General features: G+C 42.5%; 1 protein-coding gene and 1 pseudogene across 1 annotated transcript; both read left to right on the forward strand.

Moving 5' to 3' along the window:
• Positions 1-42406: 42406 nt before the first annotated feature.
• LOC147449298 (uncharacterized) lies at positions 42407-80623 on the forward strand. Its single transcript, XM_086521782.1, has 3 exons — positions 42407-43750; positions 43829-43941; positions 80404-80623. The coding sequence occupies exons 1-3, from the start codon at positions 42832-42834 to the stop codon at positions 80425-80427; spliced, it is 1056 nt and encodes a 351-aa protein (XP_086377908.1). The 5' UTR covers positions 42407-42831; the 3' UTR covers positions 80428-80623.
• Positions 80624-104218: 23595 nt separating this feature from the next.
• LOC147449299 (adoMet-dependent rRNA methyltransferase spb1-like) lies at positions 104219-105563 on the forward strand (annotated as a pseudogene).
• The last annotated feature ends 38616 nt before the right edge of the window (positions 105564-144179 follow it).

The following is a 144179-nucleotide window of genomic DNA, read 5'->3' on the forward strand; positions in this document are numbered from 1 at the left end:
ATGTTCACTATGCTAGTAGGGTGAAGACTCCTCATGAAAGAGATTTTTCTAAAATTGAATTGGTGATGACCAATATGGTTTATGCTTGTAGACGATTTAGACACTACTTATTGCAAATGTCATTCACCTTTCTCACCGGTTATTCATTGCTTCCCCACCTATTCAATAATTCAAATATATCAAAAACAGTGATCAGATGCGTTATTGAACTTCAAGAGTTTCAGTTCACTTTTTTGGTGGAAGAGAGTACTCGGGCTACTTTGGTAGATTTACTCAATTATAAAGACAATCCTGTTTCGGTTAAAGAAGAGGTGGTGCAATGTCGTGCAGCTCCGCTACCATGCAAAGAAAGATGCCAAACAAATGCACATTAAGTTTGTTTGAAGCTTATATGTTTAATGAGCAGTCACTAAGGGCTGGTTGCAGGACGAGTTCAATGTTGAATGTATGTCAAATGCGGCTGAAAGGGCCAAAACATGCCTTAATGATGCTAAAACGGTGTTATGCTTGAAGTGAACACCGATGGGGTATTGTGTCCTAGAACTACAGTGCTCGATGTGCTCTACGAGCCTGTCTTTACGGCTCGTCAATCGGAGCTACGGATAAGAAGTTATGACAATTTTAAGTTGAGTCAGTAGAAGACCTTTACCATATTGGGCAACTGCAGGTGAGGGGACAAGAATGAAATGAATGCGTCGGGCTGAAGTGCTCACTTTGTGGAGCGCATCGGTCCTTTTAGATCAGTGATCGAAGTCCCCCTTGCCAAGTTATGGGCTGTTAAAGATTCTCCGGGGGCCGGTTCCGTGTCAGTCTAGTCGGCTCGGCCAGAGTGCCATCTGAAATTTTTTTAGCTTTATTTGGGTTTTGATATGCGGGAACAGCAAGTGCTTGAGGTGTCTCATGTTCGGAATGTCGTCTTTTGGAATGCAATGATTGCGGGATAAACATAACAGAAGCAGGGCCAGGAAGCTGGCTATTTTCAACAAATGCAAAGACGACGGCTGCAGAAAGATGTTGTTAACGGCAATGCTTTAATCGGTATGTATGCCAAATGGGGAGGTGCCAAGGTTGCCGAGTATTTGGAATTGCCTTGGCCGAAATGTATTCCAAATGTGGTGCCCTCAAAAGGCCTCTCATAAGCCATTACGGCCGGCCGCCCAAAGGCCTTAGCAACGGCCGCCCAAGTAGCTAAGCTATGGCAACCCTAAATTTAATAAGCGTGTGAAGCCAAGGAAAAGGATGAATGCCATGGCATGGGCAGCGAGCAGCGGGCTCAAGCAGCCGGAGATGAGCTCGCCGAGCTGTGCAGGGCTCGAATGAGCACGGGCGTGAAGAAGAAGATAACCGGCATGCCATCGGGCATCTTTTTGGCACCGGTCCCGCCGCAAATGGCGCTGGTCGACTTGATCTTGCCACGTCACAAAGGGGAGGACCCATTAGCGACATCGCTAATGGGTGTCTCGCTTTTTTTAGCAAAAGGGGAGGCCCATGCAACTATAAAAAGACAATGAACGTCTTATTCCTATGATCTTCGTGAATTCTTCTCTGCATCATAAGCAAAAGCATGGAAACTACTCGGAATCATTGAGCTCTTAATCCTGGTAATCCTTAAGTCTTAAGCTCTTAATACGGATTCTTAAGCTCCTCATGCCTTCAAGCTCGGGAATTCTTAAACTCCTCCTAATCTCCTCCTCTTAAGCGGGGATATTCTTAAGCTTATCCTCCTAATCTTCATGCTCATAATCTCTTACACATAATCTCATAAGCTTGCTTCTCTTAATCTTTAAGTGTGAAAACCATTCAGAAGCCTTAAACTCTTAGCTCTTAATCCGAATTCTTAACCTCTACAAGCTCGAAAGCTCGCATAAAAGCTCTTAAGCTCGCATTAATTGCAGGGAAGTTCTCTCGGATTCCCTAAGAACAATTAAAGCTTCAAATCCATCATTAGACATTCGAATCGGGAAGCAGAAGGCAGAGTAAGTAGAATTTTATTAATTTTCCTGTTCAGCACCTGGATTTAGCCAGGATTTCTTCTTGTAAGGAGCATTAAGTCTCCATTAGGGATTGATTAATCATGGATTCTGTCGATTAACTAGAGTTAGGCAAACTGCTTGTTTTGAATCTGTTGTCGGTGATTGCATCTGCCACATCTTTTTTCCCACACCTCTCACAGCCAAGGGCCCGGTGCCTTCCCGGCTCACCTTTCGCACAATTATCCTCCAACATTCTTGGTGAACCCGACGTGAAACGAGCCGGGGTGAGCAGTGTGGTGAAGAAGGATGTCGACACCGCAAGAGGCTGCCATGCAGCAAATGATGCAGCAGTTTGCTGCTTATATGCAACAACAGCAGGCTGCCCAACAACAGTACAATTTGCAGGAGAGGATTTGTGAAGCTCAACACACGGTTACCGAGAAATTGCATCGATTTGAAGGCTGGGATACTAGCAAATTCTGCAATATCTATGAGCAGGCAATGGAAGAGAATGGAGTTGATGATCAGAACGCAGTAGAAGGGTTCCATTTGATTGTTGAGCCAGAACTTAGGAGTCGAATTAAAGAAATTGAGGTTCTTCAAGGCTCGAATTGGCAGGATTTCAAGAAGGCGCTTCAGGAGGAATACTTCCTGGAGGATTCTCAAAGAGTAACCAGGCAAAGTTTCATGAAGTGGGTGCAAAAGAAGAACAAAAATCTGTCTACACGAGAGTTATTGCGGGAATTTGAGAAGAAATTCGAGCAACTCTCCTCGAGAGAGCAACGTTCAATGAGGGATCAGAAGGTTGAGTTGTTCATCCAGGCTGCTGATCCTCGACTTCAAAAGAGTTTAGTGCAGTTGCTAGAGGATCCAAGTGGAGAATTGGGCTTAACATCCGACTAGAAGGTAGTCACCGAAGCAGTCAACATGATCGTGAAATGACAGATGAGAGTTGACAAGATGATCGTGGCTGACATCATGGATGTTGCGGAGGAGGAACCTAAAGAGAAAACAACCTCGGCAATACCCAGAGTGGAGGAGCCAGTTCTTGATGAATTGGTAAGAGGTATTTAAGAATTGAATTTGAATTTTAAAGCTGTTAAATTTGATGGTCTAACTGCAAAAGGGTCTACATCGAAGCCTAGGCAGCAGCCACCATGCAAAGGCTGGGACCGATGCATGTGGTTTGACAGTGAAGACCAAAAGTATCTTAAAGAATGTGATGATTTTGACGAAGCATATAAAAAGAATGTGGTGTTTTGGAAGGACAAGAAGATACACCTTAGGGCAACACGTGAGATGCTCCACCTGAACTTTGGTAGGGGCGGCATGAAGAAGATAGTTTATGAGATTCAACATAATGTTGCTCTTTTGGAGGCAGCTACATATGGGCTGCAAGAGTGTGGGAAGGGTGATGAAGATGGTGCAGGTACCAAGGGTCAATTATGTCCTTATGCTTTGAAGACAACAAAAATTGGACAGGTAACTTATGGGAAGCTGCGGCAAGTAGGGAATTCAATTCGAGAAACGACAGTGTGGACTGATCCAGTGGATTCCCTCTCGGTGTATGCGTTCATTGCGAAGTCTGAAGCTATTGAGGCTATGGTGGAGGAAAAGCGGAAAAGAGATGAAGAAGCTCCTGGGACATCGAAGAGGACAACGAGGTTCAACAGCAAGAAAGAAGAAAGTCCTGCTCCAAAGCCCTCTCCTGAAGTGGTGATGGAGGAGGCACCTAAGGACAAAAAGCAAGGTAAACCCAGGGGACCCTCTTATAAGCTCAAGTCGGACATTGAATTAGCTACAGATTTAAAGAAAGTCTTTGAAGAGCGAATTCTGAATAGCAAGGTGGAGCTCACATTGGGTGATATATTGGGGATTGCCAAACGTGAGTTTCATGAGGAGATAATAGATATCATCAAAAGGAAGCGGTAGATACCAAGAGAAAAAGAGCCGGAGTGAGTGAAGAGCCAGGCGATACGCCACATTGAAGCAATCCTAGACGACTATGAAGAGTATTTGGAGAATCTTGAAGAAGAAGAAGAAGAAGAGTCGAGGTTTGTGGTGGTGTCAAATCCAACCGTACCTGAGGTAAGGCATGTTCATTTCAATGAAGATGAAGATAGTGAAAGCACACCAAGGAGTCACTTTTCAAGGACTCATTGGGCAAGAGCAACAACCGAAACTGTTGTAAAGCTTGGTGACATCGAAGAACCGGTCTTAGCACTCATAGATCATGGATTGGAGATCAATTTGATGGCTAAAAGCTTGCACAAAAAGGGGAAATGGCCTATTGATGTGGACCATGGTTGGCGGATTCGAGCTGCCAATATGCTTCCAGGCGACCTCTATGGTGCATGTGCCAATGTCAAGGTAACTGTAGGGGATGTCTGTGATGAGCAAAACTTCTTTATACAGGAGCATTCCTCTTATCCTTTAATTCTAGGGCAACCATACATTACGGTTGCGCGAATGGAAACCAAAGTGTTGGATGATGGCTCAGCCTATGCCAGGGTTCGGAGCCGTGATGGTAAGAAAGCAATGCAATTCTTGACTGTATGTGTTGACCATGCTAGAAATAAGGACAGTCTACGTGATCATCCAATGCCGAATATACGCAAGGAGTTTAGAGAACACAGGTTTGCACAGGATTTTCTCACAGTGCCATTATAAAGCGGGACTATGGTGATACAAGTGAGGAGAATTTCTCGCAAAGAGAAGCTTTCTCTTCAGGGTTTTTGGGGTTAACATCTAAAAGTTCAGTCTCTTTCAGAAAATCTAATGATTTGCTGAAGTGGGAAAAACAGTATGTTTTAGGTATTCAAAGTGAATTGCAGGGTTGTGATGTGCTTGAATCTGATGATGTGATTTCAGGAGTCTTTGAAGAGGTATCTTATGAAGATACTATGTCAGTGCTTGAAGAGATCAAGCAAAACAGGTTACAAAGCGGAACTAAAGTAGTCAAGGTCCATTCAATGGACATATATGATGAGTTAAGTTTATATGAAGCACTTATGCATATTGAAGATGATTCGGGTGAAACTGTTGAAGCACAGGTAGAGACAAAATACAAGACTGTTGCAAAGAAAGTGAGGCCAGTGGCTACACTGCTGCCAGAAGGAAGTGATGGGATGATCAAAGAGGCTTCTCGACAGCCTATACTCAAAGATCCGAAGAACATAGGGCATAAGTTTACTAAGGAGACACTACAGCAGCTGAAGGTTGGAGAAGACGGTTTCCTCAATGAAGAGGAGATCCAATGTTTTCAAGGTATGCTCGAAAAACATGGTAAAGCTTTCGCTTTTGAGCCAAGTGAGATTGGGTGTGTGGATCCGAGTGTTGTTTCACCAATGGTTATTTTCACTGTTCCACACACGCCATGGAGCTTGCGTCCTATTCCAGTTCCTAAAGCTCACTTGCCAAAGCTCATCAATTTGCTTAATGAAAAGATTCAAATGGGAATTTTGGAGCCATCATGTGCTCCATATTCTAATCGATGGTTTACTGTTCCGAAGAAAAATGGTACATTAAGGTTCATTCAAGATATGCAACCAGTTAACAAGGTAACAATCCACAATGTGGGTACTGGCCCAATTGTGGATGAATTTGTTGAGGCCTTTGCAGGTAGATCTATTTACTCCATGGGCGATCTTTATTCAAGATATGATCACTTCCAGTTAGCTTTGGAGAGCAGGGATCTTACTACAATGCGTACTCCTCTTTGTTTGGTAAGGATGTGCACTCTGCCACAGGGTGCTACTAATTCAGTAGCTCATATGATGAATGGCATGAATAAGGTATTAAGGGACTTTATCCCACATGTTACCATGCCTTTCATTGATGATCTACCAATTAAGGGCTGTGAAGAAGGCTCAAAAGATGAAACAAAAGACCAAAGGGGGTGAAGACATTTTGTTGCTCAACATATTGCTGACTATGATGCTATATTATCAAGGCTTGAAGAAGTTAACTTAACACTTTCACGTCAAAAATCGACTTTTGGAGCTAAGGAGGTCTTCATTGTGGGACATATGTGCAGTTTTGATGGAAGAAGGCCAAGTCCAACAAAAGTTGAAGCAATCCAAAAGATGAAGGATACATGTTCTTCAGTTATTGAGGTTCGTCAATTCTTAGGCGCATGTGTGTTCTATCGTATTTGGCTGCCACACTTTGCTCATGTTGCAGAGGTGCTATATCAATTGCTACGAAAAGGTAAGAGGTTTTTTTGGGAAGAAGTTCACACACAAGCTATTAAGAAATTAAAGAAGATGCTTCTTGAGGCTCCGACCTTGAGGAAAGTTGATTATAAATGCAAAAAGCCAATTATTTTAACAGTTGACACTAGCCCGACAACTATTGGATGGGCTATAGGTCAAGATGATTCTGAAGGACACAGGTATGCAGTGAGATTTGAAGCCAAGGTGCTCAATGCTCATCAACGAGGATATCCACAGGTTAAGAGGGAACTTTGGGGCATTGCTACTGCTCTAAGGACCGATAAAGAATACTTTATTGGAGCTTCCGTTGTGGTAGAGACAAATTGCTTGCCACTGATAGGGATGATTGCAAATTGCTCTACTCTGGACATTGCTATGCTACGATGGATAGCGTATATCAAGTCTCTTAACATTGAATTTTGTCATATTGCAGGTAGAGATAACCCTGTTTTGCAGATATGTTATCAAGAGCCAGGTTTGAAGATGAAGAAGAGATGCTGACCATGAGTGATGATGTTGGCTTGAAGTTCTACACGTCTTCTTATCTACATGCCAACTGTGGTAGTATTGCTCATGTTTTTGAAGTCTTTTCTGAAGAGTTTTATGATGGAGAGTGGCTTATGATTGGCCGCTACCTAAGTACTCTCACTAGACAAGAAGGATGGAGTGATCAAGAATTCAGGAAGATCAGGAAAAAGGCCTATGCTATTTCCTGAAAGACGGACATTTATGGAAGCAACCGAAGCGCCTAGGAGGGGTACCACAACAAATTATTTGCGACAAAGCGACCCAACAGCAGGTGATTAAAGAGTTTCATGAAAGTCTATGGGCTGGACACAGAGGAGCCTGGGCAACCTTTGTCAAAATTAAAGACCGATATTGATGGAGAGGTATGTATAAAGATGTGGTTCAATTTGTGGAATCATGCTTAATATGTCAACAGTACTCTAATGTGCGACATAGAGATGGGTTGCATCCCACCTATCCCCACTGGCTATGCACTACAAGTGGGTAGTGGACCTTATTACAATGCCAGTAGGAGTGTGGCAGATGAGATATATTGTTCTTGCCAGGGAAGATCTTACAAACCAGGTTGAAGGCAGAGCTTTGCGTACCAAAGCTACTAGTTCAATATGCAAGTTCTTGCTTGAAGATGTTATCTCTAGGTATGGATGTGTTGGCAGAATTACTACAGATAGAGGGGAGTTGGATGCAGATGAAGCTCGAGAGTTTTTTGCTCGTATGGGCATTAAACTCGCCCTCACCATAGCATATAATCCAGAAGGTAACGGGAAGAGTGAAAGAGGACATCCGCCTATTGTTAAAGCTTTAGTCAAGGCATGTGAAGGACATATTGGTGATTGGCCTAAACTCTTGCCATTTGCTTTGTGGGCTGATCGCACTACTCATAGTTGAGTTACAGGATTTATGCCATTCGAATTGATGCATGGGCAGAAACCCATTATGCCTATGGAGGAAGCAGTTACAACTTGGACCATAATGCCACGGGAGGAAGGTATGTCTACTGAAGACTTGCTTGCTCTACGTATTCGGGAGCTTGAGAGGTGTCAAGAGGATATTGAGCAGGCTAAAGAGAAGCTTAAGGAGGCAAGATTGAAGAACAAGGAAGCATTTGATGGAAAGCATAGACTACGACCACATGCTATCAAAGATGGTGACTGGGTACTTGTCTATGGCAATAGCTTGGAGAACCAATACTCTACTATGCGGAGAATGGTGAAACGGTGGTTTGGACCATATGTGGTGCAACATGTTTTTGATAATGCGACATATCAATTGTGTGAACTAGATGGTACTATGCTTAAAGTGCCTATTGCAGAAAAAAGGATCAAGCTGTTCAAGAAGCGAGAAGGCGAGATTGTTCTTGAAGATTCTCATTCAGATCTGCCTCCAGAGGATCATGTTATGTATGCGTCAGATGATATGTCTGATGATGATTTTAATGCAGCTGATTAAGTGCAATTGGCACAGACCGGAGGCTGTGCAGGTTCAGAGGGGGTGAATGTCGTGCAGCTCCGCTCCCATGCAAAGAAAGATGCTAGAAAAATGCACATTAAGTAATATGTTTAATGAACAGTGATTAAGGGCTGGTTGCAGGCCGAATTCAATGCTGAATGTATGTCAAATGCGACTGAAAGGGCCAAAACATGCCTTAATAATGCTAAAAAGGTGTTATGCTTGAAGTGAACACTGATGGGGTATTGTGCCCTAGAACTGCAGTGCTCGATGTGCTCTACTGGCCTGTCTTTATGACTCATCAATCGGAGCTACGGATAAGAAGTTATGACAATTTTAAGTTGAGTCAGTAGCAGATCCGTACCGGATTGGGCAACTGCAGCTGAGGGGACAAGAATGAAATGAATGCGTCGGGCTGAAGTGCTCACTTTGTGGAGCACATCGACCTTTTCAGATCAGTGATCAGAGTCCCGCTTGCCAAGTTATGGGCTGTTAAAGATTCTCCGGGGGTCGGTTCCGTGTCAGTCTAGTCGGCTCGGTCGGAGTGCCATCTGAGAATTTTTAAGCTTTATTTGGGTTTTGATATGCAGGAACAGCAAGTGCTTGAGGTGTCTCGTGTTCGGAATGTCATCTTTTGGAATGCAATGATTGCGGGATAAACCTAACAGAAGCAAGGCCAGGAAGCTGGCTATTTTCAACAAATGCAAAGACGGCGGCTGCAGAAAGATGTTGTTAACGGCAATGCTTTAATCAGTATGTATGCCAAATGGGGAGGTGCCAAGGTTTCCGAGTGTTTGGAATTGCCTTGGCCGAAATGTATTCCAAATGTGGTGCCCTCAAAAGGCCTCTCATAAGCCATTACGGCCGGCCGCCCAAAGGCCTTAGCAACGGCCGCCCAAGGAGCTAAGCTATGGCCACCTAAATTTAATTAGGGTGTGAAGCCAAGGAAAAGGATGAATGCCATGGCGTGGGCGGCGAGCAGCGGGCTCAAGCAGCCGGAGATGAGCTCGCGACGGGCTGTGCAGGGCTCGAATGAGCACGGGCGTGAAGAAGAAGATAATCGGCATGCCATCGCGCATCTTTTCGGCACTAGTCCCGCCGCAAATGGAGCTGGTCGACTTGATCTTGCCACGTCACAAAGGTGAGGACCCATTAGTGACATCGCTAATGGGTGCCTCGCTTTTTTTAGCAAAAGGGGAGGCCCATGCAACTATAAAAAGACAGGGAATGTCTTATTCTATGATCTTCATGAATTCTTCTCGGCATCATAAGCAAAAGCGTGGAAACTACTCGGAATCCTTGAGCTCTTAATCCCGGTAATCCTTAAGTCTTAAGCTCTTAATACGGATTCTTAAGCTCCTCATGCCTTCAAGCTCGGGAATTCTTAAACTCCTCCTAATCTCCTCCTCTTAAGCGGGGATATTCTTAAGCTTCTCCTCCTAATCTTGATGCTCATAATCTCTTACACATAATCTCATAAGCTTGCTTCTCAATCTTTAAGTGTGAAAACCATTCAGAAGCCTTAAACTCTTAGCTCTTAATCCGAATTCTTAACCTCTACAAGCTCGAAAGCTCGCATAAAAGCTCTTAAGCTCGCATTAATTTCGAGGAAGCTCTCTCGGATTCCCTAAGCACAATTAAAGCCTCAAAGCCATCATTAGACATTCAAATCGGGAAGCAGAAGGCAGAGTAAGCAGAATTTTATTAATTTTCCTGTTCAACACCTGGATTAAGCCAGGATTTCTTCTTGTAAGCAGCATTAAGCCTCCATTAGGGATTGATTAATCATGGTTTTTGTCGATTAATTGGAGTTAGGCAAACTGCTTGTTCTGAATACTGTTGTCGATAATTGCATCTGCCACATCTTTTTTCCCACACCTCTCACAGCCAAGGGCCCGGTGCCTTCCCAACTCACCTTTTGCACAATTATCCTCCGACAGTGAAAGAAGAAAATTGAGACTCTTGCCATCACTGATGCTTCACTGTTATACTTTGATGGTTCTTATCGAAGAAGTCATGATGCTGCTTCAGGAGGCATTGTCATATATGATGCACAAGGGAAGATTGTAAGGAAACAAGCGTTGAAGCTTGATGCAAAGAGTAACAATGAAGCAAAGTACATGGATCTTGAAGGTGGTTTGCACATTTGCTTACAGTTGGGAATTAGACGCTTGCAGATCCAAGGAGATGCCTTGTTGGTCGTGAAGCAAGTATTGGGAGTATGGAAGAATAAGAATCCTAAACTGAAAAAGTTATGCTTCAAGGTGAAATCGTTGCTCAAAAATTTTGAAGCATGGAGTTTGCAGCATATTGAGAGGTCTCAAAATGAAGAATCTCACAATAGAAATGATCACTTCTATGTTTGTGCTAAAGGCAAATGCCCCTCCATATTATGGGAGGGAAGTGTTATCAATAGAGATGGATTTTCTATTGACAGGTGTCCTACGTGAAGGTTTACCATCTTCCAAAAAGTATGCGTTTATAATAAAATCCAGGATATACAAAATGCTTGATGATGTGTTGTACATGAAAGGAAGTGTTTTGGTTTTGCATAGTGTGCCCTGGAAAGAGGAAATCTACAATATCTTGGAAGAAAATCAAGAGGAGTCTTGTGGAGGCCATTTTTCCATGAAGATCATGTTGCATAAAATTTTGCAAGAGGGCTATGTATGGCCAAGCATTTAGTGGGATGTTAACCATTGGTGCAAGTCATGTTTGTGTTGCCAGAAGATGGGAAAGAGAATTTTGAAAACCGAATTGCAACAAACAATTTTAGCTTTTGATGTGTTTAAAAAATGGGGTCTTGATGCTATTGGACCCTTACCTATGACTAGCAAAAGAAATGCTTACATTTTGATAGCAGTAGATTATTTGTCATGATGGGCAGAAGCCAAGGTTGTCAAATAGATTACCAGTAAGGAGATGGGAAAATTTATTTATGAACATATATGCTGCAAATTTGGTGAGCCCCTAGAGCTACTTTTTTATAAAGGACCAAGATTAGAGGAGAGTTGTTTGATTTCTTATGTGAGAAGCTCAATATACAACATAAGTACAGTTCTCCTTATTATCCACAATGTAATGGTCTCAATGAGAGGTTCAATGGAGAGTTAGTGAAGATCTTGACAAAGATGACCCAAACACATGGGAAGACTTGGGATTCAGAGTTGCCTTGTGCATTATGAGCCTACATAACTGCTATCAAAATGAGCACATGAGTTTCTCCTTATCACTTGGTTTATGGCAAGGAAGCTTTATTGCCAATTGAAGTGAAGATTCTTACACTCAAACTATTGTCATTGGGAGATGAAGAGCAAACAAATGCTTGGCAAAAAAGATTATTGGATTTACAATGTTTGCAATTGGACAGAGCTTTAGCTTTGAGCTACTATGAAGAAGTGACAAAGAAGGCTTAGCTAAAGGCTAATGAATGCGTACAGGAGAAGGAAATTGAAAATGGTGATCTAGTGTTACGATACAACAGTAAGCTGGACAATACCTTTCAGAAAAAGTTTCAAATCAAGTGGGAAGGTCCTTTTACTCTTGTGAACAAATTTGATAATGAGACATATCAGTTGGATGATTTGGGTGGTGCACAGCATAAATATCATGTTAATGGTTATAGATTGAAGAAATCCTTTGCACGTCTCATGATAATTGTGACAGATGAGATGTTATCAATAGAGGAAGACAATGTGGAAACATCTGAGGATTTAGATGAGGTTTCTAGGGATGAGATGTAACAGTTGTTCACCCTAGGAACCTCTGCTTGTTATGAATGATCAAGCAGGCAAGGGGGGCTTGGAAAGCTATGTTAGAGATTTTTTGAGTGATCATAAAGTCACTAAGTCATGCCAAAAAGCTTGCCCACCAGCCTCATGTATATATGTGTACATAGCCCTACAAGTCGTGGAAGTGACCATGTAAAAATTCATGTACAAAGGTGTGATTTTGCCAAGATTGAATGCTGATTTTTTGGGTTGTTCAAGACTCCAAAATATGATTTTTAATAAGTATTTTTAGTCGTGCTTTATAGCTCGTGAATCGAACTTGTACATAATGAGTTATGAGCATCCAAAGCGGGCGGGTGCATGCAACGAGGGCAACTGGGACAACTTGGGGGTCCAAGATTAGAAATGCTGAAGTTTTACAGTTCTAGATATAGCCGAGGTGATGGGCTCCAAGCCGTGCTTTATGGCGTCGCATTTGGTGGCCTGAGCAATGCACTATGCTCTAAAGAAGTTGGTCCTGAGAAGGGGTCAAGCTGGGAATTTCCTGTGGGGAGAGAAGGAGCTTGGGAGAAAATCGGAGAGTGTGCCATGTGGCACTTGGATTATCCCACATGGGGAGAGGAAAGGGGAAAGTGGAGGGTACATAGGGCACATTGGTGGAGCCCACTATAGGTGTATCAAAGGTGAGAGGAGCTCTCTCAAGGCTCGACTATGGGGGCTCATGGGCTCATGGGGAGGGAGATGGCGCATTTTTCAGTTCCCACCAGACTGGACAGGCACCTGGCCACCTTTTTTGTTCCCTTGTCACTTGCCCCCACCCCATCCCTTGGTCAAAGGGTCACCGACATCTCATTTTTTGCCCAAAAAAGGCCTAAAAGAAGCCAATTAAAAGATGCCAGAGGAGGGAACCTTGTCGGCTAAGAAGAGACAGAAATTTTTTGGGGATAAAAGATAAGAAAACGCCCATTTTAATAGCTGCAACACATGCACAGCTTCTAGAGAGCTCATTTTTTAGCAAGAAAGAGTGCACCCCCGACTTCGAGCAGCCATAACTCTTTCATCCTTCATTTGTTTTTTGTTTATGGATACTATACGGACATCTCCATGAGACGAGCTTCGTCATGATGTCCCTTGTTTCTCCTAATTTTGAGTGTGTTCTATGCTTGAAGGGTTTTTCATAAATCTCTACAGGTGTTTTCGACCATGCAATAGTTCTTCCTTCCGACGGTGTGGCTTGTGCAAGGCTATAGAGGCATTCATTTTCCTTCTTGTTTGCACGCTAACACCGTATGGTTCAAGCAGGCTATCAATACAATGATGGAAATGTATGGCCTTTACCGAATCTCGCGAAGCTCAAAATGCACTCATTGCAAAGCTTGAATTAAAAGGGTAAATTTTTTATCACTTGTTGGAAGAGAATTTGGATCATCACAGAGGAGGATGAAGAGAAATTGAAGGAGCAACTAGGGTGTGTGGTGAATAATCTCTTACCCACAGAGGAGAGTAGCACTATAAAACCAAGGCCTTCCAACAATTGATTGTGGATGCAACATGTAAAGTGATGTCATATGTATTACAATTGATATGAAATGTAAGGGTTTCTATGAATAATGAATGCTCATCTTTAATTGTACAATGGGTACGGAATGGAGCATTATAACTTATGTTGAAAGAATGCATATGTCTCATAAATCTATTCAAGATCTATCCACATGTCATATGTACTACAATTGATATGAAATATGATGGTTTCTATGAATAATGAATGTTCATCTTTTTAACTTTTTGATCTAGTTGTACAATGGGTATGGATTGGAGCATTACAAGTTTTGTGTAAAATAATGTGCATGTCTCACAGGATCTATTTTTCTTTTATCCAAGATTTGTCCACATCTGTCTTTGTCCATAGATTAGAATAGCCCTTGTGGAATGCATTGCCTCTCCTCCCATCCTCCTTGGTCACATATCCTCTCTCTCTCTCTCTCTCTCTCTCTCTCTCTCTCTCTCTCTCTCTCTCTCTCTCTCTCTCTCTCACACACACACACACACACACACACAAACACACACACACACACACACACACACACACACACACACATCTTTTTGGAATCTGACAAGCAGATTCCAAAAAAGCGCTCACCGTAAAATGCTCGCCCAAAAAAATCCCCAATGATGGCCAAGGGCCCAAAACTTATCATGAATCCATCAAATTTTTCCCAAGATTTTATCAAAGGAGTATTGGATCATCTGCATGCAAGAAAGGCATGGGTGTAAGAAGACAACAAGGGCATGTGTTGAGAGCCTTAAAGGAACACTCCTTTAAGCCAACAGATATGCATGCAATGATTGCATGCTTCATCAATGGGTTGATTCAAGTTCATCCTCTCATTCTATGTTTCAAATGGGCTGTTTTCCAACTCACAATCTGGTATTTTTCCACTTTTCTCTTGTGCATGTCATTATCTCATGGATTCCCAAGATTTGTCTATGGATCATCCATTTGATTTTGAGCATGCATGTTGAGCACCAAAACAAGGACTAGCATATGCATGCCACTTAGCAATATGGTCCATTGGTTGACGTTGGTCTTCAAGATCATAGATTGGTGGATTGTATATATTGCTTGCACACCATTTCATGCATACGTATGCAAATTTGGGACCATTCTCTACTAATTTATATACTCAGTTGCTTATAAATCTCATTCTGAGTGGTTCAATTGATAAATCATATTTAGGGGATTCAACAAATTACTCGACTTACAAGGCTCTTTGTCTCACAGGATTGTATTAATTAAGAATATCAAGTCACTTGTGTTCTCTTGTGTTCCAAGGTGCAGATAGGTACGGCAATAAAGTTAATGTAGATGCTTTTTTCCACAAGTGGAGCGATCTACACTAGTTGCCTAGCATGCCTATTCTCTTGATGGCAAGGATGAAGACTAACCTCTCACTTGTAGGGGCTCAAAGTGGTGGATGCATCTACAAACAAGCCTACCTCTTGGACACATTTTGTGACATTATTCAGGCACGAGTTTCTACCAGCCAATGCAAAGTTGTGTAACTAGACAAATTGGAACACATATTTAATGATAGGTCTAACATTACTCCAATACGTGTAAGTTATTCAGCACTCCATTTGTCGCTAGAGAACTCATATAATTTCCAAAACATGCACGGATTCATAGTCTTCTGACTCCCAATTTCTTAAGAGTTGGGTGGGAAGTTTCCACTCCTTATTTGGCAATGGAGACCACTATGAAGCCTAACAATAGGTTGTGGATCTCTCCCCCCAACCCTTGGACTCTTCAATGAGATCAAGAAGAAAGACTTCCTAAGTAGAAAAAGAGAGCCTCAAGTACGAAAAAAGTGCTCTATATCATAGTAAGAACAAAAACCACCAAAGAATACCTAGTATGACTCCTTTCTTTAAGGTTTTAAAAATATTTCTCTTATTTCAATGGGGAGATATGATTGTGTTATTGATCCATTTGTGAATAGATTCCAGCTTGAGAGGATCTCTTGCTATAGAACCAATTGTGTCTATAGGAGCACCATTTTTTTATTTTTATTTTTTTGGTATGACCCAACTTGTGATAAATCACTCAAAAAGTGTTGACGGTCACTTATGGGCTACTTCACATTTTGGCTTTCAAGGAAAGAAGTTATAAATTGTCAAGTAATAGAAGTTAGTTCATTTTACCAATCTGTTTACAATTAATAATGGTAGGGAGGCAACCTATGATGGTTCTCCTCTAACTAGTGGTCTAAGTAGTATCATTTTCCATGTGGGTGACCTTTCAGTTGCCTACAACTTGGGCAAGGCTAACCAAGGGTTCCCGGTTACCAAGGGCTCTTTAGCATACAATAAAATCAAGGGTTTATTTTAAAGGTTACACAATAGTATTGCATAAATTTTCTTGCTATGAGTGCCATGGCTACATGGTAGCAATCACGGGAAGGGATAGAGGTTAGTGTATCTGGTAAATCCTTTGATACTTTTTCCTTATCCTTGTGAGTTTTCCTATGATGGAATCTAGGCTCCACTATTTACATAAGTTTTTTTCACCATGAATGTGGTGGATATCTACTTCCCAAGTGTAGCCTACAACGATTGAGGTCATGTTCTTCCATTTAGGGCAAGTTTCTTGAGGTTCGTAAGATAGCAAGGGGGCATATTCCAAGGGAGAAAAGTAGGGTTTATCGGCATCGTACCATTGATCGGGTAAATTGAGGGTGGTGGATGGTATGTGATCGCGCTCATGTATTTTTTGCTTTGATTTTTGTTGTCCGGTGTCAGCCGGCTCGCCCACATGTGTACATGCCCTTATTCATTATACATATATGAATAACGAGCACCTCACTCTCCTTAGTTCCAGAGGTTGCTCCACCCACACCGGTCTTGTGTTCTTCCCCTTCCCCTCGCACCGTGCATACACGCATCCGCTCACACACGAACTCAAAAGTGTTATCAGAGCTACAGCTCGGTGGCGTCGACGATCTCTTGATGGTAGCGGTGATTCTTTTAGAGCTCGGTGTTTTGTGGCACCGGATCAAGTTGACTCGGGGCGGATTCAACACGGATCATGCGAGATCGGTGGGATCTCAACATACTGGCGCGTGCAGCCCCTCTGGGGCAGATCCGACACGGATCGGGTATAAGGTCCCCGTCCTAAAAGACCGAGGCGACTTGATAGGTGGCCTTCCTTAATTCTTCTTTTCCGTTGACGACACCCTACTCCGTTTCCACAAAGTAGAGATACGAGCAACAGAAGAGAGGAAGTCCTCTATCCATCGTTTACGTGGTTATAAGGATCATACACCACAAGCCAGGTCAATAAATCTAAGATTCCAATGAAAGCTATTTCTTAACCTAAAGTTGAAATCCCATTGACATAATTACAATCCATAAACAACGCCTTTTTCCTCACGTTTAAGAGGCACGACCGCCATCCATAAACCATAAATATAATAAGAGACTTAGTCTAAACTAGATAGTCATTTGGTGTCACGTAGATTTGGGTCATCTCGACTCTTGGCACAATGAGTCTTTAATTTGAGGGAGTGGAGAGTTTCTCGACTAATCAAGACCACCCATCCTTGACTGGCAACCTGAGCAAGTCCCCACTTTCCACCCCACGCGCACACTTTTTCCCACACTGTTTTACATATACAAACAGTGTTCCTTAATTAATTCCAAACTCAGGTTCTTTTATACAGTCCTTTAACAATACCAAAGCAATTCAAACAATGCTAATGAAGGCAGCCCTATTATTCAACAAAAATAACTTTTTCAATTTCTCATGATTTTGCCGCTACCCACGGACTTTCTCCGTCTAACCAACAGAGCCTTTGCAAAGGATTTATTCGCTAACCGCGAATTGCGCAACCTTCCCATCTCGCTAATCGCGAGACATCTTGCTAATCGCCAAGCATCCCGCTACCCGCGAGGCATCTCGCTAACCGCGAGGAACAAAAGAGAGCCGATAACCTCAGCTTAATCTCTGCTATCCGCGGAATCATCTCGCTACCCACGAGAACAAAATATATTCTTTCAACAATTCATCTCATTAATGATTCATCAAACATGATCAACCAATTCTTCATATCAATCAGAAACCGCTTATCAAACAATAACAATCCAACAACAGTGACAATTTATCAACAGTTCTTTCACTAATCTATCAAAACATATTTTTGTTTCATGTGATTGAACAATCACGTTTTCGGTCGGTTTAAAGTAAGATTAAATCTAAGTTCATCTTATCGGTCAACATGAATACTATGCATACTTATAAATTTGTTTTACCGGATTTGGAGCGCGTGCGGCTAACTCCTGCGCTGGCGGTTGAACGGCTTCGACTTCTTCATCGATTGATACTTCTGCATGAGGTACATTCGGAGTTGACACCCTTCTTCCCACCTTCCTTGGTGGTGCAACGGCATGGGCGTCCTTGGAACTTCGCGTTACACGCTTTGGAGCCATAGCTTCGGAATAGAGAAAAGAAAAGCGCGTTGTTGGAGAGAGAGAGATAGTGTGTTCACAAATTGGGTGACGGTACATCGACGATTGGAGATAGAGATGGCTTGAAGATGAGAGGTTTAGGGAGAGAGTCTTCCTCCGACGTGTCGTTGCGAGAGAGCTTCCGCTTTCGTAGATGTGTGTGTTCAAAGTGAGAGGAGAAGGGTCCTTTATATAGGCCCTAGGGGGATGCTAAGAATACTGAGAGGTTTCAAGAATAGGAGAGGAAAAAAGCTCGCGCGTCGTTGCGGCTCAAAAAAAATAAAAAAAATTGCGTACGCGGATCCTATGCGCGATTTTAAAAAGTTCTATACTTACAAGTTCCCATTCTATTTTGTAAGAGAGAAAGAAAGAAGTATCCTAATTTTGACCCACCTCTTTTTGTTTCCTAAAAATACTATCTGTATGCTTTTTCTTCACACATAGATTAGGTTCCCACATAAACCTATTGTTCCACATAAAGAAAGATCATATATAAATAGATTCTAAACCCGATTTTTAATCCAATTGCTTTGATAAACTCATGATGACTCACAAAATCGAGAATCTCAATTACTTTGCAAAATATCTGAAATGATTTATATGAATAATTGTTGGATACATTACATCGGGTGAGATCGGTGAGATCTCGGCATACCGGTGCACGCAACCCCTCTCGGGCATATTGGGGATTTTGAAGACTCTCAAGAATCAGAGTAAGAAACTGGGTATCTGTTGGACAGAGCTTTATAGGGAATTGAAGCATTGGGGAGCAGCATAATCGAGCTTGGAAACTCATTGTGCAAATCTCTGTAGAGATTGAGAACCCAAATGGAAGCAATTGAGGGGGAATTGAGTGCAGACATTGAGGGCAAAAGCAAGCATTGAAGCTTTGGTATCTCTGCATAGAGCAAGGGAAGCTATAGAGGGCCGCGAGACAAACACGCACACACACACACACACACACTCCTTAGGAGCTTGGGACGGGATTGCAATAGCAACCGGGCAGCAAAAGCGGGTAGAATCGAGAACAAAATTGGGGGATTTTGTCCACACTTGAGCAGCTTTTGGGAGCTTCGTAGCCAATCGAGCGAGCACAATCAGTTGCAACAGTTTGGAGTAGATTTGGGTAGCGCTCGGAGATGTGGGCAGAGCCCGCAACAATGCTAACAGTTTTTTTTATATATAAATTGAACTTCCTACACATTTTTGTGCGCAAGCAACCATTCCCAGGGTGCCCCCCCCCCCCCCCCCCCCCCCCCCCCCCCAACTGTCCAACCCTGCTCTCACACACGCCGGCAAAGCTTAAGAAAAAGTTGACAGAGAGAGTGAGAGCAAGTGACACTTATAGGCGAGCGAGTGAGAGAGAGAGAGATAGCGAGTGAGCGAGAGGTAGAGAGAGAGCTCTTCTGGTGTGCGCTCATGCACACATGCACGGGTGTGTGCAGGTACGAGCGAGTAAGGCATCTGTCCGATTTCGTCGATCTTTTTGACGATTTTCTTCTACTCTTTGGCATCGGTTTGGACACCGATTTTAGTTGCTTTCTCGGTGTTTTGGCGTTCTCCTCGGCATCGACGACTCACGGCAACTTGGCCTTGGCTGTTGACACTAGCCCGACGATGAAAGACGGCATCGACGATGATTTCTTGACCTCGACATAGCAAGAGACCATAGAGAGAGAGTGGAATCAACTCTCCTCTAGCGCCCATTCCGGAGCGAATTTGGCTTCGACTTAGTCTCCTCAGCCATTACGGCTTCGACACTTTCCCAGTTTTTCGGCTTCGATGGCACATACCGACACATACGGCTCCGACGGACCATTCTAGAGCGTATTTTCCTCGAACGCACTTGGCTCTTGGACGATGTTTTCAATCGACGAGTTTATCGATCGATGAGGTAGTGTGCCCCAATTTCCCAAAGGTCCAAAGAGCTTTTGGCATAGTCTTGTGCAGTTTCATACTATGTATGAAACTATAGCTTGCAAGTAGCAGGTTCACACGTTTACAGGCATTTTTGGATAGATATACGTCCTAGATCCACTCGGTCAAGAGTGAGCTATTTTGCCAAGGTTTTGGCAGTGCTATGTATGCCATTTGTGGATTTTGCTACTGAGACACTGCATGTCTATTTTCAAGCGTATTTGGTGAGATTTTGTGAGTTCTTGCTCAGTTTTCAGCGAAACTCTGCTGAATTTTTCCTAGATTCTCGCCATGGTTGATGCGTATTTGCCGTTTACTCTTTGATGGTTTAGTGGTCGAGTTGACTCCCACTCTAACAGTTATTTGCAGTTTTTTGGGTTGCAATTTGCGTTGGGTTTTGACTCATTTGGCAAAGGAATTTGTTCATTTTTCCCCGTCTTCTTGCCATAAAAGTGTGCAGTGTTATGCCATCTTGTACAGTGATCGATATATTCCCATTTTGACAGTAATCAACTGTTTACTCTCACTTTGATAGGTTTTGCCAGTTTGGACACGGTTTGGTGTTCTTGTACCCACTCTCGCAGGAGTGACGATAGTGTCTGCTTGTGTGGCTACAAACTTTGCCAGTCACACATTTCATTGGTTTTTGCAGATTTTTGTAGACAGTTTCTCTTCTGGGATGCGTTGTGAGCTAGTTTGCTCTCTACTTGCGTATATGGTTATGCCCTTTACGCTCGGTGGAGCAATTTGTCCTAGTTTATGCTTGCAGATAGCAGATTGTGGAGTTGGTTTTATGCAGTATGTGAGCATCGGTTTCATGATTGTGTGGTGGTCGAGTTACCTCCCACTTTTGTTGCCATTTCGGCGTTCACTTATGGCAGCAGTATGTATGACATTGAGAGACGACGGTCTCGTTCTTGTCGATACTTGCATTGTTGGCATTGTGGTCACACAGGGTACATTAGGCGTTGTTGTTTCATGCGTATGAGATAGTAGCAAAGATCTATGCATGGTGCACATGAGGTTTTGACATATGCTAGAGCAGTGGCTTCATATGACAGTGACGACGATGTCACATTTGCCTTTAGAGTTCCTCCCGATTACATGTCTTTGAGCACAGTGACACTTCTCCATGTTGGTTGCTAGATGAGAATGCAATTTTCCATGTCACACCGCATCGTGATTGGTTTAGCACCTTCTCTTATGGGAGTTTTGGTTGTGTACACTTGGCCGGTCGCTCGATGTTTGACATAGGAGGGTGCATGAGATGTTTGTTTGTCTTTGCCAATGGTGCATCATACACGCTACAACATGTGTGCTACGTTCCACAGCTAAGACAGAGCTTGTCTCAGTGAGACAATTAGCAGACTTTGGTTGTCAGATACTGCTTAGAGAGCAGTCTTTCTAGAGTGTATTACGGTTCACTAGTGATTGCCAGAGGAACCCGTAGCGGCGGCCTGGTATATCCTATGCATGTGTCTGAGGTTCGAGACGGCGTAGTCTTAGTTTTGTTGCTGGCATGCTTTGAGCGAGAGACAAGACATGTCTCATTCGCGGGTGAGCTCCACCATGCTCACGAGACATAGCATTTAGCTATGCATGATGTGCCAATAGACTCTATAGAGATAGAGATAGAGCGGCAGTGCTCCAGTGAGACACAATAGGTGTTGTCAGAGTTTGTGCACACAGAGGTAGAGCGGGTCTACTCCCTAGAGACACAGACAAAGATGACAGACATGGAGTTCTTTGATATGCTCATGTTAGAGGCTAATGAGTTGGTGCCAAGACACACAATTTCGCCTATGGGTGACAAGGACGTAGGTTTCCCAGTGTCGGTGTTGAAACATCCATACGCGATGTGTAGTCCTGATGATGCAATGATTGCACATAGCACATGGGAGGTGAGTACAACTAGGTTTGCACAGATTTTGCCAGCGTTCGGGCGTCTCATGTTCGCCTTACTAGTGTTGAGGCTCAATCTACCAGTTGTAGTGGGAGCATTTGCAGTAGGGGTTGTCAGTCATGCGATGGCTGACATTAGCATGATGCATAATGGAGTTTTTCAAACCATACAGAGTAGTATGCGGAATTTACATGCGGGCTCTAGCATGGGTACGCATATCGCCTACCACCAGAGCCAATATGATTGCATGTAGATCGACATAGTGAGCCAGTGGGCATAGGTTGAGAGAGACTCTCACCTAGTTTCTTGTACATACTAGTAGTTTAACTAGTAGGCCTCACTTATCGGTGCATTGCCTTTAAGTGGGAGATTGTTGCGGTAAAGGCGCTACGCCTTTGCTCAGGGCCCCGGACGTCCGGTGTCCCAGTCGTCCGTCCACATGTGTACATGCCCTTATTCATATATGTCTTATTTATTATACATATATGAATAAGGATCACCTCACTCTCACTAGTTCCAGAGGTTGCTCCACCCACACTGTCTTGTGCTCTTCCCCTTCCCCGAACGCACCGCACCGCGCCGCGCAGGCACGCATCCGCGCACATGTGCACTCACATTTGTGAGGTGGCCAGAGAAGTGTGGAGATTGATGTTTCTATTGATCCCTAATGCGCATGTCTAGAGAGGCAAACGACATATGCTGTTTATCCCAATATGAATCTTCATCTCCATGGTGGCCATGTTTCCAAGAGCATAACCTTGCTCTGATTCCACTATTGCGAGACCGGGAGAACAGATGCTTAATCTATTCAATTTTCACACACACACACCCATCAACCTCTCACCATCTCTCCAAAACTCAAGCACACACAAATAGACAAGGGCACCATACACACACACACACACACACACATAAAAGAATTGATAGTGAGAGGAGTGTAGCCCTCCAAACTCCATGGTCCCTCTAGCGGAGTTATTTAATTTTATTATCAACCTATTTTAGGTGCCAAGTATTTGAGGCCCTCTTTACACTTTAGTCCATCAGTGGTGGCTTTCACTTATTGCATGACCTTTTATAGGGTGGGTTCTCACTAAATATATACAATGAAACCATATTGGCTCATTGGAAAAAATAAATACAATATTGTGCAAATATAAATGATCGAGAGATATTATTTGGTGCCTTCTCCTCAGTTCCCAGAGTTCTAATCTACACAACATCAACTCACTATTAGTAAAAAATAAAAGACATGGTAATTAACAGTTACACACCAACTATCCCAATTGTAATGCTAACCACATACATCATGAGTGTGCCCAATCTATTAAGAACAACATTTCTTAAATTTGTATTTGAAGAATAATTTGCAATGGATACTTTTGCCTCCTTCTTATGAGCTGTTGAGCCTCTTGAGGGGGTCACTTACAAGAAACCAACTATATCATGTGTTGAAAGGGTATTAAAAAAAACCCAATACTTACATTTTTGAACTCACGTGCTATACTTACATATTTGTGGGTGACCCCCCCTTGGTTGCGAGTTTAGCCTTAAGCTTAGAACATTTGTGCACGTGTGCCAATGCAAGGAACTTGCCGATACACCGCGTGCGAGCCACAAATGGCTCCAAGCACACAACAAGCCTAAACTAGTAAGCTCAAAGATGACGATGGTGTGTCACTCACCGCTCTACGCTTGCTTCGTGGAGGATTCCTCGCCATGAAGAAGAGGGAGACGCCGCTACGCCGCGCTCAACTGCCTCGCCGCCGTTGTGCCGCCGCAATGTTCGATCACACTCTCTCACTCTCTCTCTCTCTCTCTCTCACATACACACACACACAAGGAGATGAAGAAGAAGAAGATGGAGATGAAGCAAGAGCACTCTTCAATTGCACAAATGAGAGAATGAGTGAATGAGTGAATTTTAGGTTTAGTTGACTTTTATATGAGCTCGCTCCATTCACACTTGGACGCCCATGCTTAGCCAACTAATCCCTTGAATGTTCCAATTAGAGTGCGCCTCTCATCAGCGATCACTCTTACCCTTTCCCTATTGGACCAACAAGCCCGGTACCTAACTCTACCAAGTAAATAATACAACGTCCGTCGTAGGTGATATGGTGTCCGTGAGCCGTGAGGGTTAACATGCCCCCCTTCCTGATGTAGATTCCGTCCTCGGAAGCTATTGAGTTGAAGCTGTTTGTTGAGGTGGAAGAGCATTTGAGATGAATGTCCTGAGCCTTCTTCAGTCACTGCAAAATCAAACAACATTGACACAGTAATTGCATTCTCATATAGAATTAAAAAGCATATGAAGAAGTAGGCAAACAATGTGATTGGTAACAGAATTTTAAACCATTTGTCAGCAATAAAGATTAAATTGCAATATAATCAAATGCATAAACAGATGTAAAGGTAAAAAATTAAACAAGTCTGGGGTCGCTAATTTAACGGTCGAAAGGCACTAGAGATCGACTATTAATACCATGGGTAAGCTTCTTAATTTTCTTTGGTCGATTAAGTTGTTTAATCACGAGAGCCAAGTATTTCATGTTCGAGGGTTGACTAGAGGTTATACCTAGAAGACCTTGTAGTTAAGCTACGATAAAAGGAATTTCTCATGAAATCATCGCATGACTGATTACCTTTTCTTTGACCCCCCAAAGTCTTTTTATAGTGATTCAATTTTGATGTGTGTGCTTATTTTGTATGCCTTGGGTTTTTTGCTTTTCAAGGAAAAGCGCCCACACTGGGAACCTCTAGGGCTCTAGTACCATAGGCGATACATGTGAGTGAAGTACCAAATCAAGCTGAGATTTTTCTTCCAGCTTAAGATTTTACATTGTGGCACTTTGATTTTTTGTTTGTTCATTTTCAGCATTTTAATTTTGTAACTTTCGGGGGTCATATATCACTGTTACACCTCCCCAGGCTCATCACACTAGGAAACTCCCTTTATAATACTTAAGCTAAAGGTCAATAGAGAATAAGCCCACTAGAAAGCCCGAGTACATTTCACACAATGCTGCATAAATCGGATTAAGAACCTAAGTAACCATTAATTATTAGGAAGGCATTCCCCATGGTATTAAGAGAAGATCTCTAACGCTTAGCTTGGTCAAACTAGCTTAGTCGGACTGCTTGATTTTTAAACCTAGACAAGTGATTATGACAAAAATTACATTGAATTTAATGTTTGACACTAAACAAAGGCACTGAATATTATGCTACCAATCACAATCAAAGCAGACAAACATGGATGCAAAAAAGATAAGGGGCAATGCTAATGGACAAGAAACACCTGTTTGTGTTGATGGTCACGCTTGATTTGAAGTGTGAACGAGAGAAAGATTCCATGAAGGTCCAAATCCTAACAACAGCAACACGCTCCTGTACACGCTAGGAAACACAAAGAATACCTCTAGGAGGCACATCAGTGGGAAAAGGTACCAACACTTATTGAACACAACAAAGAAAACATAAGGAACCCTAACCTAATTATTTGCACTCCCCCTAGAAAGTCAAGGGAATAGGATATTGTAGAGATTGGGGGGAAACCCGAAGGCTAAACCCCTATCCCCGTCGTTGAGATAAACAAAGTCATCATCCATGAGACCATATGTACCATCCGTGTAGTCATGTAAATCTTCTTCTTCATCATAGGTACCCATGTTTACTAAGAAGGTCACTAGACACCTATAGTCATCTTGGTCAAAAGGGTAGGCTTGTGCGATGGGAGAAACGCTCTCTACTAAGTATGGGTCAGATGTGGTCAAGAGATGTATCAACCATTCTAACTCCTCGAAATTCCTCTCACATACTAACGTACCTACCAAATCCCATTCACATGCAAGTACCGGAAAGACCATGTGAAACATTTGTGAAAAGTAACGAGGGCACCCAAGGCAGGAGTGGACGACTCTAGTGTACTAGCCATATCTGTACACGCAAATAGATGATGGTTAGAGTGCAAATATTACAAGGGTCGTGTTCTTGTGCATAATGTGTTTTTATGATTTTGTATTATGGCGCTTGCTCTTTTACTTTTTTATCTTGTTTTTGTGAGTATAAGGCTTTATATATACATTCCCTAAGATTAGAGATTAAGAGGTTAGGGAGGAAGGTTGAGGGGGAAGCAAGTGAATGATGGATGTCAGCAAACACTCCCCCCTTCCTTGGGTAGATCATACCTTTTGGAATGATGTCGTCACCTTTTGAAACCAGTTGTTCCAAGTTGTTATGGGTGAAGGCTTTAACCAATAGTTTTCGACCGCCCTATGCGTTTCATCTAGTTACAAGGGTGATAAGGTACTCTCCCATGATTTTATTTGCAATATTGTTGTAGGTGGTGAACTTACAACGGGAGGTGCAAACTCTTTCTTGCTTGTATGGATATGTACAATGGTAGGTGGAGGTTGTGTCGAAGCTTCTATTTCTGTGCAAACTAGCTTTGGAGCAGGTGTGTAGCATTCCGTGATTTTTTCCTTTCCGCGATCTTCAATTTGTTTTGGAGCCACAGAATTGAGCTCACATGGGCCCGGTGACAAGTAAGAGCACAATTTACGTTTTGGCGCCCATATTTGATCATTTCCTTCATAGTAGCCTTGGGCTTCCAATAGTTTTTTAGGAATCCAATGCAACATTTCTTGGGACGAATGGGACGTCTCTTACCAGGCTCCTGTCTTTTAGCACTGGCTATGGTCGCTAAAGAAGCTTTAGGGACCCACTTGTATGTTTTCTTTGTTATATCGGGGTGGGTCTTGTGTGTCTCAAGCTTTATTTCAGCTACATCAGTTGAAGCTCTAGAGACTTGGGCTATGGGGACATATGGTTCAACCTCTTGGACATGCAATGTTTTGGGTTTTATTTCCTTAAGAGGCAATATCTCAGTGACTATGGCTTCCGTGGCAGGGCTAAGAGTTGGTTTCTGCGTTGTGACACCCCTTGTCCCCCAATCAATAGTGCATTTGGTGGCTATCATCCACGTGCGTCCTAGATTTATATTACCCTCCATAGTTCCAACAAGCATGACCAAAAAGTCTTGAGCTACAACCCCATTTTCATAACTGACAGAAGTGTGTCAGATTCCAAGAACCGATTTTTTTTTTCTTGTTGACACCCTTGACTTGGATAATACTCTCAGATAGAGGTGGCTTCCCTAACTGACACCACACCCCATATGATAGCAGATTATATTTAGCACCCGTGTCCAATAAGGCATTATATAGCACTTTTCCATAGGTGCTGTTTAGCTCAATAGGGTATTGTAGAGGTGTGTCAGAGTCCAACCAATCCTCGTCGGTTTCAACGTGGAATGCATGTGTGACTCCAAGGTTAGCCTCTCGTTTTCGTCTTATGCGTTGTTGTCGCTCCTTAGCCTCAGCTTGAGCTTGTATCTTCTTCAATTCTATTTGTGCCTTGGCTGCCTTTTTTGTATGGATGGCACGTAGCTCCTCTTGGCTTAAAAAATCATAGTATCTTTTAAATTTTCTCCCATTGAGGAATCCAATGGTTTCAACTCTATCAAGAGTCTCCACACGAATGGTTCCTTGTAGGGTGATCTCACATACTCTATATGGTCCTTTTTCCGCATATTTCAACTTTTTCTTTTCGTTACGCACTCCATACATAAGGACTTTATCACCAACATTGATATCTTTGTCCTTTAGATGACGGTCAAACCATTTCTTCCTCCTATCTTTCTCCACAAGTGCATTTTGCACAGCTAATTGCCTCTCTTCATCTAGCCTTTCAAGGATATATAATCGCTCAACTAAGGGGTTACCATCCCAACCTTCTGGAGAAGCTACTTGAAGACTAGAAACGACAAACTCCCATGGCATAACCGCTTCTTGGCCATACACCATCTTGAATGGTGTGCAGTTAATGGCATCTTTGTACGCAGTACGATAAGCCCATAGAGCTAATGTAAGCTTTAAATCCCAATCTGTGCGATGAGCTTCTACCGTTTTGGTTAAGATAGAGATTAAGGTCTTATTGGTCCTCTCAGCTTGGCCATTTGCTTGTGGATAATAAGGTGTGGACTTATGGTGAGCTATCATAAAGTTGGTAGTGAGTTCTTTTATTACTCCATTTATAAAATGAGTACCATTGTCACTCACAATCTCAAAGGGACAACCAAATCTTGTAATAATGTTCTCAAAGAGAAACTTGGCAGTTGACCTTGCATCAGCCTTACGTGTCGCCCTGGCTTCCGCCCACTTTGTCACATAGTCAGTGGCAACGATAATATATCGAGATTAAGTGCTACGAGCTGCCGGACTAATTGGGCCTACAAAGTCCAAACTCCATTTTTCAAATGGTTGAGTCACTTTAACAGAATGTAAGGGCATCCTATCCTTTCGTTGTGTGATCTTGTAACGTTGGCATTCATCACATCCTTTTGCAAAAAGTGATGCATCCTTGAATAAGGTAGGCCACCAATAGCCTGATTGCAACACCTTTCTAGCTGTTAGTTTCCCTGAGAAATGTCCGCCGGCTATACCCATGTGGGCTTCTTGCAGTATGTATAAATACTCATCCTCACGGGCACAACGTCTAAGAATATCATCCTTCCCTAGCCTGTAGAGAGTTCTTGCAATGAGAGAGTGAGGTTCACATTCTTTTAACAGTTTTCGAGCTATGTCTTTACGAAGCTCTTTGGGGGGAAAACCATTAACTAGAAAGTTCACAATCTTCTCACTCCATTCATGTATGGTTTTGACTAAGAATAGAGAAGTATCGGGCAACTCATCATCGACTCCAATAGGGGCTTCACCATTGGGTATGCGAGACAAATGATCCGCCATGACATGTCTTTTACCAGGTCTCACCACAACGGTAAAATCAAACTCAAGGAGAATTAACAACCATCGTGTAATTCTTCCCGTGGAACAAGGTTTATTTACTAGATACAACAAGGCTTGATGATCAACATAGAACACAAACTTGTTGGCCAGAAGGTAGTAGCAAAATTTCTTCACTACATAAATCATACATAAACCTTCCCGCTCTGTAGTGGTGTAGTTTCTCTCGGCATCATTCAATTGATGACTTGCAAAGCTAATGGGGTAGTTTAGTTTATGTTCTCCTGCTTGAGCTAGAACACACCCAATAGCAAATTCGATGCATCAATATGCACATAAAAAATTACATTCCAATCGGGCACTCGTAGAATAGGAGCACTAGTCAAGGTCTTTTTCAATGACTCATAAGCATGGTCACACTCCGCAGTCCATTGGAACTCAATAAGAAGCTTGTACAAAGGACGAGCTATCTCGACAAAGTTTAAAATAAACCGTCTGTAATAACCAACATGGCCCATGAACCTTTGAACTCCTTTATAGTTTGTAGGTGGTGGCAATTCAGCAATGGATTTAATTTTTCCCTCATCTATGGAAATCCCATTTTTTGACACTATATGCCCTAAAATGACTACATGTTTAACCCAGAATTGGCATTTGAAAGGGTTTAAGGAGATGCGATACAATCTACACTTCTCAAACACTTTTCGTAAGCATGATAGATGTTCTTTCCAAGAGGAATAAACACAAAGGTCATCTAAGAAAGCTTCACAAAACTCCCTCATCTCTAAAAGTAGTGTTTATTAATCTTTGAAAGCTAGAACGGGCATCGGTTAAACCAAAAGCCATAACACAAAATGCGAACACTCCAAATTCGGTTATAGAGGCTGTTTTAGCTTGGTCCTCCAGCACAATTGTGATTTGATTGTAGCCAGAGTACCCATCTAAAAAGCTATAAGCTTCCTTCCCTGGAACTCTTTCAAGCACATGTTCTGAATATGGCAAGGGGTAATGGTCCCTCCTAGAGGCAGCATTGACCTTCTTGAGATCCACGCACATTGTGAGTTTCCCATTCTTTTTTGGCACAATCACTATTGGAGACACCCATTCTGAGTGCTCAATAGGGTATATGAATCCGCATTCCACAAGCTTTTCAATCTCTTCTTGAACGATTTTTGCATATTTAGGATTCATCGGGTAGGGTCGTTGCTGAACTGGTTTAGCCATGCTATTCATGGGGATTGTGTGTTGCACCATGGAAGGTGGAACACCTTTCATACCATGATATGTCCAGGCAAATATATCCCTGAATTCCTTGAGAAGTTCTTTAAGTACACACTCCTCAGTCTTGGTCAGATCTTGGGCAATGAAAACAGGTTTAGACTCTTCTCCTGGGTCTGCTAACTCTATTTCCTTAACTATCGCTGGACCGTCATAGACTCCATTGCTCCCATCGATAGGTTTCTTTGAGCCTTTGTATACACAACCTTACGTTTCTCTGTGGTATAGGATTTGAAATGTTGAGGTGCAGGGTGTAAGTCTGTGGAATCCTGTTGTTCTGTGGACTGTGATTTCACGTCCGATTTCTTTTGTTGTTGAGCTAACTCTCGATTTTGTCGTCTCCTTACAGTACGGCTCAACTTTGGCTTCTCTGTAGCTTCTAGTTGTGCAATGTCAATGGGCTGTGGACTACACCACATAACTCTTTGAAGGTATTCACCCTAGTTATCTACTAACTTCCGATGAGCATCACATGCCCCTATATAATTAAGCCATTCTGTGGTAGACTTCTTTTCATTTATTCTAGCACGCACATTTGCTCGATATCGTCGCCTCTTATATCTCTTACTCTTCTTATTTAATTCGATTATGACCGATCTCTAGTGAAGAGTCACTAAATGAATCACTACTTGTGTCTGTTGCTCCCTTGGATAGATTGTCATCTAGGTTACCACCACTGGGCCCTGAATGGTTTGTCCCCACATTTGCACTAAGATTTAACTCAGATTCTTCGTCTTCGGAGTCGATTTCAATTGATGATTCTGACCCCAAATCGTGCGGGCTATAGTCTTGTGAGGCGCTACTGGTTCCAATGCCAGTCAAACTTTCATCTTGTAGGTCATCAGAAGCTACATACATTGCTTCTAGCATATTTAAGGGTACGAGTGGTGGCATTTCATCCCCCTTAGGTGTTACCCAGGTCGTCCCCCTATTTCCCCAAGTGTCTATGGTTGCTGCTAGATGGACCCAATCCACATTGTCCGACTCAGTCATCCCAGGTAGTACATCCATATAAGGAGAATCTTCCCCAACATCAGTGTCCTCTTTACACGTGTAACAATACTGCAATGGGGCCGAGTGAACTCACAAGATCCACTCGAATGATATAATCTTGGAACTGCAAGTAGACATGGTTTTTAGACCAGTCATGCACCATTTTTGCTTCCCTCATGAAAGGGCGTCCTAAGATCATCTCCGATGCCATAGTGTGTTTGGAGAAATCCATAACAATGAAGGTAATCCTTATTTTATGTCCAAAGACCTTGATCTTGAGATCTTTTAGCATCCCAATAGGTTTAACAATAGACCCATTGGCCATCTTCACTACTATGGTTGTGGTCGCAAGGTGAGGTCTTCCCATAGTTTCCCAACAATTTTTAGTCACAATGCTAACCCCAGCGCCAGCATCAAGGATTCCCTTCAAAGTTAATCCCTTAGTAGTGATTGGTATGGTCGCATTGGATTCATCACCCTCAAAGTATTGTCCCTACTTGTTAACAGGTATTTCTATAACAAGGTTCTCATCTAGGTTGGGTTGTGGATCTAAGTGTTCCTCCTCTATTGGCATCTCCCCAGCTCCATCCATCTGTGCAAATTGTGGTAGCCCAAACTTTAGTTCTCCATTGAGGAAGGCTCGAAGAGCTGAGACTAGCTCAGGGTCTTTATATAGTTTGGACATGATGGTGGTTCTAAATTCTGAAGACATGAAATCCATCAATTTGGCAATGTTTAACGGCACCTTTTGGACTTCAGTCCCTTGACGTGGGGAAGATGGGATCTCCATTTCTTTGATAGGATCAAGTAGTCCCTCTATAAACATTCTTTCCATCAAGAAGTGAGTACGCCCACTTTTCCATGACTTTAAGTCACTTTCTTCTTAGATGACACTAGGTATGGCTAAGGGTCTATGGACTTGGTGAGGTTGTTGTTGCGTAGGGAACACGGTGTCTGTAATTTGGATCTGCCTAGGTGCTGGTTCTAGATCCCTTTGGGTATCTTCTACCAAACTCCTTAATTGCTTGACTCGCTCAATTTCCTCTGTAGGGTTTGGATAAGTTTCTATCTTCTTCTTGGATCCTGGCCATTGTGGCTCATGAAGATCTTCCTTGTTGGTTTCTATCTTAGTGGTCGTTTTGGTCTCCATGGTTTCTCCTGAATCAAAATCCTCTTCAGCGTCGTTCATATATACGGGGTCATCACCAGTCCCTATGTTGGTCTTTGAACTGGGGTCTGACTTCCCTGCTTTTTGCGATCTCTTCCTTCGTGTTTTCTTCTTTTTCTGAGATTGGGCAATTGATGCCGTGTCTCTTTCCTCAAGAATATAATTTTGTTTTTGGAGCATCGATCGTGTGAGTACGTTTACTGGTACCACAGGTGTACTTTGTGATGGCTCCTCGGTAACTTCAATCAAGTTTAACGGCGTGATCTTCGGTGCATTTGGATTATTTGGACATTGGGCAATCAAATGATCTATGCCACATCGATTACACATGAGTATCGGCATTGTAGACGTGCTTGCTTGATTGGTTTGCATTAGTGTGGCATTTTTTTGTAGCCTAATAGGACACTCGGCTACACGATGTGGACCTCCACACTCATAGCATTGAAGAGGTGGTCTCTTAGCAGTGTAATTGATATTTTGACCTCTTGCCGCAAGAGCAGCTACTTGATAGACAGGTTTGACGTGTCCCCAATAGTCCTCCATGTAGTATTGTGGACTTTCTTCAAGCACATCCATCCCATAGGCAATATTAGGATCTATATCTTCCTCACAGCCTTCCAAACAAGAAATAGATGACTCACAACCCACTTGATTCACAGAAGTGATTCTCGGATGTGGTGGTTGCGGTCCTAGCACTGGAGGTGGTAAAGGTGTTGTTTGAACAACATTTTGGGCCCTAGGGACCATGTGTTGTGATGTTTGTTCAAGAGGTGGGGTCGGCATCAATGCAGGCACTCGAGGTGTGTCTGTCCATGCTAATGTTGGACTATTGGCCATCGCGCGCTTAAATACTATGCAATCCTTAGCTTGATGACCATGCCTTCCACATGCATTGCAATTCCCATTGAATTTTACTCTAAAAGTAGGGCATTACTGGTACTATGCGGTCCATAGCATACTGAGCACCATTGTTGCTCCCTTCTTGGATACATATGATTGTTTTGCGGAGCACGATTGTCTCTAAGACTCTCTTGAATAGCCTTGGTGAGATCTGCTAAAGTCATCTCAGATATCTTTGGCTCCTTAGCAATAGGCTTTAGGGTCATTGGCTGATGCCCTGATGCTTGCGAGCTAATAGATTTAGGCTCAACAAACACTCTTTCTCCTTGAATCATTAAATTATCCTCCAATTGGATCGCATTGGTGGTGACTGCTTCCCAAGTGGTGATACCTCTAATGACTAGGCCATTGTAGATATCCTCATGTCGTAACCCCTAATGAATCTATGAAGCAATTGGTTATTGTTGAAGCGCTCATTTGGATTACAACGAGAAATCAAATGCTTCAAGCGACTTATAAAGTCTCTCACCGACTCTCCTTCCTCTCGTTGGGCTTTCTGGAGCTGAGAGGCTACACCCCAAAGTACTCCCTCTCGTATGTATTCTTTCAAGAACAGTCTCCTAAGAGTAGGGTAAATCGTTTTTTCTTCCACCCTTAGGGTTCTATACCAATCCCCTACCTTCCCACTTAAGGTTAGACTTAAAGCATTGCTCTTATGTAGGTCATTGTGTTCTCCTAGAGAATCGCATATTTGTTCAAACACTTCGATATGCTTTCTCACATCCCCATCTCCACTAATTTTTTGTGTGAGCTTGGCTATTTGTATTGCCTTACTTCTAGGTTCTTTATCAGGCGTGTTACGCATATTCTCAGCGACAGATCGACCAATAGCTTGAGCAAATGTTGCCAAGTCACCTAAGTGAGCAGGCACCGTGGGTGGAGGTGCTCCAGAGACTACATGTGGAGTAGGTATTGGCATTGGGCTTGGCGCATAGGAAGCCCTTGGGTTCCACGTTGGGTACGATGTTGTGCCATGTGGTGGCCCAAAGTTCATATGTGTGGCCCTAGGCATTGCAGACGTCGGATGTGACATGCTAATGCTAGCCGGTATAGTCCCATGGAAATAAGAACTTGGGTATTGTGGTTGTGGAGCATAGGTTGTTGAAATAATGGGAGGAGTAGAGACTACATGAGTACGAGGACCCATGGGTGCATACGATTGGTACACACTTGTAGGAACTGTTGGTGCAGGCATTGAGCTACCATGTATCGGTGCTTTACTAACAAATGAGGTCCATGGCATGTTTCTCGGCATGCCCATCATTGGGGTAGGCATGGTAGCCGTGGTGTCATTAAGGGAAAGATGAGCTAGACTTGGAAAGGTGAAGCTATCACTTGTGGGCTCAGATTGCACTGAGACCCCTGGCGAAACAACATATGGAGGATCCATCGGACTTACCGAGGGAGTCTCCATTTGCGATAAGGTCGGTTGTTTAGCCTTTCTTGTATCCAAGAATCTCATGAGACCCGTTGAGGGCATGTTGATCCTCTTGTTCTGTCTCTCTAACTCAATGACCCTATGGATGACCTCACAAACTCTTTGTTGTTGATTCTCCACACTAGTAGCGCCCATTGTGGATTGTAGGACATCTAACCAACCCACGTGATAGGTGTGACCTGTGTATAGGTCGGTCAGAGTTTTCGTTTGTAGTTCGTACTCCCAGTTCTCATTTAAGAACACTCCATCTAGGATTGAGGTGCTAGGGGTGTCCTTTGAGCTAGATGCAATGTTGGTTTCTAGTGGTTGGCCCTTAGCGGTTGCTAAGTCAGGAGCACTCGATTGCTCTCTTAGCAAGGATATTGACATAAGGGCTTTCGCTTTTAACTCTCTTCGTTGCTCCGCCTTACGTAAGCTCTCGACTTCCTTTTCCCTCGCTGCAAGGATATATCGCTCAACCTCTTGCACTTCGGCAAGGCTTCTACCATCGGGTAATATGACCTCGGAGGGAAATAACTCTGAAGAGTCAGGAGGTGCAGTGAATGAAGTATTCACGTGCACATTCTCTAACGGTATAGGGTCTACGTTGGTCACGAATGGAGAATTTACTTCCCCACCCCCTCATTTACATCATTAGCTCCATGTTTGGAGCGAGTGGCTCTACTAAAGGTTTCCTTCAGGCGGCTAAGCATGCTCGGCCCGGACTGCGGGCCCATGGCATGCATGTCTTGGCTTGAGCTATCGGGATTAGGCATTGGGAAACCCTCCATGACATCGTAGTCAGAGGAAGAGTCACTAGCCGCTATGTTCGGGTCTTGGTTTGTACTACCTTGGATCCCCGTCGAGGGCCCGGAACCTAAAGTAGGTGGATATTGAGAACTCGCGTAAGTCGAAATTCTCTCTAGTTGCTCTGTCTCTAGCACACGATCAAAGCGTAGATGCATGTGCCTTTGGCACCCTACAAGCGTCGGCGAATAACCTCGAAGGTTAACCGCTTACCTTTTTTAAGCGTCCGTTTTCACTCGTGTTTTTTATGTTTTTAATGTTTTTTTAATGTTGATTTTTTTGATTAAAGTGTGTGATAGCTCAAAATGAGCGTATCACTTAGAGGGTCACTGTATGCTTTTCAACACAATTTTCGGGCATCTGAAGTTCCGTTGGTCCTAAAAAAATCGATTTTTAGCTACGTGTGAAGCTAAAATTCGTAACTTTTAGAAGGCGACTGAGGCCTAGGCCTGAGCGTGAGCTTGGGCTTGGGTCTCGGAGATATTTTCGATCTCGGTCCTACCTTTAATTTTTTTAATTATTATTATTATTATTTTTAAGGATACGATCGCCGCGGCCTGCGCGAGAGCACACACACACACTCTATCTACCTACTTCTAACTAATACACCTACTGTTACACACTAACACACTCTATTAGCTCTCACAGATCTACTTCCTACTTATTGTACATTACATTACATAGAAAACTAACAACCTTAATACATAGAGAATAAACACGGTACCTTTGAAAACTCCATTAACAAAGAAAACTAACAACCTTAATACACAGAGAATAAACACAGTACCTTTGAAAACTCCATTAACAAAAAAACTACACAGTATAACACAAAATCTTTCTTCTCAACACACACACCCTCCTTCCTTACCTTTCCTACAATTGAAATTGCACCACAAAAGAAGCACAGAGTGCCATTCAAGCTTAGTGTATGGCATTCCCCGACAACGGCGCTAAAAATGTGCGCGTATGTCGCGCGTGTCAATGCAAGAAACTTGCCGATACACCGTGTGCGAGCCACAAATGGCTCCAAGCACACAACAAGCCTAAACTAGTAAGCTCAAAGATGACGATGGTGTGTCACTCACCGCTCTACGCTTGCTTCGTGGAGGATTCCTCGCTACGAAGAAGAGGGAGACGCCGCTACGCCGCGCTCAACCGCCTCGCCGCCGTTGTGCTGCCACAATGCTCGATCGCACTCACTCTCTCTCTCTCTCTCACGCATACACACACACACACACACACACACAAGGAGATAATGAAGAAGAAGAAGATGGAGATGGAGCAAGAGCACTCTTCAATTGCACAAATGAGAGAATGAGTGAATTTTAGGTTTAGTTGACTTTTATATGAGCTCGCCCCATTCACACTTGGGTGTCCAAGCTTAGCCAACTAATCCTTTGAATGTTCCAGTTAGAGTGCGCCTCTCATCGGCGATCACTCTTACCCTTTCCCTATTGGACCGACAAGCAAGGTACCTGACTTTACCAAGTAAATAATACAACGTCCGTCGTAGGTGATATGGTGTCCGTGAGCCGTGAGGGTTATCAACATTGCTTGATGAGATGATCATTTGACTTACATTGATAGCATTTCATCTTTCCTTTATCTTTGGACTTCTCAAAAATATTGCTGCTTGAAGAAGGAGCAATTGTGGAGGTAGGCCTCCTTCTTGAAGTAGATGGAGGTGGCAACATAGGTAGTCTTCTTTTGTTGTGCAATCACAAAACTCATGTTCAACAACACATTGTTTAGCCGTGTTTTCTAAATTGGGCCTCTTGCAAAAATACAGAGACAAGACCATTAAACTTCACATCATCACTTTTTTTCTCTTTAACAAGTCCAAAGCTGAAGGCAAAAGTATGCTAAAAACTTAGCAAAGCATTTAGAGCTGTCCACACAAGAGAATTATCAAGAATGACCTCATCAATATCAGTTAATTTCTCATTGAGATATTTAATCTACTTAAGAAAATCATACATATCATACTCCTCATGCATAATTTTTTATTCTAGCTTCTGCATAGGTCGACAATTTTTACCAAATCATGGCTTGCATACAAAGAAGCTAGTCTATCCCATGCCTGCATACAAAGAAGCTAGTCTATCCCATGCTTGTCTTATTGAGATATTTAATCTACTTAAGAAATCCATACATATCATACTGCTATGCATAACTTTTGATTCTAGCTCCTTGCATAGGTAAGCATTTTTTACCAAATCAGGGCTTGCATACAAAGAAGCCAGTCTTATTGATCTTTTTTGTTGTTCATGAATTCATGCTAAGAGAATGTGTGGAGTAATGGAGCGCTTAACAAAAAACATGGGCTTGGGCATCTTTAGCACTCCACTGTGTTTGCTCACCAACAAACAACTCTAGTAGTGGAATTGCTAGAACCTACACCAGTAGAACAAGACCTGGTCGTACATCATAACCTTACACAATGTTCCAAATACTGTGTAAAAAGGAGATGTTGTATCATGTGCACCCAATGTGAGTAGTTGTCCCCACTGAGTGTGTCCTATGGAGACACCATGCGAAAAAGATCACTGTTGTCAATCATGGCCGATGATTGTACTTGATGCAAAAGTTGCATGTGTAGATGAAAAGCTAACAAACCTCACCTATGCTATATAGCAGAGCCCATATAACTAAAATGTACCTATTTTGAAAGAAAATTCATTGTTGAAAAACCTACCCAAAAGGATGAAATTGCAGGCATAGTACTACCACTACTAGAAACGGAGATCAAAATGAGCTCAAATCAAAATCATAACAATACCAAGCTCTATGAACTTTTTGGAAGGCTATGCCACCCTACAAATGTTCACAAAAAATCACATGAAGCCAAGAGGGTGCTACTGGTGTTGCCTTGGATTTTGAAGCCCATTCTGATACTAGCTGTTAAAAGTACGACTTGATGAATGCACACGAAGATGGAGAAGATGAAGAGAAGATCAAGAGCATACAAACATAGGAAGTAGTATTACTATAAATGTGACAATACATGGACAAGGCTTCCCTTGTGGTCACACACATCATTACCATGATACAATACCACAAAGTGACAATCAATCAATCTATCAGAGGGTTTGTCTTGAAATGCGGTAGGTTTGCATTTCTAAAACAATATACATATTGGATACATACATCTTTGCTACCCAACAAAAAACACAAGACACATATACTCCACTACAAATTTACACTTGTTGCCAATGCTTCATGCCACACATATATGACCACTCATTGCAACTTTCAAGGTGGTAGAGCTGTCAAACTTGCAATAGAGTGCATTGGAAATGCTCACTTGAGTCACACCCTTACTATCCAAATAGAACACACAAGCTTGCATGGCCTCCTACCACAACACAACATGCATGTCCTCACATCACCTACAACCCAAACACAACCTACTAGACAAGAAAACTCCATGGACAGAAATAGATGCTACACGAGCAAGGAATGCTATCAAGAGAGAAGAAGCGTTGGATAGTGATCTCACATATCACACTTGCTATGACCCCAACCTAGACTCACTTCTTCATAGTGCATATCTGCTGATGCCATTAACCCTAACCCTAGAACATCATAAAAGAAAAGACTTTCCTCCATTTCTTGATAAAAATTAGCCTCCCCTTGAGTGCAAGCAAGTGCTCTTAGAGATGCATCACATTATCTTCGATGCGGTAGTGAAAAATGAGTGGAAAAAAGGGGTTGCAAACTAGGGAGATGAGAGCTCTACCTCCTAGCCTTAAAATGCATTGAAAGTAGACACATAGTCCTTCCTTGGGAGGCAAAAATGAAAATATCCTCCGTATCCAAGGAGGATGTCTTCGACAAATTTTATTTTTTTGGGATTGGGCTTCATAAAGTAAAACCGACTCAAAATAAAATATGTTTTCCGTTTGTTAAACATATCTATTTTTTAATTTGATGTCAGGATGGGTCTTAAAATGCTGTCTTTATGTATAAGAAAAAAGTGTAGAAAATAGAATACTTCTTCATATAAATTTGCTAATCTCTCAATTGAGAATAACTATTGTCTTCACATTGACTTAACCTCTTTTTGTAGAATATGTGAAAAGAAAGAGGGCTTATACGCAGCTATGGCAATGAAGAGCAAGGACATTAATTGAATAGGATATTCTATCGTTTTAATTAAAAAATATGCAATTTTTGATTTTGAAAAGAAAGTGCAAAATTGTTAGCATGAAGGAGCATCCTTACATAATTTAGTATGATCAGTTACCAAGGCGAATCTACTAACATAATATGGCGGAAGGGCTCCCCTTTACACGTGTCACAATCTACGACCTGAAGACTAAAGTCCAAAATGAAAACAAGCCCAGTTGCATGCGATAAAGAGGGAGAGAGGGGGAGAGAGCTTCGGCGGCCGGCCGTACTATTAGACACAATGGCCTTTGCAAGATGACAAAAGTGTGTGTTTGGTCCCCCAATTAATGCCCCCCCCCCTTCAACACTAAATAAAGGGTGGTTTAGACTACATAGAAAGCAATAACGGGCAAGGATGTGCCTCCAACATGGCATGAATCAATTTGCACAAAGGAGAAAGCTTGCTTTTCTAGACCCACAATTCAAAAAAACAAGTCACCTCAACACCTCGATAAAAAAATCTCGAGTCTTTTTTTGCAACCCTTGATGTGGGCACATGTTGATTTTATATCTCACCTTTGACACTGGTCCATATGAAAGAGTGCCACTGGTTCCGAGAGTATGCGACACCGTAGTTAATGCCTCTCGAACACTCCATTGAAGTGGGAAAACAAATTGACCTTGCCATGTGGCTTTTATTAAACAAGCATAATCCAATGGTCCACACTTGCTCTCTAAGGGTTCCACGAGTCTACTAGGACGTTATCTAGGCAAAAAAGAAAAAAACTAACTTAATAGTGGTAAACCTAGCCCTGGTACAAGATACACACTAGCAGGGATGTGTGTGTCGGAGACAATGGGCTTTCAAGACAATACTATGGAATCTACATACTTGAGTGCACAAGTACCCTTAGCCTTTGTCATTCATGCAGACAAACTGAGGTGAGGTGTATATATGGATATACTTCCTGAAATTGCAGTGTCTATATGTACAATTCTTGAGAAATGTATATATGCACTCATCTCCTGAAAATTGTAGTGTCTATCTATACATCTTTTAAAACATATATTTTAACAATAGGGTTCTACATGTTCATATGTGCAATGTTGACACAATAGGTCTCTGTATTATATATTATATATGCACTCATCTCCTGAAAATTGTAGTGTCTATCTATACATCTTTTAAAACATATATTTTAACAATAGGGTTCTACATGTTCATATGTGCAATGTTGACACAATAGGTCTCTGTATTATATATTACCTAACTTGTCCTTACAAAGAGCTTTTGGCCACACATGGAAAGAAAGTGTTTTCTCTTGACAACTGAAGGTAGCATTAGAGAGTACTATATGTAATAGCAAAAGCTACATGGTACTTGGAACGTCCACTTCTTGTCTTTTTATAGAGCTTATTGTTTTAGTACTTGGCTTGGGCACCAATTTCTAGAGAATGCCCATGGCCCAGGCCCCATAGTGCCTTATAAAATTTCAAAAACCTAAATATGCAAAATCTAAAGGGGAATTGACAAAATTTTTTTTTAATGTTTTGTAAAATTTTAACCTCTTAATTTTAGTTTTAAGGGCACAATTTGAGAATTTGTAGGTGGGATTACACCATAGCATAGAAACCCATAGTATAGGAAGAAGGTGTCTACTTGCTACCAGCTCCATATTTTGATTTCCATGTTCGTAGGCCTAAGGCATCGCATTTATAGTCATACCATCTTTTGCCATGAGCTTACTCGTAAGCGGTCATAACGATGATTCATTACCCCTAAATCTTGAGTAACATAACACATACAACTAATCCCCTATTATTACCTCTACTTGCACTTGTGGTGTTGGTAGAGATTGAATGATCAAAGGCTCGTCGCAAAGCTATTAAGAACAATTAGAATAAGGAGATGGGTTAGGACTCCTCAGAGTATTTGTACAAAGGCGGTGGGAAAGTGCAACACTTGTGCTAGGGGTGATATCTAGTCTTGTAAGAGCGACATGGAAGGCATTTTCTTACATATGGGAGTGGGAGATTCCCTCTCTAAATCACTTTTAAGATATGCCTTAATACCAAGGGTTAACATCAACCATATCTACTAAACTACTTGCAACGGAGGGATTTTGCACATTCCTTGCATCCACAAGTCTTATTTAATAAACTTCCTTCTAGGGAGGGATTCATTCCTTGCATCAACAAGTTCAGGGAGGCGATCTCTCATTTTACCTTTGTCGTAGATTAAAGGTAGAGTCTAGGCACGAATAAAACTAGGATTGATTCATCATAATCGCTCTGCTAACTTTGCCAAGATTAGAAACGCGATTACAACATTGATGACTAGGTTTTGCCACACAATTTATCTATTTTCCCCTGTCCTTGATGAGCTACACTTCATAAAATACACTGCTATACCAGGAAAAAAAGGGACAATTACCAAAACACCCTTCTAATTTGTGAAAATTCCCAAAATACCTCTCAAATTTCAAAAATTCCCAAGATACCCACTAATATTTTGTCATAAATTCCCAAAATGCCCTTCAAGTATTCCAAAATTTTCAAAATACCCCTAGTTGTGAGAGTAAATTTCTCCCTTTTTTTTTGGTAGCTTTTCATAAGAAGACCATTGTCTATGGTACAAGATGCTATAACTAGAATTTGAGTTGGCTTTGTAGGCTTTGAAGATGAATTGCTTCATTATTTTGAGACATAATTGCCTTCTTTTGCGAGATGTTTTGTGACAAATTACATGCTAAGCACTCAAAAATGGATCTCTATTGTAAAAAAGGAATAAAGATTAGAAAATATGAACAATCCAACAAAAATAGGTTTTTTGGGAATTTTTGAAATTTGAGGGGTATTTTGAGAATTTTCACAGATTAGAGGGGTGTGTTGGTACTTTCCCAATAGTCCAGAAAATTTGAAGGGCAAGACTGCTTGTCAATAATCAAGTTCTTTTGCCGAAACGATCAACCACCACGATCAACCACCACTTGGTTTAGAACGATTGAACTATTTTCAAACACTCCTTAAAAAAAAAAATCAAGCTCTTTCGCATGCCAAACTTCAAAGGCACACTTGCCTTAGGCCCTAGGTTTTTTAGCACGAAAATCAAAGTTCCATCTCCTTTACAAGTACACTATATACTCATTTTTGTGAGTGATAGAATGAGACTATGCACTATTTGCCATCGAGTACAGAGTATAATGTGGGTGCTCGCACGTTGGGCCCTGGGGGTTGGCTTGTCAGAATCGGCTCTCTCTCTCTCTCACCTTCCTCCTCGCTCTTCTCTACTCTGCTCGAGGAATCGGGCAGAGAGCTGGTCCCGCAGCGGAACTTTCCATGGTCCGTTGCTTTCCTTCTGCACATGCCAAAAGATCGCAATCAGTGATGCTTCTCCTTTTCGGCCCTCGTTGAGGAGAACACTGCCCTGCAAAATACGCCCTCCGATCATCAATGAAGCTTCTATAAGAAACCCGCTCCCTCCATCGCCATTTTCTGAAAGAACCATACATCCGAGATCATGGCCGTGAACTAGGAGCAGGAAGGTCTCCATACACACCGTCCGAGATCATGCCCGTGAATTAGGAGCAGGAAGGTCTCCATACACACCCTCTATACGAAGCTCAAAGCTTTCACGATGGTCCATACTCTGGTCTTACTTCAAAATGTCCCTTACCCCACTGGTTTCTTCATCTGCGACCTCTGCCGCGAGAAGGGCAGTGGCTCTGTCTTTCACTGCAGTGCTTGTCATTTTGACCTCCATCCAAGCTGCATTGCAACAGGTGAACAGATCTCCCACTTTTCTCATTTCAAGCACCCTCTTTACATCGAGACCCTCGCAAGCAACAAGACACACACCTGTGATGTGTGTGGTGACCCTGCGTTCCCTCTTGTGTACCATTGTGATGAGTGTGACTTTGATATGCATCCTCATTGTGCTCGTGCTCCCCGTTTCATCCAGCACTCTTGTCACAAGCACATCTTGCAGCTCATGCCAAAAAAGGATGCCTACTCAGGCTCGTGCTGGTGTGATGTATGTGGCAAGGAAGCTATTGATCGAGTGTATCACTGCTCTTCTTGTGATTTTGACCTCCACATATTTTGCGCAATGCTGCCATGTAACCCCTACCATTCCAAGCATCCTGAGCATCGACTAAAGCTTTTCAACAAACCTGATACCCGCTTTCGCAAAGCGTCATGTGCAGAGTGTGGCAAGGATGTTTCTAAATGGGCATATGGGTGTGAATCTTGTGGGTTTTTTCTGCACGTGGATTGTGCAAATATTCCACGACATGAGGTAGCTGCTGTTCCTACTTCAGTTTTAGGTGATTCGACTACGTTAGCTACCTCCAGTGATATAGAGACAGTAATGAAGATGATGGATAGGCTTTTGGTTTCATCAGCAGAGACTGTCACTGCCAGTGAGGGGACTGCTGCTCGCAAAGTAATGAAGATGCTTGAACAGCAACATCAAGGTGTTCCAGTTACTTTATCCCCTGCTGCATCTGCTCTTACTCGATCTGGAGATAGAAACACTTGCCCAACTTGCTTGGAAGGTATTCTTTGTCCCTTTTTTAATTCCTCAATCCTTGGCTATTGCTGGTCTGAGTATTATGGTCGTGCTTTTTGTTTAGATTATGCATGTAACAAGCAGAGAAGAGACTTAAGATGCGGCCATCACTTCCATACTGGCTGTATTCTTCGATGGTTGGATAGTAGCAACCGCTGTCCTGTGTGTCGCCAACAGGTTAGTTAGTTGTTTGTTCTCTTTGAGACTTTGTCAAGTGCATTGCGTTCTAGTTGTTTGTTGGCTTCTAGCCCGTGGTTCTAGCATATCCTGCCTTTTTTCTTATGAATAATTGACAAGTCTTGACAATTCTAAATTTTGTCTTATCCAATGCCTCACTTTGGTCCCTAAGGTAGGGGATTGCTAGTGGATTTAGATGAAGAGCAGTGGTCACAGGGTTGTTCCTCAGTAGATGATCAAATCATGTGCATGAATTGATAGAGATTATCTCTATCAATCTTCAACATCAGGATCACTCTTAGCTTGGTGATATGTTTTATTAGCAAACTCTCACCCATACAAATTTCCTTGTTGTTCAGGGCAGGATGACATGGCACTATTCCCGCCTTCGTGGTAATATATATATATATATATATATATATATATATATATAGATAGATAGAGAGTTCCAATTCTCCCATGATTTGCAGTAACTCGCCACTCACCAGACTCCTCTACTCTCTCATCTCTGTTGCGCCTCACTATGGATTTCGCCAAAAGTCCCCCTCTGATCGCTCGTCTCCCTGGCCAAGATTTGCATCTGCAGCCAGATACCCTCAGCTTGCTGGTTTTCTTACCGCTACCAATGCTGGTTTTTGCTTGCTGCCCACTGCCCCAGTTGTTGCCAACTGAGCTGCCCCTGCTGCCCGCTTCAGGCCAGGCAGCCCGTGACTTGCTTGCCTTCAGTAGCCCTGTGTATGGTGCAGTGCGCACTCAGCAAGGAAGGCATTTTTTGTTTTCCTTCTCACTCAATTGTCAGCTTTCTTCACACAAGGCCAATCTTCACTTTGCCGATGTTCTTCTCACCAGCCGATGTAATTGCTACCGCCACTACATAGGTCTCCACTGTCGATGCTGCAGCTGTGGCCACTGTTGCTGGAGCAGCGGATTTCTTTGGAGCTTTTTTTTAATGCCCTCAACTTCGTCACTTTCATTGCTGATGTGGCTTTGTCGGCTTTCTCCCTGGTGATTGCTTGCAATTTTTCTTTTTTTGTTTCTTTCTCTGGTTTTTGCTTTCCTTTTTGTTGTCTTTGGCTACACATCTTTCCTTGCTTTGGGGTGTGTGCGTGGTGGGTGGGTGTCTGTGTCGTGTAGGTGAGTGGAACTTGGATTTTGCGTGCTTTGATTTTTTGTGTTTGTTATTTCAAGGCTTGCTTTGGGTTGTGTATGTGTGGCTGGATGTGTAAAGCTTTCCTTGTCAATATGGCTTTCTTTTTGTTTGATATCCCGATTATTTTTGCATTTCTCTTTTTGTATTCATTTGTCTCGTTTTGGGTTTTGGTCTTTTGTTTCTCTTGGATGTTGTGTGGCAGGGTGTTGGATGCACTTGGGGTTGGAGCTCTGCTCTCTCTACCAGATTTATACCGGTGGACTTCTTGTGCGGGCCTCGGAGCTTCCTGAGAGAGAGAGAGAGAGAGAGAGAGAGAGAGAGAGAGAGAGAGAGAGAGAGAGAGAGAGAGAGAGAGAGTCCTGAACCAATCAACCTTGGCAATGAATAACTGAATGTGTATACACTGGAGGCAAGGGGTTGCTTATATAGCAACCTCATTAATTTGCCCTACCCAGACTTTAACAAATAAGTAAAATAAATACCTAAAAGCCAAACTAAGTAATGGGATCACATTGGGCAATTCAGTTGAGATGCCAAAACTCTACCACCCTCTCTGCAGCTCATACGGGACACCAAGTTGATGAAGAAGCTAACACATGGACACCCCAGAAGTGGCCACCAACTGGATGCACCTCGGCGTTGCTCCCCTCAACTTTGTACCTGAGAATAATGCCTTGAGCATCGGTTGCCTTTGTAGAAAACTCGAACTGTAGACCACACTACGTCCAATAATCCCCATTCGTGAACTGTGAACAAATCACGTCCAAAATATAAAACTCGAAGATAATGAACTGTGGAACACATCTTGTCCATGATCCGACCAACTGCAATGGATTAGTGCACTCATCCATAGTGTTTTAGATACATCTGATTGGTTTCCTTCTGAATGCATGTGCATTGAACTCCGACCTACCAATCCAAACATCGATAACTTGAACTCCAACACAAGGGTCCGAATTACTTATACGGAGCACTGCTTGCCCCTCTCTGCCACTCACAAGCCTCTCTTTGGCTGAAGGTAGTGGTGACACTTGCACTTTGACTAGAAATATGACGTCGAGGCCACTGTGGCCGCCGCCACGTGTGCCATGCCGATCTCCTCTGTCAAATCTTTATTACCGTAATCTCTGTCCAGCTTGCCTTTCACTTTGTCTTTGTGTGAGTTCCTGTTTGTGCCTTTGGTTTCAAACTCCCGAGCCAAACAAAGCGTCGTGTCACATTTATATTAATGGTTGTCGGACCTCGTGGGTACCGAGGCAGCTAATTGAGTAATGGTACTGACATCCTTGTCAAGCTTGCCTTTGCCATTGTCCTCTAGCAAACTCGTCCATTTGCTTTTGGCTGCACAATCTCAAGCCAAACAATTTACCGATTTCTTGGAGAACTGTGCCGAAGCATAGGCCGCTAATTGGATGATTGATCTGCTATCCATAGCCACTTGTTGGTTTTGGTCGCTGTCGGCCGTGGGCGCTCGAGCAAGGGAGGGCCATGTTGAAGTTGCAAAGTCCGGTAATTTGGTACCTTCTCGTACTCCAAAAAAAATGGCCACATGAACCAAGCCGAAAATTCTCCAAACTGTCCCTCTCTTAAGGTCCAAACTCTGTTCGCCTTTCTGTCTCCCAAGCCGCTCCGAGAAACTTCCTCTATTGCCTTTTCGTCTCCCAAGCCGCTTCACAAAGCTTCGCTCCAGGTTGAACCTCTTTCACACCTCTCAAAGGTGCCCACACAAGTCCCAAGTACTTTTCGAAACTTTGCCCAAGGAGGTGATTCCCAAAAATCACTCTCCAACACACCAGCTGCAAAAACAACGTTTCAAAACACTAGGTCGCAGAGGGAAAGAATCGACGTCAAAGGGGTGGGAGTCGATGCTGTCGGACGCGTTTTAAAACTCTCTGGGTGGTTGGGGGATCCCGAGCGGCTGTGGACTCCAACACGCGTCTCAAGATGCAGGGGAGGAAGAGCAGGTTGCCATTGCGTCACTGTGGTTGTCGGACAACGTTTTGATACGCTCGCAGGGTAGAGGGGGGGACACCAAGGGGCTTGGCAGCTAGCATTTTGAAATGCTGCAGGAGGTTGAGGGAGGGGATCCGTGATAGCAGCGTTTTAAAATGCTAGAGCAGAGAGGTTGGGGGTGATTGTCGGTGACATGGAAGGTCTCTTCTTCTCATTGGACAACTCAACGCCAAGGGCTTCAATCACGGAGCTACACCAAGCGGCTGACAGAAATAGAGAGAGAGATAGAGGGAAAGGTAGAGGGACATATAGAGGGACATTTCAGAAGCAGAGGGAGAGAGAGAAAGAGAGAGGGAGAGGGCCAAACCTTCTAAGGACGTAGACCTGCGTTATGTCGAAGATGGGTCGGCTTTCTGTCGGAGACGCAGACGACGGCTCTCTCTCTCTCTTTCTCTCACTCTTTGACGCGGTGTGGTTTTTCTCTCTCATGACCTTTATATGTGACGTACAAGAGTATACGGGCTCAATAATGACCGCACGTGCGACAGCATGCAATTATATTCTATTTTATAGTAACACGTGGGGCGCCGCTGTGTATCCGTTATAAGTGTGATTTTGAGAGAGAGAAAGAGAGAACCATAGAGAGAGAGAGAGAGAGAGAGAGAGAGAGAGAGAGAGAGAGAGAGAGAGAGAGAGAGAGAGAGAGAGGGGGGGACTCATCACTGTGAGAGAGAGAGAGAGAGAGAGAGAGAGAGAGAGAGAGAGAGAGAGAGAGAGAGAGAGAGAGAGAGAGACAAAAAGCAATGGAGGAGACACCTCCCATGGAGTTTCTGCAAACTCCACCAACAAAAGGTGATCTCTCACTCTGTCTCTCTGTATTTCCAACAGTTGGTAGCAAATTGTGTGTGTGTAAACAAAGAAAAACCCATACTGTTGTTCAACACACACACACACACACCTCAACACATACTTACATAGACAGACACATACACACACAGAGACACTCTCTCTCTCTCTCTCTCTCTCTCTCTCTCTCTCTCTCTCTGTGTGTCTCCGTGTACTAACGGCGCGCAGAGCCAACCAAACACTGGCTGTAGATCTTTCCGCGCGTCTATAGTAAATTTATGACTCTCTCTCTCTCTCTCTCTCTCCCCCCCTCTCTCTCTCTCAATTGTACTTAAGGCGCGCGTAGAGAGTTGTAAAAAGTATGTTTTTGTCTATGCGCGCCTTTAGTACAAAGAGACACATACACACAGAGAGAGAGACACAGAGAGAGAGAGAGAGAGAGAGAGAGAGAGAGAGAGAGAGAGAGAGAGAGAGAGAGAGAGAGAGAGAGAGAGAGTGAGACTTGTCATGTTTTCTGATGAATAGGATTAAGGTCCAGTAGGCAGAAGAGGCTGAAACCAGACCTAGAGCTTGTGCCAAGATTTCAGCTTTTGCAGGCTCAATTGCTTAATGTTTCTGCCAAAAGAACTGTTGACTTTTGTCAGGACATATCTGAAGAAGAGTCAATTGGTGAAGATCAATCAGAGAGGTCACCAGGCCAAGAGGATCCCTCACCCTACAAGGGTCCCTCACCCTCTACAGTACTTGTCAAGAAAAATACAAGAAAGAGGAATATAGACTTCTCAGATGATGCAGATGTGCCAGAAAGCAGTCCCTGTGCAACTAAAGGTAAAGCCAAAGAGGATGTGTCTTCTCTGGAAGACCCGGCTGCAACTGATGAGAGGCTGTTCGATTTTGCAGCATCTTGTGGTGCTGGGGACAAATTTGATCTAGTTCATTCTATGTTTACCCCAAAGTTTGACATTGAAGACTTGTTAGCTCAGCACAGTGAATTCTTGCAGTCCTACAGAGATAAATTTGAAGTGATGGTGCAGGTAGGGAGGGTTGTTCTGCCCACTATGACTGTTGTGCATTTAAATGACTGTGGTGGAAAGGGACAGGGACTGAAGAAGTATAGGGAATTACCACCTGCTTGCCGACATTCAGCCTGCCCTTTGCACCAAAAAGAGTGCAAACTTATTCAGGAATCCTTTGGCTTTATGATTTACCTGAACAGCCTGTTTGGATTCCTCATGCAGAATCCTGATGAGGTGTTAGAGGAGCAGGATGCAGCACCAGATGAAGAATGCGAGGAGACAACACATATACAAGAAGTCGAGGAGGTTGAAGATACAGTCGACCTTGAGGTTGAGGCAATTGAAGTACAAAGAAGTAAGATGCTCTCTGTGAAAACCACAGAAATCAAACTACCTTTGGATGTCAGTAACTTCACTGAGAAGCATGCTCAGATGATGCTGCCTGCTGTGCCTGACTTCAGGATTGGAGACAATACCTATATGTTTTTACATGATGTGCAAAGCATCTTTTATTGAAGGGAGGACTTCTCCCTGGCTATCATTTCCAGAGTCCAAGAGGAGAGGAGTGGATTTGTTTCAGAGGATAGTAGTGATGATGAGGCAATGGAAACATCCAGCAATCGAATGGAATGCCTCCGAAGATGCTTTGAGAAAGCTGAAAAATACAAGGAGACACTACCTGATGAAGCCACCTTCCAAGCAATAAGACAAAGCCTAAGACCATCAACAAGTAACAAAGAAGTGGAGGATTGGTTTAACCATTCAGGTCAGGGGTCAACTACATCTGTAGACCTGTGGCAGGAAAACCTCTTTTTGCAGGATGAGAGCTTCATGGTAACTCTGTGTGTGTGTGTGCGCGCGTGTGCGTGTCACTTACTCTGACATGATATGTGCAGTCTTGGATTGCTGACAAGGATGACTTCCTTCGACGGCGGACTCGAGAGTATCGTGGAAGGGATGCGGCCCTAGCGCAGTACCTTTCAAAGCTTTGCGAGTCGCCGATAGTAGTTTTTCACAATTTCATGTCACAAGAGGGTTCAATAGCAACTTACACATTCAAGACACTATCACGCTTCTTGGGTAGACCCGTGCTGCCCAAAAGTGCAGATAAAGTCATTCTTGTGGACAAAGTGTTTGCTAGAGATTGTTTTGGTTACTGCCCGGGCTATACAGGTGGTCGGGCAGCGTATTACTAAACTTACACAGCAATGGCACTAGCTCTTGGTAGACAAAACCCAGATGAACTTTTAGAGTATGGCAAACATCTCATGATTCGTTACAAAGGTGATGTGCCAAAAAACAAAATTGAACCTTCAAAATCTTGATACACTTTAAGTAGCAATTGTATAAGATCATGTATTACATAAATTTTGTACAATGTCATCCACTCAGAGTATCTTTCTCCACTTGTGGTTCACATACACCATTGTCTCTCTCCACCTTCGTTGACTTTCACGAGCACCGGAGTTGTTGTATGCCATTGATCTTTTAACTTTTTGTTGTTGTAAATGTCTGATGGCTTGTGCTGTTGCTGAAGAGGCCAAGACTTCTTTTGCCTACATTCGATGAATGATTCTACGATAGAACCATTCAAATAGTTCTCTCAAACTGTTAGCCTTGATTCGAGAGCCACCATGTCGTGTGTGCCTGAAATAAGCATTTCTTGCCATGTAATGAGACTTTTCTATCCCTTGGGTATTCCATATTGTCGGGTTCCCATACTTTTGTATAAAATATGGTAAATGATTGAAGATGATGTGCTGGATATGAAAACAGATTAGTTAGAATGTTTTACACTCACATAGTTGCACATAAAATAGAATCAAATACACGATAATACCATGTAGTGAGTAATTTGGGTGTCTGTCCATGATGTCTTGAATGATTTTTTGAGAAGGTTGAGATTCTCCTTGAACTTGTTCATATCACCTTGTGACTAGTCATCTTTGTCGCACATCAAAAATAGGATGTCTATTGATCGCCAAACCTCAGCCTTCGCGTTACGAGTAGTTGATTCTTGGTCTTTGACTGCAATATGTAGCTTTTTCCAGCTCTAATACTCTACCTTGCTAACATAAGATGTGTTATATATTTTTCCATGTTTTGTTAGCTTCGGATCTCTTGTACCTTGGGGTTTAGATAAAAACCTACGTGCCTTCACCCCACCGATGGATGGTTTGCATGGGACATCCTTCTCAGCAGTTGATCTCTTTTCATCCCGTTGGATTTTCACATTGTCACCATGAAGCCCCATATCCGACAGTACCAATTCTAAGCACTGTAGGGCTACTTGTCGCTCTGCTGAGTTCTTAATCTTCCAAGCAAACCCGATATATAAGTAGACCAATTTCTCCACAATTCTACAAAGGGCATGCATTGTACAGATGTGGACATTCACAAGTGGTATTTTCAAAACCGGTCGAAAAGCAGGGTCCTCAATGTGACGTGTTGGAGCTTTTCTCCACCACTTTGGGTCCATGACCTTTGCAGGCTCCATGCAGAACAAACACGGCGACTTTGCCATTGCACCCATTCCACAATTATGCATGCATTTTAATGTTTTGAGGTCACCTGCAAGATGCCAGTGAACTTGAAAGTCTCCCCTTCCATCTAGACGTAGTACCTCTCCCTGGTTAGTCTGTCTATCAATCACCTCCGGAATATTAGTTCGATGGAACACCCAATATAGAATCTCATTATCTTCTTTCTTTACCTGCAACACAAAATAAATGAGACTTAAGTAGATGTGAACATTTGAGCTTACATGAGAATCTCGCTTACCTCAAACACACCAAGCCACCATATATTAGATTCTGATTGAACACTAAAGTACAAAGGATCATCACTGGGACACTTTGAGAGGGCTCTATTCATTAAAGTAATCGTAACATGCTCTAGCTTTTTCTCTTTAACAAGCTCGCACTCATCCAATTTTAACACAAAATGTAATACCCCTCGTGACTCTTCAAATGTGATGTTGTAAAACTCCACCATTCTCTTTTGTAACATTTGCAAGTCCATAAAAATATTATTGAACTCATCATATGCCATGTTTGCTCCATGGCCACTGTAAGTTGCTTTAATATGAAAGGGCTGTCCAAGATAGTCTCCCTGTGCCTCGTTAAGCTAAAGCCTCTCTTTCCAAACACTTGAGGCTGATGGTAAAAGTTTGGATTTTATACCCTTTTTAACAAAGACGGATGAGACAGATTGTTGTATAGCCGAATATCCTCTTTTTCTTACACCAAGTGAATCAAGTGTGTCTTGTATCTCTTTTGCAAGCACTGAGTTCTCTGAAATAAAGCGGTCCACTACATTTCGTTGTAGGACCTTAAACTTCTTGTCATGTACTATATCTGCTGCTAGGCTTCTACTTATGAGTCGCTTCAATCTCTTTCCTATATTGGCTTTGGGGTCAATGTTTTCCTTGTTAGGATAGATTGAATCTCTACATGAAGACAATGCATAAGTAAATAACAGAAAATTTGTTTCACTAACACTATTTAGGCACATGAAAACAATGCATAACAAGAAAAAACAAAAAGATTACTTAACTAAGACAATGTAGCCAACCAAGAAGCATCACCTTAATGCTCGGATTCTTTTCTTGAGACCTCCGGATGCAACCTGCAATGTTTCAAGATTGCGCAATTTCTTCTTTCGGATACGACCACCCAAGATGGTGTCCTTCATTTGACAACTTCGTACCTTTCCTTTCAGTTCTTGTAACTCTGTTTTGTGTTGCAAAATGGTAACCTGATCCGTAGAATGTAAATGTGAAAGGCGAACAATCTCACATTGTTGAGCTTGGAGAATACCCTTATAAGTTTCAGCTTCTCTTGTAAGAGATTTACAATAACCCAGAAGGCTCTTTTCTCCATCACCAGCAAAGGTCAATAAGCTTGTAGGATTGACAAACGGTGGAGACGCATTAGTCATTGGATTCTTAGGGTAGAGAGCCTCTCGTCCGGATATCTATGTGTTTAGCTCCCTGAGCTTTGAGTGTGTTTATGGAAGCGGGAGGTATATGTGTGTTTGTTTTACTACGCTTAATCAATGGTTGGTACTCATTGTCCAAATCAATGTGAAGGTGATATTTTTCTCGTTTCTGGGTAACATTTGTGCCATTTGAGGAGTGCGCCATTAGCCAAATGTGCAGGTTTAATGGAAAGTGATAGCGGTTGCGCCTTCGTCCCTCCATGTTAGCCTCATTCCCTCCATGTGGACGAGGTTTATTCAATGCAGCTGAAAAGAAGATTATCCCTCAATCATTACGGACGAATGTGCAGAAGAGTAAAGAATCTACTTAAAGTACACTTTTTGAACTTTTACCATGAAAGACCCACCTCTATTATTCACCATATTTTCTAGAGAGAGAGTGCGAAAAATACATTTTCTTAGAAGGCCCTCCAAATGATCTCCGAAATTTCCTAATGGTACTCCTTTCTGTGTCAAGGTATGCAAAGGGGAAGCAACCTTTGTAAACTTTCGTATGAACCGCCTGTAGTACGAACACAGTCCCAAGAAGCTTCTAACTTCATGGACATTCCTCAAATTGGGACAATCACGGATAGTCTCTATTTTGGTCGGGTCCATTTCCACTCCTGATGTTGCTGACACAATGTGTCCCAAAAAGTGTATCTCCGGTAGGAAAAATTCACTTTTCTTTGCATTAATCACTAATGTGTGATCTCGTAATGCCTGAAAGACTTGAAGCAGATGATCTCTGTGTTCTGCCTCATTCTTGGAGAAAACAATGATGTTGTCAAAGAAAGTGCCAACAAATAGCCTGTACTCTCGAAAAATCTTGTCCATCATCCGGTTAAATGTCGCAGGATAATTGGTTAAGCCAAAAGGCATCACCAAAAACTCAAATAACCCAAAAGTCGTCCGAAAAGCTGTCTTGTAGACATCTCTTGGCGCTATCCTGATCTGATGATATCCACTCTTCAAGTCAATCCTGCTAAAGCACGAGGATCCCTGTAACCTGTCAAGTATATCATCGATCATAGGAATCGGAAATCTGTTCTTGATGATGATTTGGTTGAGAGCGCTATAATCGATGCACATTCTCCAAGATCAGTCTTTCTTCAAAACCAACAACACTGGAGAGCAATACGGTGAAGTACTAGGCTGGACAAGACCCTTTTCCAAAAGGTCTTTCACTGGGTTCATAATCTTTTCATTCTGTACTCAGCTCACACGATAAGGTGGCCGATTCGGTGGCGTGCTTCCAAGTATCAGATCAATGGTTTGATCTTCAGGCCCTCTGAAAAGCAATTGGCATGAGTGTGGAGAAAAATCTTGGCGTTCTTTTGATCAGGTCAAAACATATTCAACCTTTATCCATCGTTCAGTTCTCTCCCAAAAGAGTGAGTAAGAAACTGAAGTTCATCAAGTACAATCTCTAAGCTCTTCATTTATCAAAGTCGCTTTCTCGGCCCGGTAGTCAACCACGGCGTAGTTCTTGTGGTACCAAGGGATCTTGAGTAGAACGTCACTCGCGTGCCCTAAACACCCCTGTCATTGCAAACGAAGTTTGCCAATGCTCGGTGTAATGGCAACATCCCATCCGGGTGCCAGTCGAACTACCTCCGCCTGTGGCGTCAGTCTGTCGGGCGTAATTTCCAAATTGAGCCGCCAATTCCAAGTGAAAGGAAGTTGGCCTTGGCTCCTTCAAAAGAGCTTCCCGATCCTTCACTTTGTCCCAAAAGTTGGCAAAGTTTGTACTTTCATTCATTAGATTCATTGCAGGTTCCACGCCATGTGGTACCATTTCTGTTTTTCTATCTGCCTTTTCTGCCACGTTCCTCAGCTGCTCTCGAACTCTGTCGTCGTCTTTATCATTCTGTTCTTTCTATGCCTTTTTAGGGCACTTCGCGGAGATATGTCCATGTTCCCCGCATCCAAAGCACATCCCCTCTCTGATGAAGCGAGCTCCCTCCTCAGGAGTAAGCTTGGGTCGTGCATCCTTTTTTCTCTGGGTTGCTCTTTTTCTTTCTACTTTCATTCCCAGAAGTCTGTTCGGCTCGTTGTGTCATGGCCTCATCTATGGGGTAGGTCAGACTGTCAGAGTGAATGGCAAAGCCCCGCTTCGCATGACTCATCAACTCCTGAATAGAAGCTGACTTCTGTTCCAAGCAATGATCTCGGATCTCTGTAGGTAGACCCAAGGTAAACCGCTCAATCTATTCTCTGAATGAGATCTTCTTGAATGAAGAGGCGGGTAGAAAAGAGCTCCAGAATCTTTCACAATAAGCATTGATTGTATCTTTCTTGATCATCCAAAGATGGTTCCAAGAAGCTCGTATATCTCGTTCATATTCTTGCGTCAACCAAGAAGAAATAAAAAGCTTCTTAAATTTTAGCCATTTAACTGGCGCAATCTTGTTTAAAAGAAGCGTGGACCACCAAGTACGAGCATTCCTCTTAAAGTAAGAGGCAGCTCTCCGAATCTTGGAGTGCTCTGAATAGCGTCCTCCCGCGAAAGCGATGTCAAACTGCTGTATAAAAGACAAAGCCTTCGAAGCATCTGAGTATCCTGAAAAGTATCAAACTTGATCGAGTGGCCACCATCCGACTTTCTTGCTTTTATCTTCGAGAAAGTCATACTGGTTTGCTTTGTAAAAATTCTTCTTGTTCGCTTAAAACTTTTCGTCATCGGAATCTGAGCTTTCTGTAGACGAGTCCTCAGTAGAACTGTCAGTCTCTGGGCGAGATGCAGCCTTCTTTGCCTTTTTCTTGCCATTTTCGAAAATTTTGTTTCTTGCTTTGCTTTTTACCTTTTCTGTCTTCTTCGCTCGAATCCGAGGAGCTAGAAGAACTATCAGAAGAAGAAGAAGAAGAAGAACTGGGTACTCCTTCAAATCGAACACGCTTCTTCTGTTTCTTTGCCTTGTCAAAAGTCGACTGACGACCCAAATAACCGGGAAAGTCAGTGCTTTTCTTCTGCTTTTTGCCGTGCTTTTTGGCTTTCTTTTGCGCGTCAAAAAGCTGAGCAATCCGTGCATCAACCACGTTCTCCAGTTCCTTCTCCGTATATTTTCTTGGAGGCAGAATGTTTCTTGAGAGCGGGTTTCGGGAGTGGTGTTGTGGTTCTCTGCCACTCCATCTGTACCTCTTCCAAAGAGATCTGGTTCATATATGTTGCCATCTTCGGGTCCTTGGCAAAATTGAGCATCATCTTTGTTGCATCGCCGATCAACTGGCGATGCTCCATCTCTCGCCGCTCCGCCTAAGTAGGCCAAGGCGGGCCATACTCTTTGCCGGAATCTTCGTTGTGATCCCTGTCCGCATCTCCAGATGCAGAGGGAGTCGACTGATCATTGCCTAAAGCCATAGGTGCCGCGGAAAAAAATTTCGGGGATTGGATTTCCCGTAGAAGAGAAATCGGTCGTGCTCTGATACCACTGTAACAGACTTAGACACTCCAAGTCAAGGATCAACCGCGACAGCACAAAACAAGTCACAGATCACAATAGATGTACACTGGTCCGACGGAGTTCCGTGCCTAGAGATATTGGCCCCAAAGACTGGCGCCCCTTTCGGTATTTCTTTTTATATTAATCAGATCAAAGTACAAGAGAGTGGCTAGGGTTTCACTCTCAAACTCTGCGTCCAGATGCCGTGAGAAGTGAGGCCCTCACCACTAAGTTAAAGGTTACAAGGGATGCCCAAAAGCAGAGCCCCAAAAGCTTCAAATCAAAACAATTACCTCCGCGATTTTCGGAAATTAGGGTTTTTGGCAAAAATTAGGGTTTGCAGGAATTTTAGGGTTTCATGCAAAAATTAGGGTTTCTGTTGTCCGTAGCCACGTCATCACTTTGTGACAGTTCTTGTGGTCTTGGGTTCTTAAGTTCACGAGGAACTTGGGTTCTTGGGTTCTTGAGGTTCTTCTTTCGCTTGCAATCTGTGTTTGAGAAGGATCTTCTCTTCACCCGAGTTCTACTCCTTTCCGCGGGCGCACCCCTTGGCGGCCTTGCGCTCACACCAAGGTTGCTTTTTCCCACCTCACGTCGAGTGGCCGGCCGCTAAGTGCACGGTCCGCTCTCAATGAGTGAAAAGAGGCACAAGGGGAGGCTGGACAAGCCCTTCTTTCCTGGGATTCCTGTTACTCTTCAACAACACGATTAGGAATCGATACGCCCAAGCGAACTTGGGTTCGTGCGACCTCAACAAGCAAATTTTTTTTTTGTGGTTCTTTCCTTGAGGAATACAGAACACTGCCAAAGCTTTGATACCAATGTTAGATGCAGCGGAATGAATGTTTGCGCTTTGCTCAAGATGAGTGCTCCGAACTGTGCTCAAGGTTCCTTTTGTTCTTATAGAAGGTAGAGCCTTCCGTTCTTAATGAGAGACTGCTATGATCACAAACAAAGTGGAGGGACACTGTGCGTGCAAGTGTATGAGACTGAGAGATAGAGAAGAGAATACGACACCAGAGACGACTTAAAACCCTCCTCCGAAGGCCCCACTCTCTTCGGCGAGAGTGGTCTACTATTGATTGCACAAACTGGTACAAACTGAATGCATGTGACTGATGCAAGTCTAGGCTATGTCGACGATGACGACGGTGATGACGAAGTCGACCTAAGGTACTTAAATTTGCAATCTTTCTACTGTTGTCCAAAAACGCTATGGGCTGAAATTTGCTAATCTTCTATCTGCTGAATTCTGACTCTATGTCGATGACGATGTCGATGACGACGATGCAACGATGACGCGCTGAAAACGCAGATGCTGAAATCTGCGTTTTCCGGGCTGAAACTGTAAACCTTGCGGAAACTGACCGTGCGGCGAGGAACTGAGATCTGCGAGGTTCGGGACTTGATCTGCGGGTACGAACCGCTGAAAACTGAAAATGCTGATGTTCCTTGACTTTCCGTCGCGGAGAATATGCAAAACGCTAGGGTTGGCTGCAGATGCAAAGAGGCTAGGGCTGAAAATCTGCAATTCTGACGCCGTTTGTCTTGCAAATGCAAAACGCTAGGCTGATCTGATGTCCTGCTGCTGCTGGAATCTGCAAGTGCAAATCGCTGGCTGATCTGGTCCAAAAACGCTAGGCTGTTGCTGGGGAGCAAAAACGCTAGGTCTCTGCGGGGGGTTCTGTTGAGAAGGTGCCTGTTGAGCATGTGCTCCTGTTGCCTCTTCTGCCAAATAGTGCTAGCTTTGGTTTGATTATATATTTTCTTACCCAAATTGCCCTACCTACTTTTGTTGGAAAGTCACTTAAATTAATAAGTGAAAAATGCCAAAAATAGGTAAAATAGGCTAAATGCACTGGAAAATTCCCATGATGGAATCTGATGGGAATACTGATGATCATGCTGTGTGCAACCAGAGGATATGCATCTATACTAAGTGACTGGTCATGCATGGTCTACGAATAGACTCACAAAAGTACCAGATGACTTCTAATCTAGATTGATTAGACTGACGGAAACCCTGTTATGGTGTAGCTTGTCCACGGACACATAGGGTTGGATGTGTCACGTGACAACCCCCAACGGCAGTTAACCCTTGCGTTTTCAGCCACAGACCCAAGATCAGCCCAGCGTTTTTCATCAAGAGCAACCTGGCGACAGCAGGACCAAGCAAGACATCTAGTGTTTTGCATCAGCACAGCAAGACACCTGGCGTTTTTGCAAATTGACCCCAGATCAGCCTACGTTTTTAGGAGCAGCATATCAACCTAGCGTTTTGCAGTTCCTACGCGGCAGATCAATAAAGAGGACCAGCATTTTCAGTTTTCAGCAATCAGACCCCGCGGTACGACCCCCAAACCTCGTAGATCTCACCTTCCCACAGCAAATCCTGGCCGCACAGTCAGATCCCGCGTAGCTTGCAGATTCAGCCCGGAAAACGCAGATTTCAGCAACTGCGTTTCAGCGCGTCGTCGCATCGTCGTCATCGACATAGAGTCAGAATTCAGCAGATAAAGATTTGCAGATTTCAGCCATTAGCATTTTCAAATTTCAGCCTGTCTCGTCATCGTCGGCAAGTCCAAGCATTGTAGAGATTTGTGCAATCATAAGTGGACGGTAGACCGCTCTCGCCATAGAGAATGGGGCCTTTGGAGGAGGGTTTGACAGCTTTTCTGGTGTCGTATTCTCTTCTCTACATCTCTCAGTCTCAGCACCTTCATTCAGAGTGTTCATCCACTTTGTTTGTGTCCATTGCACTCTCTCACTAAAGGAACGGAAGGCTCTCCCTTCTGTAAGTAAAAGGAACCTTGAGCACAGTTCGGAGCACTCATCTTGAGCAAAGTTCAACAATTCATTCCGCTGCACCTTACATTGGTATCAGAGCTTTGGCAGTGTTCATTCCGCTGCACCTTACACACAGACACACTCCCAAAATGGGGCAGAACCAGTGCAGCAGGGCAGCCCTGTGAAACGCGGAAGGTCTGCTGACGTGGCAATCTGCGAATCGCGATGGAAATTGCGGAAGTTGGGAAAACAGCGAGCAACAGCTTTTTTGAATGCTTTTTGGACAAGCCTTTGAAGCTTGCTTTATTCGACGCGAGAGAGAGAGAGAGAGAGAGAGAGAGAGAGAGAGAGAGAGAGAGAGAGAGAGAGAGAGAGAGAGAGCCTTGATGCTTTATTTCCAGAAGGCTTTATTTTCACAAGCTTTTGATTTTCAGCTTTTGGGCTCTGCTTTTAGCATCCCTTGTACTCTTTAAATATGTGAGCAGGCCTCTCACAACTCAGAGAGCATTTGGACGCAGAGTCTGAGTGTGAGCGCCTGCCCGCACTTTTATACTTTGAACTCAAATTAAGACAAAAAGAAATACCGAATGGGCGCCAGTCTTTGGGGTCAATAACTCTAGGCACGAAACTCCGCCGGGCGAGTGTCGAATCAATTGTGAACTGTGAACTGTTCTGAAGTGGTTATTTGTGTTGTCGCGGTAGATTCTTGACTTGGAGTGTCCAAGTCTGTGACAGTGGTATCAGAGCAAGGCCGATTTCTCTTCTACGGGAAATTTGATCCCTAATTTTTTTTTCTGCGGCACCTATGGCTTCAGGCAAAGATCAATCGACTCTCTCTACATCCGGAGATGCGGGAAGGGATCACAACGAAGATTTCGACAAGGAATAGGGCCCGCCTCGGCCTACTTCTGCGGAGCGTCAAGAGATGGAGCACTGACAATTGATCAGCGATGCAACAAAGATGATGCTTAATTTTGCCATGGACCCGAAATTGGCTAAATATACGAGCAAGACTTCTCTCGAGGAGGTGCACTCGTAGTGGCAGAAAACCGCAAAACCACCCCCAAAACCCGCTCTCAAGAAACCTCCTACTCCCAAGAAGTATACATAGAAGGAATAAGAAGAGGTGGTTGATGCACGAATTGCTCAGCTTTTTGACGCGCAAAACAAAGTTGAAAAGCACGGCAAAAAGCAGAAGAAAGGCATCGACTTCCCGGGTTATTTGGGTCGTCAGTCTACCTTTGAAAAAGCAAGAAAGCAGAAGATGCGTGTTTGCTTTGAAGGAGTACCCAATTCTTCTTCTTCTTCTTCTAACAATTCTTCTAGCTCATCTGACTCGAGCGAAGAAGACCGAAAGGGCAGAAGCGAAGCAAGAAGCAACGCTTCGGAAAGGGCAAAAGAAAGGCAAAGAAGTCTAAATCTTGCCCCGTGAGTGACAGCTCTACAGAGGACTCGTCTACGGACAGTTCAGACTCTGATGACAACAACTTTTATGCAAAGAAGAAGAATTTTTATAAAGCCAACCAGTATGTCTTTCTGGAAGACCAAAGCAAGAAAGTCCAAGAGTTTAAGGAAGGTGGACAGTCAATTAAATTTGATACGTTTTCTGGTTATAGAGATGCTTCGAAGGCTGTCTTTTGTACAACAGTTTGACATCGCTTTCGCGGGAGGGCATTACTCAGAGCACTCTAAGATCCAGAGAGCTGCCTCTTACTTTAAGGGGAATGCTCGAACTTGGTGGTCCACGCTTCTATTAAGCAAGACTGCGCCAGTTATATGGTTGAAATTCAAGAGGCTTTTTATTTCTTCTCGGCTGACTCGAGAGTATGAATGTGATATACGAATTGCTTGTAACCATCTTCGGATGACCAAGAAAGATACATTGGACGCAGCTCTTTTCTACCCGCCTCTTCATTTAAGAAGATCTCATTTGAGGAACAGATTGAGCGGTTTACCTTGGGTCTACCTACAGAGATCCAAGACCACTGCTTGGAATAGAAGTCAGCTTCCATTTAGGAGTTGATGAGTCATGCGAAACGGGGTTTTGCCATTCACTCTGGCAGTTTGACCTACCCCACCGATGAGATCATGACACAAAGAGCCAAACAGACTTCGCAAATGAAAGTAGAAAGAGGAAGAGCAACCCAGAAAAGAAAGATGCACGACCCAAGCTTACTCCTCAGGAGAGAGCTCGCTTCATCAGGGAAGGGAAGTGCTTTGGATGCGGGGAAACTGGACATATCTCCGCGAAGTGCCCTAAAAAAGCACAGAAAGGACAGAATGACAAGGACGACGAAAGGCCTGAGAGTTGAAGAGCAGTTGAGGAACGTGGAAGAAAAGGCAAACTAAAAACAGGACTGGTTCCAGACTACGTGGGTATCGATCCCAGCACGGTGGACGATAGTACATAACTTTGCCGAGCTTGGGGCAAAGTGAGAGATCAAGAAGCCATGATCTTCTTTGATGGAGGAGCCAAGGCAAACTTCATTTCATCGGAATTGGCGGCGTAGCTCGAGATCACTCCCAATCGGATGGGACCACTTGCAGAGGCAATTCTAGCAGCACTTGGCAGGGACGTAGCCATTACACCTGTCATTGGCAAACTTCGGTTGCATTGTCAGGGGTATTGGGGCATGAGGACTTTTACATAATGCCTTTGGAAGGTTGTGATGTCCTCTTGGGAATCCCTGGTACCACAAGAACAACGCCGTGGTCGACTATCGGGCGAGGAAAGCGACATTGACCACAGAGAAGGGCAGAACCATTGTACTTGATATTAAACTTAAGGGCGAGTCTGTCCCTATTGTATCGGCTTCGGTCATTTCAAAGTAAATGAAATCGAGTCTGCTTGTTTACTCGATCTTTTTGAAAGAGTTGAGTGATGAGGATAGGACAAATATGTTTGAACTTGATAAAGAACGCCAAGATTTTCTCCACTCTCATGCCGATTGCTTCGCAGAGGGCCTGCCAGGCGAGTTACCACCCGCTTGTCCTGAAGATCATACCATTGATCTGATACCTGGAAGCACACCACCAAACTGGCCACCTTACCGTGTGAGCCGAGCACAAAATGAAGAGATTATGAACCAAGTGAAAGACCTCTTGGAAAAGGGTCTTGTCCAGCCTAGTACTTCACCATATTGCTCTCCAGTGTTGTTGGTTTTAAGAAAGACGGATCTTGGAGAATGTGCATCGAGTATAGAGCTCTCAACAAAATCACCATCAAGAACAGATTTCCGATTCCTAGGATCGATGATATACTCGACAGATTACAGGGATCCTCGTGCTTTAGCAAGATTGATTTGAAGAGTGGATATCATCAGATTCGAAACGCGTCGGGAGACGTCTACAAGACAGCTTTTCAGATGACTTTTGGGTATTTGAGTTTTTGGTGATGCCTTTTGGCCTAACCAATACTCCTGCGACATTTAATCGGATGATGGACAGGATTTTTCGAGAGTACATGCTTTTATTGGCACTTTCTTTGACGATTTTCATTGTTTTCTCAAAGAATGAGGCAGAACATAGAGATCATCTGCTTCAGGTCTTCCAGGCAGTACGAGATCACAAGTTAGTGATTAATGCAATACACTTTTTGGGACACATTGTGTAAGCAGCAAGAGTGCAAATGGATCCGGCCAAGATAGAGACTATCCGTGATTGACGCGATTTGAAGAATGTCCATGAAGTTAGAAGCTTCTTGGGATTGTGTTCGTACTACAGGCGGTTCATTTGAAAGTTTGCAGAGGTTGCTTCCCCCTTGCATATCTTGACACAGAAAGGAGCCCCTTTCTCGTGAGGATCCACAGAAGTGACTGCCTTTCAAACGTTGAAAGAAAAATCAACTATGGGACCAGTTTTGACTTTGTTGGACTTGCAGAAGTCTTTTGAAGTATATTGTGATGCTTGTGGTCATAGTCTGGGTGCGGTCTTAATGCAAGAAGGCCATGCATGTCATTGCTTATGAGAGCCGATTGTTCTCAAGGCTGGAAGTGACAACACAGATTTATGAGAAAGAGCTTTTGGCGGTTATTCATGCTCTTACTCAGTGGCGATACTATCTACTTTGAGCGGATTTTACTGTCTTTACAGACCATCAGAGTTTACGCTACTTCTTGTCACAAAAGCAGCTATCGGAAAAGCAGATGCGGTGGGCGAACATCTTGTTACAGTTTCACTTCCAGATTGTCCATGTTCAGGGACAAAAGAATTTGGTGGCAGATACTTTGTCTCGGAAGCCGTTGGTTTTGGCTATTTTCGCGATACATCATAGGAGCTTCGAGGATATGGTCGACCTGTATGCCACAGATCCAGATTTTGCAGACGTTTTCACACAGATACGGGATGGGAAGAGAGTAGCGGGATATTCCATTCGGGATGGTTACTTGATGAGGAAAACCATGTTGTGCGTCACACAGCTGTTGAGGGAAAAGGTTATGACTGAATGCCATTGTCCGCCTTTTACGGGTCATCGTGGCATTGCTACCACCATGACAGGGGTAGAGAGATACTTCTTTTGGTCGAGACTGAGGAAGGATGTGGACGAGTTTGTGCGCAGTTGCTTGGTATGCCAGAAGGTCAAGTTTGACAGGCATAAAGCATAGGGATTGTTACAGCCATTGCCCATACCCACCCGCCGATGGGAAAGTATTACAATGGATTTTATTTTTGATCTCCCACGAACACAGAGTGATCACGATGGTATCTGGATTGTTATTGACAGATTTAGCAAACAGGCTCATTTCATTCCAGTGCAGAAAACAGTCAAGCCGGATCACTTAGCGAGACTGTTTGTGGCCCAGATTTTTAGATTACATGGCATTCCCAGACGATTGTCTCTGACAGGGACCCCATATTTACGAGTTTGTTTTGGAAGGCAATTTGGGAGAACATTGGCACGCGGTTGCAGTTCTCGTCATCTTTCCACCCGCAGACTGACGGGCAACTTGAGATTGCCAATTCAGTGGTTTTAGATTTATTGAAGTCTTATATCTCGGATTAGAAGACTCAATGTAAAAGTATCTACCTTTGGTGGAATTTGCCTACAACAACACGTTACTCTTCGTCGGGGAAGGCGCCATTTGAGATTGTTGAAGGTGCTGCGAAGGTTCCACCCTTCCTAAGCACGAAAGATAAGATTTTTGAAGCTGATGAGTATACGCGCGACTTAGACACGGCTTTTGCCAAGGTCCGCGAGGCTTTGCAGAAATCTCAAGAACGACAGAAAAAGGTAGCGGATCACCATCGTCGTGTTTTGAAATTGAAGGAGGATAATTGGGTGCTCTTACGTTTTGAGAAGGCACGCCTGAGAAAGAAAAAGGGAAAGGAGAGGCTTTTTCCAAAGCTTAGTATGAGATACTGCGGACCTTTCCAGATTTCCGAAAAGATCAATGATGTCTCCTTCCGATTGAAATTGCCTGACACTTGGAGGATTCACAATGCATTTCATGTGAGTCTCTTGAAACCTTTCAAAGGTGATGTGCCTGATGATGGGGAGCCCGATGAGCAACCCGAAGTGGAGGAAAACGAGGAGATCCTTGTTCCTTAAGAGATTTTGGCACATAAGGACACAAAGAATAAGGGTAAAGTAAGAAGGCAGTTCTTGGTTAAATTCAAGAACTATCCTGCATTGGATGCGAAGTGGATGGAGGAGGGCCTAGCAGATACTCCTCAGATTGTGAACCTTTACCTTGAAGCTTTTGGTTTAGCATAGTCTATTCCAAATGGAACCCAGAATTCAGCTTGGCCGCAGATCTGGTGCAGTGGGATGCACAAGAGGGGAGTTACTCCGCTCCTTTGTCAACAGATGCCTTGATTTTTAGAATACTAGAGTCACTGATGTGTCTTTGAGCTTCAGGGATACTGAGAGCTGACAGTATTCTACTGTATGACTTTATGAAATGAAATTCCGGAATATGAAACTGATTTGTTCTTGACTTGTTTTTAAGTGCAAGAACTGATAGACGAAATGACTGTAGCATTTTGGTCCAAATGATCTCGACTAGACATGGTTGCAATAGGGGTTAGTCAATTGGGTATCTATGAGGTCCCGACTGGATCTAGATGGGATTGCTAACTGCATTGCCGATAAATCATGGTCTAAGATCCGAATGAATGTTGAATGTCACGTGATGTCGAGTGATGTCTTATGATGTCGTGTGATGTGACTGTTGATTGGTACATGTGCTAGATGTGTGTTCCTAGTGCGTAGGTACTAACAGTCAGTGTCTGCTAAGACGGTTTATGGCTTCTGTCTGTTTTGCAGGCGTAATCGAGGGCGATTACAATGCTTTCAAGAGGGGGGTATGTCACAAAATGGTGACGTGGCAAACCCTAACACACACAGACACACTCCCAAAATGGGGCAGCTGAACCAATGCAGCAGGGCAGCCCCGTGAAACGCGGAAGGTCTGTTGACGTGGCAATTCCCCAATCTACTGACGTGGCAGCCCGTGAATCGCGGCGGAAATTGCGGAAGCTAGGAAAACAGCGAGCGGTAGCTTTTTGAATGCTTTTTGTACAAGCCTTTGAAGCTTGCTTTATTCCGCGAGAGAGAGAGAGAGAGAGAGAGAGAGAGAGAGAGAGAGAGAGAGAGAGAGAGTGTAACAGACTTGGACACTCCAAGTCAAGAATCAACCGCGACAGCACCAAATAACCACTTCAAAACAATTCACAGATCACAATAGATTTGCACTGGCCCGACGGAGTTCCGTGCCTAGAGATATTGGCCCCAAAGACTGGCGCCCCTTTCGGTATTTCTTTTTGTATTAATCAATCATCAAAGTACAAGAGAGCGGTTAGGGTTTCACTCTCAGACTCTGCGTCCAGATGCTCTGAGAAGTGAGGCCCTCACCACTAATTTAAAGGTTACAAGGGATGCCAAAAAGCAGAGCCCCAAAAGCTTTTAAAATCAAAAGCATCAGTTCTCTCTCTCTCTTAGAGAGTCTTTTCTCTTTTTTTTATAAAAAAAAAAAGCAAAAGCAAAATTCGCGTCGCTCATCATTTTCCCCCAAAAAAAAATATTATTATTTTTTTTAATAATCCGCCTCCGCGATTTCCGGAAATTAGGGTTTTTGGCAAAAATTAGGGTTTGCAAGAATTTTAGGGTTTTTGGCAGAAATTAGGGTTTTTGCTGTCCGCCACGTCATCACTTTGTGACATACCCCCCTCTTGAAAGCATTGTAATCGACCGCGATTACGCCTGCAAAACCGACAAAAGCCATAAACCGTCTTAGCAGACACTGATTGTTAGTACCTACGTACTAGGAACGCACATCTAGCACATGTACAAAATCGACAGTCACATCACACGACATCACAGGACATCACCAGACATCACAGGACATCACCAGCCACCTTCCTTAAACTCTCGGACTTTCTTGCTTTTATCTTCGAGAAAGTCATACTGGTTGGCTTTGTAAAAATTCTTCTTGTTCGCATAAAACTTTCCGTCATCGGAATCTGAGCTGTCTGTAGATGAGTCCTCAGTAGAACTGTCAGAAGAAGAAGAAGAAGAACTGGGTACTCCTTCAAATCGAACACGCTTTTTCCGTTTCTTTGCTTTGTCGAATGTCGACTGACGACCCAAATATCCCGGGAAGTTAGTACCTTTGTTCTGCTTTTTGCCGTGCTTTTTGCCTTTCTTTTGCACGTCGAAAAGCTGAGCAATCCGTGCATCAACCACGTTCTCGAGTTCCTTCTCCGTATATTTCTTGGAGGCAGAAGGTTTCTTGAGAGCGGGTTTCGGGAGTGGTGTTGTGGTTCTTTGCCACTCCATCTGTACCTCTTTCAAAGAGGTCTGGTTCATATATTTTGCCATCTTCGGGTCCTTGGCAAAATTGAGCATAATCTTTGTTGTATCACCAATCAATTGACGACGCTCCATCTCTCTTTGCTCCGCCTGAGTAGGCCGAGGCGGGCCATACTCTCTGTCTGAATCTTCGTTGTGATCCCAGCCCGCATCTCCAGATGTAGAGGGAGTCGACTGATCATTGCCTGAAGCCATAAGTGCCGCGGAAAAAAAAATTTCGGGGATCGGATTTCCCGTAAAAGAGAAATCGGCCGTGCTCTGATACCACTATAACAGACTTGGACACTCCAAGTCAAGAATCAACCGCGACAGCACCAAATATCTCTAGGCGGAGTTCCGTGCCTAGAGATATTGGCCCCAAAGACTGGCGCCCCTTTCGGTATTTCTTTTTGTATTAATCAATCATCAAAGTACAAGAGAGTGGTTAGGGTTTCACTCTCAGACTCTGCGTCCAGATGCTCTGAGAAGTGAGGCCCTCACCACTAATTTAAAGGTTACAAGGGATGCCCAAAAGCAGAGCCCCAAAAGCTTTTAAAATCAAAAGCATCAGTTCTCTCTCTCTCTTAGAGAGTCTTTTCTCTTTTTTATAAAAAAAAAAGCAAAAGCAAAATTCGCGTCGCTCATCATTTTCCCAAAAAAAAAAAATAAATTTTTTTTTTTAAATAATCCGCCTCCGCGATTTCCGGAATTTAGGGTTTTTGGCAAAAATTAGGGTTTGCAGGAATTTTAGGGTTTTTGGCAGAAATTAGGGTTTCTGTTGTCCGCCACGTCATCACTTTGTGACACACACAGAGAGAGAGAGAGAGAGAGAGAGAGAGAGAGAGAGAGAGCCTTGATTCTTTATTTCTAGAAGGCTCCATTTTACAAGCTTTTGATTTTCAGCTTTTGGGCTCTGCTTTTAGCATCCCTTGTACTCTTTTAATATGTGAGCAGGCCTCTCACAACTCAGAGAGCATGTGGAGACAGAGTCTGAGTGTGAGCGCCTGCCCGCACTCTTGTACTTTGAACTCAGATTAATACAAAAAGAAATACCGAAAGGGGCGCCAGCCTTTGGGGCCAGTAACTCTAGGCACGGAACTTCGCCGGGCCAGTGTCGAATCAGTTGTGAACTGTGGACTGTTTTGAAGTGGTTATTTGTGCTGTCGCGGTAGATTCTTGTCTTGGAGTGTCCAAGTTTGTTAGAAATACCTAAAAGCCAAACTAAATAATGGGACCACATTGGGCAGTTCACTTGAGATGCCAAAACTCTAACAGGTTTTCTCGTCTAGATCGTGGGAGTGAGGGCTTCTTTGTGGCTGTGGGCGACCTTGTGAGGCTTTTCTAGATCTATGCAAGTTGCTGGCCAAGTTGCTTTTAAATTGGCTCTTCCTTCAGATGTTAGTGTGCATCTAGTGTTCCATGTTAGCTGCCACAAAGAAAAATTAGACGAAGCTGACACTGTTGTGCTTATCGAGGAAAATGTATGGCAATATATGCAAATTGAGTTTAATCCTCGAGAACCAAAGGTTGTTGTAGATCATTGTACCCTTCATTCGCGTCAAAGTGCTTATGATGAGTATTTAAATTTTAATTAAATCAATCTGAAAGGTTTGCTACTTGGGTATCAGTTAGAGCTTTGAAAGCTCAATATCCCCACTTCATTGATGAGGACATCAATGGCTCTTAAGGGGGAAGTATGTTATGTCCCGCTTACAGGAGAGGGTATCTAGTCTAAGACACCGTGGAGATGGGCTTCCAGTGTCTGGGCGGACATAGTGTGAACTCGGCCAGTGTGGCCGGCCACTTTTATAAAAGGGAGGCTAAGGCCTCATTTGTAGTTATTGATCCCCACTGGCAGAGTTCCAGTGTTAGTCCGTGAGGCTAGGAGTGCGCGAGGTCACCTTGAGGAGGTGAGGCTGTGTGGTATTGGACGCTCAGTCTTAGAGGTGCGCGCCTATGTCCTTGGACACTGGCCCTAGCAAGGGGGTGGTGCCGGATGGCGGCTATGGTGGGTGTTTGTTCCACGCGTGTCTTGGCGGTCGTCACCCGTGACTCTGTGTAGCCGGGAGATCCTCTTCGAGTGTTCATTTCCGATCCCGGTTTGCACATATCCATGGTGGGCATTCTCTCTTGCCCGGCATCGACTTGATATGCCGGAGGGACAATGGAGAGTCTATGTTTCAGTACAGTGACAGAGACATGGTGGTTCTAATTTGCATTTTGTTTGCATGGTCTTTTCAGGTGGGTGTGTTTCCCATGTGTTGCTGGAGATGGTTGGATGCCCTGGTCACCTATGCTCTTGGGAAGGTGACGACTTCTGTCATATCCAACCATGTGGCCTCTTGGCGCTAGGTGGAAAAGCTTTTGGCCAGAGGTGGTGACGTGTTGTGGATCTTGTAGGAGCTTGTCATCTAGTCCTAGCTTCTACAAATCCCCTTGTTTACTTTACCCTTGGTTACCCCTGGTGGTGGTCCTGGTTTAGAAGGGAGGATCATTGTGTTACCTATGTTGAAATGGAACAATTGGATTGATGATAGTGGCTGGGAGATATTGTGACTACATTGTGACCCGAGCGTTACAGCTAGAGGAGTTGGTACCTCTTGCATAGACATCATGTCTGGGTACAAAAGCAAAAGCAAAGGATAATACTTCTAGTATTGGTGAGAGATCCAAGAAGGATGTCAGTAAGTGTGGAGAACAGGACTTGGGCAAATTTGATGGAATTACCTGAAGAAGTCCAATTCAAATCCGGAGTGCAGTGAGGCAGCTTACGTTGCACCTGTTCTGGCCTTGAAAGTTGACACGCTTGGTCACCCTACCTTCATCTTTTATAGGGTTTCAAAAGGACTTGCAGATGAATAGTACTTTTCTCAAATTTCTTTCTCAGCACCCGGCCTAAGATTTAGGTGGTGGCTCCTACTTCCTTGGCATAGCCTAGAGTTTCTTTTCAATCTTTGGAGTATGGTGTGGCAGATGAATCAAAGGTTCTAGGTCTTTGTGATACTCGGACATGAGACACATGTATGTTGGCTTCTGGCATTGTGAGCCGGACTTCGGAGCAGGATGCCTCGACTAGTTCCTGGAGGAGGTGTGACCAATGTCCAACTTTCCTATGACCTAAAGCTATCGATGACATGCCACACGGCATGGTGTACAGGTGAAGGAGCTCTAGCCTGAACGATTGACATAGGTTTCTAGAGCCTGGCAGACACTAAAGGGGTTGTGCGCTTTTGGTTGCCATTGGTGGACAAGATTGTTTATCCGAGCCCCTGTGGTTCTCTGTAGAGAGGTGTGCTTGATGTGGTGGACTAGACTTAGATTCCTTCTTCGATCTTGGAGGCCCAGATTCTTGGTCTTGTTGTGTACCCAAGAATTGAGAGGGGATATTAGAGTTTTGGAGGTCATCTCCTTGGTTTTCCCGTATACATTATGTGAATGAGGGCTTCTATGTGGCTGTGCGCGGCCTTGTGAGGCTTTTCTAGAGTCTAGGCATCATGCATTTTTTCCCCTTTGTTGAGTGTCCCAACCGTGGCCTTTTTGTTGGGCGCTATTTTTATGTTTTTGACCCTTCATACTGCTGTTACATGGGTTATTGAGATGTGGGTCACACATTATTGCTACTTCCCTATATAGGGAAGGGGGCACTGCATTCTGGCAGAGTGTTGTAAGGTGCAACAGAATGAATGTTGTATTTTCTCAAGATTAGTGATCTTTATTGCTCAAGGTTCCTTTTAGTTCTTAGGGAAGGAGAGAGCCTTCCGTCTTTATGGAGAGTGCTATGCTCACGAACAAAGTGAGTGGATATTGTGCGTGCAAGTGAATGAGATTGAGAGAAGGAGATAGAAGAGATACGACACCCGAGAGGTTGTAAAACCCTCCTCTAAAGGCCCCACTCTCGACCCTCCTCTAAAGGCCCCACTCTCGTCGACGAGAGTGGTTTACTTTGATTGCACAAAGGTGTACAATGCGTATGAAATGGACTGATGCAACTTGGACTATGCCGATGAAGACGACGGCGACTTAGGCTGAAATCTGTGATCTTCTATTGGCTGAATTTTGTGGACTGTTTCGGGGCTGAAATGGACTGTTTTACTGCTGTCTTAAGGCTGAACATGAATGGTTCTTGTCGAGGGTCATGTTGATGGCAAAAACGCTGAGGTATTGTACTTGTCAAGCTGCGTTTTAGGGCTGTTAGCACCTGCTGAAAACGCTGCAAGAGGCTGAGCTATCATGCTGAGAAAACACTGAAAAAACGCTGAAAAGTGATGGCTGCCTAGCGTTCGTAAAAATGCTAGTGGATGGCTGTGTTGTCGTGGAAAAAGCGCCAAGGGTGGGCTGATCTGTAGGGGAAACAAACGCTAGGCAAGAGGCCTTATGGGGGTGGCTTGCTGTAAGGGAGAAACGCCAAGGGAAGTGGGAGGATGGCGATGCTAATGCTTGAAGATGCCCGCGAAGATGGAGGTCCAAAAACGCTCGGGGTGCTGGGGGGGGGGGGGGGGGGGGGGGGGGGGGGGGGAGGGGGGGTTTTCTGCTGAGAAGTTGCCTGTTGAGCGGGAAGCTCCTGCTGCCTCTTCTGCCAATTACTGCTAACTTGGGTTTGCTTATATATTAACTTAGCAAAATTGCCCTACCTACTTTTGTTGGAAAGTCACTTAAAAATAATAAGTGAAAATAACCAAAAATAGGTAAAATAGGCTAAATGCACTGGAAAATTCCCCTGACTAAATCTGATGGATTCTGAAGGGAATACTGATGATCATGCTGTGTGCTACCGGAGGATATACATCTATGCTAAGTGATTGGGTATGCACGGTCTACGAATAGACTCACAAAAGTGCCAGATCACTGCTAATCTAGACTTGATTGGATTGACTGAACCCTGTTGTGGTATAGCTTGTCCATGGACACATAGGGTTGGATGTGTCACGTGACATCCCCTCCTTTTCAAAGTGAGGTACTGGTACCGAACTGTATGGCGTCGAGGGAGATCGCCAACAGCATCCGGAATCCTGGAAGGGACTCTTCGCCGGCCCACTCTGATGTGTGGGTCGTGTGGTACTTGAACTTCATAAAGGTCTGCAACGCTTGCTTCTTTGGGCCGCACCGAAAGCGACTCAGTCTTCTGTGGCTCCTTTGATGCTTCAACTTCGTCGAGTATCCTGCTTCTTTCGTCTTCAAGAATCTCCATGGCTGAAAATTCCTGAATCCATCTCCAACACAAAACCATGAACATACCCATTCCATGTAAAGTGAAGGAAAAAAATCTTGTCTTCTCTAAAGACTGTGTATGCAATGTAGATGAACATAGAGACGGAGTGACAACCCGTTCATCAAACACATGCAAACAATGAGGTCGAATCTTTTCTGTTTGATCGAAATCAATCAACTGTGGCAAATCACAATGGAATGCCCATGCTTGGTGCTCATACTATCATGTGATCTTTCGGAAACTGTGTCATGCCAAGGAAGAGACATGAAATGTGACTTCCTTACATACAAACTTTTCAGCTTTTCATGAACACTCCGCATACATTCGTGCTCATCCATGAGAGAAACGTGCTCAACATACAATATGTCATGCCTAGTAAAAGGGATCACATAATGATGTTGACGAAAATACAGGAAACCGTCACGAATGAAACACTCGAACAATGAGTGCGTATCAATCATGTGAACACATAATACTTCCTGTAATGGTTCTCTGGACCTAGGCTCGAGAGCCAAGATCGCTTCTTCGGGATCTATCGAATCTTCTTGTGGGGGATCTGTGGACCTCGACTCGAAAGCCAAGATCGATTCTTGGTGATTGATTGAATCTACAACGAGGTTAGCTTTGCTAGAAAAAGCATCAACTAACACATCATCCTTGTGAACAATCACATCTTCTTCATGCAACTCATCATGCTTGTGAGAAATCACATCTTGATCATGCAAATCATCATGCTTGTCATTGTCATCCAAATCATCATGTAAATCATTATCCTTCAAATCATCATGCTTCTCATAATCATGCAAATTCTGTGTGTCATGTTGTGGAGAAAAAGAGACTGAGAGAGTCTCCTTATCTCGAATCCTTTCAATCTTGTCCTTCATATAAGCAATGAGAGATGGAGAAGGAGCAATGTCGTCTCCATGAATGACAATAGGAGAATCACTGTCGGCATTGAGAGTTATAGTGTTAGCCGCAAATTTCATGAGAGCGTCATTATCACGAAACCAACGAAATGCCCAAAATCATATCACATCATGAGAGAGGAGAAACAACAAATCTTCTAGTGAAGGCAGTCTGTTGAATTGCAAAGAACACATCAAGGCATTCCTCTGTGATGAGAGCGTCCATACCGGGACGAAAGCCAGAGACCTCGATAGGAGATCTCGGAGTAACCTCGAGGCGGGCTCTCTCAACAAGAGAGGAACTGATCACATCATGCATACTACCTGGGTTAAACAATATGACAAAACGGTGCCCCGACGTACGAACATAACATTTAATGAGAGAATCATCAATGGGAGGGTCGTGAGAAACTTTGGGCACAATCGTGTTATCATTCATTGCATTGACAGATGTAGTGGGTATTGTGGGTTCTTTAGATTCATTCGATTCAAGCTTAGGACATGTTCTTTTTATGTGACCCTTAATGTGACAATGAAAACAACGACCTTCCTTACAATAAGTGCTTTGTTCTTCCGACATGATGTATCCTCCTACAATTCCTTGTGCTACCTTTTCATACGGAGTAAGCTTAGGTTTAGCAATTGTGTTAGCCTTACCCTTAGATTCATTGGAAGAATTCTTTGATGAGATACTGTTGGTAGATTGGTTAGAAGAGTTATCATTCTTACCGTTCTTACCGTTCTGAGGGTTCTGAGAAGTCTACGAGGTACTTGTGGAAGTCTTGTTCTCCTTAGGCTTTCCCTTGTTGTGCTTCATCTCTTGGGCGAGAGCGATTGCTACCGCCTTGTTGAGATCCGCGGGGTCAAACACTTCAACATCAAACTTGATGTATTCGTCTAACCCAAAGAGAAAAGCCTCTTTGCGCTCATCATCCGACTTGCGTAATTGAGTACCTAGCTGCAAAACACGATTAGAAAAAGACATGACTGGCATACCATGTTGCTTGAGATTACGCCAATCCTCTTTCAATCGTGTGAGGTACTGAGGTGGCATAAACCGCGCCTTGAGCTTGTCTTGGAAATCAGCCCAACTAAAAGAGAGGGGCATGAAATCGTCGGCTGCCTCTAGGTGCGCGGCTAGCTGTACCTCTTGCCATGCATGGTACCAATTGATGGCATCACTGGCAAGGTACATAGCTGCCGTCAAAACTTTGCTATTTCCTGTTTTCTTAGTTGTCGCAAAATAAGCATTAAATTGATGCAACCAAGAATGAATCACCGTAGCATCCATCTTACCATCATACTTACTAAAAGTCAACTTTTCTTTGACCGGGTTGTTGGAATCCGCATCGTGGCTTGCACCACTAGAGGAACTCCCACGATCTTTGGGTGGTTCGGTCTTCGAGGCTAGCATGTGGGAAATAAATTCTTTTGCGGCAAGTTTTGCGTTTCTGTCATCGCGCTCACGTTCCTGAGCAAGGCGATTTGCTTCTTGTCTATCCATCATGGCCATCATCTGCTTGACCATTGCCTCCATAGGGTTTCGTACACTTGGTGGCGTAGATGGCGAAGGGGGAGGGTTGAAGAAATCATCTTTGGGTGGGGACGAGTCTTCGTCGCCTCTCTCATGCTCATCACCTGTATGCGAAGTATCCATTCCGCTTCGGGTGACGACCATGCACTATGATCTTGGGGTCTTAAGCTCGCGAGGAACTTTGGTTCTTTAGGGCCTTGGTTCTTGGGTTATTGAGGATCTTGAGGTTCTTGAGGTTTTCTTTCGCTTGCAAATCTCGTTGGAGAAGGATCTTCTCTTCACCCGAGTTCTACCCTTTTCTGCGGGCGCACCCCTTGGCGGCCTTGCGCTACCTGTTTTTCGGCAATTTTTCGGGTAGTGGGGATCTAGCAAAGATGTTCCCACACCTTAATACATGATTTGCAAAACTTGTATTCTGCTGTCATAACCTGTAATTTGCTAATTTTGACCTAATTTCAGCTTGATTTAGGTCAATTTGGCTTGTTGGGAGCTCTCTAGTGTCCGGGGACGAGTCCTTTGGCGATGAAATTGCTAAATCTCACGTGAAAGTTGACCTCCTTGGTTGAAAATCAGCGTGCAGGTTTGGGAGCAAACCCTTACCTGGCTCTGATACCAGTTGATGAGCGCGGAGCTGTGTGTGCAAGTGATAGAGCACGCGAGGAAGTGCAGGGTGTGTACCTTGGAGAGGGGCGAGTGCCTGCAGAGAGATGGGCGCTAGCAGAACGAAGAGGGAGAGAGAGCAGGAGCGCTACACGATTTGGGGAATAAGTGAGTGAGTTGAAAATAACTCACATTCCCTTTATTAAAATGTATAGGACCAATTTAAATTTAGTGGCTAAGTTCAATGTGAACTTGGCCAAAGGTTAATAACCTTTAAAACTATACACAAAGGGGTCCATTTGGGCCTTTAACCCAACATGAGCTTCGTGTGCCTACTCACGCTCTAGCTCCATAACTACCCTCCTTTCTTCAGCAGCTACACCTTGAGCTTCACATTCCCTTTCCATGGTAGCCCGCTCAGCCTCTTGTTGTAGCATCATCTCCATCACAATCTTTACCAAAGCCTCCATAGGATTTGGTGCAATCCGTGGTGTTACAAAGGAGGATCTGGAAATGGTCCTCTTAGTGTAGGGACTTCTTGTTCTCCAATTTCACTTTTATCACCTTCATGCAAATGCAGAGTATCCATCCCGCTTTTGGTGATGGCTATGCACTAAGTACTTGGGTACTTGGGTTCTTGGGGTACTGGGGTACTCGTGTTCTTGGGATACTTGGGTACTTGGTATTGCTTGCAATCTGCGTTGAAGAGGGCTTTTCTGTTACCCAAGCTCAACTCCTTCCTGCGGGTGCATTCCTTGATGGCCTTGCGCTCACACCAAGGTTGCTTTTTCCCACCTTAGGTCAATTGGCCTATGGCAATTAGCAAGGTCCGCTCTGAATAAGTGGAAAGAGGAACGAGGGGAGGCTGGACAAGCCCTTCTTTTTTGGGTTACCTGTCACTCTTCAAAAGCACAGATTAGAGAGATCGACATGCCCAAGTGGTCTTGGGTGACGCGCAATCTCAAACATGAATTTTTTTTCTATGTGGTAGACAAAGTGATGATGATAAATTTAAATTTAATTTTCATAACAAGGTGACGTAATGACAAGTTGCTAATTTCAAGAACCACAAAAAATGGAAGCAAGGATTTTAGAGAAAAATGGTGTTTTGAAGTAAATTGTGACTTAAAAGTTATGTAATGCTAGGATCAATATCTGTTAGATTTACACCACTCTGTTGCTTCACAAGTCTAGGGCATGCATGTACGGCTAGTGTGCCTCCGGGCTGGCCACCCTTTGCATATGCATTTAGACTACATTGTCTGGCCGCCCGCCTTCTTTTGTCCGGGCACCCATCCTATATTCTTTTTATGCTGGGTCGTGAGGCATCCTTTGGCTTGCTCGACCTCCCCTTTGGGCACCTATATATGGGGCCAGGGGGGGTACCCACGGTCATACTCTGACATACACTATATTGCAGGTTTTGTGGTTGATGGTGGTCATGGGGGGTTGATTAGCCCTCTCTCTCTCTCTCTCTCTCTCTCTCTCTCTCTCTCTCTCTCTCTCTCTCATGCTTCCGCACACGTGCACTCTCACATGGTATCAGAGCTCGGGCATTACATGGTATCAGTCGCCAGCGTTGAGGGCGCACCACCCGTATCAAGGTACTCCTCCCAAGAAGAACCAGCATCAGCGTTTTTATGCAGATCTGCCAGCGTTTTGCAAACAACCAGGCACGCGATTGGACAGCTGCGTTTTATCGCGGAGGACCCCCTCCACCTGCGTTTTTGCAAGATCTCATCAGCCTTGCTTTTTACTACTGGCTGCCAGCGCTAGCCTTTACAAGCCTTTTCCTCGCTGGAAATGCCCCTCTTCCATTAGTGTTTTTGTCTGTCCTGGCGTTTTTTGGGGAGCTGCGTTTTTGAACAGCTGCTGCGTTTTCAGCACAGAGAGGGGGAGCGCTAGGCTCTGCCCATTCCGATCTTGCCTTTCCACACTGGCTCGGCATCCAGTGCCTTGCCAGTCCTGTTCCTCATCAGATCACCAGATTTCAGCCACCTACCTTTGCTGTTTTCTCTGTTTTAAGCCCATTTGGGGTTGCTACATTGATTCCCCGCCCTCCCCACACCCTCTGCACCGCTGGGGACTCTGCCGGGAACATACGAGCACGTTGAAAATCGCTGGACAGCAGCTTTTTCATCACCTCGCAGTTGCGTTTTTGGGTGGACAACAGACACTTGGCTTGTGTTATTTACAGAGGATGAAGATACCTCCTGCCAGGACACCATCTGATGGTGGTCCGTGCGGTCTCTTAGTGATTGCTGCAGTACACGGTATCTTCAACATCGGCTTGATCATCTACGGGCGTACGATCCTTGGGAGATCCATTCATTTCAGCCATCATTCGGCGGTTGCACACTCTAGAGGGGGTGGTTACTCGTGGTTTGCTATGGACACACCCATGCACTCATCAGAGGAGTTCACACGAGATATGGCCATGCTCATGGCATATGGGATTCCGACATTCCCAAAGAAGACACCACCCTCTTGGGTGGACAGACACTTACCACTTGACCTCGACACGTCAGATCACTTGCTTACATAGGAGCATCTACATGGACTTAGGGATATGATCTTGGATCTCTCCTTGGACAAGTTCATTGCTTGGATCTACAGACTGGAGTGGGACTTCAGCTCTTTAGACTCTCTTGGGGAGTTTACCCGTGAGATGCGGGAGATCAAGCATCCCGTGACTACATTCAGAGTCACCCAGAGCTTGGCTTGGATGTTGGTAGTGCAGTTGCTGTTCTACACTCCTGATCATTAGGATTGCTACCTTCAAAGTTGCTTACACTCACCCTCCGTAACTTTACAACGGACTTATCCCCCAACCGGGGTAGTAGGCCACTCCCAACTCATTCACATTGAGAGCCACACCGAGTTGGGTTTGGTGGCGTTGTTGGCGCGGATTATGTTTTGGTTGACACCGGAAGATTGGAAGCAGGAGATACAGGCAAGACGTCACAGACAGATTGGTCCGGCCTTTCCTCTTCTCAAAGGATCTTCACAGCATGGACTGCTCAGTCTGGCTTCTCTTCTTCATACAGGATGATCATGCTGCAGACAGCTTGGTCTGACCACATCTCTTCTCAGAGGCCCTTCACAACGCAGACTGTTGAGTCTGGCTTTCCCCTCATCTTGGATTATCCTACCTATTGACAGGACACCATCCGGTGGTGGTCCATGCGGTCTATCGGTGACTACTGCAGCTTACGGTAGCTTCTATATTGCAGACTGCTTAGTTTGGCTTTCCTTGTTTCGGAGGGCGTTTACGACGCAGATTGCTACATCTGGCCTTCTTGGAGTTTTACACAGGTTAGCCACCTTGCCACACTGGGTTACAGGTTCATGCATTGACAGGCTTTCGTTCATTCTCATGACGGTTCCTGGACTTCCCCATTTTCTTCGGATGGTTTGACTACAGACACCACAGATCCTATTGGGCAGGACACTTGCAGGTCTATTGGCACTTCTTTTACGACAAGGACGCAGAATCTTCACCCTGTATCGGTGGAGTACAGCAGTTTGCTACACTGCTTGTGACGGCACTTTACCATGGAGATCTCTCGGCGGTTCAAACACCCCAGACTACTGCAAACATCACAACAGACATCTTCATCATTTGCCTCACATCTTCGGCTTCATGCAGTTTGTTCAGCATCAGGTGCTGAGTGGGGGTGTTAGATTTATACCTCTCTGTTGCTTCACAGGTCTAGGGCATGCATGTACGGCTAGTGTGCCTCTGGGCTGGCTACCCTTTGTATATGCATTTAGACTGCATTGTCCGGCCGCCCACATCTGGGCTGGCCGCTCGCCTTCTTTGTCCGAGCGCTCATCCTATATTCTTTTTATGCTGGGTCGTGAGGCATTCTTTTGGCTTGCTCGACCTCCCCTTTGGGCACCTATATATGGGGCCAGGGGGGTTACCCACAGTCATACTCTGACATACACTGTATTGCAGGTTTTGTGGTTGATGGTGGTCATGGGGGGACTGATTAGCCCCCTCTCACATCTAGCATCTCTCTCTCTCTCTCTCTCTCTCTCTCTCTCTCTCTTCTGCACACGTGCACTCTTACAATATCAACCATTGGAAATCAGTAATTTAAGTCGTAGATGTGTATAAGCTAATTAGTAGTGGTGGTTAAATAGTGAGAATGTGTGGAATCATAGTATCTTCATACTTGTGGGTATTGGGACCGAATGGCTTGAGGGTTTTTGATACAATTATATTGCCTTAGAAGCCTCAGTTTGATGTTGTTGCAAATATTTGTGTGCTGGTCAAGATCTTCTCAATTTGTATGTGTCCTGGGGGGATTGGTGTCCAGGTAACCTTTGTTGTTTGTATGCTTTACGTCTCATAGCCATCTCCACTGCACATACACTGCCAGGTAACTGGTCGTTTGTCTGCTCTAGCTCATGCAGCCATTTCCAATGGAAATCCACCTCTGCTGAGGTTTTGGGTAGTATATCTCTCCCTGTCAGTGTTTTCAAGGTCTATCTGTGGGTGTCAAAGTCTTTTCTTCACCCTTACAGAAAGTGTCTGAAGAACCGTGTCTGTGCATCTGGCTCTCGATCACATATAGGCCCTGGCCTTTGATCTGGAGACTGGTTGACCCTTTTTAAAAGGCCATAGCCACCTCTGAATAAGCACTATGTTTGCTGATGTCTAACACACTACAAGATTAGAGGGAGATACCTAGTCTCAACCTACCATCGATATTGTCCTCCCGAATCCCCCTTGGGGCTCTCGTGGGCTCAATTTCAAGCACTTGTGATGGTACCTAGAGCCGATCTGAGGTCTGTTGCACCAAACCAGTCTAGGAGTGATCGCTGAGAGCGGCAGGGCCTTGCCTAGCTCACCCCTCATAAAGGGTTGATTTTATCAGCCTGTCAATGTGAGCGTTATTGATGGATTGGGGTTTTTTTTGGTTCAAAGTGAACCAAATGATGCCTTTCAATTTTTTTTCGATGGAATTCACTGTTGCATGAACATATTTTCCAAGAGGTTGACATTGGTACGCGAATTCTGTGTCACGAGTTGAATTGCTGCTCTTAAGCTCCGATAATGAGGATTCTGTTTTTCTCAAATAATGTTTTAACACTGCTTTTACCACATCAGCAACACTATCATGATTCCCATGAAGACCACACTTTCGTACTCTTTTGTGCGACGTTCTTCATGTTTTGTTTGACAATTTCTTTTCCTTACAACTAAATTGTTTGCTTTTTTTTTTTTCCCATTTGTATACCAGGTGATGTTCATCGATGGATCTTGAGGTACAGAAAGCTCGAGGACAGGAAGTGTATTATCCTTTTGAGGAAAGATGTGCTGCATTTGTACCCTGGTCACTTTAGTCAATGACCTCTTCATATTGGGTTCAAGACCTGCAAAAAACTTCAGTATCACTGAAGAATGCTTGTAAAAATTGTCTTCCTTTGCTAATCTACATCTTGATAAAGGGTTAAGCTCAACCTTTTCTCACGTGCTTTTTGCCCTTTCTAGCTGGTCCGAGGGTCGTTTGACAATATTCTTTTAAGTGGTTAATTTGACCACAAGTTTGACTCAAGAATCTGTGAAGGTACATGGAAAGTAGCAAGACATCATGGGAGGAAAATCTAGAAAATTACTATAACCACATAGCCTGGAGGGGTCCATTGTATAATTATGTTAATATACCACATGAGTTAAGTGGAAGGGGTTTTCTATTTTTTAAGCAATCTAATAGAGAGACATTCACAAGAGGGGTATTTTTAATCCATTTTGGGAACCTCAAAAAGGAGGGGTAAATCTATTCATGTCAAAGCATAAGGAAGCAATGTTTGCTCGTAAGGGTTTTATATAATTGCATGCAGAGTCAATGGGTCCTAAAGCTAGCAGTGTTCAAATGGATATTTGGATGTATCAAATGTGACTTTAAAAATGTGAGTAGTTTAGTTACATTGACCAAGTGAACATGGGGTAATATGGTACAATGTATATTGAATCTAAGGTAGCAAGGCCTCAACAGTAAAGGGCACGGTGCCTTTATGAGGGACGAGTGGTGGGATCAACGGGCTGGAGAGAAGCGTGCAGATCTCGAGGCAAATGGAAGGTGGAAAAAAATAGGCGCTCGTCTCGCAGGCACCCGGACTTGAACCTCGCCATGGTCGTGAGAGCCGAATGCATTAATTGCTATGCTCGTGATGCTTTCGTTGACATGTGGGCAAACCATGAATGATAAATAAACTTGGACAGGCTCCTTGTTTGTCAAAGTTTACTTTTTCGTGTCCTAGTTTACTCTGGCCATCTTAGGGCTGCATGCGTCCCGATCTCCGTGTCCTAGTTTCATTGCCGTAGATCCCATCGCTTGGGCTTTATTAAATCACTCTTGCCCTTTAGTGTTGAGGGTAGCAAGGAGGTGGAAGGCAAAGCTATTTTATAAATCAGAGGCCCACTTTGTGCCACGAGGATGCTCATCTTAGGAAGTTCCTTGAATCATCAATTTTTGGGGAGTGAAAAATGACCTCTCTTTTCTTTATATGGATTTATTACCCATTGCACTATGTTGCTTCTCATAAGGAACTCCTTTAGAATGAGAATTCAAAATGGGGAGAACAAGAATATAGATAATGACAAATAAATAAGTAAACTTTGAAGGTTTGATATTTTGTGACTTGAGGGTTACAAAGAGGAGCCCTCAAGTCACAAAATTTCAAACCTTCAAAGATTGATTTAAGGCAGGCACATGGAGACATATACTCTTTGTGACTTGAGGGTTGTCTAAGATTGATTTGAAGACAGGCGCATGGCGACATATACTCTTTGCCATGGTTCAAGCTCTTTTTGAGGCATGGTTTTCTAACATAGAGGGTCTTGCACAGGATCCCTACCTTGATTGTCTGGAGCAAGGAGTAGTGCCACTTGGCACAATATGATTTTCCAAGGTTCACAATCCAATAGCAAGTGGGATGAAATCCAAATTCTCATGATCTGGGTTATCTTAAATTACTTTCAAGATATATGATAATTTGTCTAAAATGCTAATTTTCAACAACTTTCCAAGAGCTTATCTTGTGGTTTTCCGCAACAAGCTGCCACAGTTACCAAGAGCACTCTAATGCTGTGATTACTTGTATGCCAGTTTTATACATTCCTTTCCATTTCTCATAGTACTCACCTATCCATTTACAGTACACCTACTCCAAGATGTTTTCATACAGCCTCCACTTGGGAGGGATGTGTTTTATACACTGGCATGTCAAACACTCCACCCTATCATACCTAGAGTTTTTTTGTATTTCTTGTTTCTTCCAAAATTTAATTCTTCCATTAGCCAACTATGCCCATTGGAGAGCTCCCAACCCTTACATGGTATCTTACATAATATTCATACTACAACGCATCTATGATTCCAGGACCTAAATCTTTCAAAGAAGGTGATTCTACTATTCTCACGAGTTAGCATTCAACTCTTCAATTCTTATCATGAGATGGTAGTCCCCATGCAAATGGCGTGACAGATCGACCAAGATCCCATAATTGAGTCAATTCACCATCAAGAATTCCAACAGATTGAATATGCTTATACCGAAATAGACCACCCGACGCATTTTGGACATAAAGCCCAAAGACGTCACAATCTGAGCAATGAAGTCCCAATGAACAATGTCAAACACTTTCTCTATATCAACCTGCATAATAAGTACATCAGGTCTAGTATATTTTGCATACTCAATTCCAATGAAAGCATTAGCAATATTATCCATAATTTGCCGGTGAGGGATGAATCCATACTGAGCCGGATGTAACACAAGTGGGATAGCAAGGGAATGAGGATAACTAGGCTAGTTTTTTGCATGTATATGTAGATTTTGAAGTTTTGAGGGATCTGGTCCAAACGGTGTCAGGAGTTTTTTGGAAGAAGTGATTGCGCATATGTACATGCACATGCATAGTGCATCAAATAAAGAATTGCCATTTTCCAGAGCCAAGTGGTTACGTGGGGCCCACATCTGTATAGGTAGGACAACATTTACATAGTGCATCGATTTTCACTATCACCAGGACTAGTGTGTTTTTCCTATGATAATGAGGAGTTGGCAGCACGTAAAACTTCTCGAGGAAGCTGTCCGCGGACCGACGCCATGAGGTAAGCAGGTGCGTCAGAGGCATCCATTGGCGTCATGAAGTCGAATGGGATCAAGACTTGTACAGACGCGACGTGGATGTTTTCTTGTGATAATTATGCAAAAAGGTCATCATGAGAACTGTATTTGGGGGCCACTTCACGTGATTGCGGGATGCATTATTGGGAAAAGTTGAGTGCTAGGTGTGCGGATGGATGTAGAAGGGTAACAAAAACGCACTACGTGGCCATTTTTTGGCTTGTTCGGGGTCCGTTTGAGATCAATCGAAAGTCCAAAGGTGCCCAAGGGATAAAGTGAAGTGTGGACAGTGAAAAACCTGAGAGAAGACCAGAAAAAACATCGAGAGAAGAGGAGGAACAACCGCAACTGAGTTTTTGCTGTTTTAGGAGCCTGTTTTGGCCATAAACTGCTCATCCGAGGTCGGCTCTGAGCACTTTGATATTGTAGACTGGGGTTTTGGGCCGTTACGGACGCAATGGAGCTGTCCATTTTGTCAAATTCTTCACTGTTTTTTCGCTGTTTTGGTTGCGTAAGTTTCTCCTGTTAGCAAAGCCTCTGTTCAAATTTGTGATTGTATCTAGCATATTTCATCCATATTGTGTGAGGTATTTGCCCCGTTGGTGTTGGCCCAAGCTCAATTGTATCTAATCATCAGAAGTCTTCCTCCTTTGAGATGAGTTTTTTGGGTGTGTGTGTGTGTGTACCTTTAGGCTGTGTTGAGTGAAAAAAATGGACAGTCTCTCTCCTCTCACTCCATCGGTGTGTTCCCTGTCTTGGCCAAGTGGGTTGTGTAAGCCGAGTGGTGCCCCATAGTGTGTGTGTGTGTGTGTGTGTGTGTGTGTGTGTGTGTGTGTGTGTGTGTATCATCCCAATAATGTGTGTCGGGTGATTATAGAGGCGTTGTGTGTGTTTCCATCCCGCTCACATCCTATTGGAACCGTTCGTTGGTAGTTGTGTTAAAGCTTTTATGGACGACTTCTGTGTCTACAACAGTATATGGCTGAAGACCATGAGAAGCTGTAGATGGTATTGGATCGATATGATGAATGTGGAGGACAAATAAATCTAAAGAAATGTCATCTAGCACAGCCAAGGGTGAAGTTAGTGGGCCATATGATGTCAGAAAATGGCATTGAGGCTGATCCAGACAAGGTTAAGTCTATTATTCTTCTTCCATCACCTATGAGTACAAAGCAATTGGTAACCTTTATACACAAAGTGAAGTACATGGTGCGGTTTATTCCATTGTCTTCACATCTCCTTCATCCATTACAACAAGTGGCAAAGCATGATCCGTTGCAATGGGATGACAAGTGTGAAGCAGTGTTTCAAGAGGTGAAAGAGGTGTTAGGGGGGTTGTCAGCCATGCAGGCTCCTAATAGGGAGCAAGTGTTTTATGTAAATCCAGCAGTAGGGGATGATGCCATTGGAGCCATGCTGTTGCAAAAGGGGAAGGGCAGCCATTATATGAGGCCAGTGTATTGTGCAAGCCGAGTGAAGTTGGGAGTAGAGAGAAAATTCTCGAAAGTAGAGCTAGTGATGGCCAGTGTAATATTTGCTTGTCAACGATTTCGTCATTACTTGCTACCACGACCTTTTGTTTGCTTAACGAGTTATGTCTTTTTGCCACAGTTAATTAATGGCACTAACATGTTCGAGTTCTCTTTTTTAGTGGAAGACTGTACAAGAGCTACGCTCCTTGTTAAGGAAGAGGTGGTGAGAAGGGTAGTTGAAGAAGTGCCACATATCAGCAATGCACATGTGTTGTTCTTTGATGGCTCATACAGAAAGAGCCATGATGCGGCTTCAGGGGGTATAGCAGTTTATGGTCCAGAGGGGAAGGTAGTATGCAAGAGAGGGTTCAAATTGGATGCGCATAGTAACAATGAGGCTGAATATGCTACGTTGGAAGCCGGATTACACATTTGTTTGAAGCATGGGATTAGAAGGTTGAGCATAAAAGGTGATGCCTTGTTAGTTGTGAAGCAAGTGTTGGGTGTGTGGAAGAGTAAGAACATCTCATTGAAGGAAATGTGTTTCAAAATTAAAGGCCTGTTAAAAATGTTCGAAGCATGGAGCATCAGACACATTGAACGTGCTCTAAATGGAGAGGCACATGAAGCAGCTCAAAGCATGATTTGTGAGCTATTTGTTTTGAGGACCAATTTACATCTTTATCATGGCCGGGAAAGTTTGGCTCAAGAAGATGAGTTTTTGCTAACGGGAAACATTCAGAAGGACATTCACAAGTCTAAGAAGTATGGTTTGTCCGTAGAGCATCCAGGTACAAATTGATTGGTGATGTCTTGTACATGAAAGGGGCTGATCTCGTGTTGAAACGTGTATCTTGGCGGAGGAGCTTTATAGAGTGTTGGAAGAGAATCTTGAAGGCGCATGTGGTGGACATTTTTCTCTAAAGATCACCTTGCATAAGATCTTGCAAGAAGGGTATGTATGGCCTAGTTTGCACAAGGATGTTCACCATTGGTGTAGGTCTTGCAATAGGTGTCAAGCATTTGGGAAGAGAGTGTTGAAGCAAGAGCTATGAAAAACCATTATGACGTTTGATGTGTTTGAAAAATGGGGGATTGATGCAATAGGCCCGTTACCTATCACAAGCAGGGGCAAAAGCTATATTTTGACTCCAGTGGCCTATTTCTCTAGATGGGCAGAGGCTATAGCAGTAAAACAATCACTGCAAATGATGTAGCAAAATTTGTGTACGATGAAATATGTTGCAAGTTTGGGGTGCCACTAGAGCTACTTTCGGACAAGGGGCCAGGATTTAGAGCTAAACTATTAGACCTTTTATGCGCCTAGATGAAGATTAGGCACCAACATACCACTCCTTATTACCCAGAGTGTAATGCCAATGAAAGATTCAATGGTGAGTTGGTACAAATTACTTCGAAAGTGAGAGAGCACCAAGGAAAGAATTGGGATATGGAATTGCCTAGTGCATTATGGGCTTACCATACTTCGGTGAAGACAGGTACAGGGTTTACTCCATTTCATTTGGTATATGGAAAGGAAGCATTATTGCGTGTGGAAGTAGAGTTGCCTCCGGTCAAGATGTTAGAAAAGTTGCTTGGGCAATCCAGTGATGCATTCAAAGAGAGGCTATTACAATTACAAGAGGTTCAGTTGGATAGGATGAGTGCATTGGAACATTATGGGCATGTGCAAGATAAGGCTTTAGAAAAGATAAATGAAAGGTCAAAAGTAAGGGTATCAAGAAACATGACTTGGTTTTGCGCTACAACAGTAAGCTGGACAAGACATTCCAAAAGAAGTTTCAAATTAAGTGGGAAGGTCCTTTCAAGGTAGTGGAGTGTTTTCCGAATGGTACATATCAGCTGGCTAACCTGGATGGGATTCTACATAAGTCAAGGATAAATGGATTGCGTCTTAAATTGTATCATGCTAGATTAATGATGGTGGAGAAAGATGAGCTATCTGCAGAACAAGTAATGTATGTGAGGGATGAGGAGACCTATGATGCGGTGAGTCTCATATCTCTTTTTGCTGCTGCTGCTACTGATCATGAATGATCTAGCAGGCTAGGGGATGGGCAAATTATGTCAGGAGTTTTTTGGAAGAAGTGATTGTGCATATGTACATACACATGCATGGTGCATCGAATAAAGAATTGCCCATTTTCCAGAGCCAAGTGGTTACGTGGGGCCCACGTGTACATGTAGGACATCATGTACATAGTGCATCAATTTTCACTGTCACCAGTACCAACGTGTTTTTTCTATAATAATGAGGAGTTGATAGCGCGTAAAACTTCTCGAGGAAGCTGTCTGTGGGCCGACGCCATGAGGTAAGCACGTGCGTCAGAGGCATTCAGTGGCGTCATAAGGTCGAATGGGATCAAGACTTGCACATGGATAAGTACGGATGCAACGTGGACGTTTTCTTGTGATAATTATGCAAAAAGGTCATCATGAGAACTGTATTTGGGGGCCACTTCACGTGATTGCGGGATGCATTATTGGGAAAAGTTGAGTGCCAGGTGTGCGGATGGACGTAGAAGGGTAACAAAAACGCACTACGTGGCAATTTTTTGGCCTGTTCGGGGTCTGTTTGAGGTCAATCGAAAGGCCAAAGGTGCCCAAGGGATAAAGTGAAGTGTGGACAGTGAAAAACCTGAGAGAAGACCAGAAAAAACGTGGAGAGAAGAGGGGGAACAGCCGCAACTAAGTTTTTGTTGTTTTTGGAGCCTGTTTTGGCCATAAACTGCTTATCTGAGGTCGGATTTGAGCACTTTGATATTGTAAACTGGGGTTTTGAGCCATTCCGGACCCAATGGTGCTGTCTATTTTGCCAAATTACTCACTATTTTTCTACTGTTTTGGCTGTGTAAGTTTCTTCTGTGTGATGAGCGAAGCCTCTGTTCAAATTTGTGATTGTATCTAGCATATTTCATCCATATTGTGTGAGTTATTTGCCCCATTGGTGTTGGTCCAAGCTTAATTGTATCTAATCATCATAAATTTTCCTCCTTTGAGCTGAGTTTGTTGGGTGTGTGTGTCTCTCTGTGTTGAGTGGAAAAATGGAGAGTCTCTCTCCTCTCACTCCATCGGTGTGTTCCCTGTCTCGGCCAGGTGGGTTGTGTAAGCCGAGTGGTGCCCCATAGTGTGTGTGTGTGTGTGTGTGTGTGTGTGTGTGTGTGTGTGTGTGTGTGTGTATCATCCCAAGAGTGTGTGTCGGATGATTATAGAGGCGTTGTGTGTGTTTCCATCCCGCTTAAAACGGCTCATCAAACAGAACTACAGAGCCCAAGATATTTGAGATTGAAACTGGATTTCATTGCAGATCTGACATAGATAGAGTAGGTGATGCTAGGTGGTCAAAGTTGGTTTTAGAAAATGGATATGTAGAGCTCAAATTATGGAGCCTGTTGGTCTTTTCAAATTGTCAATCTGAGTCATGCATGCCAGGATACAAGGCACAATTGCAGCTTAAAAAGTCAAAACAACCATCCGTTAATATTGTTGAACAATATTTGTTACAATAACAAGTCTAACTATCCAACAATTTATGGCCATTGAAATTGTTCCCAGCATGGCATGTTTGCAGTGCAATTTTACTAGCACATAGGGACTCTGTCACGACACATAATTAAGAAAAAAGTACCAATGTGAGTCCTACAAACTTGTATTCTCGACATGTGGAATATGTCTCAAATAATATGTTAGGAAATATGACATTCGTTAAATATGAGAAGTAATTATGTGTTGAGATAATTGAAAACACTCAAAAATACGAGTGAGAGAGACACCCATAAACCCTCCATAAACCTTGCCCCACACGGTGTCAAGAAGTATGCACTATGGCTAGGAAAGGACCATGCCTCTGACTGTGAGAGTTCGCAACAAAATCAAGCGACTCATAGAAGATTCAAAGAAAAAGACACACTAAAAACAAACAAAAATTCAGCCATGAAATCTTTAGTTAAAAAAAGAACCAAGAACAACTCAAAACTCTTTTGTGTTTGAGGATTCGGTGTAGCCTCGACCCCATTGCACAATTGCAATTCATGTTTGTCATAACAAAAACACTTTGCCCTTCAATTCTTCATTAAGGTCATTTCAAGGAAGCTTAAGGACTTTCATAGACAATCTTACACACTGTTTGGAAGAAAGAAACCCCTTGGAACCCTCACACGCTCAAACACGGGGTAAGAATAGTCGAGGACTGCATTAGCACACCATGGAAAAATCCTATGTATTATGTCATAGAGAGGCTTAAAGTGTTGATATCATACTTCAAAATTGTTCCTCACTTCCTAATAGTCATGGCACTGTGAGTGATATGGCCTTTTGAGCCATTTTTAGGTCATTTTTAACCATTCTAAGACCTTTTTTTTCCATTTTAAACTAATAAAAATCCCAAACAAGTTGGGAAAATCCCTAAATCTATGGAAATATCCCCTTGGGCTCAAATTAAATTTTGAACCTCAGTTTTCACTTGGAAAGCACTTTTGATGCATCATTTATGGTTGCGCATAAAGAGCGCATAAAATCTGCTATTTTTGGACGAGATCGCTCGCATTGAACTTTCTAGGCAGAACAAGTGTGCCAAATCCATGCGCTTGACGTATATGCCAACTCCATGTGCTTTGACATATGTACATTTATAAACCAAATTGGGCATGCTTTTATGTGATAAAGCATGCAACAATGCCACATCTAGGGCCGATAACATATATACACGACTATAGCACGACTATAGCTGTGGCAATCATTTTCACATATATGACACTATGTACATTGTAGCATATAGTCTCACATAGAAAAAGGCATTAAATTTGAGTTGAACGTTTTGACTTTACATATAAACGTGCCACAACACAACATCCACCTCCTCTGGACCTGCACATCCTCTGACACATGCCACATATATCTCTTTGAAGGTTCAGTCTTCATTTAAGTCAATGTACATGTCAATTTCACCACCGCTTTCAATGAAATCTAGTGCAACATCCTCTCTTTCTTCATTCTCATCCATAACATTTTCATCAGAGCCTTTGTTTTGACTTTCTTGTGAATCTAAAGAATCTGTATCACCTCTTCTTTTGAACAATTTGAGTCTTTTCCCTGCAATGGGAATCGTCATTTCTATCCCATCCAACCCTTGCAAGGTGTAAGTTGCATTCCCCTGTACATGCCTTACCACATGAGGACTAAACCATCTTTTTGAAATCTTCCTTATTGTTGAATGTTGGTCAAAATTTGCCAAATTGGCAATTTTTAGCCAAAAAAAATACATTGATGTGTGCATACTATAGACACTTCATAGCAAAATTCTCTCAAATAGCAGGACCATTGCATGACTTAACAAGGAAGAACGTTAAGTACTCATGGACTGCTAAAGAAAAAAATGCTTTTGACAAGGTCAAAGAGAAGCTTACCTCTCAACCAATCCTCATGCATCCGGATCTCTCAAAGCCATTTGAGGTCCAATGTGATGCTTGTGGTGATTGCCTTGGAGCAATTTTGCCTCAAGAAGAGCATGCCATAGCATATGAGATCCAAAGGCTCAATGCCAATGAACGGGTCTTGGGCATATACAAAAAAGAGATTTTAGCTATTCTACATGCCCTAGACAAGACTATTGTCATTCAAACACACCCAATCACCTTCCTAAATAGATTTATGTCTAAGTCTGTGCCTCTTATCAAATCTATCCTTAGTATTTAACCTTGCATCTTTTGATCATGCTATTGCAATCTCAATATCTTGAGGCCTTCTTTCTAATTTTTGTATGTGCAAAGCAAGAAGGTCTTTCCTACTCATTCCATCTTCCCAAAGGTAATACATTCCATGTAAGAATTACATCCTCAATTGGAAATACAGGTTTTTGACCATAAATCAACTTAAAAGGCATATAGCTAGTAACTGAGCTATGAGTTGTACGATCCCTGCATAAATCATGACGCAATAGCCTAGGCCACTCTCCTAGTATACCGTTGCAAGCCTTAGACAAAGATTTGATGATAGGAGGATGTCCACACTCTGATTTACCATTCCCTTTGGGATTGTAAGTAATAGTGAGAGCAAGTTTAATGCCTAACCTAGAGAAAAGTTCCCTGGCTTTGTCGGCATCCAACTTACCCCTATTTGGTGTTATTTTCTTAGCACAATATAACAACTAATCACATCATCCAAGAGGAACTTACATATCCCTTTCCTATTTTTTGTTCTTAGAGGATGGCCTTCAACATGGTTAGTTAAGGCTTCTCATGCAAGCACTATGTATCTCATTTGCCATAAGCCCTTGCCAAGTCAATGGAATTGTAACCAGATCTACTACCCACTTATAATGCATAGTCAATGGGTAAGTAATGTGCAACCCATCACAATAACACACATTCGAATAAATTTGATAGGTTTCATAAGACTCCACAATCTAAGATACATCTTTATACAAACCTTCTCAGCAACACCTCTCTTTGATTTTAGTATTTTTGGCTCATACACCTTTGTGCCCATCATAAAGACTCTCATGAAACTTGATAAGCTCATTTTGAGTGTTCTTATCATTCATAACTCTCAACAACATCCCATTTTTTTTGTTTTGGATGCTTCCACAAGTACCCATCTTTCAAAAAGTATTTTCTATCTATTCTTTTGAGCTTGAGATAACATCCAATGAGGTACCAATCACCTTGATATAGGCCCTCTGTAAATGACTCAAGTGCATAAGATAGGAAAAAATAATCACCATGAGCATGAGATCTAATCTAAAACTTCATGATGTAAGAGGTAGCCATAGCATAGGCAAACTCTGACAAAATCATCAATCCAGAGAGAGAGCATCACCCACTAGGGTATGGAAACATCACACAATGAAGTGTGGGAGCATCATCCGACATAATGAGTAAGAGGATTCAAAAGAATGCTTCTTCAATGCAAATTCATATTAAGGTCTCCCTAAAATGACATCAAGATTGTTGTCCTTGCCAAGGTATGTTTGCACTCTATCCCACAAGAGGTTACTATAATCTGCTTCAATATACCTACATGTCTCTAACATAACCATTTGTAAGTTGCAATTTAATCCTTTGTTTTCCTGAGAGTTGGTCTTTCCCATTTGTCCCATATCTCTTTGGTGGCAATGCCCACTCCAACCTTTGTTTTCCTGAGAGCTGGTCTTTCCCATTTGTCTCATATCTCTTTGGTGGCAATGGCCACCCCAACCTTGCTTTCAAGTATAGCAATATTTTTTATTCCTTTGTGTTCAATTGGCAAGGTGGTATTCCTTTCTTCTCCTTCACAGTAATCACCCACCTTATTGACAGGTACATGTTTTGCCTTTGTTTTCTCTTGTGTCAATATACCCATTTGATTATCTAACGAAACATCTTGAAGAGAAATTTTAACTCCCATCTTTTCCAAGTTTTTGCCCACCTCTCTCCATAGGTGTGGTCTAATCTGTAACAACTCAAAGAGAGTAATCATGCATTGTATAGGAGTAGACATGAGTTCATGTAGGCTCTTAGAATCCATCATATTTGGAATTGATTTCCATTGTGAGGGCACCACCCTAACTTCTGATTTTTTTTTTTGTTCTCCTATGAAAAAAAAGTTTTCAACATTTCAAGTTTTTGTGTCACTATATAGAGATTGTATATCTCTTGGGTAAACTTCATGATCGATGTTGATCTCAATGATAGTGCAAGCTTGAAAGTTGCACTACCATCCTTATTATTCCTTATTGTTTCCCATAAGGCTTGTGTCCATAGCTCTTTCACTTCAGGAATTGGTATCATCACTTGTGACTTTGAGTCATTTATGGTATTAGCCACTACCTTATTTTCCAATGGTGTTCTTGTTTTTGGTTTTGTTGGGTCTTTTATTTTGTTTTCCTTGTGCTCAAATTCTCCATCACTTTTGTGGATTAATACTTCTTGTCTAGGAATATTTTGTTTTTTTGGATCCATCAGAGTTTGAGCTACTGAGGGCCGGTTTTCAAATTTTGGTCCACCTCTCTCTTGGTAGGTACTTGATGGCAAGGCTTCAAGGCTTTGAAGAGGAGGGACCTGATGCATGAAAATCACAAAAATCTATGTATTTATTTTGTACATAGCTATGGTTTTGACACATTTGGATCTTCGAAAAATAAGGAGAGGTAGAGACAAACCCTATGAAAATGCAAAATTCAATGGATGTTGATTCTACTTAACGATCACTACGTGACAGCCACTATAAGTGAAGAATAAGAGTCAATAGTGAAAGGGAAGAGAATCTTATGCATTATGGAGTTGGAGTCAACAAAATATTATCAAATTCAATCATAATTCACTTGTGGACACAAGGCTTGCACATGGAGTCAAGAGGGGACCACTTGGAAGACATTTGGAAGGGAAAAGACGGTTACATATTTTTGTGGGATTTTTCTCTATTTTTTCCATTCCCAATTGGAAAAAGTTTTCAACAGCAAAGTTGTAAGGATTGAGCTGATCTTTTTGTCCCTATTTTTTTAATTAATTTTGGAGCTATGGTTTGCAAGATATGGCCAAAATGGTGGAGCCTATCTGTCCACATGGGAAGAAGTTATCCAACTTCACAAACATAATTTCTTTCTCTCCATTATTTCTCGATTTTTATCTTATTTTATCAAGATTCTCTCAAATATTATAAGGAAGCTCTTGAACTCAAGCTATGGAAGGAGGCATGGAGACAAAGCTCGCCATGATGAAGGCGATTAGGAGAAAATTGGTCAATAAGCACGACAGACGGAGCTCTCTCATTGGGGGAATGCCTCTAACAGAGGTTACTTTGTAGTAAGATCTCTTGCTCATAATCTGTTCCCTAATCACTCTCTTGGCCTATAAAAAGAGACTTCTCTTTTGTAAACGGGGACTCAAAGCTTTGACATGATCAAGCTTCGACACACAATGCTAACTACATTTACATAACTTCATTTTGTTTACCATCTAGAGTGTACTCTATCTTATTGCATGGAGAGTTAAGACCTAGTTTGGCCACTTTTTTGCTTATCAACCATGTATCCCAAGACAGCCTCCAGTGATTGTATATGAGATATTCATAACACCGTGTTCCAAACCATGCAGATAATATAGTGTTCCCGACTATGCAGACAGTGTTTATACCATACTCATTTTTTTGTTTCAAATATTCCCCCTTCTTATGCCTTTATACACATACTCCACAAGTATACAACATGCTTGTTCCGAGTTTCCCCATGTTTGATTTACATCCTTCTATTGAAACGCAAAGAGTGTTTTTTTTTTTTTTAAACGCTTTCTTTTTTAAAAGAAACCTTTATACATGACAAGCCATAGCTATGTAGACCATGTTTATGTAAATCAATCAATTAAACCTATACTTTGCCATAATGTAACTGGATCCACAATACTGAAAAAATCACGAGTTTCCCTTACCGTGCAATACTCCCAATGCTGTGAATGATTCTTTCGCTCGTGCACCCGGATGATGAATGATTGTTTGTGAGTAGGAATCGCCTGCTGAGATGACTATATGACCGAGTGTGTGTGAGTCGCTTGTGTACAAAACGACCAGGATGGCAATCCCTCAAGTATGCATGCGCCATTTTGCAAAGCCAGAAGTAGAAACGAGCAGCACTTCCCTACGATGTGTGTGTGTGTGTGTGTGAAATAGTACTCGGGGTTGTGTGTTGGTGCACAGTAGGGTACGCTCTTGCAAGCCCTTTGTGTTTTTTAATATGCAACGTCTTTACGGTGCCCATGTGTCTAGGCCGGTTGTATGCACCATGTTTAGGCTCTGCCTTAATCGGTGTACTTACCAATTGTCAAAGTGATAGGTTTCATTATATGCAAGAGATATTTATTGAGTGAGACCAAATTCCCAGAGGATAAAACATGAGAGTGAGGTTAAATTAAAAAACCCCAGTGTTGTGTAAAGATAGAGCTTGGGCTATATATAAATATAAATATATATATATATATATATATAAGTGGTTTTAAACAAGATGGTGTTGCTCACGAAGCTACTTGCCGAGGTTCAGATATACAGAAAGAGAGAGCAAGAGGGATAGGAAGATATAGCCTTGTTTAACTAGTTTATTGATACTTGTGCCTTTTTGGGCATCCTTGTTCAACAAGGGTTGCAATATCCTGGAAAAAATCCTTATTGCCAACTTTCGGGATTGAGAGAGAGAGAGAGAGAGAGAGAGAGAGAGAGAGAGAGAGAGAGAGAGAGAGAGAGAGAGAGAGAGAGAGGCCCCACCCCCAACCGTGGGAGTATGCTCATTTGGTGGGGGATAGCCCACCAAGTGGACATATCCCCCGCCTATTTAAAACTTGAGTTTGTCTTAGACTCTAGTTCACAATTCTTAAGTGATCTTGAGATAGTATCAATGTTTCCAACATCTGATGTTTGTCAAATTATACTTTATCTAACAGTACACAATATCACTTCATATGCGAACCATAATATCCATGATTATTATTGCAACACATCTGGTGACAAATTATCTTGCAATGTTTATTGTCCAGAAAACCCTTTTGTAGAAATGTCATGGTACCCTTTCCATTGGTGGGGTAAAAAATCAGACTATTATTGAATAAAAAGTTTCATACACTTATATGAGTTACATATGAAAAAAATAAATAAGAAGCCGCCATCATGTTGTGTACTGAGATGGTATTTCTGTCTGCCATCCTTCTTGTCATTGTGTGTTCTCGCTTTGCTGGTTACTCTCCTGCACCCAACCCAATTGTTTCAGAGATCTTTATCATATTATTATCGGAATTATGTGCATCATGTTCTATTTCTTGTTCATTCAGTATATTTATCAAAGATCTGATCTTGAATCTGATACCAAAGAAGTTACCTTTTACTAGAAATTGTGTGATTTATGTTATAATGCGTGTTCTTTTGAATCCCTTCGAAGCAAACATAAAGCTCAGTCGTTGTAAATCAATAAATGCTTTAACTACACATGGAGCATTATAAATGATGGGTAAGATTGAAGGGGATCGGGGAGCACCACAGACGGAGAGTGAGAGAGAGAGAGAGAGAGAGAGAGAGAGAGAGAGAGAGAGAGAGAGAGAGAGAGAGAGAGAGAGAGAGAGAGAGAGAGAAGGAGACACACATACGATGTGGGTGGGGAGACTCAAAGAGTGAGCAGCCCCCTATATACTTATGCTATGTATAAGGTATACAAGTCAGTGGGCGCCCAGACTCTGGGCGGCCGGGCAAGGCACAAGCGCCTATACCCCAACAACCTCCCACTTAAAGACAACTGTGCCTTTAAGCAAGAGAACCTAGTCTAAAGACTACAAAAGGCGAGAGAAAACCGCTCTCAACTGATGCCCACTGGCTGGCTGTGATCGTGTGCATCCGGCTGTCCTGCTCCCGTGTAAGTCCATACACCACCAGACGTACCGCACACGTACTGCAAGTATGTACGCAATACCTGCATATCTCCCTCGTGCACTATGCCATCATCAGTCAACAAATGACTGACAACCCCAACTGCAAATGCTCCCACTGTAGCTGCGATATCCGGTCTCAAGATCAACATCTCATACATGAGACCACCGAATGCCGATGCAATGCTAGCGGGCCCTGCTAGCTCTACGAAGCATGCATCAACATATATATCCCTCGCAGTAGGCATCTCTGACTGACAAGGCATGTCAGCCACATGCATCTCCTGACTGTCCGCAAAAGACGCATCAACCTATCGTGCAACCTCAGAGCAAACCAGCTGCTCTAGGTGTCTGCTGGAAGACATATCCTGCACAACTATATCCCCATGCTCACTGTCGAGCATAGAAAGGAATGATTGCATAATCACTGACGTCTCAGCCTCCTCTGCAATCATCCACTGCAAACATGACCACTCAATCTGTTGTGACTCGCTAGAGCTCTCATGCTCTAACTCCGTATGCATAGACTCTTGCACAACGTCCTCCTGTCGTGACTCACTAGAGCAAGACCTCTCTACCTCTCTATCCTGCATAGAAGTATATCGCACAACTGACTCTCTGCTTTGCTCAGTCACTAGCAAAGCATGCATGTTTGACTCTGTCACCTCTCTGTGTGACTGCTCAAGTCGTGCCCCAACTGTGTGCACAACGAGCTCACTACTCTGCACTCCATGCAAAGCATCCTGCAACCCACAAGCAAAAGAGACTCGCCTGCTCTCTCGCTCTCTACCTGGTTGCGTGATCACAGAGACAACACCGTCTCTCCCGTGATCCACATGCAATGGGTAACCTGTACCACTCCTGGCACCTCTCGCAATCACTAGCGAACCCAAATGCATCACAAAATCTCGCTCTCGTAGCGAAATCTGACATCCACTATTCCGTAACTATCTGACTGAGATAAAATCCCATCTCAGATCTGGCACATAACGCACATGACGCAGGGTAAATCTCATACCACTGGGCAAGGACAAACATACGTCTCCTGAACCCTCAATGTCATACACAACACCATCAGCCATGTGCACACAACCAAGTCTCCCACTAGAAAACGTGCTAAACCACTCACGATGCGACGTGACATGGAAAGAATCATCTGAATCTAGTAACCAATGTGAAGACAATTTGCAATCCGATATGCAATCCGTAGACATAAGATCGTCTGAAGACAAGCTAGATGTAAATGTGACATCGCCGTCACAAGCATACTCAGTAACCACCGTACTGATCTCACTAGTATCTGTCGTGCCCAAATCTGCATCACACATCTGTCGCCTCCGTTGTCTCAAACGCCTAAAACATTGACGCCTAATGTGCCCTCTATGTCCACAATGCCAACATGTCAAGTCTCTATGCCATCGAGACTTGCGTGTGGGACCAATCTCTCCCATGGACATAGAAGTGGGACTAGACTCCCCTGTAGACATGGATGTCGCGTACATAGCATGTAAACTCTGCCATAAAGCATGAGTTGTAGTCTCCCTCGAGACCTGCCAGTAAACAGACTCAACCAGATGCAAACGAATCGTAGACATGGCTAACTCATCAAGATCCTGCCAATCATCATCACGCATAGACTTGGGCTTTGCCGATAAACCACGCAAGGGTTTATCCTGCCCCAAATCCGCCAATGCATTAAGCATATGCTCCTTCCAAGCAACAAAATCTGCACCATCAAACTGTGTCAGACCATAACGCTGGAAGTCAAATGAAAAATCGGTCATAATGCTCGCAAAAGAGCAACCAACAATGAGTAGCAAATGTCAACCAAATCAGCCCTAAACTGGCTCGAATTGCATCAACAAAAGTATGCAAATATGACTGTAAAATATGGCTGCAAAACAGCCCCAAAATTCAGCTCTTAAACAACTGCATAAACAAGTCACAAACGTGTCCCAGATCAGCCTACAACTGAGCCATACATGGACACCTGCAAAGAGGAAACAATGGCTGAAAATTCAGCACCCAAATAAGCCCTCAAACCTGCCTGTAAACTTGTAAACCTGTAGCTGAAACCTGCTGAAAAACCTCAAGCCATTAGTGCTCGAATCCGGCTACCTAGCTCGTAGCCACACAAGCATACATCACAATACTTGCTCCTATGAGTGTGCTAAGATAACTGTACGCCTGTCAAACCCGTGAGCTAATCACCAAGCCCACAATGCGCGGTATCGATGCATACACACGCACAAATCTCCCACCTGCAGAGAACACCGCACGCAAATGTTGAGTGCAACCCGCAATCTCTACCTAGATCGCGTAAATGATGCGCATAAAACTCCTGGGAAAATTTCGCCAAAGTTTCGTCAGTAAAACGGCCACAAAAACAGTAACCAAACTGACTGCACGCTCAAACCCATGAGCAACCAAAGCGCATCAAACCGCACTCCAAATGCATGCACCAATCTCCACACTTTGCATACATCATTGCAAACACCTGCAAATCTAGTACACAAATATTTGCTCTACCTGTGACTGTCAAAAAACATGCTCGAGGCATACATTGCCGAGCTCAAAATACAATCACATTAGTCTCCCTGAGCATCAAACCACATAAGGCATACATCGTATCCTCCCACCTATGAGGAAACTTGCAGCAAATATCACTCTCACATCTGAGAGCAAACCATGTGTGGAATCCTCGACACACAATAAACAACTGCTGCTGCAGAAAATTCAGTGTTCAGAATTTTAAAATTCTGATATGACGAGCGCGTCTGGAGCGTGCCAAAACCCCAAGGTAGACTCCTGGATCAAATGTATATGAGTCCGGGTGTGAAAGCTATGCCAAAAACCTCCGTTTCGGCCGAAAAACGCAACATAAACTGCCAAAAGAGGGCTGAAAATGCAGCTACTCAACCGTAACTCGAATGAGGTTTCCGATGGCTCGAATGGCTTCGAAAGGGGGGTAAAACGCCAGGACGCTTGGTGGAAACACTCTCGGAAAGCTGAATTTTCCGATGCCGAAGTCAAAACCCTGTTTGCACTCTTGAAAGTGCGCGCGCGCGGACGCGAATTCGGGAATGAAACTGGCTCTCCGATGTCGTCGTGACTGTGCACACACGCGCTCCCTCCGCACCTATGCTCTGATACCAATTGAAGGGGATCGGGGAGCACCACAGACGGAGAGTGAGAGAGAGAGAAGGAGACACACATACGATGTGGGTGGGGAGACTCAAAGAGTGAGCAGCCCCTTATACACTTATGCTATGTATAAGGTATACAAGTCAGTGGGCGCCCAGACTTTGGGCGGCCGGGCAAGGCACAGGCGCCTATACCCCAACAACGGGGAGCACCACAGACGGAGAGTGAGAGAGAGAGAGAGAAGGAGACAGACACGATGTGGGTGGGGAGACTCAAAAGAGTGAGCAGCCCCCTATACACTTATGCTATGTATAAGGTATACAAGTCAGTGAGCGCCCAGACTCTGGGCGGCCGGGCAAGGCACAGGTGCCTATACCCCAACAACCTCCCACTTAAAGGCGGCTGTGCCTTTAAGCAAGGAGGTTGTTGGGGTATAGGCGCCTGTGCCTTGCCCGGCCGCCCACTGACTTGTATACCTTATACATAGCATAAGTGTATAGGGGGCTGCTCACTCTTTTGAGTCTCCCCACCCACATCGTGTCTGTCTCTTTCTCTCTACCGTCGAGAGCGAGCGAGCTATCGCCTTGAAGCTCTCAAAGCCGTCGTGCTCTCCGCGGTCACCATAGCTCTGATACCAATTGAAGGGGATCGGGGAGCACCACAGACGGAGAGTGAGAGAGAGAGAAGGAGACAGACACGATGTGGGTGGGGAGACTCAAAAGAGTGAGCAGCCCCCTATACACTTATGCTATGTATAAGGTATACAAGTCAGTGGGCGCCCAGACTCTGGGTGTCCGGGCAAGGCACAGGCGCCTATACCCCAACAAAGATCTGTGACACACATAATTTGTATGCTAACTATGCAGGGCGATTATTGGCCGCTTGTATGAATGATACTTGGTGTCGTGGTAATGCATCTTTTTTCCATGTTGTTTTCGTAGTATATTCTCCGATAAAAGGTCTTTGTAGAATTATTTTCATGTTTAAATACGTAGAGCCAAATTTTGTATGAGTCGGTTTTACTAAAATGATATCCAATGGATATATTGTAAAGGGGTCCTCAGGGGACAAGGGTCTGTTGTGATTCATGCATCTTGCAATATATGTGTTATTTATGAATAGAAGATCATCCATATATCGATTAGAGTGTAAGGAAGCTAAAAGCATATCATTCTTTTTTAGTCTAATAATTTTCTAACATATTCTAGCTCAAACCAAGCAAAATATATATTGCACCATAAAGGAGAACATGAGTATCCCATTGGAATTCCTTTAGTTTGTCGATAAATATCAGATCCTAACCTTGAAAAACAATTGTCTAACAGGAAGATATTTAAAGCCTTAAAGAATTCAAAAGACCATTTCACTTCCGACTTCTTTTTTGTAAGGGTGATTTTGTTCCTAGATGGTTTAAACCCTTTATAACCTTGACCGATTATTAATCTTTTAATGTTTATCAAAGACTCCATCAGGCTATGCTTCCCATGGTGAGGAATTTCTTCATAACAAGCTTTAATATCATATGTATGAACATAGTAAATCAGTTTGCGAAGGTTTATCACAGCATCGTACTGGTTGTTAATGATCCAGTATGCGTTTGTATTTACCTTTGAGAATGTTTGAAGGTTTTTTTGAAAGTTCTCAGTATATTCAATAAGCCCAATAGATAAATCATGTAGGAATTTAGTGATCTTACTAGCCACAACAGGGGAGAACACACAATCATGGGCATTTGTTATCCGACGGAACTCTGCCTTGTGAATTTTGTAATTTTCCATAATATAGGGAAGACCTCTATCATGAGAAGGTATAATATTAAAATCCTTGCATGGTGTATTAATGAGTGAGATGATGGTGTTAGTGCACCCGTTTATAGGCATGAATTCTGAAGAATTTAATATGTTCTTTGCATACAGTCTAATGATTCGTTTACAAATAAAGACAGGAGTTTGGGCTGATTTGTCCAAACCACATATAAAAATGTGTTTTTGGATAAATTCGATTTCGTACAAGATATCTTTTTCCATGAACCAGGGACTTTGGTTATGCCTATAATTTGGGAAGATAGATTGGAAGGTTTTTTCTAGTCTTTCTTCAAATGAATGAAAGTGAGACTGTGTACAGTTTATATTTAGTAAATGGCATAATTTTTCCCATCCCTTCTTGAACTCGGCTTTAACTGAATGCAGATGTACAGGGACAAGAGGGATATGATTAAAGCCTTTGGATATGCTATTCCTTAATGTGTGGTGTTTTATGAATGATGGTTGAGTAGTAAAAACATGCTCACCAAGATGGTCAAAATGTTTTAGGAAATTTTTAAACCGTTTTTGACTCTGGCAAACACAAGATTCATTAAGATCAAAAGGTTAGCAAAGGTAGTAAAGGGTTTATACAAGTATTGGCCAACATTATTCGTGTACTTCCATCCAAATTTAATGTGAAAATGCTCAAGATTATTTCTGATTCCAATATCCTTTAACATTTCATCAAAAAAAGTGTGAGGGTGTATAAACTCCATAAATTTGTTAATGAAAGTTTAAGTGAATAAACCAATGTTTACTTTTATTACCTTGTTTAAACCATTGTAACTCATTAGTTCTAGTAATTAAATGTCGTACCTTGTCATCTGTATTGTATTTAAGCATCCTTGGAGTCTCGCCAAAGTCCTCAGATCCACGAAATTGTTGAGTTTGTTTTGATAATGATGTTGTATTGCTTGGTGTATTAGCAATACGCTTCAGCTGTCCCTTACTTCTAGAGGGTTTGAAAATTGTGTCGATGGTTAGACCAATTGGGTGGTGTTGAACTCGAGAGAGGAATGGAGTTCCTGGTGTATATAATACTAAACCTTTTGCTGCATCAATCAGATGTTCATGAAGAGCATAAAAGACCACTACCGCACGTCGAACTTCAATGGGAAAAGATGTTACCCATCCAATGAAAGCATATACTTGTGCGGGTCCAGAGGAATAAGGAAAGAACTTAGGAAGATTTTGAAATACAAATCAAAGAAGGTGATCAAACCATATGATCGTTGCTGGGCAGTTTGAATCGGGATTCTTCTTACAAGTACACTTGATGAATGGTCTGTATGTGTTCCAATAATTCTTCAAGAACTTTCGAATGTCATTTTCTTTCTCATTGAGTACGGGCTACCATAGAAGTATTAGAGCACTTTTTACTATCAATGTCTGACAATTTTATCTGTTTTAGTGTAAAAGGTTTATCCTGCGATAGTAGATGTTTTGATTGAAGTGCTGATGTTTTGCGTTGTTCTACCACATCAGGTGGTAAACTAAAAAGCAGAGCTAAACAGTCAATTTTGAATGGAGCACATTGATTCAGTATCTCAAAATCCCAGAGTTTGTTTTCAAGGCGAATAGCGTCCAGCTCAATTTGTCTGAAAGGGAGTAGTGGAATGACTTCAAAAAAATGTCTCGGTATAGACCTTTCAATTTTTTGAGATCAAGGGTCATCTGTTAGGTCTAGGGCCTCCTTTTCTTCTTGATCCAAGAGATCTAGATCCAAAATAGGGTTCACAATCTCTTGAGATTGTCTTATTGCCGGAGGAAGGATAGGGAGATTATTGATAAAATAGAGCTTATTAGCTATGGAAGGCAGTGATGAAAAATAGAAGTCTAAATTCAAACAGTCTTGAGCATCAATAAACCATAATGATAATAGAAAAGAGTTTAATGCATTAATTAGTTGTGTAGATTCTTTTCTGGCAAGGGCTAATAGTTTCTACTATGAGGGCATACGAGGCCCGTGGTGACCAGGGCGAGTCCTCCTCCCTCCTTCCTTGCTTCCTGTGCTACCTGCAAGCCTTGGCCATCCCTATTTTCCCTTCCTATTTACATTATCGCCCCCTCCCTTCACTTAAATTGGGCGGCCACCTCAAATTTATGGGCGGGCGGCCACTCTTTCCAAAGGGCGCCAGATTTGGCATGCACAATGCTAAGCACCATATTTAGCATGCACATCGACCAAGGCATTAATAAGCTCCTTCACATTTGGTTAAAATCACGCGTGGCTTCCTTGCCATAAGCATGATAGGCATACCCTACAATCAATGCTTTCCATGGACGACAGTTTGAACTGAAAGCTCATCAAAAACTTTATGTGATTTTGACAGGCACCACATTTGCCATATGTATCAACCAAAGCACTGTTAAGCACAACACACCTTGCTGCGTCTACCCATTGCCCTATTGGGCATTTCCAAACACTGCACTAGACATATATCTTGACCACCATGGTGCCGAGCACCGCTATGGCGCAGCATACCCCACTATCAATGCATTGCATGAGATGACATTGCGGCCAAGATGCTCCTTAAATAATTTTTCCTCTATTAAGTGCACCACATTCCAGAACCTGGTCAAAATTTAAAATCACCAGATCGCACACTGACCGAGCTGATCAAACCGATAGAGAATTGACCCCCGACGAAACTTTAAACTGCTAATATCTTGGCAACCAGAGCTTTGATTGCCGATCTGAAAAGATTGACACGCTCCACAAAGTGAGCACTTTAGGCCCATGCATTCATATCAACTTTAACCCTTCATCAGCAATTGACCAATCCGGTACATATCTGCAATCAAGCCCAGCTTCAAACTGCCATAACTTCCTCACCGTAGCTCCAATTCATGAGCCATAAAGACAAGCATGTAGAGAAGTTTGAGCGACTCTAGTCCATAAACTTCCATTGCTTGTCACTTCAAATGTACGCACTTTTAGCATTAGAAAACATAAGTTGTGGCCCCTTAAAGCCACATTTGGCATACATTTAGCATTAAACTTGGCCTGTAAACAAGCCTTGGTCACTGCTCAATAAATGTATAGGCTTTAAAGAAGATTAACTTGCATTCCTCTGCTTTTTGTCCATCACAGAAGTGGAGATGCACGACAACGGATGGATGCAAGTGGCCTACAAGCACATGCCTATGGGAAGCCTTATTGTGGGAGTGGACCTTGTGCCAATACGTCCCATCTAAGGTGCTCTAACACTTCAAGAGGATATCACCGCCCCCAAATGCAGAGCCTCCATATGTGAGCTCCTCAACGAGTGTGGATGTTCCATCTTTGATGTCATCCTTCATGATGGCTCCCCGAATATTGGTTGGGCATGGGCTAAACAAGCCACATCCCAAGCTGCCCTAGTCCTCGACTCCCTTAAGCTTGCCACTGAGTTTCTTGCCCCAAAAGGCACATTTTTCGCCAAGGTCTTTCATTCTCAAGACTACAATTCTTTGCTCTCTGCTTTCAAGCAACTCTTTGAAAAAGATGAGGTAACAGAACCTGTTGCTAGTCGTGCAACTTCAATTGAAATATATGTGATTTGTTTGTGATATCGCTTTGTTGCAAAAATTGATCCTCGCCTTTCGGGTGTAAAACATATTTTTCAAGATATTGCGGAGCCACCCTAGATCATTGATGTGCTACGGGGTTTCAAGGAGAAACGAATCGCGAAGGGTATGAGTAAGGAAATACCACACTCCAAAAGAGTGCTCCGCATCCAATTTTATATGGACAGAAAAGCCGTTGGAGTTACTGGGATTGATTATTTCAGTTACTTTCAATGATCCAGCTTGTGCTCTTGTTAGGGATCATCCTTTGACAACATATGAGGTGAAGTTGCAGTGTGAAGATCTCCGAGTGTTGGGCAAGTAGGAGTTTAAGCAGCTTCTCAAGTGGAGGTTGAATGTTCAAAAAGCACTAGCAACGGTGGAGCGTGTACCCACAACCGAAGTCCATACAAAGGACACCTCAGTGAATGCTAAAGATATCTTAAATAAGATGGAAGATCTGAAGACACTCATGCAGGTGAAGACAAAGAAGGAGAAGAGAAGGCTTGCAAAACGTAGGGAAAAGGCTAAAGCTTGAGCAGCAACATGCATGAAAATTGATGTCATGGAGGATGGTTATGCTAACGGTGGATTGTTTAATTGAACATCTATCAAGGGTAGAGAAAAAAATCTACAAGCAGTGGAACCAGTGGGTTCATCAGATGAAGACATCTATGAGAATGATGAGGACGTCAGTGACAATGATGTGTCAAATGTGTCCTTAATGGATTAACCACTTGTTGATGATTTCGACCTTGATTTGGATGTAGAGCGGCAAAAGCATGACACGAAGCTGGAAAATTATTTAGATCGTGCTTATGCACGCTCTGATACCACTGCTACAAATGGGATCGTGAAGAGCCCTGCAAATATCAAGAATAACATTATACACCAATAAGATCGAAAAATTTGCATACCTGGCACATCCACAAGCATGTTATCAAAGCTATATGCGAACCGAGAGAAATAGAGAGCAAGATAGATTGAGAGAGCACGTGCAGGTGCACCTCCTAGAGCAAAGTGCTACACTAGCACGGCAAGAGAGAGGAGAGGGAAGAGAAGAGAAGAGTAACACAAGTGCTGGGTGCAATCTCCCCTGGTGCAAGAGTGAGCATTTCCCTCTTGCACATATTCTTCAATGCTAAAAAATGAATAAACATTGGCCGGTCGCATGAATGACCATAGCTCGTGATGAGCACTTGAGTAATAAATGTACATATCCCTTATCCATAATAGGACATGGGAAAACAAGTTCATGACATTGTTAGTCAAGGGCTCTTGAAAAATCACATTGCACTTGGTATAGCTCTCGTCAATTTGTATTCCAAGTGGGGTCTATTCACCAGATCACAAAAAGTGTCTTACAAGCTTTGTGCTAAGAATGTTGCCTCTTAGAGGTCATTGATTGTTAGACATGCCCGGATCTCGTAGATGAATCTAGAGTGAGTGTTCTCTCATTCAATCACCTATGCTCACATCTTGAAAGCATGTGGATTATGCAAGAAGTTGAAATTGGACATTGGTGAGTTTATTAGTCAAGCATCCTGGGAGAAAAACATAGTGATTGCCGTAACTTTGTTATATATGTATGCCAAGTGTGGTATATTCAAGAAAGCACAATAAGTATTGATGAGCTACATATCCAAAATGTTGTCTATTGGAGTGCATTGATTGCAAGATATGCCTAACAAGAGTAGGGTTGGAAGCACAATGAAAATTTCAGTGAAAAGAGAGTGAGAGTCTGCATCTAGATTGGAAGATATGCCTTACAAGAGTAGGGTTGGAAGCACAAGGCACCATCAAGATGCAATCATCTATGCTTGCATCTTGAAGGCATGTGGCATTATAATGAAATAAATTGGCCATGGAATTTCAAAAGAAAACTTCGTGATTGGCATTCTTTTGGACAACATGTGCATCAAGTGCGATCTAGTCACAACAACACAAAAAGTTCTCGTTATTATCCATATTTGGAATGTTGTCTCTTGAAGAGATTTGACTACAAAATGTGCCCAACAAGGCATGGCTTGGAAACACTCAAATCTCTTTAGTGAATTCAAAGTGAGGGTACCTCTCCAAATGAAATCAGTTGTGCTTGCACCTTACAGGCGTCTAGCTCCATGCGAGTAGTTGACATGGACATGCAAAATCATGATAAGATTTTAGGTAGGCATTTTGGGAAAAAATTCAAGCCTACCATTTCTTTTGTTCACATATATGCCAAGTGCGTTCTATGGACAAAAGCATCAAAAGAGAATGTCGTGGTTCATGTTTGCAATGCTTTCTCTTGGAAAAGTTTAAGAGTATAATGTGCCTAGCATGGGAAGGGCCAATAAGCTTTTTACTAAAAAGATCCCATTAGAGCTTACAAATGTTGTGCTAGAAGGACAAAGTTTTTTTATAAAAAAAAGCAAAACTCACAATTGTGAGTGAATTATATTAATCAACCCAAATAATTACAAGGTCTTGTCATGCTGGTGTTGAGCCATGACATCATCCAGGGACCAAAATTACATCGGCTATCAAGGTAGCTATCCCAACCAACTCGCCCCCTTATCCTTGATACATAAGATCCATTATCATGTTCTTCTAAGATCTTTTAATTACCGAAAGCCAAGATTTTCCCCCGTCATAGGCATACCCTCTGCTGACCACAAGGCACAAGTAGTCCTATACCAATTCTAATAGAAGGACAAAGGCTTTAAGAATGAAAAGGTGGAGACAACCGAAACAAAGAAAGAAAGCTTTATTAACATCTTATAGAGGTAGAGAAATTGGCTTGCTTGGTATAAAGATGACATGGGTATGTATTAAGGATTTTTTTTTAAAGGACAAAAGTTGCAAGCGACAAGATCAATAGTATAAAGATATGTGAGTGATCGAACAATGAGCTCTAACTCTAGGTGCTAAGCAAGTATTGTTATGTGAGTGATGGAGTTCTAAGTCTAGGGGTAAATTGCTATAGGTATGCTAAGCGAGTGAAGGAGTTCTAAATCTAGGGATATAGTACTTACCCAGAGCCTATCCAAATTTAGGGGTACCGTTCTAAATCTAGGGATACAAGCCTTAGAGAGAACAAATAGAGCGTGCCAAAAGGCGTTCTTTCGAAGGTATCTATCTGTGATGCATAATCATGTAGAAGTGTTCTGGTTCACATCCTTTGTGGAAACTTTACAAACAAGAGCACGGGGCGTGGGTTCAATGTCTTGAATTGACTACCATTGAGTGCAACTAACTACTTAAGTACAATTAAATTGACAAAGTGTATTTTGGGTCCAACTAAGTGCAATTCAGTATGAATTTCTAGCTTCCAATTGGGTCCACAATTGGAGAAGGATTGGTTCCTTTTCTTTGCTTAATGTTCATTTCTTGTAAAATTCTGTACTCTTAATGTGAGTTCATAAATAGTTTGTTCTTTATTGTTCCAATATTTCTCTTGTAGATATTGCTGTATATATGAAAACCATGTTGGTATTCAATCACAATTACTTTGTAGTAAAAGTGTTTTGTTTTCTATATAGGAAATATTATCTATTGTAAGTGTGTAGATCAAATATGTTTGTCCTATATAGAAAATAGAAAATCCGATCATTTATTATATTGAAGTGTGTATTACTTAGATAACCCCCATGATTTCCTATATAGACTTAATATGTTATCTAGGCATTTCCTTTTACTAGTTATGTTTATAAGACATGCATCTTGTTGAGACCTTGGGCTATGGTGGGTGCCACCGAAGAGCCATGGCGGCTATGGAGGAGCGTGCAGAGGTGACGAACAAAAAAAGCTGTAGAAGCGAGAGAGGAGAGCGATTCAATACTCAACAAAAAACCACGCTATTTTTTTTATTAAAGTCTATTACATATATAACCACAAACTTGCCATGCACACTAAACTTGATTTGCATGATGTAGAAGAACCGTTTCCCACGGGTTATGACCACAAGGGCTTGAAAACCCAACAACCCCCCCCCCCCCCCCCCCTCAAGCCCAAACCACTAACAATGGACTTGAGACAGACCGTGGTAAAGTTCATTCACCTGAAACCATGAGTAGAAGCCCTCCCCCCTCCCCTTGACTGTAGCATAGGTGTGTGTGTGTACTTCCCTCAAACAACCATGAGTGTGAGACATACCAGAACTCGACCAAACAACAAAAGGGTGGTCTTATCACTTTCTTTTCATGGCAGTGTCTATAACCCATACAATTTTTTATCTAACAATAGCTGACAAATGAAAGGCTGAAATAAGACTTTGTATGATTGTTATGACAATAGACAAAAGATGACAATTCTGTGACACTAAATTGGTTTTGAAAACCTATACTGTAGTTGTGAAGCAGATGCTCATGTGAGATGTGTAGCAGTTGTTGATGTATCGGGTGCTTGAAGCAAAACGTTCTTCACTTGCTTTCTTTATTGATAAAATTTGATTGTGGAGTCGCATATTTGCTCTTCTTTTACTGACCTTGATTTCAATATCCTGCATTGAACAATGCCAATATGCAAACCCTTTTGAAATCTTTAATTTTTACAAAGCCGTTGAACACGACTTGTTGATGACGATGAATAAAGGGGTGTGAATGGACTTAGTGAATTATCACACTATGTGGGAACTCTAGGTTCACAATCTTGACCGATCTTTGGGTGGCAGGAAGACCTTCTAGGTCAAGACATCTTCGACATTCCAATACGAGGTATCCTTTGGATGAATAACCCCTTACGTAGGGCAAATAAGGTGTTCACCTTTTAAAACTAGTGTGAAACCACACCAAAAAAAAAACTTTTGCAAACAGCGACCTGCAAAGCTGCGCCTTGTCGAGTTTCCTCTAGCTGGAGATGAAGGCAGAACGGGGTTTATTGTGTCAAGGACTACTTTTCAAGCCAAGCGTTGCTCGTGCTGCAGGTTGACGATATTCAGTAGGTTGACGGTTCTTACGAGGCTCTTTGACCGCAGGCCCTGATACCAGATGCTAAGACCTTGGGCTATGGTGGGTGCCACTAAGGAGCCATGGTGGCTGTGGAGGAGCGTGCAGAGGTGACGAGCGAGAAAAGCTGCAGGAGCGAGAGAGGAGAGCGATTCGATACTCACCAAAAAACCAAGCTATTTTTTTAAATTAAAAATCTATTACATATATAACCACAAACTTGCCATGCACAATGAACTTGATTTGCATGCTGTAGAAGAACCATTTCCCACGGGTTATGACCACAAGGGCTTGAAACCCAACACATCTATGGATAAGTAGGAAAACAGAAACATTCTACAAGATACAAACATTTTTTTACTAGTTATGTATAGGAAATGCATCTATATATAAATAGGAAAACATGTCCATTTTACAAGATGCAAGTGGTTTTTCTATAAAGGAATTGGTTAGAAGCTCCTTGTGGAATATATAACGGGGGGACGAGGGTGCTTGTGATTCCTTCTATGGAAGCTACAAATGTAGCACGGAAGCCAAGAGAAAGATTGAAGATGATGCTTGGAAGAGCAATGAGCATGCATGCCATGTATTACATGGCCATGTGGAGAAACTAGCAACATACGATCCGTCAACAAGAGATTTAAAGATTTCCCATGGATCGGTGGATGGGACAACAAAAAGGCATCGGTATTAGGTAGAAGTTCATCCCCTTGGTTCTTGCAACAAAGTGGAGTCTTCCGAGAAGCCTTCACCCATCATCAAGATGGCTAGGAGCAGGCAGTGCGGCAATTTTTGCAAAGATATCAACATTGTGCATGGGAAAATTATTGGAATGATGGTACTTGGAGGAAAGGATGATGGTACTTGGAGGAAAGGATGAGAGAGAGCCTGACAAAAGTGTGAGACATTGATGGAAAGGAGAAATTTTTGTGGTAAGGTGATGGTCTACTTTGTAAGAAAAGAAAAAATATATAGAATTAGAAAAGAAAATAGGTCATATTATGGTTAATTGCTAAGTCCACTAAAAGATAGCTCAATCATTAGCAACATGAAGAAGTTAAAACTTCTGAAAATATCCAAGAATTATGAGAGATGACTGTACCAAACTCAATCAAAGTAAAGGTAATGATGCTCATTGATATGTAGAGAAGATGTTGAATGGGTTTTCATGTAGGATGAATACAAATGGCAATACAAGTGAGCGGATTAAGAACATGTGTCATTTGAACAGGACTCATGATTGGATGATCATTGAAGATGTTAAAGGCGAGGCCGTTTACAGTGTTGCCCAAACTTTGGGAACACGTATGTTGGGAGGTCCACCTTTCAAAAACTACATATAACATGTGTGCTCAAGAGGGAAAATCCCTCTACACAGACACTTCCATCGTGTATTGAATGACCCCTTTTTCTTCATAAACCATTAAATATAAACTACTAAGCTGCTATGGAAAACCAGGCAGTTGGAAACAATGTTCAGGAAAGGTTTGCCTCAGTTTAACCTAGAGGGGGCTGAAAATCCACGTTGGTCAATTTGAAATCAAGGAAAAGGGAAGAAAACCCGATAGAATATACAAGGAAATAGAAAAAAAAATTGCATTTGGAATATTCTACTAGTACTTCTAGTTTGCATTTTCATAAGGAGGAAACATGACCATGTAGGGAAAAGACTTTCCAAGGCAATGGTTGGAAACGTTTTTTGAAGTTGTTGTATAAAAACTTAGCAATCCAAAAAGGGATAAGCAAGTATATTCTGATGTATAAGCAGCTTCAATCAAAGCATAGGGCACATGTAGACTTATAGATCGTAGGAAGTATTATACACCAAATGTAAAGGCTTCCCCACCAATCTAACAAGGTGAAAGTTTACTATGGCCTACATAAGGCTATTGAGAGGATTTTTTGGTATGTAGAAGACTATAGTGAGGTGGGTGGATTTTGGGTGCAAATTGTGGACCATGGATGTAAGTCGATCGGATGGAGGACACGTATACAATTGCTGGTTTTTTAATATTTTTTTTAGGTTTTTGTGAAGGGTGTTGACATTGGTGTACCTCTTTCTTTAAAGAGGACCATTGAAAATTGAGTCACACAAAGTCTTTTTCGTCCTCTTTCACTTTTATTTATTTATTTTAGTTTGTAAAAAAATCATTTCACTTAAGAGCATGGGCTCCATTTCATTAAAATTTTTATTTCATCTTTGTTTATTTAACTGCTTTAGAAAACCTTAAAGAACAAAAGCATTAGTAGTACATTCATAGAATTTTGATCGTATGATGTGAAATAATGTAATATTTTGATTTGTAAAAAAATCTTTTCATTTAAGACCTCCTAAAAGGACATGATGTGAAATAATACAATATTTTGATTTGTAAAAGAATCTTTTCATTTAAGATCTCTTAAAATGACATTTCATGAAAATATTTTTTTATTTTTTAATCTTATTGAACCTACTTTTTCTTAAGAATTTGTTTCATTATTATCTATGTTTATTAGATCTACTTTTTAGTTTGTGATGGGGTCTCTTTATTTTGTTGTTATTTTTTATTTTTTACTTTATTTTATCTTAAAATGTCAATGTGATCTTTTCACCTTGTTTAAGTAGATCCATCGTAACAACAAGACATCTCTACTGCTTCTTTATAGAGTTTGGAAAAAATAAGTGTCATCTTAAGGATGATTCAATTTTTTTTCATTTGAAGGCCATAAAAAAGCTCCCCTTTTCTTTCAACATTTACACAAATTTTAACCTCACTATGTGTTGACCATTTCATGTTTATGTAGATGTGTGTGCATTTGTGTGGGGGGACTGGGGACAAAGGAAAAGTTCAATTCCCATATCCATAATCCGTTGTCGAAGGCAGTGATGGGGGCCATACCGATCGATAAGCCAGTTTGGAACCGCTAGTTTCTAACGCCCGTGTCACATTGGGACATGCAGACAACGTTTATTCTCTTCTCAATCAATCAACGGATGTGCCGACGGAGTCACCTGTCACACTAGGATGATGTCCATGTTTCCCCAACTTAGTTGGCTGTCTAGCTTAGCGACACACTTTTTTCAAAACTATATCGGCCTCCCATGCCCACCCAACTTCAACCCCAACACTAATTCTGCCATTTGATTGGACACGTAGCAGCTTTTCTAATTTCTCACATGCGCTCAGTGTGACAGCATTTGTGCTAGCTATTGTAATCCAAACTCTTCTCATGCAAGGGCATGCTGATCATGGTCATCCAACTCATGATGGACACACGTCTTAGTGTGATAGGAGCCTAATTATGTGTGTATATAGACAATACAATTCTATATCAAAACAATACAATTGCACAATTGATTGAAACCTACTTTCGATAAATCTTCCACTCCTCCTTACCTTCAGTAGGCCATCATGACCCCTCACCTTGTTTTATTTTTAATTATAGCCAAACTCACAATAGTGAGTGTAAGTGGTTGACCCTCTATGGAGAGGAATTTTATAATAAGAGAGTTGTTTCTGAGACAAAAAATGAGAAAGTGACACTATTATTTATTTATTTATTTGTCACAATACAATATTACACTTTTTGAAAACAAATGTAACGATGGCTTATTTAGATTACAATATATTTCAAAAGCATAAAAAATAATAACTAAATCAATATTCAATGCCTCTCTTTAAAGAGAGAGGTACACAAATGTCAACACCTCTCACAAAGAACTAGAATAAATATTAAAAAAGAAAGTTTTTTTGTCATTTGGCACTAATCCACAAACTTTATTCAATAGTCCACAATTGCACCAAAAATCCAACGCTTTACTCAGAACTCTTTATGTAGTCCAAGTATGTCCGGGATGGATAAGTATTGTTTAATGTATTAGCACCCTCAATCAAAGCTAGTGCATATGTAGACTTGTAGAGCTTAGAATAGAGTATACACCAAACTCTAGCCTATAAATGAACCATATGATGGACTTGTACATATGTTTTACGTAAATTCTATGTGGAAACCATTATAACATGTAACCTCTCTAAGAGGAGACTCTTATACACGTTCACACGAACCACATGATAGCATAGTGGGAACATTCAAAGAAGTCTCTAATGAGATAACCAAGGAATCATGTCATGATGTAAGGCCTTTGCTGGATTAATAACTCAAATGCTAAATTTTAAATCTTGAAAATTAAGGGCCAAGGAAATTACAGCCGAGGTTTTTTATTTTCAATCGATAAATTTACACTCTAGATCAAGTTACGCGAGCATTGCTTCAAGCTTATTGTGGAGACCATCATTCCTTAGAGAAATTTTGACAATCTTAACATACGTCGATGGTTTCATATTGACCATAATTTTACTACTACTTTGCCTATTTAACTTTCATTTTGTAGAATCTTCCGAGATGCCATTTTTCCCTCAAGGCTCCAAGGTGGGTTTATTTGAAATTTTTGTATGTTCATGAGCTTCAAGCATAGAAATGTGTCTACAGGAGGAACTACTCATGTCATCCAAGTAAGGGCACATTCGCACAGGCAGGGGTCTACCCCCACTTGCTTGCATCAAAAAACGCTTCCTTTCACTCTCAACTCTGTCGAAATCGATAGGAGTGAGCATACACTATCTTCTACCCCCGCCTTGCTCAACAAAATCTTTTTTAATGCGCGTTGCGGTTACCAACATAAGACAAAATTGACAGGTGGCAAGGGTTCTAGCCCTGTCCCACGAATCTGCTCTAAGCAAGATGAGCTATTTTGTGTCCACAAAGAAAATGTTGTTTGGTCTATTTAAGTGGAAACAATTAATGAAAAGATTCCTTCATTGGTCTTTCACATTCACTTACTACTAATCCTTCTTAATTTAAAAGTTAACATTGATTGGATTTCGTCATATTATTCATTCTGAATACTGGCAGACATCAAATACAAAAGTTGAACCCATGGAATTCACAACAAGTACATCCAAAAGTATATACAATGAGGACATCTTAGAGTCCACATATAAACCAAACTAGTATGTGACCCACGTGTTGCTGCGGCTAATTAGAAGCCAAGATCAAGTCTGTGACACTCTCCTCCCTCATCTTTCCCCAACATGGCAACACGTGTAAACATTCTCTATGCATCTATGAGGTAGTGCCAAATATATACTTGGATGCTTCATTATTAACTAAGATCATCCTCCAAAGCTACAATAAAGCAGCTATAATAACTAACTATCAATAATGACATCTCATATAGAAAAATAGAGGAGATGACATCTAAACCCTCTGAGGAGACAATCCAATGGAAATCCACCAGCAATGTGTTCATCCTTATAACCTTTTTGAGACAGAAAGTAATTGTTGGTTGCTTTAAGTTGCTATATTGTTCCATTGAGCTAGTTATTCTTTGATGTTCATTAGTGATTGGCAAATGATTTAGAGGTGATACATTTTCTTGCTTGTAGCATGGCTTAACTGTTTTATGATCTATAGATGGGATGTATAATCCTGGTGTACATGGTGTATAATTTATGAGAACTTGAAGACTTGCTCTCTCTCTCTCTCTCTCTCTCTCTCAAAAAGCAAAAGGGGATCTTCACATACAACATTGATCATTACAAAGGAATATGCAAAAATATATAAAGCACCATTGTGAATTTTCTCTAACAATACTTTGAAGTAATTGGTTATCAAGATGCCTGCTTACCTAACTCTTTGTTCACCTATGTGTTGTGTTAGGTACTTTACATATTTGATACACCATGTGTGTGTGCATTGTAGGGGGCTTTGTTAATGGCATGGATAGGCTCTCTGGCCTTATTTATCTACCTATCATTGTTTGAAAAATGAAAGAGACATTATTTCTCTCTTAATCACTTTATATTAATAAAAATAAAAGAGTGTTTCCATGATTTTTTGTAATTGAAGCTTTAAATTACACACAATGTAGCCCCAAGTCATTACTACACTCAAACTTTAGCTAGGTGAACATGAACTTGAGAGTGAGATAAATCACACATCAATGAGTTTAAACCATCCAACATTGTCATTGAATGTCAACACTCTCTTTTCCTCTCTCTCTCTCTCTCTCTCTCTCTCTCTCTCTCTAAGTGTGTGTGTGTGTGTGTGTGTGAGAGAGAGAGAGAGAGAGAGAGCAAACTTGTAGACCTTTTGTGATGAGAGATAGTGTTAAAAATTGGTGGGTGAAACCAAACCTAATCAAATTTCACAAAATTTGAAGCTAAATGTGCTCATAAGAAGAAAATTGGAGCAGTGCCATCATCATCTTATTGTCCCAACACACTATAATGAAGTGGGAGACCCATGTCTTTGGAGCATAACTTTTCATACCAAGAAATCATTCTTTAAAGGTGATATCCCACACTTTATCATCATGACCATACACTTACTAATGCTTTGATAATGAATGATGATATGAGAGAGTGACATTGAATCATGATAATCTTAACTATACTATGGTGATGGTTGAAAACTTCAAATATCAAATTAAATAGTGAAGTTATAATAATTTATAACAATCCAGATTCCTATATGTCCATCAATTGCTAAAGCATGTTAATCTTTGAGAGATGATCTATTGAACTCACCTTTAAATTCTTGAGCCTATCTTGTCATCGGCATGGGGAGATGATCTATTGAACTCATCTTTAAATTTTTGAGCCTATCTTATCATCTACACTTTGCACCTAAGCAGTGATCCAATTTATTGAACTATTGAACTCATCTTTAAATTCTTGAGCCTATCTTATCATCTACACTTTGCACCTAAGCAGTGATCCAATTTATCTCCCACTCCCTTTGATATGAAACATGGTATTGGGAATTTTGGGAAGTGTTCTCCATTATTGTGCATACATTATACCCCTTGTAGGTTTAGTAGGCTTAGCTTCTTACCCAACTTGACTGCTCGGTTTTTATCACATTCAAACTTTCTTTCCTCACATTTGTAGCCTCCGAGTTACTTCATGGATGCTCAATTGTCACCCTCATCTCCATAATTTTCAAGCATCAAGAGCCATTAGTCAACCTAGCATAACGCATTGGTCCCATAGGTCATATTATCACCTTTAATGATGATACCTCTCTCTCTCTCTCTCTCTCTCTCTCTCTCTCACTCTCACGCGCTCATGTCATGAAGAACGTGGTCCTCAAGATTGGGGGAGGGTTTTTGCATGCTTGCATGGTGGAGAAGAGGAAGCCGAGGCTTGGCTACGAGAGCATGGCCGCTTAGCAAGGGTGGAAGACAAGCCGCTAAAGGGCCTTGGGCACAGTCCCTAACGAGGGGAGGAGGCACGGGTGCACCCAAGCCGAATCGCATTCAGTTGGGCTCGATGTGAGCGCAAGGCTGAGGGACGCAACTTCCATCACAGGCTCGAAGGCTGGGGCGCAGCAGGGTGATCGCTAGCTCTTTCTCTCTCTCTCGCGCGCTCGGCATTCTCTGCGCGCCAACGCTGCTGCTACAAGCAGGTTTATTTTCCCACCAAGAAGCCCTAAAGTTTGGGCTTTGGACTTTTTATTTTTGGCCAAGGAAGGGTGCCCACGCTGCACACCCCCGTCCCCCCATTCCAAAGGCGAGGTCGACATAGTAGCTGCCAAAGGCGTCATGAGTTGCATGATTTTTCTACGTTACACAATTTTTTTCTGCTATCACGACAAGGTTTGGACATTTTGGGTTGAGACATATTGTGAAGTTAATTCCGTATCGACGATCATTGCATGCGTGCAATACAATGTATGCGATTTTCCCTTGCGTACAACAATCGCAAACAGATCATTAGCATGCAAGGCATGAGCCGCAAATCATGAAACGGATTTGATAATAAGGAAATTATGGCAATTTGCAAAGCACTTTGCTTTCTCTTTGCAGATCAACGGGTTCTCTAGGATTCCATGGCGGGATCTTCAAAATTTATCTTGCTACAACGACACAATTGCATCGCAATCATGGCATGTCGATACATACCAAGCTTGTAGTATATGTGGCTAATTGCTCCATGGTTATTTGTGGATGCATGCACGGGCATGAGCAAGGAATCATGTCGCGGCGTCGATAAATACATTTCGACTACGACCAAATGCAAAGCATTTTGCTACGTATTTCAATAACAATAGAGTTTCCACGTACAGGCAAGGCCTGTGGCATGTCCATTAAAGATGCTAGTCATGGCGGCTAGTTGTTTTCGTTCAATCCAATATCGACATGCTGCATCCAACGTGTTGCCAAAGGGTAATTGACAATGATTACAAGTACGCTTTGTTTTTTAGCTACTTATCGCTTGTCGTGATTTTATGCTTCCAATGTGGCATCCTCCTCGACACGGTCATAAGTTGGGAGCATAGGGCCCCATGTGCCCAAAGGAGATCGGCACAACCTGTAACTACCCTTAATCAAGAAGGTTCAAAGACCTAGACAAGGCCGACCATTATCTACAATTTGCCAAGGAAGCAAGGCTTACCTCTCAGCCATATGGCCTAGCAGTGTCCGGCATTCGGAATATGCTATTAGCATATAAACTTGGGAGTCTTTGCAACATGTATGCATGTTTTCTCACTAGAGATCGGAATACCAGAAACCTACCCACAAGTGGGCGAGAAGGTTAGTCAATTTCAAGTTACGCTTGTTTTTGTCTATGTTTTACTTTTCATTTGGGAAAAGATCTCTCTGCTGTGAAAAGCAAAGTGCTTGGGCAGACTCCCTAAGAAGCCACTGTACAAAGCAAAGTGTTGTCTTGTCTTCATGTGCAACATGACTTCTCTTATGTGGCCAGGTATTATCGATTGATTTCAGATCATTGATACTGGCACACATCTTTGACACTATGTGGATATAAGCTCACAGATTCCACCACGGGGCACTGTGATGTATCCATGCCAGTGTAATCATGCAAGGCACATCTACCAGCAATTCACATGGTTGAGACTGTTATTGAAGCCACGAGCTTATCATTTCATTTTTTGATATGTATGCATGGCATACGAGTACGATGGTCGTACAACACCCATCATTGCATACGCTTCCGCTATAACACTAGATACTCTGTCAAGGACAAGGTAAGTCGCTAATATCTTCAAACATGGTTTATATTATTCACATGAAAAGTGTCGTGTTTAAAGCTACCTTGGTACATTTATGCTCACATACAAGGTCAATGGGTCAAGATGTGACTTATAGTACCTCTCTCTACGAGGGCATGGTACACGTACACAAGTGTACACTTAAAGGATACGCTAAGCCTTTCTCTACAAGGGTGTGTAGTTGTACACTTATAGGATAAGCTACAACATAGACATGGTCTGCACGGGATCATATGCACAGGGCATACAACACATTTGACTAAGGGGATTTCCTCAGCCCACCATTCTCTCTCTCTCTCTCTCTCTCTCTCTCTCTCTCTCTCTCTCTCTCTTTCCAACTTCTATGCGGGAAAGGTGAAACTAAGCATGATTTTATTGCAATTTTTCTATGTTAATATGGTAATATGAAGGGCTAAGAGCCATCTATTGACACCTATTTTGCAAAGGCTAAGAGCTATCTGTTGGTAATCCATAAGTGATTCCTTTCAAGGTTGAACAATTCTATTCAGTTGACTACCCATTGATTATAATGGACAAGCAAGAGTCTTGCCATTAGTGATGTTTTGGACATTATTTTAGCACTCCACACTTTAAGTGTGAAAGTCAAGTTGCATTTTTTAGACGTCTTAAACTCGTAAGGGTTATCTCTACCACAGTGTATGGATGAAGCCAGCATTTCACACCACACGACTGTACACACACACCCCAGATTATGACTTTTTGGGTGTGATAAAGATCTAGTTGTGAATACAACTCCAACTTCAATGGAGCTCCTCTTAGCACTAAGAGTGCTATATGAGTCAATTATGGGGTAAGACCCAGCTCGTGATTACTAAATCACTTCTAAGAGTTGAGGGTCAATTCTAGGAGCCTTCACACTTGCATTTTCAAGGAAAGAAGTCCACAGACTGCAAAACGGGCAAACCCAAGGGGGGTCACAGACATAGGCGTGCAATATCTCTCTTAGATTATGTTTGGATCTACCAATCATCAATAGAGGTCATGGATCAGTCTGGGTGCTTGTGGATCTTTCAAGTTAACCGGGATGGTTATTCAGGCAATGTTGTACGATATTGTGACCCCGGTTTACCAGTCATTGGGGAAGACTGACTGTAAATCATGGGGAAAAAACACACCTCATTACTCTCCGTTATCCAAGAGGATAGACAGATTACAAGTGTAATCTAGTGTTAAAGGACGTGCAAAGCGCGTATGTTAGCACCAAGCAATCCAATTAGCAAGAATGTATCGCTCTTGTTGGAGTTTGCTTCATGTGTAGGTCAGGTTCTCAACCTTGAACACTAGCTATGGTGGGGTTGTCTGCTGATAAAAATTGAGAACAAGTCAAGGACTTTTATTTTGCTGATAAGGTACGTCAATCAATTACTTTTATGAAAAGTGAAAAGAGGTACTGTTTGGGGTACATCTTTGTTTTGATAACTCGTTTAGCATGCTGCTCGTCTGTGTTCTAAATGGAGTTTACACACTATAGGAGCCGGCAACACATGACAATTGCAAATGGACAACAGTGTGGAAAATCAAGATGTTACTCTTGGTTTCATTGAACCTCCTATTGAACCGTGTTTTGATCAAGCGAACAACTGGATCCATGAAGGATGTCACTCTTGTTTTCAAGGACAAAAATGCTTCTCCAAGGGGGGAGTAATGTCAGGCCAAGGGCTAGAGGGCAAGGCCCGACCTAGGGGAGTCAAGGACTTAGGCCAAGGGCCGGACTGAAGGTGTGGATAGGGGTTCCATTTAGGGCTGTGCGCTCCTTGCCGCACTGTCGAAGCAAAGGACTTGCCGATACACCGTGTGCGAGCCACAAATGGCTCCAAGCACACAACAAGCCTAAACTAGCAAGCTCAAGAGAGAAAAGGGTGTGTCACTCACTGCTCTACGCTCGCCTTCGTGGTGGATTCCTCGCCGCGATGAAGAAGAAGCTGCAGTCGTGCCGCGCTCAACCGCTTCGCCCCCGTCGTGCCTTCGTAATGCTCGATCGCACACACACTCTCCCTCTCTCTCTCTCACATACACACACACACAAGGAGGTGAAGAAGAAGAAGATGGAGATGGAGATGGAGCAAGAGCACTCTTCTATTGCACAAATGAGAGAATGAGTGAATTTTAGGTTTAGTTGGCTTTTATATGAGCTCACCCCATTCACACTTGGGCGCCCAGGCTTAGCCAACTAATCCCTTGAATGTCCCAGTTAGAGGGCGCCTCTCATCGACGATCACTCTTACCCTTTTCCTATTGGTCCGACAAGCCCGGTACCTGACTCTACCAAATACATAATACACGTCCGTCGTAGGTGATGGGGTGTCCGTGAGCCGTGAGGGTTAACATGCCCCCCTTCCTGATGTAGATTCCGTCCTCGGAAGCTATTGAGTTGAAGTTCGTTCGTCGAGGTGGAAGAGCATTTGAGATGAATGTCCTTAGCCTTCTTCAGTCACTGCAAAATCAAACAACATTGGCACAGTAATTGCATTCTCATAAGTGATCTAAAAGCATATGCAGTTTTAGGTAGACAAATTGATTGGTAAAAGAATTTCAAACAATTTGTTAGCAATGAACATTAAATTGCAATGTAATCAAATGCATAAACAGATGTAAAGGTAAAAAATTAAACAAGTCGGGGGTCGCTAATTTGACGATCGAAAGGCACTAGAGATCGAATATTAATACCATGGGTAAGCTTCTTAATTTTCTATGGTCAATTAAGTTGTTTAATCGCGAGAGCCAAGTATTCATGTTCGAGGGTTGACTAGAGGCTATATCTAGAAGACCTTGTAGTTAAGCTACCATAAAAGGAATTTCTCATGAAATCATCACCTGACTTATTACTTTTTCTTTGACCCCCCAAAGTCTTTTCACAGTGATTCAATTTGATGTGTGTGCTTATTTTGTATGCCTTGGGTTTTTTGCTTTTCAAGGAAAAGCGCCCACACTGGGAACCTCTAGGGCTCTAGTACCATAGGCAATACATGTGAGTGAAGTACCAAATCAAGCTGAGATTTCTCTTCCAGCTTAAGATTTTACAGTGTGGCACTTTGATTTTTTTTTGTTCATTTTCAGCATTTTAATTTTGTAACTTTGGGGGGTTATATAACACTGATACACCTCCCCAGGCTCATCACACTAGTAAACTCCCTTTATAATACTTAAGCTAAAGGTCAATAGGGTCAAGCCCACTAGAAAGCCCTAGTACATTTCACACAATGCTGCCTAAATCGGATTAAGAACCTAAGTAACCATTGATTATTAGGAAGGCATTCCCCATGGTATTAAGAGAAGATCTCTAACACCTAACTTGGTCAAACTAGCTTAGTTGGACTGCTTGATTTTTTAAACTTAGACAAGTGATTATGACAAAAAATTACATTGAATTAAATGTTTGTTACTAAGCAAATGTGCTGGATATTACCCTACCAATCACAATTAAAGCAGACAATCATAGATGCAAAAAAGATAAGGGACAATGCTAATGGACAAGAAACACTTGTTTGTGTCGATGGTCGCGCTTGATTTGAAGAGTGAGTCGAGATAAAGATTCTATGAAGGTCCAAAGCCTATCAATCGCAACACGCTCCTGTACACACTAGGAAACAAAAGGAATACCTCCAGGAGGCACATTAGTGGGAAAAGGTACCAACACTTATTGAACACAACAAAAAACATAAGGAACCCTAACCTAATTATTTGCACTCCCCTAGAGAGTCAAGGGAATAGGATATTGTAGAGGTTGGGGGGAAACCCTAAGGCTAAACCCCTATCCTCGTCGTCGAGATAAACAAAGTCATCATCCATGAGACCATATGTGCCATCCGTGTAGTCCTGTAAATTTTCTTCTTCATCATAGGTGCCCATGTTTACTAAGAAGGTCACTAGACGCCTATAGTCATCTTGGTCAAAACGGTAGGCTTGTGCAATGGGAGAAACGCTCTCTACTAAGTATGGATCAGACGTGGTCAAGAGACGTATCAGCCATTCTAACTCCTCAAAATTCCTCTCACATGCTATCGTACCTATCACATCCCATTCACATGCAAGCACTGGAAAGACCATGTGAAATATTTGTGAAAAGTAACGAGGGTACCTCTCACCCAAGGCAGAAGTGGATGACTCTAGCGTACTAACCATATCTGTACACGCAAATAGATGATGGTTAGAGTGCAAATATTACAAGGGTCGTGTTCTTGTGCATAATTTGTTTTTATGATTTGTGTTATGGCTCTTGCTCTTTTACTTTTTTATCTTGTTTTTGTGAGTATAAGGCTTTATATATACATTCCCTAAGATTGGAGATTAAGAGGTCAGGGAGAAAGGTTGAGAGGGAAGCAAGTGAATGATGGATGTCCACAAACACTCCCCCCTTCCTTGGGTAGATCATACCGTTTGAAATGATGTCGTCACCCTTTGAAACCAATTGTTCCAGTTGGTAATAGGTGAGGATTTTTGCCAGTAGTTTTCTATTACCCTAGGTGCCTCGTCAAGTTGCAAGGGTGGTAAGGTACTCTCCCAGGATCGAACTTGAAGTGGTTCATCAGGTGATTCTTGAACACTGGGAGGTGTGGATTCTTTTGTAGCTTCATGGAGGTCCACTACTATAGATGGAGGCTGTGTAGAAGTTTTTACCTCTACGGATGCATTACATGAGGATCTAGAAGCTTCATGGGACTCCCCCCTTCCTGAGCTAGGTGGAACAAATCGTTCTTTCTTTGGTACCCAAACTAGCTCGGGAGCGGGTGTGTAGCATTCTGTGATTTTTTTCTTTCCACGATCATTGATTCATTTTGGAGCTACGGGATTGGTCTCACATGGGTGAGGTGATATGTAAGAGCACAATCTAGGTTTTGGCACCCAGATTTGATCATTTCCTTGACAGTAGCCTTGGGCTTCCAACAGTCGTTTAGGGATCCATCGCAACATTTTCTTACTTTTCTTGGAGCTAGTGGTACGTTTCTTACAAGGCTTCTGTTTTTTAGCACTAGCTATGGTCACTAAAGAAGCTTTAGGGACCCACTTGTATGTTTTCTTTGCTACATTAGGATGAGTCTTGTCAGAAGCGATATGCATTGCTTGTAGCATATTTAAGGGTACAGGCATTTCATCCCCCTCAGGTGTTACCCAGGTCGTCCCCCTATTTCCCCAAGTGTCTATGGTTGCTGCTAGGTGGACTCAATCCACATTGTCCGACTCAGTCATCCCAGGTAGGATATCCATATAAGGAGAGTTCTCCCCAATATCCGTGTCTTTGTTACATGTGTAACAATACTGTAATGGAGCTGAGTGAATTGTTGTGTCTGATCGATTATCAATGATGAATATATTTCCTAGAGGATGCGTTCGACCACTTAAAAGATCAACTCGAATGACAGAGTCTTGGAGCTGTAAGTAGACGTGGTTTTTGGACCAGTCATGCACCATTTTTGCTTCCCTCATGAATGGACGCCCTAAGATCATCTCAAATGACATAGGATGCTTGGAAAAATCCATAACAATGAAAGTCTGCCTTACCTTGTGTCCCAAGACCTTGATTCTGAGATCCTTTAGCATTCCAATAGGCGTAACAATAGATCCATTAGCCATTTTTACCACTACGCTTGTGGCTTCAAGGTGAGGTCGCCCCATAGACTCCCAACAACTCTTTTTCACCATGCTGACTCCCGCACCACCGTCAAGGACCCCCTTTACAATTAATCCTTTAGTAGTGATTGGTAGAGTAGCATTAGATTCATCACCTTCAAAGTATTGCCCCAACTTGTTAACGGGTACTTCAATTACGGATTCATGTCCCGCTAGGTCAGATGGTGGTGCTAAATGTTCCTCATCATTCATTACCGAGTCAGGTTTGTTCATATGTGCAAACTGTGGTAATCCGGCCTGTAATTCTCCATTGAGGAAGGCTCGAAGAGCTGAGACTAGCTCGGGGTCTTTATATAGTTTGGACATGATGGTGGTTCTAACTTCTGAAGACATGAAATCCATCAATTTGGCAACATTTAATGGCATCTTGTGGGACGTAGGACCTTGACAAGAGAATGGTGAAGATGGAATCTCCACTTCCTCAAGGGGGTCGGGCATTCCCTCACCAAACATTCTCTCTAGTAGGAAAGGTGTGTGTCCACTTTCAGATGTCCTACCCTCACTCTCTTCCCGAATGATACTGGGTATAGCTAACGGCCTGTAGTTCTTGTGAGGTTGAACTTGTGTGGGAAACACTGTGTCCGACATCTGGATATGTTTGGGTTCAGGTTCTAATGTTCGTTGAGTTTCTTCCACCAAACCCCTCAGTTGTTGGACTCGTTCAATTTCCACTGTTGGGTTTGGATAGGTTCCAATCCTTCTCTTGCAATCCTCATTTTTTGTCTCTTGTGGCTTATCTTGGGGGTTCGCAACTGGGTGGTTTAACTTTGAATACTCTTTTGGTGTTCGTCGTAATTCCCTCTCGTGATCCTCCTCACTGGCTTTTTCCTTTGTAGTAATATTTTTGGTCTCCGTGGTCTCTATCGAATCTGAGTCATCCTCAGGGTCATTCATATACACGGGATCCTCTCCTGTCCCTATATTAGTCTTTGAACTAGGTTTTGAGCTAGAAGCATTAAGGGATTTCTTTCTTCGTGTTTTCTTCTTTCTCGCTCGGCCAATGGATGCAGCATCTCTCTCTTCGAGGATGTAATTTTGCTTTTGGAGCATCGACCGTGTGAGTGCATTCACTGGTGCTATGTTTATAGTTGGTGGTGTCCCATCAACAATCTCTATTAAGTTCAATGGTGTGATTTTCGGCGCGTTTGGATTGTTAGGACATTGTGCGATCAAATGATCTATGCCACAACGATTACAAATGAGTATTGGCATTGCCAATGCACTCCCTTGACTTGTTTGCATTAGTGCAGCATTCTTTTGCATTCTAATGGGGCACTCAGCTACTCGATGTGGTCCACCACATTCTTAGCATTGAAGAGGTGGTCTCCTGGCAAAACTATTAATGTTTTGGCCTCTTGCTGCAAGCGCAGTAGCTTGATATACCGGTTTGATTTGTCCCAATGGTCTTCCATATAGTACATGGGACACTCCTCAAGCATGTCGACTCCATAGGTGATACTAGAGTCTATGTCCTCTTCGCAATCTACATAAGTACTAGATGACTCGCAACCTATTTGGTTCATAGGTGTAACTCTTGGATGAGGGGGTTGCGGTCCTAGCACTGGAGGTGGCAACGGTGTGGTTTGGACCACATTTTGGGTTCTAGGGACCATGTGCTGTAATGGCAACTGTTGCTCCATGGGTGGGGTAGGCATCAATGCAGGAACTCGAGGTGAGTCTGCCTAAGCTATAGGCGGTCTATTTTCTATGATGCGTTTAAGCATTAGGCAATCCTTCGCTTGATGGCCATACCTACCACACGCGTTACAAGTCCCGCTAAACTTTACTCTGAAAGTAGGGCATTCACTCGTAGTATGTGGGCCCAAGCAAATTGAGCACCATTGTTGCTCCCTTCTTGGATACATATGAGTGTTTTGTGGAGCACGATTACCCCTAAGGCTTTCTTGGATGGCCTTGGTGAGATCTGCCAAAGTCATCTCAGATATCGTTTGCTCTTTCACGATTGGCTTTATCTTCATTGGCTCATGCCCTGACGCTTGCGAGCTACTAGACTTCGGCTCGGCGGACACTCTTTCTCCTGCAATCATTAAATTATCCTCCAATTGGATTGCATTCATGGTGACTACTTCCCAAGTAGTGATACCTCTAATGACTAGGCCATTATAGATACTTTCCTGTCATAGTCCCCTAATGAATCTATCGAGCAATTGGTTGTTGTTGAATCGCTCGTTTGGATTGCATCGAGAATTCAAATTCTTCAGGCGACTAATGAAGTCTCTCACGGATTCACCTTCTTCTCGTTGGGCTTTCTGGAGTTGAGAGGCTACACCCCAAAGTACTCCCTCTCATATGTATTCTTTTAAGAACAGTCTCCTAAGAGTAGAGTAGATCGTTTTCTCTTCTACTCTTAAGGTTCTATACCAATCTCCAGCCTTTCCGCTTAGAGTCCAACTCAAAGCCTTACACTTATGTAGCTCATTGTGCTCTTCCAAGGAATCGCACACATGTTCAAAGACTTCCATATGCTTTATAGCATCTCCGTCTCCATTGAATTTATGTGTGAGCTTAGCTACTTGAACTGCCTTGCTCCTAGGCTCTCTATCAGGTGCACTACGCATGTTTTCTGCAATAGAGCGACCGATAGTTTGAGCAAATGTTGCCAAATCTCCTATTTGAGCAGGTATAATGGGTGTATGTGCTCCTGGAATCACATGTGAGATGGGAGTTGGCCTTGGCCTTGGCATACGCGCGGCTCTTGGGTCCCATATTTCGTATGGTGGTGTACCAGACGGTGGTCCAAAGTTTACAGGCGTGGCCCTAGGCATAGGGGGTGCCTGATATGGCATGTTATTATTAAATGGCATGGCTCCACTTGTATAAGAGCTTGGATAATTCCATTGTGGATTGTAAGCTCTTGGAATAATCGGAGGTGTAGGAGCTACATGAGGCTGAGGTACGACAGGTGCACATGATTGATACATACATGTAGGTATAGTTGGGGGCACTGTGCTACTAGGCATCGGCGCAGTATTAACAAATGAACTCCATGGTGTACTTCTTGTCATGCTCACCACTGGGATATGCATGGTAGCCGTAGTGTCATTAAGAGAAAGATGAGCTAGATCTGGGAAGGTAAAGCTGCCACTTGTGGGCTCAGATTGTACTGAGGCTCCTGGCGAAACAACATATGGAGGATCAATGGGGCTCACTGAGGGAGTCTCCATTTGTGATAGGGTTGGTTGGTTGGCCTTTCCCGTATCCAAGAATCTCATTAGGCCTGTTGAAGGCATGTTGATCCCTGTGTTCTGTCTTTCTAACTCGACAATCCTATGGAGGACATCACAGACTTTCTGTTGTTGCTCATCTATGCTAGTAGCACCCGATGTGGATTGTAGAACATCTAACCAACCCACATGATAGGTGTGTCCTGTGTACCGATCAGTTAAAGCTTCTGCTTGTAGGTCATACTCCCAATTTTCGTTTAGGAATATCCCATCTAGGCCTGGCGTGCTGGAGGTTTCCCTTGAAGTGGAAGCATTATTGCTCCCCATAGCTTGCCCCTCCGTGACTGCTACCTTGGGAGCACTTGGTTGCTTGGCTGGCATGATTGTTGTCATAGGAGCCTTTGCTTTCAGGGCTCGACTTTGTTCTAGCCCTCGTAGGTTCTCAATTTCCCTCTCCCTTGTTGCTTGCATATAGCGTTCGATCTCTTGCAGTTCAGCAAGACTCCTACCATCGGGTAGTAAAACCTCAGAGGGAGATAGTCCTAAAGGATCAGGAGGTGCAGTGGATGGAACATTCACATGCACACTCTCAAGAAGCATAGAGTCTATTTTAGGCATGAATGACGAATTTACTTCCCCACTCCCTTCATTTATTTCATTAACCGAATGTTCGGAGCAAGTAGCTCTACTAAGGGTCTCTTTTAAGCGGCTAAACACGTTGGACCCGGGCCGTGGGCCCATGGCATGCATGTCTTGACTTGAACTATCAGGGTTTGGTGTAGGATACCCCTCCATGACTTCGTAGTCAGAGGAAGAATCACTAGACGCGATATGAGGATCTTGGGTCGCGCTACCCTGAGTTCCGGCCGAAGGTCTAGAACCTAGGATGGAGGAATAATGGGTGCCCGCGTAAATGGAGGCAGTACCAATATGCTCATGCTCTAACACTCGTCCAGAGCGTAGGTTCATATGACTTCCACACTCTAAGCGCGTTGGTGAGTGCCCGTGAAGGCCGCTCACTTAGTTTTTTTTTTTATGTGTTTATAACCCAAGTTTTTCGTTATTCTTGGTTATTTTTTGTAAACAAGCCACAAAATATGGCGTGTAATAGCTCAAGACGAGCATTTTGGTTAAGGAAACGTGCCGTGCTTTACAGCTCCCTATTCGGCTACATGAAGCCCTCGAAATCCTAAAAATAGTCTTTATAGTCCTCGAAATCCTAAAAATAGTTTTTAAATATAAAAAGGTGTATAAAATATATTTTAAAACTGAGGACTGAGGTATGGGTTTGGGCTTGAGCTTGGGGAATGATCCCCAGCCCGATCCTTCTTTTATATATATATATATATATATATATATATATATATATATTTAATTATTATTTTTTTTTATTTTTTTTTTAAGTCGCCGCGGCCGCGTCGCGGGCGCGCGCACACACACACTTAACCTACACCTAACTTATCTACCTACAGCTAATAGAGATACTGCCACACACACTCTAACACAGTTTACACAGTACTACAGTAGCTAACAGATCTACAAAACTAACCTTACAGAACTAACATTGAACCTTACAGAACTAACATTCCATAGCTAATACCTTAATTCTAACAGTACATTGCAAAAAAGTTGTAACTCCTTCTTTACAGAAAACAAAAAAAACAGTACAGTGTAACAAAAATCTTCTCCACACAACCACACACCTTCCTTCTTCACAAATCCTTCAATTGAAATTGCATCACAAGAAAGCGTAAAGTGCTTAACCGAGCTTAGTGTAGGGCATTTCCCCGACAGCGGCGCCAAAAATGTGCGCTCCTTGCCGCACTGTCGAAGCAAAGGACTTGCCAATACACCGTGTGCGAGCCACAAATGGCTCCAAGCACACAACAAGCCTAAACTAGCAAGCTCAAGAGACCAAAGGGTGTGTCACTCACCGCTGTACGCTCGCCTTCGTGGTGGATTCCTCGCCGCGATGAAGAAGAAGCTGCAGTAGTGCCGCGCTCAACCGTTTCGCCGCCGTCGTGCCTTCGTAATGCTCGATCGCACACACACTCTCCCTCTCTCTCTCTCACACACATACACACACACACACACACAAGGAGGTGAAGACGAAGAAGATGGAGATGGAGATGGAGCAAGAGCACTCTCTCTATTGCACAAATGAGAGAATGAGTGAATTTTAGGTTTAGTTGGCTTTTATATGAGCTCACCCCATTCACACTTGGGCACCCAAGCTTAGCCAACTAATCCCTTGAATGTCCCAGTTAGAGGGCGCCTCTCATCGGCGATCACTCTTACCCTTTTCCTATTGGTCCGACAAGCCCGGTACCTGACTCTACCAAATACATAATACACATCCGTCGTAGGTGATGGGGTGTCCGTGAGCCGTGAGGGTTAACAAGGGCAAAGGGCCATGGGCCCTCCTATAAAAGGTTGGCTAGAAGGAGGATCCGGCATTCACTCTCCTCTGGGTTCTACATATGGAAGATGGGAGCAACATTATATATTTATATACAATTCACTTTAGTTGGCTAAATAGGAGCATACTCTCTCTCTCTCTCTCTCTCTCTCTCTCTCTCTCACACACACACACACACACATTGGCTCTATGGGGTCTTGGAGCAACCCTCCCTCCCCCCCCCCCCCCCTCTCTCTCTCTCTCTCTCTCTCTCTCTCTCTCTCTCTCAGTAACAAATCTTGAGTTTGACTTGTCAGATAGATCTCTTAGACCCCTTGGGGTTTTTTTCAACATTAGATTCTTCTCAATATGTATGTGTGTGTGTGTGTATACACATACAGATGTTTATGTATATAATATATATATACATACATATCATATATATATATATATATATATATATATATATATATATATATATATATATATATATATATATATATATATATATATATATATATATATATATATATATATATATATATATATATGAATGTATATGCACATACATTAAACACATATATATGCACATAAATATATATATATATATATATGAATGTATATGCACATACATTAAACACATGTATGTGTATACACACACAGATGTGTGTGTGTGTGTGAGAGAGAGAGAGAGAGAGAGAGGAACAAATAAAAAGAGAGATGTATACACTCACACACACACACACACACACACACACACACACACACACACACACACACACACACACACACACATGAGAAGAATCTAATGTTGAAAAAAACTCAAGGGTCTTAGAGATCTATCTGACAAGGCAAACTCAAGATTTGTTACTCAAAGAGAGAGAGAGAGAGAGAGAGAGAGAGAGAGAGAGAGAGTTTGCAGAGTGTGTTCTTGATGGAAGTGTCTATCTTTCTGAGGCTGCTATCATCCTCTCTCCATTTAGATTTCGATGGGAAACTTTTAATCCTTTAAGAGAGTTTTTTCGTTTGGTTTTTTGTTTTTTCAACTTTCCCATGTGGCTAGTTGTACTCAGGTCTCACAGTTCCAGGTTGTTTCTTCAGTGCCCTCAGAATCGTCACCATTTGTATTAACTCTTAGAGTTGTTTTTAAGTAATACAAATTAGCCCTTCTCATTGAGAGAGAGAGAGAGAGAGAGAGAGAGAGAGAGATTTATTTAAGGTAGAACTTATCTTCTTCTTATTCTCTCTCTCCCTCTATGTATCTAACTACGTAAGCGTGTAGTCGAGCGCATTGTTTCATCCCAAGGAAAACTCCGTTTATCATCTTTTACCAAAAATTGAGGATATTTTAACGTGAGCAATTATGAGAGCCAACCTCTCTCTGATCTCTTTGTCTCTCTTTCTCTCTCCCCCTATCTTCCTTTCATCGATTAGTGCCTCTCTGGTCTCTCTCTCTCTCTCTCTCTCTCTCTCTCTCTCTCTCTCTCCCCCAGTGACATACTTGAGTTGCATCGAGAGCTACCCCATGGATGACCAAGATTTGTCGTAAGCAGGCAAGCCCTCCTCTTCATAAAAGTATACTCACTGTTCGAGTTTTTGTTAATGTCTCTGTCATGTGCATGCACATACATACATGCAGTCACTATAGTGACCGATAAATTGGGAGAGAAAGGATAGCAACACAGGTGCCTAATGCTCAACAGTTTTTCAAGCACTTTAAGAAAGGGTATAGAAGTGTCTCTTTATAGTTATTTTTTAAGATTTGAAAATACACTTGGTTTTCAAAATACATTGGTATAGGGCTACCCATGCCGTTGTGACAAGCTGCGATAATTAAAATTTTCTTATTATAGTACACCTATTATATTCTTGGTAGCCTCGAGGAGAAGACAAATGCGTAATCTTTCGCACCTCAAGACTCGGCTTAAGCTTAAGGCCGTTTTGTAGTTTCTTTGGGATTTAAATACATTCTTGTGAGTTTGGCCGAAAAAATTATTTGGAAATACACTACGCAAAATTTTAAAAGATATCATTATTGGTCGAAGAAAAACCCTTTGAAAAGACAAAGCAAATTTTCATTAAACAATAAAATATCCACAACAATTGTCAATTTTTTTTTGTTATGTGCACTTGAGCTCAACGATTTACTTTATATAAAGTAGAAAGCCTTTTGACTCGACGTTTTCAAAAGTCTTTTTGATATGTGTACTTAAATGGATACAATCACTTTTTGTAAAGTAGAAAGTTTTTAATTTTCAATTCTCAAAAGTCTTTTCATTTCCTCCGATGTTACTATTCACTTTTGCATTTTAAATCTTTCTCTCCTACTCTTTACTTTTGTATTTTAAAATCTTCACTTTTGCATTTTAAATCTTCCTATTTCTACCCTTGACTTTTGTATTTTAAAATAGAGGTTTTATAAGGTTTTCTCTTAAGTGAAGACTGAATGACGCATGGAGGGTCTCTCTTTCCTTTAAAATTAATTTCTTCCTTGAAAATTAAAGCTCTTTCATATATAGTATGGAAGCCAGCTAGAGGATTCAAAATTGGTTTTTGATAGCATGTAAGTTACTATTTACATACGCAATCGTTTAGTGTTGGCCTATTGAATACCATTCTTGCTCAACACATTTAATACTTTGGTTAACGCATTTAATATTTTCAATTGTCTCTTTAGGCATGAGACTTCCATTCATAGCAAGAAATCTACTCTTCGAACCTACAGGCTTGGACATTAGCAAGGTTTGCTTGATAAGTTTCAGCCGATATCGTCGTTCTCACTTCCAATTGAAGAGATGCGTAATCATTAAGTCCTAAGATAGGTCGTGCAAAATTTGTGATGTCACCTCTTCTATCTTGTCCAATCGAGGATCTTCAATTTGGTCCAGTAGATCGTCTGGTTGTGCCTCTCCCATAGTAAACAACAAGTGGCTTGCTCCATTCTGGGATTGCATACACATAGGGAAATCCTTAGGATATTTGTATCCAAATGCAATGAAGCAAAACAAAAAAATTGATAAAGTCAATCCATTCCATTATGCAACCGTTGTCAACCTGACTTGATGAACCAACGGTAAGTGCTCATCGTCTATCTCAAGGCCCCCTTGTTCACTATGATGTTCCTCATCATCGACAACTACACTTGGTGGACTACATGAAACATGCTCCAAAATCAATACTTCAGAGCCTACATTCCTCTTTGTAGTACTTTCTACTATTGAGCATTTTGTGCAACATTGATAGCAAGTCTCTACCTAGCGGGAGTCCTAATCTAAATTTCCAAACATGGATGCTCTATCAAAGATATTCATTGGTGTCACGCATACAATTTTTTTTCGAGTTGTTGGTGCCAAACAAACTCTAAAACTGGATAACTTTGTTCACATCATCCGGCTGGATATTATGCATGACTATTTGGAAGTGAGGTTGACCTTGGTTCTTGAGACAATACCTGACCATCCCTTCAAATGTATGTGTGTTGTATTGCTTTAAAGCCTGAAAAAGCACTATGGCCCTCGACGGAGGAAGTTTGCTCCATCGTAGGTACTGCTTAATTTTTTTGTTGGCGGCTATCAGCGAGCTTGTCCAGAACTGAAAATGTCGGTGGAATATGCCCCCTTCCCTCTCAACTAAGCATAGCCAGCTAGCATTTCTTTCTCAAAAAATGACTCCATGCATGATAAAAGCCCTACATCTATGTCAGTGCCTCCCTTTTAAATAGTGAAGCTAATTTCCATCACCCTACAAGGTCTGGACCTCTCCAATCTTTCCCTCTTCTTTGAGACACTTCCTCACCTGCATCTTCTTTATATTGAGATTTTTCTTTTAGGCGTTCCATCTTGTTTCACTCTATACATGTCGGGAGCCTAGAAGAAATCACTACCACTACAATAGCACAGTAGCTCCCTCTAAAAAACACCACGTTCACTATGCAAGAACCGTGACATGCCATCTTAGAAACCAACCAGTTCAGAAAAAATAACATATGCAAGGTCATGAACGGTCATAGTAAGTTAGCAACTGTGCTATGCATGCAAACCCTTCACTCTACGACATTGACTATGATGCAACAATCGAGTGTAGACAGTTACCTGCGTTCCTTGCTTGTCCTCACCATATCGGATGCATCCATAGCATTTTGGGAGTTAGCACATAACATATAAAAAAACAGTCGGACTACCTATGTCGCCTTTTGAAATATTGTGTCACTGCCACCTGCCATAAGGCCTGAGCAAACAGATGCCACTCCCTCCACTTCCCTCCTCCTCTCCTCCCACACCACATGCCATGCTATCGCTTCCAAATTTGTTTTTCCTTCACTGTCTCTTGTTAATCCCCCGAGGATCTCTCTAGCTTCCACTTTTAGCCCACTTACTAGCTCAACCTATATTTCATTGACCACGTTAATTTCTTATACAATTTACATTAACATAAATCTAAAAAACAATACTCTACTATTCTACCTTACACTATATTTGATCAACAAAGATTTTACTCACAATTAATACGGAAATAAACTTGATGAACGATCCCATGCCCTGAAAATATTTATACCTTTATCATGAATCCCTCTCTAGAACTCTTCAAAAGTTCAAAATACATTTTTTTTACTTTTTTTAAAGTATCTGTCAAACACCAACCCCCTATATTTTGCATTGCACTTCATCAGCAGGCCACCACGATCATCCACCTTGTTCATACAAAATCTTTAAAATCTTCTTTTGTTTTAGTTTGTCAATGGGACCTTTTCTTTAAGAGCCTTGCCTGAATTTATTTTCTTTTCAATTAAATGTTTTAGAGTGGCAACGTCTTGTGTTTAATATATCGTTTCACTATCCACATGTGCAATGTGCACCATACCCTCACATTTTGATTTAGGTGTTGTGTGCCCACTATAACATGATATAGCTGCATTACTTTGTTGCAATGTTGTCCATGACTATGTAAGATAGTTGAAGGAGCAGCATTATCATCGTCACCATCGCCTTCTCTGTTGCAAATCGTAGGTATCATCTTCTGCCTCCTCCTAGATGAGCTTATTGAAAGGGATTTTTGATTCTTGACCTTGTCTAATGCCTTTGTCTATCACCTGGCTTGTAGGCACTCGAACGCTCCTTTACGTTCTTAGTGCCCATTGTAGGGTGGGTTGCATGAGGGCATCACGACAAGGGGGGACTTGAGGGCTGCATGAACCTGCATTTGACGTTGGGCTTGGTTGCTCAAGTTCTATATACTATTAATTCTAAAGCATTGTTGTATTCAACTTGAAATTTTTTTATATTTCCAAACTCAACTATTCTCTCCCTCTCACTCTCCATGTCGAGTAACATCAGGTCTTGAGTTCAAGACTCACCGGATATATCTTTGAGGTCTCTTGGGAGCGTTTTTCCTATGATGTTAAGCCTTCTCTTCTTCTCTCTCTCTCTCTCTCTCTCTCTCAAACCGCCTATTGATCGCACCAAGTATTCCAGGAGGCGTCCACTCTACGTTGAACATTTGTCTATACTAAGCTGCCATCGCTGCCTACCATGGCACTTAGTTTGGATCACAAGTAAGGGCCCCCTTACTACTATTTCAAGAGTTACGCCCACTTATAAAGAATAAAAGGACTCTAAAGTGACATTACTGCATGTTTATTGTCCGCGTATCTTGCCATTAACGGTAAGACTTCGTCATTTTCAATGTTGGTAATGGGAAGCTGGTGGACAAGGGAGGATGTGTATAGACATTGGCAAGTGGTTTGATTGTATGCTTCAATAGGATGGCTAAGATTGATGGTCATCCCATGAGTATTGTTCATTGAAATATATTGAGTGGCTTGGCAATTCCTTCATCATCCATGAGGCATTGTACATGAGACTTGCTAGCACATCATTGCATGGTTGAGTGATTGCCTCATCGCACATAGGCTATTTGACCATAATGAAAACATTGACTCACTTAGGCAATGCCTGAGTTTCATTCTTCTTAATTGAGTTTCATTCTTCAATTAAGTAGAGAGTTCTAATTCTAAACTATTAGTATCTTTTTATCAAAAAACCCATAGCAACCTTGTGACTAGTTTGTGGGGGGCAATGGGCATTGTGGTATAAAATACTAGAGATGGATTGCCTGTCCTCCATAGAGACTTTGTGCAAGAGACCACACTTTTGCAAGTGCCATGGTAAACCTATCATTGCTTCTACCTAGTCTGAATGTTTCCACCATTCTTACATCACTTTTTGCACATCAAGATAATTTATCATTTTGCAGAATAGATTGTGTATTAATTCTAATACTTAGATCGGATAGCTATGAGTTGCACTACAAAATTATGAGTATACTACATCCTTGCTCTTAATATATTGATGTCATCTCTTATCTCTGTCCTAGTCACCCTATGTTGTACCAATAGCCACCTCCCTCTAGTGGCATCTCCAACGTCATTGAGATTTCTAAGCAAGCCATCGTGATTCTTCACCTTGTTAATTTTTGTAATGTTGCATCTTAACCCTAGGTGTGAATGGACCCCCCCCCCCCCTTTTTTTTTGTGAAGTTGTAATGATGGTATAGGCTCGGGGGGTTCACTATGTGTAAAACTGAAGTCGCGGAGCGGAGCGTGGGTCGACTCTCTCTCACACACACACACACACAATGAGCTTACACAGTACAGTACGCAGAGAACTGTTAGAAGGGTTATCTCCCAATTCCTTAGTATTCACAAAGTATAAGTTAGTATATACAAAGAGTTAGAGGAAAGTGAGTTAGGCGGGCGGGCGGCCATATCCGCATAAAAGGCCACTTGGGCTTTAATCCCAACAACCTCCCACTTAAAGTCCAATGTGGCACTTTAAGTAACTGTAAATCTATGAACATAAATGTACAAAGATTTACATGGCTGCCATCTATCCAATGCCCAATAACTCACGACAATGCACAAAGCCCTCTCCTGGAAGTCCCTTTGTGAGTCCTCCCACTTAAAGTCCAATGTGGCACTTTAAGTAACTGTAAATCTATGAACATAAATGTACAAAGATTTACATGGCTGCCATATATCCAATGCCCAATAACTCACGACAATGCACAAAGCCCTCTCCTGGAAGTCCCTTTGTGAGTAGATCAGCAGGATTGTCCTTGGCGTGGATCTTCAGCAGTTGTATCTGCTTGTCTTCAAGTACTTCCCTAATGAAGTGATATTTCACATCAATATGCTTAGTCTTCGAATGGAACACTGGATTCTTTGCCAATTGTATAGCACTTTGACTATCACAATATAACTCTGGCATATCTGCATTGATTCCCAAGTCTGCAACCAATCTACCAAGCCAAATAGCTTCTTTGCATGCCTCATTTGCTGCAACATACTCAGCTTCTGTAGTAGACTGCGTAACACAATCTTGTAATCAAGATCGCCATGATATGGCACCTCCAGCCAATGTAAAGACATAGCCTGATGTAGATCTCCTCTTATCCAAGTCTCCTGCATAATCTGAGTCAGTGTATCCTCTGACACTCAAATCCTGACTACCATAGCATATGCGCATACTCTTTGTATGTTTTAAGTATCTCATGATACCTTTCACTGCCTCCCAATGTTTCTTGCCGGGATTTGACATATATCTGCTAACCACTCCCACTGCAAATGCAATATCCGGACGTGTAGCAATCATTGCATACATCAAACTACCCACTGCAGACGCATATGGAATCTTATCCATTTCAGCCTTTTCTTCCTCAGACACAGGACAATCTTGTTTGCTAAGTTTCACATATGGTGGCAATGGAACACTCAATGCCTTTCCCTTCTCCATATTGAAACGTTGCAAAACCTTGTCAATATACTCTGTTTGAGATAACCAAATCAGCTTCTTTGATCTGTCTCTCTCAATGCGCATACCAAGTATATGACTTGCCTCACCCATGTCTTTCATGTCAAACGATTTTGCCATCTTTGACTTCAAAGCTGAAATTTCTTCCAAGTGTTTGCCAGCAATCAACATGTCATCCACATACAAAATAAGGATCAACCAACTGCCATCCTTAGCCTTCTTTGTATATAGACAGTGATCGAACTCACTACGTTTGTAGCCTTGAGAAAGCATAAACTGGTGGAACTTATGGTACCATGCCCTCGGTGATTGTTTTAAGCCATAAAGACTCTTTAACAACTGGCATACCAAATGTTCCATGCCTTTCTCAACAAACCCTTCTGGCTGCTGCATGTAAATTTCCACATCTAAATCACCATGCAAGAACGCTGTCTTGACATCCATTTGGTGCAACACCAAATCCAATATAGCAACCAATGCAAGAAAGCATCTCAATGTAGTCATCTTGACCACTGGAGAGAAGACTTCATCAAAGTCAATGCCTTGTTCTTGCTTAAAGCCCTTGGCAACAAGCCTTGCTTTGTACTTTGGCTGACTATCATGAGCGGTGATCTTATACCTGTAAACCCATTTACAAGGTAGAGCCTTTTTGCCCTGTGGTAATTTAACCAACTTCCATGTCTGGTTTTTATGCAGAGTTGTCATCTCTGACTGCATGGCCAACTTCCATTTTTTTGAGTCAACCACTTGTAATGCTTCCTTGTAACAAGATGGTTCTCCGCAATCTGTGAGCATGACATAATTTAGAGATGGCGCATAACGATCAGGTGGTTTGGAGACACGCTCAAAACGTCTCACCACAACTGATTCTGCCTCTCTAGCCACTATAGGCTGTTCCTGAGCCTGACCATGCTGTCTTGATGTGCTAGCACTAGGTCCATCTTCCCTGAAGACAACTCTTCTGATCTCCTCTGTCTTCTCTGGCTTAGCGTGAAACTTGGCTTCATTGAAATGCACATCATTGCTACGAATAAGCTTTCTGGACTCAGGATCCCAAAGCCGGTAACCCATCTCGCCCGATTCTCCGTAGCCAAGAAATATACACTTCTTGCTCTTTGGTTCTAACTTATTTCTAAACTCCTTAGGAATATGGCTATAAGCTTCACAACCAAAGACTCTGAGATGCTTATACGAAGGTGCCTTGCTTGTCCATAGCATCTCGGCCACTGTACTCTTATCCAGAACCCTACTAGGAGACCTGTTGATCAAATGGACTGCTGTAGCCACTGCTTCCGCCCAAAATCCATCAGGCAACTCAGCATTTGACAACATGATTCTGACCTTCTCTTGTATGGTCCTATTCATACGTTCTGCAACCCCATTCTCTGAAGGATTATATGGTGCAGTAAGTTCCCGCTTAATCCCTTTTGCTTCACAAAAGTCTTGAAAAGCTTTGGAAACGTACTCTCCACCATTGTCAGTTCTCAAGCACTTCAGCTTCTGACCACTCTGATTCTCCACCAGCTGCAAGAATGTCTTAAAGACCTTGAGCACCTCATCCTTGTGCTTCAAGAAGTAAACCCATAATTTGCGAGAATAGTCATCTATGAATGTACAAAAGTACGTTGCTCCCCCTAGTGACAAACTAGGCATTGGTCCGCATAGATCACTGTGTACAAGAGCTAACCGTTCGTCCCTACGATTCCTCTTTGATCTGTGCGGTTCCTGTGTTTGCTTACCATAAACACAATGCTCACAAAACTCGAAATCTTGAAATGAAAAGCCAGGCAAATAACCATAATGAGAAAGTATTTCCATTCCTCTTTTTGACATATGTCCCAACCTACGATGCCACAGTGACACACTTGGCTGCTCAATCACATTAATTACATGGTTTTTAACCTCTGAAACATGTAAAGTGTACAGAGTTCCTGACTTGCTGCCATGTGCTACAGTCATCGAACCTTTGGAGATCTTCCAAGCGCTGTTCCCAAAAACTGTCACATAACCCGCATCATCCAACTTCCCTGTACTAATCAAGCTCTTTCGGATTGCTGGAACATGTCTGACATTCTTGAGCCATAAAGAAGAGCCATTCTGAAACTTCAACTGCACATCTCCCACTCCAAGTATGTCACAAACTTGCTCATTGCCAAGTCTGACATAATCTTTAGTAGCCACATATGATGTAAACCACTCTTTGTGCGGAGAAACATGTAAAGATGCCCCTGAGTCGATAATCCAATCACTCATAGCATGTCCATCCTCTGCAGTCAAGAAAATAGAATCAAGATTGCTTGTAAGGAAGATGTCACCAGCTGCTATACCAGAATCACTGTCTGAACCAGATCCTGTGACATTCACCTCTTCAATCTTCACTGAACTCTTCTTTTCATCTTGCTCAGAACTCTTTGTTTTTCCTTTTTCTTGTTTCCACTTCGTACAGTCTCGCTTCATGTGACCCTTCTTGCCACAATGGTAGCATTCTATGTCATCCTTTGACTTCGAATCACGAGACTTACTTCGGTTTTGTGCCTTCTTACCCTTCTTCTCTTTAAACTGTTGTCTCCCTCGAACGACCAAAGCACTATTGCCTTTGCCTTTGTCAATGTTCTTCCTGTTCACTTCCTCTGTGAGCAAGCTGCCTTCTACATTGGCACTTGTAAGACCTTCTGGCGCGACAAAATTACTTAACGCTGTACGAAAAGTATCCCAACTGTCTGGCAAAGTGATTAAGAGAAACATAGCCTTCACTGAATCTGGAAAGACTATCTCCTGTGCTGTTAACTGGCTGAAAATTGAGTGAAATTCATTCAGATGATTTGACATGGCTGTCCCTTCCTTCATCTTCAAATCCACCAATTTCTTGAGCCAGTAAATCTGAGAAGCAGCACTTTGTTTCTCGTACATATCACATAGCTTTTGCCATACGCCATACGCTGTAGTCTCTTCTGCTACGTTGAAGTAAACATTTTCTGCCAGTGTCAGCATGATTGTGGAACAAGCTAACTCGTCAAGCTCTTCCCACTCATCTTCAGCCATAAATTATGGTCTCTCCCCTTTGAGCTTCAGTGGCTTCACTTGTTTTTTCTGCACCAAAACCTGCCAAATCTGCTTCTTCCAGAATGGAAAGTTTGTGCCATCCAGCTTCTTTATGTTGTAAAGAGTCTCACTTTGAGAAGATGCCATATCTGCCAAACTGTTTACTCCTGAGAAAAATCCGGCAGAGTTTCCCCTGTAAATTGGCCTCTGTACACAGTAAACAAGCTGTAATCAACAAGCTGAACACCTCTCCTTAGGAACTGTCAGTATTTTGAAAATTTTTGACAGAGTCTCCCCTGTAAATTGAGCTCTGGGAACCAAAAGATAGCTCAAAAAACAATCATAAATAGCTGACCAGTGACAAATCCTGTAAGCATACACTGTCTCCTCTCTGGGCGATGACAGAACCTGTATCTGTCTCAAGACTGAACCCTAAACAATGCCTCAACGGCCTGACGCATAAGATGCAATCCAGTGTCTACACAAAGTCATACATCCTAAGGGATAAAAGTCGCCGAAGAGGATGCGTGTAGAGGGGAACTCCAACAACCTAATCCACCTCACACTGGGTAACCCAGTCCCCAGTGCTTGGCTTCAAAAAACCTCACACACGACCCTCTCAGATGGCTCAGCAAACTGCCCAGAACTAGCATACATCCTATAATAGACCAATCACTGTGCTATGACCGCTGCGGCGGTTTGTCTGCTAGCGTGACTCACAACTAGCAGACCCACAATCACAGTACATCAATCTGCAATACATGCCAGTGGTGTCAAGCCGTCGTATGGCCACACCTCCCCTGGAACCTGGCAAGCACAAGAAGTAACAATGCAGACTGCAATATATATATCTGATGATATATATGTGTACCTGGTCTATAGATGATGCTCTGAAGACTAATAGGTGATGTATGTCGATGTCGATATTGATGTCGACCACCTCCTGCTTGCCAATCTACACAAGACGGATTTCTTTGCGGCTGAAATCTATCTTCTGCTGTAGTGCTCAGAACGAAATTCTGAGGGCATAAATGTCTTCGAAAGGGGGGTAAAACCCTAGGTCGCCTGCTGGAAACGCTCCCGGAACGCCGAGTGTGAATTTTCGAACTCCGGATCCAGAATCTGCCGGAAAAGTGCGCGCGCGCGCGATTGCGCAAATCCGCACTGAACCAAGGCTCTGATACCAATTGAAGTCGCGGAGCGGAGCGTGGGTCGACTCTCTCACACACACACACACACACACAGTGAGCTTACACAGTACAGTGCGCAGAGAACTGTTAGAAGGGTTATCTCCCAATTCCTTAGTATTCACAAAGTATAAGTTAGTATATACAAAGAGTTAGAGGTAAGTGAGTTAGGCGGGCGGGCGGCCATATCCGCATAAGAGGCCACTTGGGCTTTAATCCCAACAAAAACTACCATATCACGTGCATTCAAGACATGTTTGTAAAACCCCTTATCTCTGAATTTTGTTAAGAATATAATGTACCCTTTTCTTTTAAAATCTGTAAGTTTTTTTCAAATTTGAGAAAATAATGCCCTTCTATTTATATATTTCTGTAAGTTTCAAAAACTTTAAATACCCTTCTGTTGAACTCACGTGATAGGTTACATTTTTATTAGGTGATCTCCCCCGGGGTATAGGGAATGACCGTCTACTAACCATTCTCATTAATCATGGGCAATCAGTGGAGGCCGGGAGCCTTGATTACGAGAATGGTCGGTAGGCGACCATTCTCGGTCGTCAATGGTCATGGGAGAGGGGCCAACCCACTGACCTGTAGATGGTGACAGTCATGAAGTAGAGGGGTGACAATCCAAATTCTGCATGTTGATGTGGAAGTTGTAGAATAAATTACCGATTGTGGATTACGAGGCTGCTGAAGTGTCCATACCAGGTGCCATTCCCCTTGCTGATTTGGGACACAATGATTGGCTTGCATGGCTAACATTACAACTGCTGATGTGTTGAAAATCCAAGCAAGGCAAAGCTAGATTCTGCAAAGAAATGACAGCAGATGTACGACCCAAACTACCAGCCCCCTTCCCACTACCTTGATGGATGTACCATCTTCTATGATTTTATATGTTTCTCAATATCTGCCACCAGTTTCTTTCTAATTTATTCACATTGTGCTTATGGTTTTTTTTATTTTTAAATCATCAATGCTCATTCACGAAACAAAATTGAAAAGGGTATTAACACTCCCTTTGGACAGGGGCAAAAAAACATGGGAAAATTACCAAAATAACCCTGTATTTGTGGAAATTCCCAAAATACCCCTCAAATTCCGAAAATTCCCAATATACATTTGCATCATTTTGGGATGGATTTGCCCCAATTTGACAATGGAGATATATTTTTTAGAGTCTCAGACAAAATCATTCACCAATTAGCTCACAAATAGAGACATCTGTGTTCAAAAATGATGAATGATTTTTTTTTAAGAGCCCTCAATACCATCTAAAATCCCAGTTCTATTATCTTCTATTAAGGAGAACCAATCTTCCTAGAAGAGTTGCCAAACAAATTGTTTTTAGAGATGTTTGTGAGATTAATTAGGGGTATTTTGGGAACTTTGGAAAAATTGAAGGGCATTTTGGGAATTTTGGCCAAATATGATAGGTAAATTGAGAATTTTGAAATTTGAGGGGTATTTTAGGAATTTCAGGGGTATTTTGGTAATTTTCCCAAACCAGGTGAAGTGGCACAAAGGCCTGCTAAGTTAAGGAGGGGACAAGGGAGAGTAGGCCTAAATAAGTACCTGCAATCATATGAAACTTTTATTGTGTTTTAATACAAAATTTTAGTATCTGTTTAAAAAAAGTAGCTCCTATTGGCTCGCCTAAAATAAAATACATCAACTAAAAGATGCCTTCAAGATTCTCTCTACCTTCATCGCCTAGCTCTCACCTCCTACTCGTGTTGCCAAAACCTTCTCCCGTCTACATGTTATCCTTCCCAACCTCTCGATGCGTCCCTATGAGAAAAGATAGATTTAATAAGCATAAAAAATAATAAAACAATTTAGTGAAATAATTTTTTAAAAAATCCTTAAATGAAATGACCCTTAATCAATTCCTCACATAGCGCTCGGGAAAGTCTTTTTGCCTAAACAATGAATTTCCTCCTTATATAGATGCAAATTGGAAATACTAGTAGAAACTTCTAAATTTACAAGATGTTTGAACTATTTTATAGTATATTTTATCGGAATTTTTTTCCATTTACCATCCTTTGTAACCAGCTAATCTTGATTTTTAACTAGCTCAAAGGTAAGCTCAGACACACCTCCTTTCTCAAACGTTCACCACACATCATAAAATCAAACTCCTATGAGTATGTCCCCACAATTTTGGAAGCATGTCGACATAGTGCGAATCTGGGGAGATTCGCTGGGAGTTAAGGAAAAATAAGGAGCAAAGGATGGACAACGTGTCGCGACAGGG

This window comes from Adiantum capillus-veneris, chromosome 10 (genome assembly GCF_014529385.1).
Source record: "Adiantum capillus-veneris isolate H3 chromosome 10, ASM1452938v2, whole genome shotgun sequence".
NCBI classification, from domain to species: domain Eukaryota; kingdom Viridiplantae; phylum Streptophyta; class Polypodiopsida; order Polypodiales; family Pteridaceae; genus Adiantum; species Adiantum capillus-veneris.

What these genes read in the sequence shown, in the direction of transcription:
- LOC147449298 (XM_086521782.1), top strand. Translation starts at nt 42,832, where the DNA reads ATGGTCCATACTCTGGTCTTACTTCAAAATGTCCCTTACCCCACTGGT. An exon ending in TTGCCCAACTTGCTTGGAAG is followed by an intron (nt 43,751 to 43,828) that starts GTATTCTTTGTC and finishes CTTTTTGTTTAG; the next exon opens with ATTATGCATGTAACAAGCAG. An exon ending in GTCCTGTGTGTCGCCAACAG is followed by an intron (nt 43,942 to 80,403) that starts GTTAGTTAGTTG and finishes TTTGTATACCAG; the next exon opens with GTGATGTTCATCGATGGATC.